This window comes from Phaseolus vulgaris, chromosome 9, assembly GCF_000499845.2.
Source record: "Phaseolus vulgaris cultivar G19833 chromosome 9, P. vulgaris v2.0, whole genome shotgun sequence".
Lineage (NCBI taxonomy): Eukaryota > Viridiplantae > Streptophyta > Magnoliopsida > Fabales > Fabaceae > Phaseolus > Phaseolus vulgaris.
The window spans coordinates 10,425,444-10,538,892 of record NC_023751.2 but is presented as its reverse complement, the minus strand read 5'-3'; the positions used below and the strand labels follow the sequence as shown (position 1 = coordinate 10,538,892).

Here is a 113,449-nt window from a genome sequence, read left to right as displayed (position 1 = left end):
AGTGTCGAGATGACGAGGTCGTGTAGTGTATTATCTGAATATCCGAGATGTCAATGCCTTGTAATGTATAGTGTTTGAGATGTCGATGTCTAACTCGAAATCCTATATCTCACAACCTACGTGACAAACACCTCTTAGTTTGGATTAAGAGCTTAACAACTACCAATCATGATTAATGATACTTGAGTCTAGTCTAACCTAATTATTCGTACAATATAAAAAATCAATACGATCATTATAAATAGGTGAAAAAATAATACACGATTTTACTATATACTCAATACTTATACCTTGACTATAATAGCAAATATCCCTATTAAAATTCTAAAGACTCAAATATATAAAATCCAAAGACCAATATATCTCAAATACATAAATACGACTAAAAAAATTTAGAAGAATATTTACCTTAAACATATTTTCACTAAATACAACTTGAGAGTTAAATGTCCCTTTTCCTTCAGCAGTAAACGTCTTCGGACTAGGAAAATAATTACTTTATTAAAAAAAAATTCACCTTATATGTCTTTCAAACAATTCCACTTACCGAAACTTATCATAATTCATTTTAAAGAAGTAATCATAACTTTCAACATCGATTATATTGTGTCTAATACAGAATTATAATTTTAAATATATTAGAATTAGTATTGGTTGTAATACTTCATTGATATCAATGTTGAAAGTGGAGTCAACTTTGCAATATTGTTTTTTTTTTATGAGCAATAATGCAATATTGGTTGATGCTAATAGTGATTTTTTCTCTCTCCAATATCACTGTTAAACAATAATACTCATCGATAATGAACAATTTATTTTATCTTTTGGATATCAATAAGTTCTTTATTTTTTAAACTTAAGATTTCTCCTAAATTTATAGTTTTTTTTATTACAATTTAAAAACATATTTGAATCTCTCTAAATGTGATTGGAAACTTCGTTTACAATATCAAATTACATTGACTTTGATCTTATGTTTGTATTACTAAATATTATATTAAATGTATATTTTATTAAAATATTTGTTATTATGAGTACGAGGCTGAAAACCGGATCAGAGTCCATTTAAAAATTTAAAGTTGAATTGAAAAAAAAAACACAACAGATAAAATTTTATTTGATTCCGGTTGATTTTATTTTTCTAAACTGCGTAGTTCGATTGGTTGGTGGTTTAAGATTAAAAAATCATTCCAAAACTAAGTTCAATAATGCATTATATTATTGTTTGAAACTCGTGGGAAAGGGTTCTAGAGAGATCAAAATCTTCAACTCCATCGATAAAGACACAACTTCCTTGGAATTGGAAGCTTAAGCAGAGAACGGGAAAGGAAGCAAGGAAGAGAGTTTATATGTGTTTAGAGAAAAACTTTTGGAGATTTAATTGGAATAAAGAAGAACTTTTACAACCCTTCACGACCTATTGCAGATTTAACTGGGATAAAGAAGAACTTTTACAGAAAGCACGATAGAAAGAAGTGGAATTGCAAGAAGTGCAAAAAGCAGTTTGCCCATAACACAATAAACCGCAATCCTTAAGATTGCACAAGATTGCACAAAATTACACAAGATTGCACAAAATTACACAAGAATTGCAATAAAGATAAAAACGAGCAAGAGTGTGCGTGCGAAGAAACCGTATAGCAAGAACAAAATAAAATGGAACCCTCAAGAACAGCTTTGCGGTGAGAAACGATTAAAGATGGAGAAAATATGAAAGGGAAAAGAGTAAAGAAACTGCTGATGTATTTTCAATTAAAAAGTTAAAATTGTTTTTACATAAGTATAAAAATAAAAAGTATTTGGCCAAAAACAGTTGGCCCATGCAACAAACTTTCAGTGCCAAAAAGAAAAAGCTTTGGGCCCAGAATAATTTTATCACCCCCCCTCAAGTTGGGAATAGATTTTTTTCATTCCCAGCTTGGAATGCAGAAGCTGAAAAGTGGATGGAGGTAATGGCTTTGTGAAGATATCAGCATTCTGCATGGAAGATGAGATTGGAAGCAGCTTTAGGAGTCCAACAGTAATCTTTTCCCGAACAATATGGCAATCGATTTCGATGTGTTTGGTGTGTTCGGGGAAAACCTGATTGGATGCAATCTGGATGGCAGATTGATTATCACAGTACATGGTTGCCGGTTGTGTGTAAGAGACACCAAAATCTTGTAGCAGATAGGTGAGCCATTGGAGTTCACAGGTTGTGGCAGCCATGGCTCTGTACTCAGCCTCAAAGGAACTCTTGGAAATGGTTTGTTGTTTCTTTGATTTCCAGGAGATAAGAGATTCCCCTAGATATATGGAGAAACCAGTAACAGATTTTCTTGTCTCAGGGCAGGTGGCCCAATCAGAGTCACTGTACGCTTTTAACTGGATAGAGTTATGGTGAGGAAAAAAGATGCCATGGCCAGGAGCATTCTTGAGATATCTTAGGATTCTAAAAGTTGCTTATTGATGAGTAGAGGTAGGGGCAGAAACAAACTGACTTAGCTTGTTGACACTGAAGGAAATATCGGGTCTTGTATTGGTAAGATAAATGAGCCTTCCAATTAGGCGCCGGTAGGAAGAGGAGTCTTCTTCATTCAACAACAATCCTTGTTCACTGGAGAGGCGTAAGGAGTGAACCATTGGTGTAGAAAAAGGAGCACAATCCAGCATTCTCGTTTCATGTAGAAGGTCAAAAGTGTATTTCCTTTGGGAAAGGTGAATGCCATTACTGTTGCGAGCAACATCAAGACCAAGAAAAAACATGAGGTCACCCAGATTTTTTATCTTGAAATGGTGATGCAGCAGTGTGGTGATGTGGGCAATCTCTTCAGTGTTGTTTCCAATCAAGACAAGATCATCCACATACACAAGAATAACAGTGATGTTAGGGTGATGTGTTTTAATAAATAAAGAGTGGTCAGTAGAGGAAAAAATGTAACCATTAGAAAGCAAGGAATGTGAGAGTTTTGCATACCATTGTCTCCCAGCTTGTTTCAAACCGTATAAGGAACGCTGCAGTTTGCAAACAATGTTCTTGTTAGGAAGAATAAAGCCAGGGGGAGGCTTCATATAGACTTCTTCATGGAGGTCTCCATGGAGAAAGGCATTGTTGACGTCCAACTGTTTTATTGTCCAGTTGTTGGTGGCAGCAAGAGCAAGGAGAAGGTGAAGTGTTGTCAATTTGGCAACAGGGGCGAAAGTATCCAAGAAGTCAAGTCCTTTTAGCTGTGTGTAGCCCTTGGCAACCAGGCGTGCTTTGTAGCGGTCAATGGTGCCATCGCTGTTGTGTTTGATTTTGTAGACCCAACGACAACCAATGGGTTTCTTACTCGGTGGAAGGGAAACAAGTTGCCATGTATTATTTGTGGAGAGAGCTTCAAGTTCGGCTTCCATAACTTGTTTCCAGCATGGATCTTGTGAAGCTTCTTCATAGCTTTTAGGCTCAGTGTGTGATGTAAAGGAGGATAGGACATGTTTAAAATTAGAAGACAAAAAATTAGAGATAGGATATCTTGTACTTACAGTCTGTGTATATGGTAGATCAATGTGAAATTCATCAAGATAGGCAGGGGTGCGTCTTGGATGAGTGGAACGTTGTCAGTAGTGACAGATACCGGTTCAACAGTGACAGATATAGGTTCAAGAGTTACAGATATTGGTTCAGCAGTTACAAATATCGGTTCAACAGTGTAATTGTCATAGGGAAAATCATAAGTGGAAACATAAGAAGAAGGGATGGGTAAAGATAAATTGTTGGGGTTCTTGTTAACTTCATCTTTTAATTTATAAGGAAAGTGAGTTTCATAAAAGACATTGTGTCTTGAGACCTCTATTTTATGATTTTTAAGATTGAGAAAAATGTAACCTTTAGTATTAGGTTGAAAACCAAGAAAAATACCAGAAACAGAGCGTTCATCAAGTTTTTTTCTGTGAGAAGTGATAGTGCTAGGGTAACAAAGGCAGCCAAAAACACGTAAAATAGAAAGATCATATAAAGTGCCATTCAATTTTTCATATGGAGATCTGTTATTTAAAAAGGGAGTGGGAATGCGGTTAATTAGAAGAAAAACATGTAAAGCAGCAAAATGCCAAAAAATAGGAGGTAAATTGGCTTGAAAAAGTAAAGCACGAGTTACATTGAGAATATGTTGATGTTTTCGTTCAACAATACTATTTTGCTCCGGTGTTTCAATGCAAGTTTTTTGATGAACAATGCCTTTTGAAGAAAAAAAGTTTGTCATAGAAAATTCAGCACCATTATCTGTTCTAATAGTCTTAACAGTAGTTTTGAAATGATTTTCAATATAAGATGTGAAGTTAGCAATGTGATTGCGAACTTCAGATTTTGTATGCATAGGAATAATCCAAGTATATCGGAAAAAATCATCCGCAATGGTTAAAAAATATCGAAAACCATGCATAGAAGCAACGAAGCAGGGACCCCAAATATCCATATGTAAAATATAAAAAATGCTAGCAGTACAAGACTTACTGAAAGCAAAAGGAAGTTTCTTATGCTTTGCCCGATGGCAAGTACCACATACAGGCATACGTTTATCATAAATGAAAGGATAAAGAGATCTCAAAACACGCAATCTTTCATCAGAAGGATGCCCCGATCTATAATGCCACAGATTAATATACTTAACAGTACAATGAAAAGAAGGAATAACATTGTTTGCAGCAGTATTTTGAAAAGCAGAAGATTGAAAAACATATAAGTCATCCTTGGCTTTAACTATACCAATCCTCTCTTTGGTTTGATTGTCCTGTATGACACAGTTAGTGGATGAAAAAATTAAGTGACACTTCAGATTAGTAGATAATTTAGAAGCAAAGACAATATTGAAAGTGAACTCTGGCACATACAATACATCAGTGAGAAAGAATTTGTTATTAAAAATGGCATCTCCATAAAACTTAGTGAAAACACGATGCCCATTAGGTAAACTAATAAGAACAGGTGGAATGCTTTTATATGATGTGAAATCTGACAAAGATGTGCATACATGGTCAGTCGCCCCTGAGTCTAAGATCCAGAGGCATCTAGCAGGTTTAACAGTGTTGAAGACAGAAATATTACCTGGTGGAGACAATGTCGCACCATTGTGAGCAGGATCAACCGTGAAAGAATCCATGTGGGATGGTAGTATGGCTGCCAGTGTGCTGTTTGAACAGGACAAAACTTGGTATTGTTGTGCTGTCAGACGAATGTCTCCTTGTTCCTGTTCTTGATTGCAATGCTAAAAAAAAACTTCATCAGATAGAACAACATTATGAACTTGGTTAGTCTTAGTATGAGTGAAATTGAAAACAGGAGGAAACCATGCTTTCTATAGCATGTGTTAGTGGTATGACCAGTTTTACCGCCATGGGTGCACACTTTTATGTGACTGTTGGTTCTGAAATTCTTGTTGTCTTGATTAGGAAAACCAACTTTCTTGAAACATACATTCTCTGTGTGACCAATTTATCCACAAAAAGAACAACTTGTAGAGATATTACGATTAGTGCTGGCATTGTTAATATTGGTAACCAAAACATTATTAGCCATTTGGCGTTCTTGTTGAACAACAAGAGAGAAAATCTTGGATATAGGTGGTATAGGTTCCATAAGGAGAACATGTGAACGAATATTATGAAAATGGTCATTTAACCCACGCAAAAACTGCATAGCTTGATCCTCAATTCTTCTTTTACTAATGGTCAAAGATGCAGAGCAAGAACAATCACAGATGGTATTTGGTCTAAAATTATCTAACTCATCCCAGATAATCCTAAGTTTTGTAAAATAATCTGTGACAGACAATTCACCCTGATTTAAAGAAAAACTTCCATTTGTAAATGAGATATTCTAGAAAGGTCCCCTTGGGAAAATCTCGTTTTCAAATCATTCCAAACATCCACAGCCTTATCCATCCAAATTATACTTTGTCTAATAGGAAGGGAAACAAAATGGACTAACCATGACGCTACCATGTTGTTCCCCCTTATCCAAGCTGAGAAAGTACAATCGTCCTTCGGTGGGCAAGGATGTGTACCCATGACGAACTCCACTTTGTTTTTCGCGATTAAGGCAGTGATGACGGACCTACTCCAGGAATGATAGTTTGTTGAGTCTAATACTAGTGAGACGAGCGAAGCCGCTGGATTTTCGTTGGGATGAAGGTAGAGATAACTATTCATTAATGAATCTCTTCCCGCTTCTTCTCTTAAAGAATCCGAAGGAGTTGGTTGCGCCACTTCTTTTTCCGCCATAACCCTAAAGAAAAACAAGAATAGAAGAGTCAAAACAAGTGAATTTAACAGAAGAAAGAAATCAAGAACCAGAGCGCGCAACAGAGCTCTTCAAAAGAAGAGCTCTGATACCATAACACAATAAACCGCAATCCTTAAGATTGCACAAAATTACACAATAATTGCAATGAAGAGAAAAACAAGCAAGAGTGTGCGTGAGAAGAAACCGTATAGCAAGAACAAAATAAAATGGAACCCTCAAGAACAACTTTGTGGTGAGAAACGAAAAAGATGGAGAAAATATGAAAGGGAAAAGAGTAAAGAAACTGATGATGTATTTTCAATTAAAAAGTTAAAACTGTTTTTACATAAGTATAAAAATAAAAAGTATTGGACCAAAAACAGTGGGCCCATGCAACAAACTTTCAGTGCCAAAAAGAAAAAGTTTTGGGCCCATAATAATGTTATCAGCCCATGTAATCAAAGCACGAGGAAAAATGATGAAAAAACATTAAAAAAAAAGTTGTGCATTCCTAAAAAAATTAAAATCAAAGTCTTGTATTAAACATATGATTTTATTAAAAATAAAAACTAAAATTTTATAATAACACACAACTTATATTTTAAATAGAAATTGTATTTTAAAAACACGATTTCTTATTTTAAAATAATATTTCTCAAGCACGATTTACCTTATGAACTTTTTAAAAATCTATCATTTATAGTAAATAATTTTTAAAAAATAGCATAGTTTCATGGAAAAACCAAGACTTAAAGTTAGGATATAATTTTTGTATTTTAAAAGAAATTATTTTGAACTTTTATTAAGCTTTATATATTTTTTTAAATTATTTGTATTGTACATTGTATTTTTTTAATAATATTTGTAATTAGAGACTTTCTAACTTAAATTTGAAGAGTTTGTTGAATAAAATCTTATTAGTGTTTTCCAAGTTGATATTATTGAAACTTTTTTTTTGAAGTATATTTTACTCAAAATTAATCATTTCGAAATCTGAATATTTTCCTATTTGAATTTTTTCTCTTAGTTATTTATTAGATATTTTAATTCTTATTTTTTTATTTTTAATTTAAATTAATATTTTTCTCTATTTATTAAATTTTGTAAATGTTAAATATGTTTGTTGTGTAGTACACAATATTGATTTTCGTCATTGGTTCAAGCTTTAGACTATTAAATATTCATAATATGAAAATGATTGAAATTTGATTCCTTCACATTTAAAATAATTATTAGTTATTTTTAAAAGTTGTTAGTTTTTTTTATTCGAAGAACTTATTATTGTTTGATGGGAGATTGAATGTGACAATAAAGTAAAATTTCAAATTAAATTAATTTTAACGTACAAACGTATTTATTTCAATAATTTCCATAAACACCTAGATAATCTGAAGTTTATATTAGAAAAAAAAATTATGTTTATATTATAGTAAAAAAATGAAAAATATATTTAAAATTCTTTTAATTATGGCATCAATAATATTGACTGAAAAATCAAGATAGGTTGAGATATAAAGATAAATTAAGCACGGGACATATGCTATTTATATTTATATTTGTTTTGATATTAAGTTGTTTTGATATGTTCAATAATTTTATATTTTTAAGAGTCGAGATGACAACTTATACCTATCTTTATTTATTAAATCATCATGTTTATCAAAAACAAAACTTTTTGAACTTTAAAATGAAGAATATTTTAAATATAATGATTTAAATAATTCTTTTTTATATTAGTTTGGAATTTCCGTAACATTTTAGAAAAAAGGAAAATTCCGCACGGAATGTTTTTTCACCAGTGTAATTAATATAATGATTCAAGGGACTAGAGTTAAAAAAAAAATCATTCATTTTTCATATTAGTTTGGAATTTCCGTAACATTTTAGAAAAAAGGAAAATTCCGCACGGAATGTTTTTCCACCGGTGTAATTAGCAATTTGTGTTTTTCTGTTTTCTACTACTGGAATGATGATTTTGTTCGGCGCTTTCTGGGAACGTTTGATTCGGTGAGCTACGGATATTTCTGTGAATCGGAATTGGTGACTACACGAGAGTGTTAGCTTGTTAAGTCGTGTTCCGTTTGCATGGATCCGAAACGATAATCAGCAGAGGCAATGCGGTGAATTGATTTGGAGAATTCGATATGCAATCAGTGATACTGTATTTTTCGCCGTTGAGTTTGTTGTCGAATTTTCAATTTTCGGCGATTCTGGAAATTTTTGGCGTGAACGTAATCTGAAGCAGATTCATCAACGAGAGAAGTCCGCGGCAGTGCGAGTTCGTGATTTGACTCTGAAGCGTATAATCAGCGGAATCCTACTCGAGCTGCTTGATCAAGCGTGGCGGGCAGTTGGTGTTGTCCAGTGGAACATTCTGATCGGAACAGTGGTTTTCATTCCAATAGGTGACTTGATATTCCAAACGGTGTAAGTTTCTGCAATTTAATTCGATGAGGATCGGTGCAGTAAATTGAACCACTCGGTGGAAGAGAATTTTCTTAATAAGGTACAGTGAAATCGGTGCAATGAACTGTAGCACCGCCATTTCATTCTGTGATTTGATTCTTTGGTGCAACTGTTGATTGAATATAAGTAGCAAGCAGTTGGCGCATCCGATGGAAGCTGATATGGTAGTCGGTGATTCAATTTTGGTGTTTTTCGGTGGAATTTGTAGAATCGTTTTATGAAACAAGTGTGGTGCATTGAAAAATACATTTAACATTTATGATTCATTAACACAATTAATTTACTTGAGATTTACTTTTGTTGCTACCTTTCATTTTTTTTTTAATCTGAGAGAGAGGATAAGAAGTCTAAATGATTTCGGAAAGGTGAATTTATTGAAGTTTATGAGTTATGTGATAGTTGAAAGAAAATTTATAATAAAAATATAAGTTATAAAATTACTTTTGTTTTTGATAAATATTTAAATAATGAAATATATATATTTTTAATTTGAGTTAATTAAATTGTTTTTAATACTACTAAATAATTATTTTCATAAAAAAATACGTAACATAATTCAAGATTATCCAAGATCCTTAAGTAGGAAGAGAAAGATGATTCTTAAGAATATAAGAGGTAAAAGTATGCGATAAGATAAATAGATTGTACTTAGGTATTTATAGATTTCTTAGGTGACGACCCTTGAATTGGTCATTTATTGCTTCATAAATAGCCGCTTATTAGTAAATTCTCACTTAGTAGGCCGTTTTATTCATAATTGTCATTGGTGGCAATGAAGGCTCGGTTAAGGGATATATACAGTCACCCAAACTCTTGACATTCCCGATCTTATGACGGGTAGGTACACAAGCCCCCAATTCAGAAGCCGAGGTGATAATCTGGTGATGAGCAACCAAAGAGTGAACGAGTTCAGTTTGGACCCGTTTGAGTTTAGTGTAGGTCGACCATTGATTTCGATTTTGAGTAATATTTGTTAATTGGTTTAAGATTTATAAAGGTTTTGCTAATGTTCGTGTTTGAACTCGGATAAGTATTGTTGATCTAATGACTGCTTGATCTTGGTGAGCTATCTGACTGTTTGGTCTGAGGTAGCAAAATATCCCAATGAAGACATTACTCGAAATCACAATCAAAGGTGCCTAAAAACACTTTGTAGAAAAAAAAAAACATCAATAGGTGCTTCAGACTTTAGAGTTGTTCAGTCAATAACACCAGGAAAATAGGTCTTACACATCCAACATGCACCAACTACAAACAAAACATAAAAAAAATGGACAAATGAAAGATAGATATATAGATAGATATTGAGAGAGAGAGAGAAGTAATGGCACATGACCGATTATGAATAAAACATACAAGTTGTTCAATGGTCTGCGGATGAGGATGATGCAATGGATTGACTTCTCATCAAAACCTTAAATCTTTTGGTCTAGAAAAGTTTTACCCAAGTCCCACAGTGAGCGCCAAATGTTCCTATTGGAAATGTACCTGGGAAGTGTAATTCGATGAGGACAAGGTGTACCTCAGGAAACGAACAGGCTTTCAGTTGGTCTCCGTTGTGAGGGGGAGGTCCACTTTGAAAAAACTCTCCAATGCTTAAGTCACTAGGAGCAAAAAAATGATAAGTTTCTTAACAGTGTGAGAGTTAAAAGTATGAGACAAGATGGATGGTACTCCCTAAAGAGTAAAGATTTATATATCTCTTAGATGACAATCATGGAATTGGTAGTATGATTATCATTTATTACTTCATAAATAACCGGTCATCAGTTAAGGTTCATTAAATAAGTTGTTTTATTCATAGTTATTATTTTGACAACAAATACTTGATCAAAAAATGTATATAGTCACCATAACTCCTTGATATTTTCAATCTTATAATATTTATAGTCACCATAATACCTCTAAAACCTCTTTGGTCCACCGCCCCTTCTCTGTTTCGAGCCCCTTCTTTAACTCGTTAAGGATAACCTTGTTCACTGCCTCGACCTGCTCGTTGGTTTGGAGATGCTCGATCGAGCTTGTTACAGATTTTATGTCGAGGTTCTTGTAAAAGGATTGAAGTCCTCGGTCAATGAACTGTAGTCTATTATCGGTTATGATGGTGTGGGGGACTCCGAACCGACACACAATGCTTTTATGCACAAAATTTTGGACGAACTGGAGTATCCTCTTCAGTAGAGGTCTTGCTCGATCATGTACCTTGCACATTGTTGTCTCATTGCTTTCTCCTCCTCCAGCTTGCATATGCTAAGCTCTAAGTATTGAATAATTGGAGTCATCCAGGTGTCGGTCTCAGATACGGCTAAACATCTGGCCTCTCCTACATTGGGATTTTTTAGGTGGATTTGCACCACAAATTTGTGGTGGCTCTTCTTCTTGGTTGTAACAAGCCGAGATTGCGCGTCAACCCTCGTGTTGTCCTCTCAGCAGATTTGATCCATCGTTACCCTATTGAACAGGGTGATGAGGTTGGAGACCGTATGGTAGTAGCTTTGCAAAAAAGGTTCCTTCACCTCGAACTCCCCTTTTATCTGCCTGACCACTAATTGGGAGTCGCTTTTACATGTTACTTCCCGAGCTCCCATGTCGTATGCCAAGTTTAGACCGACTAGGACAACCTCGTACTCGGCTTGGTTGTTGGTGGTCTTCAACCCAAATTTGAGTGCCTACTCTAAGAGGAGGTCACCTGGTACTTCGAGGACGACCCCAACTCCACATGTTGCCTAATTGGGTGACCAATCAACATACACTATCCATCCAGTCGAGAGGTCTTGCTGGGGATTTAGTTCGGTCAAGAAGTCAGCTAAACATTGGGATTTGATTGTGCCCCTTGACTTATAGTGGATATCGAACTCCGAGAGATCCACTGACCACCCTATCATGCGTCCTGCAAGGTCTAACTTAGATTAAATTTTAAATATTGGACAGTCGGTTCTTACCATGATAGTATGGTTTTGGAAGTATGGTCTCATTCGTCTGTCATTAGCACAACAGCGAACGCGACCTTCTCTCATCTGGTACCTTGTCTCGACCGCTGGAGCGTCCGACTAACAAAGTGCATGGGGGCGCTCTTCCTTCTCCTACCTCTTGTACGAGCACTGCACTTACCGCTTCCTTCAAGACTGACAGGTAGACAATTATCTACTAGTCGAGTCTCGGCTTCTAAATCACCGCCAGTTAGGATAAGAACTCCTTCAGCTGCTGAAAAATTTCTTCACATTTCTCGTCTCAACTAAACTTTGTTGCTTTTCGAAGCAGTTGCACCATCAACCTTGTACGATCGGCCAGGCGAGGGACGAAACGAGAGAGGGTGGTAAGACGCCCAATGGGTTGTTGCACCTCCTTCACGTTTTGAGGGCTTATAATCTCGGTTATCGTCCGACATTTATCTGTGTTTGCCTCGATTCTTTGGTGGGTCAACATGAAACCCAAGAACTTACCTCCCTCGACGCCGAACACGCACTTCTCGGGATTGAGGCGCATGTTCGTCTTCCTCAGAGCCTTAAAGACTTCCTCCAAGTTCTTGATGTGTTGGTCACATGAGTCCGATTTTAGGACTATGTCGTCCACATAGACCTCCACGATCCGACCGATAATTCCCTTGAAGACTTTATCAATGAGTCTTTGATAGGTCGCTCCAGCATTCTACAAGTCGAACGACATTAACTCGTACTAATAGTTTGCACCGTTCGTCATGAAGGCAGTCTTCTCCTTGTCCCTCAAATACATGCTTATATTGTTATAACCAACATATGCGTCCAAGAAACTCAAAATTTTGTGAGCACCATGCCATCTACCAACCGATCAATGTTAGGAAGGGGGTACAAATCTTTTGGGATGCCTTGTTGAGATTCGTGTAATCAACACACATGCTTCATTTGCCATTAGCCTTGGTGACCATGACTAAGTTAGCCAACCAATTAGTGTATCGGGCTTCGCGTATGAACCCGACCGATAAAAGCTTATCGGCCTCTTCCTTCGCTGCCAATCTCTTCTCCTCGCCAAGCTTACGCTTCTTCTGGGCTATTGAACGCGCCTCTCTATAGATCGATAGCTTGTGGGGATTGAACGCGCCTCTCTTTATTATATATTTGTGTCTCATATTCGTTCCAATACAATAGTAAATATATTCATACTCAGATTAGTACGCATCCAAATATTCATTAAATATTTTTTTTAACAAATAAAAAGTTAAAAAAACATGATTTTATGGGTAATTTGATGTTAAAATAATACTTTTTATTATATTCAATAATAAATGTATAAATAAAATATAATTGCATAAATTTTGAAACAACATATCAAAGAAATAAATCAAAGTGTCATATTAAGGGAATAATAATTATCAAATTATACGCAATTATTTTAAGATATTATACATAATTATTTTAAGATATTATACGTAATTATATGCAATTAATTAAATAATGATAGACTCCTATGATTACTGGATCCCTACCTAATTAGCTTCTAATTTGGAGAGAGAAATTCTCCATAAACTTGTATATATATCTGTGTCTCGTCTTCATTCCAATAGAATAATGAAAATATTTATACTCACATTTGTAAGCATCGAAATATTTATTAAATATTTTTTTTACAAAATATGGTAATGCATATAAAGGGTTACAAGAAATATGGTTTCCTTATAATTTGGGTATATTTGTCTCTCATCTTCATTCCAATACAATAATAAAAATATTCATACTTACATTAGTATCGATTTTCAAGGATAAAACATAAAAAAAAACATTATTTTATCTATAATTTGATGTTAAACTAACACTTTTTATTATATGCCATAATAAGTATATAAATGAATTATAATTGCATAAATTTGGAAACAACATAGCAAATAAATCAAAAAGTGTAATATTAAGGGAATAATAATTATCAAATTATACGCAATTATTGTAAGATATCGAACGCAATTATATGCAATTAATTTAATAATGATAGACTCCTATGATTAGTGGATATGTTCCAAATTAGCTTCTAATTTTGAGAGAGAAAGCCTCTATACACTTGTATATATTTGTCTCTCATCTTCATTCCAATACAATAATGAAAATATTTATACTGACATTTGTAAGCATCCAAATATTTATTAAATATTTTTTTTTACAAAATATGGTAATGCATATAAAGAGTAAAAAGAAATATGGTTAACTTAGAACTTGTATATATTTGTGTCTCATCTTCTTTCCAATACAATAATAAAAATATTCATACTCACATTAGTACGCATCCAAATATTTATTAAATATATTTTTTACAAAGATAAAACTTAAAAAAAAACATGATTTTTATCAATAATTTGATGTTAAAATAATACTTTTTATTTTATTCAATAATAAATATATAAATAAATTATAATTGCATAAATTTTGAAACAACATAGAAAGTAAATCAAAAGTGTGTTATTAAGAAATAATAATTATCAAATTAGACGCAATTATTGTTCGAGATTAACATTGGAAAAAAAAGTCTAAGATTAGTAAGCCACACATCATAGGTGATCTCCATATCTACACCCTTCACATGAGAGACAAGGCTGTTTCCCTCAAATTTGAGATTTGTGTAGAACACTCTAATCAAATCTGGGTAGATGTTCCCCTTAATCTCCAAGAACTTTCTGAGAGATTGATCTTTGAGCAGCCTCCTTGCATTATCCAGCTTTTGGCTTTTCAGCCAATCAAAGCACACAACTTTGGGGTTGTTTATCACCTTTGTGCTAGTCTCAAACCTATATCTTTCAATTAGATCATTATCACCAGAAAACCATCCTTCTAACCTTTCTCCAAACCTTACTGCTCTGGTTTTAACTCTCTTTGAGGTGGGAGGAGTTGATTCCATGAAGGTAGAGAAGGAGCAGAGAAAAACTCAGACAAGAATTGCAAGAGATGTTGCAAGAGATGGCCCAATTGGTTGTTCTTGTGAAAGAGATCAGCTGCAACAGATTTTAAAGCAAAAACAAAATCATATTGCATTCAATGACGTGAGTGGGTACCAGATTTTCAGAGAGAAAAGACTTGACCAAGCCCTGCACAGAAAACGTCAGAAAAAGCAGAAAATCACATGGTCATCACATGTGATCTTTGACTAGTCATAAAAGCTCTTAAATTTTCAAGATTGTGGAATATATTCTTTTATGACTGTTGTAACTTCTTTCTGAGCATGATCAGCTTTCAACACAGGTTCATTGACCAAGGATTCTTTCTTTAATTTGATCTGCAACAGATAGAAATTAAAAAAAATTAAATTGATTTCTTCACAGTGCTGTCAGGCACAAAACAATCAATTGTTTTTCTGCAGCAGTAAAATTGATTTTGAATTTTTAATTTTAAGCAGAAAGAGTTCAAAGCAGATGAATTTGAACATTTTAAAAGAGATATTTAGGCATGAATATAGACTTGAACAAGAATAAAGGTTAGAGATAAGGAAGGTCTTATCCTTTGTGATGTTCCTTCATTGAGCCATATGCTTTTGATCAAGAAGCCTCCTTTTGACCATTGAGAGCCTCTGGACAGATACAGAACATTGATTCAGCTTCAATGTTAACCTTTTTCTTCCAAGAACTTGATCAAATGACTCAGTCTCTCACATTTCTCTAGATTTCCTACACAAACATGAGTTCAAGCAACAAGATTTGGCCCCTTCACAAATGTGGATCCAATTGATTTCTTTTTCTCATTTGAAACCACACATTCTTTAGGTATCCATTTCATGAAGCCTCTTGGAACAGAAAACTTTCTTATTTTGCATAATCTAACCAAATGGCCATTTTTCATGCAGTAAAAGCATGTAACAATTGGTTGTTTCAACTTAACAATCGGTTGTTTTTCTGGCTTTCTTGAAAAACTTTTTGAAAACTTATCTTGTTTGTTTTGTGGATTAAAGCCTAAACCAGCCCTTCCAAAAACACAGTTTTGAGATGCCAAGACATTCTCAAAGTTAGATTTTCCTTTTGAAAGCTTATCCACAGTGTTAACAAGATAATGCACTTTCTTCTCAAGGTTTTCACAATTTTCGCAAATGAGAGTGTCACACTTGCAAGAAGAGTTTTTGAAATGTGTTTCAAGATTTTTAAAATCCTTTTTAGATTTTTCTAGCTCTTCTTCAAGTGCCTTCAGTCTCTTTTCCAGCCAGCTGTTAAGTTCTTTCAATCGGTTGTTTGAAAGAACCAATCGATTAACTTCATTGTGAGTTTCTTGAAAAGTTTCAAGCAATTCACTATAATTTTGTTCATTTAAAGAAGCACAAGAACTTACTTCACTTGAGCTGCAAGATTCATCATCTCCTTCAGCAATAAAGCAGATGTTTGCTCTTTCATCTTCACTTGATGAGGATACCTCATTTTCATCCCAAGCTATGTAGGCTCTTTTTGTCTTGCCCTTCTTTTCCTTGTGGCTAGGCTTTTTCTCCTTGCTTTTGTTTGGGCAATCTACTTTTATGTGCCCTTGCTCACCACAACCAAAACAAGTATAGTTATTGGAATTAAAATCATTAGATTTCTTGTTTCCATACTTATCTTTGTTGTTGTGCTTGTTGCGGTTCCTCTTCAAGAATTTGCTAAACTTTTTGGATAGCAAGCTAATGTTCTCTTCATCACTATCATCGTTGGATTCTTGTTTGCCTTTGTTCTTGACAGCTTTTAAGGCAATATTCCTTACGTGTTTGTCTTTGCTTTCTTGAACATTGAGTCGATTCATCTCTAACTCATGTTCCCTAAGCTTGCCAAATAAAGAAGCCATACTCAAAGATGTTAGATCTTTAGATTCGGATATTGCAATTACCTTAGGTTGCCATGCTCTATCAAGACATTTCAAAATCTTGATGTTTAACTCTTCTTTTTCAAAGGTCTTGTCAAGGCTCATGAGATGATTGATGATGTGCGTGAATCTTTTCTGCACTTCAGCAATTGTTTCACCCTTGAGCATTCTGAACATCTCATACTCTTGGATTAGAGTATGCTTTCTAGCTCTCTTCACTTCATTGGTACCTTCATGAGTTACCTCCAAGGTGTCCCACATTTCCTTTGAGGTTTTGCATGGAGAGACCCTGAAAAACTCATCTGAATTCAAGGCAGAGGTTACTATGTTTTTAGCAATGCAATCAAATTTGGTCTTCTTGCTTTCAGAATCAGTCCATTGAGACCAAGGTTTTTCAATGAAAGATCCATCTTTTTCAAGTTTTGGAACAAAGGGGCCATTTTCAATTGCATCCCAAATACCTTTGTCAAGTGAATCTACAAAGATTTTCATTTTGACTTTCCAAAATTGGTAGTTCAAACCACAAAACAGAGGTGGTCTGTTGATTGAAGCACCTTTCCCAAAAGGTAGTCTAGCAGCCATTAAAAAACAGTTTTAGGATCACACTTGAATAAATTTCAAGAACCAAGCTCTTGATGCTAATTGTAAGAATGTATGGCTTTAAATTAGAGGGGGGTGAATGGTTTAAAGAGGGTTTTCGCAAACTTTTAAGTCAAGAATGAAATTACTTCGAGAAACAGTTGATAAGGAAATCAGTTTGCCAAAACACAAAGAAAAAAAACACAGCACCAGAAAAACAATCGGTTGTTTCGCAGAAACAATCGGTTGTTTATACTAGTTCACAAATATCAAAACTGAATTTATAGAGATTAAGGATAGAGAGAATGCACACAGAGGTTTATACTGGTTCACTCTAAACCCAGAGCTACATCCAGTCTTCCCAGAAACCACTGGGGAATCCACTAAGCAATCAACCCTAGATCACTTACAACACAACCAAAGAAGTGACCTTGATCCCCTCAAGACACACACTTCCTTTGGTCCAGCTCAACCACACTAAGAATGCTGATCTTGATCCCCTCAAGAACACACAACACTTCTCAGCAAACACACAAGGTTCTTTCAAAAGATACAAAGGATTACACTTGTTACAGAACAAATATGAAATCAATACAAGATGAAAAATCCTATCTCACTCTTTGATCAAACTCAATCTCTAAGCAATTCTCAACTTTTCAAAATCTCAATCTCTTGAAAAACTCAAATCTGTTTTCTGTATATATTCAAAGTTGTTGTTTGTTATCAAATCTTAGCAAACTATTCATTGCATTTAAAGTTTGGTCAAAGCATTAAAAAAACTGGAACTTAAACAGTTAGAAAATCATTTAATGTTCAATCAAAGCACAAAACAGTTTTCTGTTATGGTACCAAAACAAACAATCGGCTGTTTCCACGAATCAATCGGTTGTTTCGGTTTTGACAGCAAGTCAACCATTGAAAACAGTTTTCAACCTTTCTAAAAACTCCTAAGTATAAAACAATCGGTTGTTTCGACAAAACAACAAGTTGTTTTTCACTTAGTTTGAAAAATAATTTCCTTTTAAAAGGATTGAGAATGTTTATGCTTTGGATTTAATCAAGAGTGGATTATACATAAAATCTACCCCAGATCCTAACTAAAAGACAACTCAGCAAAAACAAGCACAACTAGTCTTTCATCATCCTTCAAAGGGTTTGGATTCTTCAAAGCTTGAACACACTTGATTCAACAGACCTCCCTCTTGCGTAAGTTCACAAAGCCCGAGAATAGTATGATTCGCCAAAGTAAATGAACCTCTTTCCTTGAAGTGATGCACAGAGAGCAGAGGTAGCTTGGTCTTCCCAATAAGCCCCTCTCGTGCAAGTTCACCAAGGCGAAGAATAGTATGGTTCCCCAATGTAAACAAACCTCTCTCTTGTAGTGATAAGCCAAGAGCAGAAGTAGTATGGTCCCCCAAGGGGACCTTCCCTCTTGTGTAAGTTCAGCAAGCCCGAGAATAGTATGGTTCGCCAAAGTAAATGAACCTTTTTCCTTGAAGTGATGCACAGAGAGCAAAGGTAGCTTGGTGTTCCCAATAAGCCCCTCTCGTGCAAGATCACAAAGACAAAGAATAGTATGGTTCGCTAATTAAATGAACCTCTTACCTTGAAGTGATACACGGAGAGCAAAGGTAGTTTGGCCTTCCCAATAAGCCTCTCTCATGTAAGTTCACCAAGGCAAAGAGAAGTATGGTTCAAACGCCAAAGACTCGTTCCTTGACTTTTGTAGCAATGTCGAGATCAACTATCCCTTGACTTTATACAATAAGGATGAAATCGCGAAAGAGTCGTTCACTCGGGTTAGAAACACCAAGGGGGGAAGACATACGTTCCCTCTTGCGTATTAACTCCGGGGTCGAACAACATACGAGACAAACGTGCTACCTAAAGGGCAAACCTAAGTCAGAGGCGTCGTATGTCGAGCGAAGCGAGTAAAGGCAACAATTAAAGATAAGATAAATACTTATAAGTGTATACATGCAAGAGAGTTTGTTTGTCAACAAAAACAGAGTTATGAAGTCATTCTCATGGCAGGATTTGCCCGTCAACAACGCACTTGGACTCACCAAAGGGGGTAAGATCCACCTCAGGATTCACATAGGCAAACTAAGCAATGACATCTTGAAACCCCTCACCATAAGCGTCAACGACATCGTTTGTGAGCTCCTCCTCTGTCTTTTTAAAGGACTTAATCGTCTCAGCCAAGGACTCAGTTTTCACAGCCAATTCGCCCTCAACCTACCCCAGAAGGATCTCGCGCTGCGTGGCCCTCTCCTTCAGTTTGGCGACTTTGTCCTTCAGCTCCGCCACCAGATCTTCAAGCTCGACCGCACGGGTACGGAGAGGGAAGATTTTCGTTTCTAGTTCAACCGCCTTTTGGTCCTTGTCATGAAGGGCCTTCTTGGCATCCTTCTCAGATTGGCGAAGGCTTGCCATCTCCAAGTACATGGCGGTCTCGCGATTGGTGAAGGTCTTGGTCAATTCCTCCTCGAGCTTTGCCACCCTAACCTTGAGGTCGTCGGCCTCTTGAGTCCTGTTGAGCGCAAGATTGGAGGCAATCAAGAGGTCCCCAAGGACATTGACCACGCGGTCCTGAAGGAGATTGTCGCTCAATTCCTCCACCACCACTTGGTCTTGAAAGCGACTGAGTATTCGTTGGAGCAGCAGGGGAAATGGTGAGCTGGAAGGCATCTCTTGGCCCTCGGGGGCACTCTCTCCTCCACCCTCGTGTACGACAAGGGGGAGTGGAGAGGAGGCGCTGGGAGGATGATCCATAAAGGCCGGGGTCCCACCCGAGGCAAAAGTCGAGGGTGCCACGACCTCACCAACTTTTGACCTTTTGAAGACAAGCCCGATGCATGTCTCTTCGTCATCAGTATCGACGACTACAACCCCTTCTAGCTTGTCAACAACGGAGGCTGGTTCGGTTGGGTGAGGGGTAGGAACAACTGAGGTTGAGGGTGCAATGGGCATTGATGTGTCCTTCCCGATAGCGGTCGCCTTTCGCTTGGCTAGCAGATCGATCAATTTCTTTTTCTTGTCGTTACTAAAGCCCATATCTGCACATAGACAACAACTTAACACAGGGAATAAACGACGAAGAGAGATTGCAAGCGAAAGTGAGATGTAAGAGGGAATATAGGAACCAGGGAATACCAATATACGTCTTAAGACTTTTTGGGCTAAACTCATGTTTGAGCAGCTCCAAAGTGTTGAAGGGAGCAGGGAGTCCAGAGAGGAACTTGCACACCCCCCGCTCTTGAGGGGCTAGGTCCTCAAGACTTCGGGGTCTCTGAAGGTTGGGTTTCTCCGTCCAATACAAGGGAAACCCATCGAGGAGAGCGGGGTCCCTCCGATTGCTCTTAATTTTGAAGAAGTTCTTCTTGAACCCCTTATATGATTGTTGGAAGAGCATTAAGAGCACCCTCCCCGCCACCCCATTGAAGCTAACCCACAATTTCTTCCTAGGGTCCTTAACTTCGAAGAAGAAAAGAAAGGCGTCTACCGACGTAAGGCCGAGGCTGTAGCAGAGGATGGCGAAAGCCCTTACGAATGCCCAACTGTTGGGATGTAGTTGGACAGGGGCTACGTTCACCTCGGTCAGAAGTGTGCGTTCGAAGGGAGTAAGGGGTAAATGAATCCCTAGTCTTCGAAAGATGATGGAATAGATAAAGCAAAAGGGGCCGTCGGGGTCAGAAGCTAAGAGAATCACACTACAATGCAGTTAAGAGAATTCTGAAATACTTGCAAGGGACTAAAGATGTTGGACCATGGTATCCAAACAATGTTTCCTTGAACTTAAATGGTTTTTCAGATTCTGACTTTGCAGGTTGCAAGGTTGATAGGAAAAGCACAAGTGGAACTTGTCACATGCTTGGGTCAAGTCTAATCTCTTGGGCATTGCAAGAAACAAGCCTATGTTGCTCTTTCTACAACAGAGGCAGAATATATAGCAGCTGGAAGTTGTTGTGCTCAAACACTATGGCTAAGGCAATAACTAAGTGACTTTAGAATTCTTTTAAATAAGATACCTATCAATTAGAGTATAAACATTCTATAGCTTAGGTAAGATTGCTTTGGATGAGTACACATATTAGATAAGATAGAAGCTTAGCTTAGCTCCTTACAACTGTGTAAAGTCCTCAGGAAAGCACATAAAACAGTAGCAAAATTGATGAAAAAAAGCCAGAGGCTACAAGAATACTGATAATATATTATATGGGTGGGACAACAGGCACTATAGTGATATCTTTGTACACAGGTTTCACCCACATCCACAGGGTGAAACTCCAGATTCTATTTATTATAACATATATGATTTTATTTATGAAGGAAGTTTTCCTCTTAGTTAAAAAAGGAGGAAAAATCACTACTATGTTAGCACAACTGAGAGTCAGCCATGATAGTAAAAAATTTCCCCAAAACTTTTTAGAAAAGGCGATTCTAAAGTAATATACTTCATATATGAGATAAGAGTTCAAGGAGGTATTTCGACAGCAATGACATTGGAGAAAAGTTATACTTCATTTGCTCGTTAGGAAGAGATTTCTATTCCGGGTGGGAGCGACACTGCAGGCCCCAGAATAAAAATATTCATTCTCACATTTGTAATAAAAATATTCATACTCACATTAATACGCTTCCAAATATTTATTCAATATTTTTTTACAAAGATAAAACTTAAAAAAAAATGATTTTATCAATAATTTGATGTTAAAATAATACTTTTTTATTATATTCAATAATAAGTATATAAATAAATTATAATTGCATAAATTTGGAAACAACATAACAAATAAATCAAAAGTGTCGTATTAAGGGAATAGTAATTATCAAATTATATCCAATTATTGTAGGATATGGTACGCAATTATATGCAATTAATTTAATAATGATGGACTCCTATGATTAGTGGATCTCTACCTAGTTAACTTGTAATTTGGAGAGAAAAAGTCTTCATACACTTGTGTATATTCGTGTCTCATCTTCATTCCAATACAATAATGAAAATATTTATACTCACATTTGTACGAATCCATACATCAAAGAAGCGGCCAACCTTGCAACGTGAGCCACCCCATCGCCAAGAGAATCTCGGTTGGATGAGGTTGACAAAAAATGGGTTGCGATGAAGGTGCGGGTAAGGGCTTAGTTAAACGGAGAAAGAAATTTGGAGATTTGGAATGACAAAGAAGAAAAAAAATATTTTAGGAAACAGAGTGTCAAAGGAATTTAGGAGAATTACGGAATGAGAATGAGAATAGAACTTTTGAAAAATTGAAACTTTAGAAAGTGTGAAAAATGATTTTTTTTGGAGAGAAGAAACAAAGTACATACAAAAAAAATTAAATATATTTTTTATTTTATTTTATCAAGAGATTTTAAACCTCTAATAAATATGTGTCTTACTATGAGTCTGCAAACATCTGCAACATTTGTGTTTTATCAGAGGTTATAATAACATCCACTAATAAACCTCTACTAAAATTATAATTTTTTTGTAGGGAGGTGTTATGTGTTCTACAGTACTGCTTAGAATATTAATAACAATTAGTAGCTATTGGTTGTAATGTGTATTCGACTAACTATTACAAGAAGGTGAAAGGCATGTGTATTTTTTTTGGTGATTTGAATGTTCTTTGATTTTTTTTCTCTATATCTCTTTCTCTCTCTTTCAACCCTTCTTCTGATCTTGATGGCCTAACATATGTGCACTTTCTCATACATAATACAAATAAAACAAAGTTTTGATACCATCATTGTATTGGCCCTGTAAATTCACTTGTTACTGAACTAATACTATTTGGGATAAGGAATCCCTTTAAGTTGAAGACATATATACCTGCAGAGTTATAATAGCGATATTATCAGGTAATGCGTAAGAAGAATCTATTCCTGAAAATGTTAATACATGGGAATTCATCCAATCATCTTTCTCATCATGCACAATGAAATAGACCTTTAGTACCTGATACATGATATAATTATAAATATTCAAAATTTATCAAATAAGAAGTAGATATATTTCCAATAACTACTTCTTTGTTTCCACTATTGAATTTTACCTTTCCAGCAAAGGCTAACAGAAGTGGGGAATATATTTCCTGGCCAAAGTACGAGGCCACAAAAAAAACTATCTTCAAAAAGTTTGTTCTAAAAACGCATTTTAGAAGATATTATATATGTTTTTGAAGAGTTTATTATGAAAATATTATTTCATAATATATTATACATTTCATGGCATTCCAGAAATTTCATTTCAGATTTTTTTTTTCCTAAAATTATTATATTGTCGTAATCCGGAAATGACTTTAAAGTAAAGTAAAATTTTGATTTTGATCATTGTGGGGATGTAGGTACAAATGGGGGGTGCAGGCCGCAAAAGCCTACAAATATGTAAACAAATATATGGCCCAGTCAGGCTGGCCCAACATATCTAAATAAATGGTTGTATCTTTCTACACCTTCATAAACTTCTTAAAATATCAAAAATACTATTATTTTATTGATGTTACTTTTTAAAATACCAAAATATTATGCAGAATCTCGAAGGTATTTTTAAATCTGACAATACCTTCTATTTTTTTTAATCAAAAATGTATTTTCTTAAAAAATATATATTTCATATGGTAGAATATGGAAAATATTTAAAAATAAAATAAAATTTTGGATTATAAAATTCAGAAAACATTTCCAAAATATTTTTCAAATTCTAAAATAGAATGTGTTAAACAAGATTTTTACCTAATTGTAAAATTCGTAATGTACTGTTTTTAATGACAAAATTATCTATTTACATGAGGAAGTATGGGAAGGAATTATTGGAATGTGGAAGAGTTGAAAATAGAACCACAACTACTGTGGAAACTGCACATTCTTAAATTAAGGTACACGTGCACCCGCCACGTGCAACGCGAGGCCATTCATTATTTGTTCTGCTTCTTCTTCACTGTGAAACCAAAACACACCACTGAAAGAGAAACAACAGTGGAGATCGCATCGCATCTACAGCGCCCTCATTTCACTCCTCATCACTCATCAGGCAACACCCTCATTTCACTCTCATCATCACCTTTTTTACCCTAACCTCTTTCCCTTTTCTTTCATTCCACTTTATCTTCTTTCTTTTTTTTTCCTATTTTTCCAATTCTAAACCCTAGCGTTTCACGTTCTTCTGTTCTTTTCTACGGTGCACCATAGCAATAACACGTTCCTCCTTCCCGTTCTGTCATGTCATGTTCCGCGCTGCATTTTCTTTTTTATTTGCCGCTCTGAAACTATGCACGCGTTGGAAGCTTTCTTGCGGGATTGGCTTTTCTATGTTTGCGTGTTTATTTATTTTATTTGATTGTTTGATTTTTTTTATCATTTGATTTGGAATTGTTGAAAAGTAAACCTGGAAATGGGAGGAGAAAGATTTTCGAGACATGATTTGTTTCCTGTTTCAGGGCGTATAATCAGAGGCTGCCGGGCTTAAATATGGAATTAATTAAATAAATTATTTAGGCACGTTATTTTGTCAGATAGATTTGATTGTCTCGTCTATTTTGTAGCATGAATGAGTACTTGTTTGATTTTTTAAAATACTATATTATATTGCTGTTTTTATGAAAAGTATATCAAGTTTTTTGTTTTCTTTCTGCTTATGCTTAATTAGCTTATTTTCTATGTCTATACCTGTTATGTAAATTATGATCAAAGTAGAATTTTAATTGTAATTTGGATATCTCTTTTTTCTGGTGGCTTATTTCTTGGCCAATCTTTCCCTTTATTTTTTGGTGATCAAAAGTTCAAGCTTAATTTGTATAACTAAACAAAACAGGAAAGCAAATTCTTTCCATTATTTGTGTTGGTGGTCATTCTTATAAAGTGAGGTTCTTTTGGCATTGTGTTACCTGTAGCCTCGTTTTGTAAGTGCTGTGGATTCTGTTTATATATAATGGAATTATAATCTTTTGGACAACTTGTGTGCTAATTGTACAGAGACTGGAGCCAGAGAAGAAAAGAATAATATATGGAGGCCGGCGCAGGAAAAGGTTTGGAATGCCCGAAGACTATGGATGGGAAGGCGAGTGAGGGGAATGGAATAGAGAAGGAAATTCCCTCTTGTTGTTTGAAGGCTAAAGCTTCATCCCCTGAGTCAGAGGCAAAGTGTCATTCCACTGTTGTTTCTGGGTGGTTTTCAGCTTCTCAAACTTGCTCAGGTTATTATCTGCTACGGTTCCATTTATAAGAATAAGGCCTGATTTCTGAATAAGACCTGAGGTTCTTCTACTTTATCTTTTGTTTTTACAGGGAAATCTGTAAAACCAGATTATTTCAACAACCCGATGTGGCCAGGTGGGTGTTACTAACCTGCAATTCTGCACAGTTGGTGAACATTTGCATTATTGCAGCGAGAGTTTTTCCTCTTTTATGATGTTTGATAGCCTTAATTTCAAACCTTGCTTTTGAAAATCAACCGCATTCTTAGGAGTTGTCACTTCAGCTCCTGGAAAAGTGTTAATGACCGGTGGTTATCTCATTTTGGAGCGACCCAACTCAGGACTTGTCCTCAGTACAAACGCTCGCTTTTACGCCATCATCAAACCTCTTCACCACCAAATCAAATCCGATTCCTGGGCATGGGTCTGATATACTTCTTCTTCTCTCTTCGCATTATTGCTTTTATCTTTTACTTACTTCTCTTTTTTTTATTTTCATCCAGGCATGGACAGATATCAGGTTAACCTCTCCTCAGCTTTCCAGAGAAGCTCTTTACAAACTCGCGCTCAAAAATCTTGCCATCCAAACTGTTTCCTCAAGGCACGTTTTCCGTTTCAGATTAATTGTTTCACTGTTAGCAAGCAATGTAGAAATTGTATGTTTGGTCGCTTTATTACTGTGCTTTTTGTGGTTTGTCAATGTTTGATGTAATTTCTGTGATTGGTTAATTATCTCAGTGATACGAGAAATCCTTTTGTGGAATACGCGGTGCAGTATTCCGTGGCTGCTGCTTGTGCGTCGTTTGACCAGAGTAAAAAGGAGGAGTTGCACAAACTGCTTTTACAAGGTGGTATCACGCTTCTCTGCCCTTTTGAAAAATGAATAAACAGGTTTAAACGTCCGATTTTGTGACTGGATTGATCTGTAGGTCTTGACATTACAATTTTGGGCTCCAATGATTTTTATTCATACAGGAATGAGGTAATTTACCCTTTGTTTTCATGATTTGAGCATTTAAAAGTTTTGACCAAAATATTTATTTGTGAATAAACGCTTCGCAGATTGAGAGACGTGGACTCCCTTTGACGCCAGAATCGTTGGCCTCCCTTCCACCTTTTTCCTCCATCACCTTCAATGCTGATGGTGCTGATGGGGGCAATTGCAAGCCTGAAGTGGCTAAAACTGGTTTGGGCTCATCTGCAGCGATGACTACGGCTGTAGTTGCTGCCTTACTTCATTACCTGGATGTGGTGAAGCTTTCCTCTTCGAAAGATCACCGGGAAAGGAAGGATGTTGCTGATCTTGATATGGTGCATAAAATTGCTCAAACTGCACACTGTATTGCACAGGGGAAAGTAGGCAGTGGGTTTGATGTCAGTTCAGCTGTGTATGGCAGTCAGCGCTATGTGCGGTTCTCACCAGAAGTGATTTCTTCCACCCAGGTCTCCCCTCCCCTCTCATATCCTGTTCAATTTCTTTTCGTAGACATTTAATTTCACCAATCAAACCATTTAATCTTGTAATTTCTTTACATAGAATCTTGTCATATTATTACAATGCTCATTAACATCCCTAAACATTAAATTTTAGATAAATTAGACATTTGTTGGTTTGTAATCTTATGAATGACATTGACTTATATTTTAAAAAAATAATGATGTGTTAAGTTGAAATTATTTGATGAAGTATCAACTAGTTTTAAAATTTTATAATTTTTTGTTGATTTAATTATTGTAATGAATGCTTTCAATTTGACAATTTGAACAGACATTACATGGAGTAAGTAGATCTCATTCTGTATATAAAGATGTGCATTTAGCTAACAATGTATATGTTATGAAACTGGCACAATGCACCCTCCCTGGTTTGTTTAACCATGTTTGGGTATGGGTTCCATCTAGAGATCATTGACAACTATTATCTTTGAGTTCTTGAAATTCTCATGAAAAATATTTTCATGATATACCACCATTCATTGCAATCTGTGTTTTTTCCATTTGTTAATACAAGCATGGTAGGACTCTTCTGTTGGTTTTGTCTTACTCTGAGAAAATTTTTGTTTTGGAATTAGTAGCAATGTTCCACGAACATCAATAACTTCATTGTCTTCTATTTTATTGACATCGTAGATTGCAGATAAAGAAGTGCCTTTACCAGATGTTCTCACTGAAATTATAAGAGGAAAATGGGACCACGACACGACTGAGTTCTCTTTACCACCTTTGATGACTCTTGTAAGCAACTTAAATCTTGCTTATTTTACATTTATGTCCTAAAGATGGCTATGGACACTTCTGGTTGAAAGGGTGGTTATGGTGGGATGCACCCAAGTCCTGACTCTATTTATATACATTTCGTTCTATTCACAACCTTCTTTTAATAGAAAAACAATAAAGAAATAATGTTGTGTTGTTTGTTAGATAGAGTCTTCTCCTTTTAGGAAATCCATGAATTGCTTTTCATTTCTGCAATCCACGTTTTGGACTCATGATTACTAAATGCGTCTTCCAATGACTAAAATTCTGACCTTTTGTTTGATTAGGTGTTCACTTTTAATGTGAGTACTTGGGTTCTTTCTATATGTGGAAATTCGATGCTGTCATTTACTTAAGCATGTGTGATATTTATTAAGAATTGTCTAGAGTACAGTTGCTTATGACAATCATGTGAAAACTTATGTCAGATGTTTTGGTTAACAAGAATCCGATATTTGGAAGCTAAGATCCATTAACAGCTTGTTCATTTTTAACATCTTTTTATGTTGTTTTTTATTGTTGTGCTTTTCTATGTGCAGCCTTTGTAAACCTTGAAATGCATTTGCTTAAGATGACATGAGAGACAGAATTTTAATTATTTTCTGCAATAATACAGTTAAATTTTAGTTTACTAGCTTAGTTTTGAAAAGCACCAGATGCCAGTTTAACAAACAGAAAGCTTGGTGCTTCAATTTTTTTTCAATATTTTCTGAATGAATATTGCTTAAAAATCAGTTAGGTGGTTTCAAACTTTATATGTAAAAGAAGCTGAAAGATATATAAGATGATTGGATTGTTTTCTGTCCTCACCTGAATATTGAGACCAGTTAGGAAGATTATAGGGTCTATTGGAAACCGTGTTATTTGTTTCTGTTTCAGTATTTACTATTACCTTTCATTGTAAATCCAGCCATGGTAGTGGTGGCGCAGTGATATCAATATTCGCAGATGAATAATACTGAGGGTTTCCAATTGTGATTCAGTCAGATTCTACATACGAATTCTCTTGGTTCTAAGGCTGATTAATATTTTTTTCCTTTCTAGTTACTAGGAGAACCTGGAAGTGGTGGATCATCCACGCCATCAATGGTTGGTGCTGTCAAAAAATGGCAAAAGTCTGACCCTCAGAAAGCCCTGGACACATGGAGAAGATTGTCAGAGGCAAATTCAGCTTTGGAAATGCAATTAAACTTGTTAAGCAAATTAGCAAAGGAACAATGGAATGCATATAAATCTGTGATTGAAAGCTGCAGCATGCTCAGATCAGACAAGGTATTTCTTGGAAGTTTTGACCAATTTAATGGAACTGATTTTAAATCAGAATTTGTATACTCATTTAACTAAAGTAAATTGCTGGACAATTCTTCCTGTCAGAATCAGATAACTTAAACGTTGTGTGTCCCTATGATATTCTTGCTCTGGATTAGCCTTTTACACTTCTTTTTGACAGTTTTTGATGGTACATCTTTACTGATTATGTACACTTCTCTTATTGCTTTGATGGTTTATCTAGAGCTACTCTGGACTGGAGAGGAGTATAGATTAGAAGAAGCTTATTTGCAGGAAAAAAACATTCTCATTATATTTTCCAGACCATAATCTGATTGTGGCTGGATGTATAGTTGGAACTTAACTGAAATTTTGGCATCTTTATTGCACCTCTTGACACCCTTCATGCTTGATATGACCTTGTTGCCTGAGAATTATGAACTTCATAGTTCACAGTAAACTCAAATCTTATAATTATGGAATGATGTGAAAAATTGTGGCCCAACTCTAATGGTCAGTTTTGTAACATTTAGCCATGAACAATGGAGTGTTCGTAAATGAGATTGATTTAAAAATTATATTTTGGAAATACATTATACATCTATTAGTTTTTCACCCCCAGTTTGAAGGGGAGCTGACCCTTTGGGAGGGAGGGGGGCAGAGGGAAAAATTGAAATGTTTCTTTTGTGTCAAAATTGAAAACTTTTTCACCCCCAACTCTAATGGTCAGTTTTGTAACATTTAGCCATGAACAATGGAGTGTTTGTAAATGAGATTGATTTAAAAATTATATTTTGGAAATACATTATACATCTATTAGTTTTTCACCCCCAGTTTGAAGGGGAGCTGACCCTTTGGGAGGGAGGGGGCCAGAGGGCAAAATTGAAAAGTTTCTTTTGCATCAAGAGACGGAGGAGCAATCAACATAAGTTCTACAATTTTTCATATATATAGTAACATTTCTTCTTTCATGTGGATTTTTTAACTTTGAAATTCAAATTGCGTTATCAGTGGATAGAACTACCTTCTGAACCTAACCAAGAAACAGTTATTAAAGCGCTGCTTAGTGCAAAAGATGCCATGCTGAGGATTAGATACCATATGCGCCTGATGGGCGAGGCTGCAGGTGTTCCGGTGAGTTCATTTAACTATTGAGCACTTGTTTTTACTGTTCTCTGTTCATATGATGTTGATTTATGTCATACAAAATATGTCTTGGTGAAACGCATACCCTTGTACATTTTTCGATTGAAAATTAGTGACTTTAATTTATCCATACCTCTTTAGGTACTACATTTCTTATCTTGTGAATAAGAATGATCATACATCTAAGTTTCACTATTTACTTGCAAATAATATAGGCCATCCCAGTGATTCATACGGAAGTATTAAGGTTGGATTCACATTATGGTCAATCTACTTGCTATCTGTGCATTCCATAGCATGCATTGCTATAATACACTGTGGCTCAAGAACTGAAAAAATCCCATATCAAAATTTCTTGCACTACCAAGTGATTACTTTGTTAGTGTGTTGCCTTAGAAAGTATAATTTAGTACCTATATCATAAACTTGTTTCAGGGAGTTAAATATGTAAATAAACCATTCATACATTTTCAGCTAACAACTTAGGCTTTTGAGATCCGTTCATAGCATGGTTCTAGAGCCTATATGACCAAGTGGTCTAGAGTTCAATCCTTAGCACCTTCATCCGTTTAAAAAAAAATTGAATTGCAACACAAGCTTGGTGGGTTGTGCACTGTCCACGCTTCAAACCTAAAGATCTCTTGCTTGAAGGGGCACGTTAGACATATTAAAATAAGATAATTTTTGTAACAGATAGTACACAAAATAAGATCATTTTTATTAGCCTGTTCTTGTTAAGTAGCCCTCAAACCACTGCTCACCCCGTTCCAAATCAACAAAAAACAATGGATCATTTAACATCTTCAGATTTTGGTATAGTTGATTCATGACGATAATTTAATACTTGAACCTTCTGGGGGGTGTATCTTCTTTTAGTATTCAGGAGTATCACAACTCGGGTTCAGTTAAAACATAAAACAGAGTTATTATGTTTCAACTTGTCAATTATGAACCCCTTGAATCAATCAGAAAATTGATGTTTACTCGGCATAATTGCTATATTTCCCTATTCAACTCATTCAATTGTAGTCAGAGATTTGGTGTTATAAAATCATTTTTCTGTTGGGTTCATTATTTAATTTTTTTTTTTTTGACAATTTATGACTAAAGAAGACTTTAAGTTAATTCCAATGTGTACAGATTGAACCAGAATCACAAACGCAACTTCTAGATGGTACATTGAACTTGGAAGGAGTACTGTTGGCTGGAGTGCCAGGGGCAGGAGGATTTGATGCAGTCTTTGCTGTTTCTTTGGGAAATTCAAGCAGCAATGTGACAAAAATATGGAGTTCACATAATGTTCTTGCCTTGTTGGTTAAAGAAGATCCTTGTGGCGCTTGTTTAGAAAGTGCGGACCCCCGAACCAATGAAATTACATCAGCTGTATCTTTAATTAATATCGAATAAGTTAATTTCCATCAATTAAAGTGTGCTAATCACCACAAAATAGTTCCGTGGAGTGTGGCTTCACTAGGTATTAGTTTGCTTGTTTTAGATTTCGGGGGAAAAGAGTAGATTGAAATAAGCTTATAAAGTGTTATAGTTATTTTTTAAAGTGAAACCCCCCCTTACGTTCTTACTCAGATGTACCTACTTTTCTACAACTGGTCCAAGGAATATGTTGTCTTAAAGGAAAACGCTTGTTTGACACCAGTTTTAAAAAACTCCCACTTGACACTGCCGACTTGGCAAGTGAGGCTGACATGGCTAAGATATTGAAAAATCGTAAGTTTTAATGTGTATATTATACTGTCATATTTTCTTTCAACAAGTGTTTTATTAATTGTTTTAAGGTCAGATTTTGTGTTTGATATTCTCATCATATAGGTTCCTCTTGCTTCTGATAATGTGGAAATACTCCAACAGTTTTTTTTTTGGATGTTTTTACATGGGTATACCTGCTTATTCTTTTAATGTATGCCATGTTTGGCAAAGCATATTTCTGGCTCTATATTTTTTTTTTTCTTTTCAAAGTTCTATCAAGAAACATCCAAAAATTTAAGTATTGTTTTTTCTATTAGCTGATACTAACATGCATGTTTTCTGCCATTTTAATGAATGGGGGAGACGAGGGAAAATAAATTATTTGCTGTATATTCTTACAAAAGACAAATAAAACCTTTATAATAAGTATTCAATTCAAGATTACTTTAGTCAGGACATTTTTTTAAAAAAAATAAGTACTTTCCTTAAAATCATTGATAGTCAGATAGGAGAATGGGGGATTTGATTCCCTTCCCTCTTTGAAATCATTGAACCAAACTAGTTATTGAAGAAACAACATCTTCATTAGGTCTCTTTGAAATTGAACCAAACTAGTCATTGACGAAACAAAATCTTCATTAGGTGATAGAATGAGATTAATATGGATCAATTCATCCCGTCAGCCCATCTCCTTTTTGTCAAATGCTCTCCCGTGAAATATTCTTCTTTTGTTCTTCTACTACTGGTTTCTAGTAGAGAGTTAAAGAAAACACAATACTATGTTAATAAAATATAGAATATGAGATATTATACCATAGATATGGAGTTAAAAGGTTATACTTGAAAAGAAAGCTACAAATATATTCTACAATTCTGATCACTTATATAGCAGTAAGTACAACATATATAAAGTGTAGACACGAAGCATATATTTGATAGGGACTTATATTACGAGATGCTTAAGTCTCACATTGAGTAGTAGTATGAGATATTCAGTGGATTATTTAAGTATTTGATTTTTCCTCCTTAATAGCTAACTTTTGAGGGTGAGTTCCTCTAGTATTTGAGTGCTTATCAATTGGTATTTGAACTAGTTGTGTTGGCGTATCGCAAAGGGCTACTACATGTGGTTGTAATTGGTGGAGGGTTCTAACAACAAGGAAGTTGAGTGAAGTGTCACTGAATAAAGAAAGTGTTAGAGTGAAATTTGCTAAGATGTTGGTTGACAAGGGTGGTGCTATGGTAGAAATTTAGGTATTATGGGTATCTAGGTCCCTATCAAGTAGTATGAGGGCTGCTTCTTCCTGCACCTCCATGCCTTCTTGTGCCACCCCCATAAATTTTTCTTATTCCAAAAATACCCTTTTCAATATTCCGGATTACATAATCCGGAAGTCTTTTTCTAGATTCAGAATTAGCTTCCGGATTATGTAATCCGGAAGTCTTTTGTGATTAGTTTCTGGATTACATAATCCGGAAGTCTTTGCTATACATAAGATTAGCTTCCGGATTATGTAATCCGGAAGCCTTTTTTTCAGAGGTGTTATTAGCTTCCGGATTACATAATCCGGAAGTCTTTTCTAAATATGAAATTGACTTCCGGATTATGTAATCCGGAATTTATCAGGATTACATAATCCATAGACTTATTATTTCAAATTAAAGGGGGTGAAAAAAAAAATGGTATTTTCATATTTAGTATGGGGTGGCACAAGAAGGTATGAAGGTGTAGGAAGAAAGAGTCTAGTATGAGATGCTAGTGAAGTATAAGGGCTTCATTCTCCCCCTTTAATAGCTAGCTTTCGAGGGTGGGTTTCTAAGTGTTTGGGTGCTTATCAATATTTCTATTTTTTTGTTAATTTATAGTAGTAGGTACAACAGATATATAGAGATTGTCCTTTGGCTTCTCAGCAATCTCACAAGTTCCATTTTTCTCAATTACACTCATCACCTCATTTATGACTTGAATCCTAATATAAAAAACTGTGTATTGACAAGGGAATCATGATATAATGAACATCCTTCTCTTAATTTAAGCTTTTAGGAGGGTTGTTGATCCTGTCATTGTATTAGAGCTTATATTATCGAGTGGTTAGGATTCAATACTTTCCACTTACATTCTTAATTAAATTAAAAGTTCATTTGAAGGTATAGTTGGCTAGTGCATCACCCATGATTCAAGTTCAAAGTGCTAGTTTTCCAAGAGGGTTGTGGTAGAGATGTAAAGCCATTCTTTTGGACTTCATATTTTAATTTTATGGTATTTTCTTCGTGTTCGTGTTATTTTATGTTTCAGCCTCAACTTCTAAAAGGAATCCATATATGTTCATGTTTGTCTTTTTTTTTATTTCATGTAGATGTCAAGGAGATTCGAGGTATTGGTTTGCAAGTTTCCTAACTTGAAAGTGCAGAAGCTTCTAAACAAGGTATCTGCATTATTCAAAGTGAATCTTAACGAGTTGTGCTGGAATAACATTATTTGGTTGTGCATATAATCATATTTATCCGTAATGCCTATTGCTGAGATATGCTACCTTGTTTTTCATATTTCCATTCTTCTATTTAGTGTTGTAGAATATTTTTACTGCTTTTTCTTAGTTTTGAGCTTTTCTTTTCTTATTTTATGTAATTTCTCTACAATTGTATAATGTTATTTATTTATTTCATGAAGGTACAACAAAATATACTTTGAAATCATGGCTCACTTCTGGATATGCTAGTGTTGGAAATCAGAATTATCCTATAGGTAATGACACCCCCTATTTGATCACACTTAAATTTTCTCTAGGAATAAGACTTTTGTTGTTTTTGTTTTCCTGAATGCCTAATGAACAATACTTGTTATTGTTTGGATGATTTTTTTTCTTAGACTTATATAATTTTCATTTGTGTTCATTTTTTTATGAATGATGGAATTAATAAAAAAAAAAATTGTCGTTTCTAATTCTTATTAAAAAGTGAACTTGAAACCTAATTCAATTTCATAAAATTATTTATAAAATGAAGTTTACACTCACTTATATACTAAGAAATGTTTTAAGATGACTATAATATCATATTAAGAAGTAAACTTTAAACCTAACTCAATATCATAAAATCGATTAATAAAGTGAGATTTACACTCATTTATATACTAATAAATATTCTAATATCTAAGTCGATGTGGAATCTCCAACATTAATTAATATTTACTATTTCATTATATCATATCTTAGATGATCTCTTATAACTATCTTTCATATTTTGTTAAATTTTTTCCTTATTTGATTTTGATAAAGATTATTCCCTAGTGACATAAATAGGGTTAGAGCTCTGAATCCTGTATCACATTGTTAATTGTAATACACAAGGGATATTATTTATTTATATTCTCTTATTTTTCTTCTTCCTAACTAAATCTGTAAGCTTTCCACTTCCATGTCCAGTTAATCAAATTATAAGGTTGAATTGACCCGTCTTCCCTGTTTGTACCTTATAATATCAATTTATGAAACTACGTTTATTTTGGTGGTTTTGCATTTTGTACTGCAATTAGTAATTAAACTGAAAGAAATATTAGCACTATTATTTGTATCTATTGCTTTATTTATCTAAAAATGTTTTCTTTCGCAACATGGGTCATTTTTTTTACTAATAGACAAAGCTAAATCCAAATCCAAATAAATGGATTGAGATTTAAATCTATATCCATTTTAATTATATCAAATTTATTTGAATATTTTTTTTAAAATTCATTTAAAGTGGATTAAATTTGAATTAAATTCACTTTGTCAATTACATATTTTAATATGGACACAGACTAACTTGGCTCGAACTGGGCCTAAACCGACTCAACCTGGATGCGGACCAACTCGGCTCGACAACGATCCGAGTCCGCTCGACTCGACATTAGCCCACCCTGGACGTGTCGACATCAACTCGTGCCTGCTCGAATCGACATTGACCAGGGCCCAGACGACTCGACATCGGCACAAACCCGAACAAGTCAACAACAGCCTGGGCCCAGATGACTTGACATCAATCCCGGCTAGCTTGACTCAACATCGGCCCAGGTCTGCTCAACTCAAAATCAACCCGAGCCCGCTCAACTCGACATTGAGCACGAGCCCATATGGCTCAACATCGACCTTGGCCCACTTGGCTCAACATTGCCCCATGCTTGCTCAACTCGACAATGGTTCAGGCCTGGACGACTCGACATTAGCCTAGGCCTAGGCGACTCGACATCAACATGGGCCCGGGCCTGCTCGACTAGACATTGAACTGGGAACGCTCGGCTCGACATCGGCTTGGGCCCGCTCGACTCCTCAACATGGGCCAGAGACTGCTTGGTTCGAAATCAGCCTGGGCCCACTCAACTCGACATCGACTCAGGCCCGCTCGACTCGACATCGACCTGGGACTACTCGTCTCGGCATTGACCCAGTCCTGCGCGGCTCGAAATCAGCATGGGCCCACTCAACACGACATCGGCTGAGGCTCGCTCGTCTAGACATCGGTATGGGATTGCAAGGCTCAACATCAGCCCGCCCTGAACACTCGACATCAGCCTGGGCCTGGACAACTAGAAATCGGCCTAGGCCCGAACAACTCAACATCGGCCAGGGCCATTCAGCACGACAACGGCCCGAGCTCGCTCGAATCGACATCGACCCAGGATTGCTCAGCTCGACATCGTCCCTTGCTCGGACGACTAGACATTGGCCAAGACCTGGACGACTCGACATCAGCCCAGGCCCAGACGAATCGACATTGAACCGGACCCGCTTATCTCGACATCGGCCCAGGCTCGCTCGGCTCGACATCAGACCGAGCTTGCTCAACTCGACATCAACCTGGGCCCAGACAACTCTAACATCGACCCGAGCCTAAGCAACTAAACATTAGCCCAGACCCGGACGACTCGACATCAACCCGGGCCTGCTCGGCTTGACATCGGCCAAGTATTTCTCGACTCGACATCGTCTTAGGACTGCTTGGCTCGACATCAGCCCCACCCCGGACAACTCGACATCGACCCAAGCAAGCTCGACTCGACCTCGACCCGGGCACGCTTAACACGACATTAGCCCGGGCCCGCTCGGCTCGACATTAGCATGGGCTCGCTCAACTAGACATCGACCCGGGAACGCTCGACTCAACATCAATCTTGGATTGCTCGTCTCGATATGGGCTTGGGACTGCTTCGCTCGACATCAGCCTGCCCTGAACGTCTCGACATCGGCCCATTTGGCTCAACATCGGCCTTGGCCCGCTTGGCTCAACATTAACCCAGGCCCGCTCAACTCAACATCAGTCGCAGCCTACTCCACTCGACAACGGTCCGGGCTCGAACAACTCGACATCAACCTGGTCACGGTTGAATCAACATCAACCTGGGCCCGAGACTGCTTGGCTCAACACCAACCCTTCCCGGACGTCTCGACATTGGCACGGTCCTGCCCGCTCGACATCAGTCCGTTCATGCTCGGCTCGACATCAGCCCGGCCCGCTCAACTGGACATCGACCTGGGACTGCTCGTTTATACATGGGCCTGGGAGTGCTTGACTCATCATCAGTCCTCCCTGGACGCTCGACATCGGTTTGAGCCCAGACGTCTCGACATCAGCCCAGGCCTAGACAACTAGAAATCGGCTGAGGCCCATTCAGCATGACAATGGGTCGGGCTCTCTAGGCTCGACATCGTCCCTTGCCCGAACGACTCGACATCAACTCGAGCCTGCTCGTCATCGGCCCGGCACGCTCGACTCGACATTGGCCTGGGCTCGCTCGACTCGACATCAGCCCGGGTCGGGCCCACTCAACTCTACATAGGCTTGGGCCCGAACGAATCGACATCGACCCAAATCCGGACGACTCGACATTGACCCAGGCTTGCTCGGATCAACATTGGGCTCAAGCCCTCTCAACTCGACATCAGTCATGGCCTGCTCAACTCGACATCGACATGGGCCCGCTTGGCTCGTCATCGGCTCGGACCTGCTCGACTCAACATCGACCTGGACCTGCTCAGCTCTACATCAACCCTAGCCTGGTCGTCTGGATATCAGCACGAGCCTGCTCGACTCGATATTGGACATGAATGACTCAACTCAACATGGGGTTGGACCGGCTCGACTAGACATTTGTCTGGGCCAACTCGGCTCGATATCGACCCCGACCAACTCGGGTCAACTCACTATCGACCCCTCAGCTCAACTTTGGCCTGGAATGACTTGGGTCGACTTTGGCCCATTCCGACTCGATTCGACTTGAGGCCAGACGACTCAACTCGACGTGGATTTGAGCCAACTTTGCTCAACCTTGACCCAAATTGTCTTGGCTCAACCTAGATCGGGCCAAGTCAAAATCCAACCCAAAATGTAATTTGGATAATCGAAAAATGTATCCAGTCTATATCTAATCCATATCCAATTAAATGAATTGGATTTAAAATCCAAAAATATGGATTTGGATTTGAGATAAATCCATTTAAATGAATTAAAACTAATATGAATTTGGATAATTATGGATTTGAGATAAATTCATTTAAATGAATTAAAACTAATATAGATTTTGATAATTATGGATTGGATTTTGTAATTTGAATTTTTTGTTCACCTTTAGTGACTGGTTGACGAGAACCCTTAGTGACTGATTGACAAGAAGACTAACCTTAGCATGACGACAGATCAAGGAATACAAGGCAAAAGTACCACCTCCAAAGGTTTCAGAACAAGTATGATTTTGAGGATGTAAGTACCTATGCTTTATTTTAGAACATTTACTTTTAATATATATTCACCATCATCATTGGCCAACAGAACCACCAAGACATACTTCAACAATGGAATCAGGATTAAGGTGACAAGACAAGTGATAAAGCTCCAAGAATGTCTTCATTTCCAATAATGGGGGCCTTTTTAAACATAACACTCAAAGTATAAGGGACTTGTCCCAACATCACCAAAGACAAATACCCAAACTGATGTCCTGCAGTGAAATATAATGAAGACAACAAGCAAAAATTATTAATATATATAATCTCACTATGAATAGTAAGACATTTTAAGGGATAGAACCACATGCCCATGTACAAGTAGAATACATCAGTCAATCACAGACTACAATCCCGAGAATCCAGAAACTAAACAAAAGGAAACACCAAAACTTAAGACCAAAATTCACAGAATCCATAAACTGAGGTCAATTTATAAACTGAGGTCAATTTAAATATATTTGCTTTACAAATTTCAACCTATAGACAAAAAAAGATCTTAAACTACACAATTAAGAAATAACCTGGCATGGTCACTTCAAGCAACAGAACCCTATACTTAGAAGTTAGAATCTGCAATTCCTTTGAATTATTTTAAGATAATAATAAAAAGCAGAGAAAGGAAACAGACCTCATAGTCACTTCTGTGAGCACCGGGAACTTCAAGAGCTCCACGTCAAATGAAACGATGCGAGTACCAGTGCGAATGAGTCGCTGCTTCGCGTTGACGGCTGCGTGGCGTCCAAATCTCATATCGATCCTACACCACCCAACAATACAATAGAGGATTAGTGTTTTTATTTTGGAAAAAATGAACATTTTCTACAATTATTTTGAGGAAAAAAAGAAAAAAATAATAAACAAACCTATTCACCTTGTTGAATCTTAAACAAACTCGGGTTCCTCTCATATACCAAGTCAAATCAAAACCTAGTTCGTCCCTTTATGTCATTCCATTTTTAACGTCATATTCCCAGCACCCTTGTCTGTATATGCACATGCAAATCAATACGACTAAAAAAAGTTAAGATACACTTTGGCATTACCAGATAAGCATACACTCTAAAATAACAATGTTAATCTAAAATATAAAGCCATATTCGGTCATGTTCAACACAATTTGATTAGGAGGGCCATTGCAACTGACATCAGGTACAACAATTTGATCACAGTCTGAATTCTCAAAATGACCATTTGAAAGAGAGTTTATAATCCATGCTGTAAACACATATAGTGGGTCCAAACACTAAACCCTGCCAAGAAAAAAACAACCAACCACATCAAAATAAAGATTCTACCAAATATTGCATCACCTGATTTTGTGACTCTATTAAACCCCTTTGCGGTTCTACTTCTTGGTGTTCTTGGGGTTTATTGACTCTGTTTTCCAAGAACTAGAACCTGTCCCTTTTTACATTCTTCTTCAGTACTTTCTGCCTCGCACGTTTATTACTTTTCCGTTTGCCCCTCTTTCCGTTCTCAATATCCTCACATTGTTCCTTCACTTCATCCTCAACCTTCAGCACATACCTCCAACCAAAAATGCGCACAATCTCCCCCATCTCACAAAGCTTCTCCAATTGCAGACCCAGAATTGCACAAGCCTCACACCCTAAATACAAGAGAGATACGTATCATTCATAAAACCCAAACACAAACTACCAAAACAAAATCAAATTCCCACCAATTTGACCACAAAAAATCATCTTCTAACCACAACAAATCCATGTATGGCAACTGAAATAACACATAATGCAAGAAAGAAAAAAAGAAATGGTTACCCTAAACCCACAAAAATCCTACCTTTCTTCGAAGATACACTCATTACTCAATGTCACCACCACGCCCCGCACCGCAGCAACCGCCAACAACACACCCACTGATCACAGCGCCTCAAGAATGCCGGAGAAACCACAAAATACAAGCAAAAAAACCTCCACCACCAAAGCAAAAACGGCGACGCCACCAACAAGAGCAAGACGATCGACGACAGCAATGAAAACCACGAGAGCAGGACCAAAAATGTCGAGAACAATGAAAACCACGAGTGGACGAAAAAGAAAATTCAAAATGAAACTCCAAAATTTGAAATTAATTGTGGACCCACAATTCATTAAAATAATTTAAATTTTGCCACGTCATGTCACCTCAGCGGTTGTTGTACGTGACAGTGTCAACGTATCGCTACAGCCGCCTACTAATTACAACAGGTAATATTTGCAGATGAAATAAAAAACACTAAACTACAACTCACCGAGGAGGGTAGTGTGAGAGACAATAAAGAACAAATAGAGAGGAGAGAAGAAAGCGTGATGGAAGAGAAAAATAAGAGACTACACAAGAGAAGAAAGAGGTGTAAAACAATTCAATTTTTTATTTTTTATTTGAATTTTTACAATTTTAAAGTAAAACTCAGTTTTTTTTATCCAATCATATCATATTTCATCAAATGTATTTTAAACTCTCTTAAAAAATAATTATTCTCTTATAAACTTTCATTCAAACGCTGACTAAAAGTAAATCTACCGTAAACAGGTGGGTAGTATGGATTTGAGATATACAAATTACTCCGCAGATGGGTTTGTAATACTTATATCGTGGAACTATGAGATATATATATAGAGAGAGAGACACAACGACCTTTAAGCAATTTTAGCATACAATAAAAATAGATTATGGTACTTGCTATGAATAGTATAAATTCAGAAGATATTGCAGAATAACCATTCATTCACTATACAATTTAATATGTAATAATGTTGATAATTATGCACACCCTAAACATCATGTAAGAAGTAGGAACTCATCAAGGAAGAAGGCCAACATTGCAAAGATGAGACAAGCCAACCAAGTTCTAGCAGCTAGTAACTCATCCAATAAAATTATCGATGAATGATAGAAAAAATTCCTCACCAGGTACGCATTTTGATACTAAATTTCCACAATAATGAATACATAGGTACTTCTCTCAAACTTCAGCTAGCATTAGATTCTCATTTGTTGATTTAACGAGAATGATGGTTGATGTTTCTGCTAGTCCTCGTCCCTGGCAAGGAACTGGATTCCTGTAGGAAATGGCCACAACCTTGATACACATTATTTATCCATTCAGATTAGGATATTCACTGTCTACCCTAAAACTGCCACACTCTGCCAAAGCTTTTGCATTAAGCTCCCTACCATATTTCCAGACATAATTCAGACCAACAAGAAGCTCAGTGATTACTTCTTCTGTCTTATCTTGATTTGCAAAGTAAAGGGTCTGTACCAGCATCACATTTGTCCGGGAAACAAAGCTCTGCTGCTCATAACTTCTCTCAGACTGCCATCTTATCATGTTATGAGCAAGTGGTGCCAGCCATTCCAGTATGCTTGACATTGCATCATTCCACTCTTCTGCTAGAACTGGATCATAGATTGATGATGGTGATGATGATGATGATGAAGCCATGGTCTTGGTAAATGGCTTTAATTTGGTCTTAAGGGCAGCTCTGACACGTCTCGGTAACATGTTGTACAGGTCATCTCTTGCATCGAGACCAATCAAGTGTGAAGAAGCTGCTAGCTTCTCAATCACAATGATAACATTTGCATAGTGCAGTGCCAGAGCAGCAGCACCCAGGGTTTCAGGTGGAGGATTCAATAGCTTGCGTAGAGGTTTGAAGACTGATTGAGTATGATGAATTACTTTTGCAGGCCCAAGAGGATTTGAATTAACATCTTTGGAATTCTGAATTCCATGATGAACACCATTTGTACTTGACTGGCAGTCAGTGAATAAGGAATTGTCCCAAGCGATACATCCTTTGAAAGGTCCTACTTGAGTCAGTCGACTGGATCTTGTGGGAGCTTCCTTCCCACTTATAGCAGTAGAGTGTCCATAAAACCTCCAAATCTTGCTCTTTTTATTTCTTCCAGCAACAGGTATTGATTGATTCAATTTCCTTCCAAGAGGACCTGAGTAAAAATTGACACTTGTATACTTTCCTGAAATCGGGCCTGACTTTGTGGACGAATCACCAAAAGGACCCAACTTAGAAATGCTTGTTTTATTTGATGTTCTACCAATTGGACCTGATCTGGCAGTAATAGCATTAAGGGGTCCTGAAGAAAATCTGGCAACACTACTATTCTGTGATGGGTTGAAAGAAGATTGCAATAATGTGGAAACAGATTGACTTCTATAAATGAAATCTGTGTTCAGGACACTAGAATTATTGGTTCCACCAACACCCACCATCTCTTGAATTCCAAATACATAATTGATCTTACAGAATATTGTGAATAAGGACCTTGCTAAAAGAAGTATTGTGTAATCATACGTCCTGTTCCACAAAGAAATATCCCGTAAGTGCTTTACCTCCTGCCTCTTCAATGCAACCTTCTTCTGGTACTCCATTAAAGTTACACCATCTGATTCACCGTTAGCCTTCACTCTTGTAAAAGTTTGCTCAAGATCCGCAAGCACTTCCATCTCTTGATACAAACTTGCATTAGTTGATATAAACTTTTCCATCCTTTTAATCTTTTTTTCCATCTTCTTGCCACTAAATTCCCACCCGTATGGATCAATGCCTGCAGTGATGAAGTCGTAAAAGGCATTTCCAAAACCTTTCAAAATTGGTTCGCTGCATTTCTTAGCAAGCCTAGCCACAAACTCCGCCACATGTGCCAAATTCTCAAGTGTCTCCAAACAAATTAAACGTTCAATGAAATGATCATCATCTGAGACAAGCTTTCTTATGCCCACCGAATTTGTGATTTCCTCCCTCAATTTAACAATCTGTTTATCACTCAGAGACTGCCATAAATTAACTAGCTTAGACATCAAACTTGCTATTTCAAATGCTAATACCTCAATGACCACCTTCTCGGAATTAGCATCATGCTTCCGAGGAGCTTTCCACAGACTACGAAACCATGATTCTGCAACCATTGCTTGTATAGGAAGATAAAACTGTACTCTTTAAGATAAATCCAGCACCATAACTCTGCAATGCTCGGCAAAAAAAATACAAAATGAGATTGTTAAAACAGGCATTGATAATCTCTTACGCATTTTAGAGAAATTTCAGCCAGTATAAAAAAATTTCAAAGCTCAGATAACTCTCAAAATAATAATACCAAAGAAGCTATTAACACTACATGTATGAAAGGAAACAAAATAATGTCTATTGCGTTGCCACGACGATAAAAAAAAGAACCAAATTGCATAATCTCTTTTTCTTACCTGCTTTGTTTTATTATTCTGTCCCCACACCAGAAGAAGGAGAATAGTGAGATTGAGCTCGAAGTAATTCACTATGGTCTCGAGCAAGCTTATTTGGTACTCTTATTTCTCCCTGCTACATAGCATCAAACACTTACAGTCATGCCAAGATATTTTAAGTGATTTAGCCTTAAAACTACATTATATTATCTATCTTCTTTTGCTTCAGATGATTCAGGCACAAAATTGTACCAGTTAGAAATTAAAAGCATTTCTCTCCTTTTTTTTCTACCCACTCTATCTTTGTCCCCCTTCACTACATATGGTTCAAATTTATTCCACATCAGCATTTTAAAAGAATGGATAGATAGGGCTCAAGTAAATATTCTTTATGTTTTTCATGTTTTGTCAAGGTATACAATTCTAACAGATGTACTAATTCCCTGCATCAAATCATCAACAGTAGACTGGTATGAAGTGGCTCTCTCACATCTTAAAAAATTAACATATATTCCAGTAAAAGCAAAAATAATGTTTATATTCCCTTTTGTTGCTCTCGTTGGTGTTTGCCCCTGCCCTTCTGGTTTCTGATGGGTGGAAATGCTTCATTAAGAAGCAACTATGGAATATGACTTCTCGATTATTTCAGGTAAATACAGCTGAAGAATATATACTGAAAAAATACATGACATAAACCAAAATATGGATCTTATTCCCTGTCTACTCATTCATTAAATCAAGAATTAACTGACATTCAAAGCTGAAAGGGACTGCATTTTTCTGTGCAAATGGTTTCATACCAAGTTACACTGCAGTTATAATCACACAAATCCAAAACCCATAATTAAATCCAAATCCTACCAGCAAACCCAGATTCCAAAACTTTATTTTTTTACTCTCCATGATAAAAAAAAAAAAAAAAACACTCAAATTTGCATACTTTTTATCAACTTTACATCACTTCACCATCTTGTGTGCTTATTTGGATAAAAGCTATTGCAGTCAGAACTCAAATCTTAACACCACCAAGTGATTGCAGCAAAAGTGAAGAAAAATGGTGTAGAATCACTTGGAGAATGAGCATGATGAAGTACAGTAAAGAAGACAGAGAGAGCCAGAAACTCACCGATCACAAAAAAGGAGCAACCCGTGAATCTTTGAGGAACTGAGAGAGAGAGAGAGAGAGAGAGAGAGAGAGAGAGAGAGAGAGAGAGAGGTGTTAGGAAATAAGGTGCACATGGAATGGAAACAAAGCAGAAACTGAGATACAGAGAGAAAGCGAGTGAAACCAATGACCCCCCAAAATAAATATTTTATTTCGAATTTAAATATTCAATGAAATCATATTTCACAACTCATTCAAAATCCACCATCAATTAACATCTTTTTTTCTCTTCAAACTCAACTTTGTGCATTTTTATGTTTCTCTTAAGAAATATATATAGGAAAAAAAAGTATTAATATGTTTGATTAAATTTTGTATGTATGATTGAAAATTTTTGCTCAGTATAAATATTGAAATTATGCAGGTAATTGAGTAGTTTCTATTTTTTATTGAAATAATCAATGCATGAGTCGCAATAAAATATGGTATTGCTTTGACAAAACAAACAGAATAATAATTAATCCCTTAAAAAACGAATTGATGTTTCAACAAATTCTGAAAGACAAATCCAAGAGTTCGCCGGAAAATTTTCTTTGTTACAGCAACAAACAAATCATTTGCTGAGTCCATTTGCATTTCTTGCTTTGTACACACTTTTCAAAGAACTAAGAACAAATCATTTATCACATATCTACCATATTTGGTAGCAATTTTAGCTTTCAGAAGTACAAAGTCATAACGAAGTTGGAGGATTGGTTCTGACTAGTTACTGCTACCATTTTTCTTCACCTGCTTTTCCTTATTCCCTAAAAGATGCTACTTTTTTCTATTTTTAATATAACTAAAAAGCTATTTATATGTTTTTTATTTTCAATTTAATGTCACATTAAAGAGAATGTTACAAAGCATATGACAAAAAAAATGAAAAAAAAAATGAATTTGTGTTTGCAACTAACTAAGAGGAGAGAGTCCCGTCACAATCATTAATGGAAACTACGCGCAATCTATCCTTTTACGAAAGTACCCCCCAAATTACAGACCGGATCCGATGTTATAAAGCAGAGTAAAACGACTGCGTTTAGAATCCGGAAGTTCTTGCCCGACCCGAATTGCTACGACGCGTTTTTTTTGGTTAAGAATGAAAAAGAATGTTTGGTACGTGGTAGTGATCATCTTTACATCTTTTTTTCTTTTTCAGTCTTTGACTTATCAACGGACAACTTTTTGTCCTCTAAAAGTTTGTTCAGGTCTTTCATAAAACAAAAAAATACCAAAGAAAATAAAATAATGAAAAATAATTCACAACACATCATTCAAAATCAATTTGCATATTTGTAACCCATTTAATGTAAAACTTTTCATTCATGATGATGTGAATTTTTATTTTAATTTGATGGATGAAAGGTAAAGCTCAATAAGATTCAAAATTGATAATATATTAAAATCAAAGTTTTACTTTACCCGAGAACCCATGAATGTTCTTGTCGGAAAAAAAAAATATTGTTTATCTTAGGTGAAAAAGAGTGATACCTGAATTGAGTCTTCCAAAATTTGAAAGTCAAATTATTTATTGGAAACCAAATAGAGATTTACTTATAAAAAAAATCAACAGTCAAGTTATTAAAAGTTTTATATCAGAGAAAAATATATATATATTGGAGTATTGAATAATGAGTATGTATTTCTTGTACAACATGTGATTTTTGGACATTTGCTAATTAAGTTAGAGATCAAACAAGATAAACGATTAATAGATTTTTATCACTTTATAAGAGATTATGATATATTATTAGTGAAAAGTTATAAAAAATAATAATAACTAGCTAATTAATATCTAAATACTGAAAAATTAACTTATTGAAGAAGATAAAATGCAAGATGAAGTGAAATTAATAATATTTATAACTTTTTAATTGGTGTTTCTTTTTTAAATGATAATTTTTATCATGTTATAAAGTGAGCGGTAAAAAAATGCCTTATTTTTAGACCATTGAAAATTGAGACAATCCTTATTTTTTTTATTTGAAGGTAATATTTTTTTTCAATAGTTTTAAAGAACTTAAAGAAAGGAAGAGAGAAAAAGAAAAGTAATTTTTTTGAATTAAATCAAAAAAGTAAAAAGTGAAAAAAAAAGTTTGTGAGAGCTTTAATTAATATAATATTTATAAAATAAGTAAATTATTCTTATTATTACAAAACAAACTCTTTCTTCCATACACTAAATCATGCTATTCAAATAGTATTAAAATTAATGGTAAATAATTTGGATAATTTGTATAAGTTTATTGCCTTAAATTTCATATTGATCGTCCTAAAAAAACAGTTGGTAATTTTTGAGGTACACAAGGCGAAGTCAAAATTATATATGTAAGGAACTTAAGGTTGTTTCACTCATTAATTGCTTACGGAATAAGACAATATTATACATTTTAGCTTTAATTTTTAATGAGTGTTTGTAATGATTATCCTACAGCTCCATGATGACAATGTTTGATTAGATTTGACTAACTAGGTCACTCTTTAACACGCTTTTTCTTGGAATTGTCCTTTATTTTAATATTAGCCTAGCAACCATGTAAATTTATGAAGTTATAGAAAAAGAATAAAATAAAACTCTGCATAATTTAATTCTGTAATTATAAGACATTAATTAATATCCTCATAAAAAAGTTGATAAACGTTAAAATTAAAATTTAGAATTATGCAATAACGAGTTTTTTTACAGATAATATATTAATGGCATTTGATTTTTACATTTATATAAATAAAAAAATATCTAAATATTTTTTTATGTAAGCACATGGCAAATAAATTTGTCAAAACTTAATATTACTTGAGTATTCACTTGACAAGACTTTGAATACAAATTATCAATCAAAGGAATTTAGTTTAATTTGTTAAACATTGAGCTATTTTAAAAAAAAAATTATATCTGTATTCAGTTAATAAGAAAACACATACAAGGACAACATGAAAATTATATTAAATAAAATATATAAAAAAAACATTATTGTAGTAAAAATGAAATAATATTGAGGCATTCCCATGTATGAATGAAAGTTATGCATGTGTGGCTGAAAAAAATAGAACAAATTAACTAAATCTTTTAACTCGGTATAATATCTAAATATTTTTTTATGTAAGCACATGGCAAATAAATTTGTCAAAACTTAATATTACTTGATTATTCACTTGACAAGACTTTGAATACAAATTATCAATCAAAGGAATTTAGTTTAATTTGTTAAACATTGAGCTATTTTAAAAAAATTATATCTGTATTCAGTTAATAAGAAAACACATACAAGGACGACATTAAAATTATATTAAATGAAATATATATAAAAAAAACATTATTGTAGTAAAAATGAAATAATATTGAGGCATTCCCATGTATGAATGAAAGTTATGCATGTGTGGTTGAAAAAAATAGAACAAATTAACTAAATCTTTTAGCTCGGTATATTATCTTATCGTAATAAAATATAAAAATAGTAACTTCCTTTCCAATAAATTACATTACTACGATTATAATAAGGCCATAATTTCCTTTTCTTCATCATTGAGTACCAAACTAATTTAAATCTGTAAGGATTTATGTTTGGATTAGTTGATTTAGCACATTTTATATAAATTTTGTAGAACTATTAAGGATAATTATTTTCATTATTAAAGCAGAAGAAACACTTGTACATTACTCCTAACACAATCTTAAGTTGTAAGTAGAACCCTAAGCTTTACAATTTTAAAAGGGAAGAAAACACCTAACTTAACTGCGTTTTTCTTTGGCAATAAAATATTGGTTGCATCAGATACAACAAAATTACCTAAAGCTATATATAGCTTTGGGGAGAAGAGAAGATTCAAAGTGCTTCTGGAAAACGTAAATCAGCTGGACCTGGGCCTAATATCCCTTTCTGTTCGCTTATCTTGCCCAGACCAATAGCAGGTTCTGCATGACCATTTATTATTTCATCATCTCGACAACTGGTTCCCTGCTTCAAGAATAACATCAAAACTTAATACATAATTAAGGAATACAAAAAACAAAAGTAACAACAACATGGATGCAAAATAATGTTGTATTTTTGGTAAAGCAAAACAAAACCTTAGAATAGAATACTTGGATTGGGAAAAGCAAAATCCAAGAGTAAGAAGTTTTTGCACGTCATTAGTGGTGCATAATATACAAAGGTGGACCATGGAAATGAGAAGCACTTTAGGATTTGTATGCTTGGCTTGAGGAAAGTCAGTTCTGAGTGTACATGAGAAAGTTAGGTAGCATAAGACCACCTCTTTCATCAATACCAATAATGACCTTTTTGTTTTCAAGTCTCAAATGTACCACTTTCAAAACAACTTTCCTAACATAATCACATTTTGATTTTGTTTTTAAAAGATTTATACTTTTTGGTTTGGTATTCGAAATATAAAAAAAAAAAAAAGCATCATCCACCACTTTATTATAGATCATTTCTATTGTAACTTCTATGACTAACGTACACTTTTAGTCTCTCATTAGTTTATTTCTCAAATTCAGTTTTCTAATTTCTTGATTGCCATGATCATTTTGTTACTTTTCTTTTTCTTAAAAATCTCAAATTTTCATTTTTTTTTCTCAAATCTACATAAATTGCATAAACTATGAACCATTTTAATCAAAACATCATCTTTCATTCAAATTCAGAAAATCTCAAAATTTATCCTCTTCAAACTCTGCGCATTCAACAAAATTATATGCATTTCAAAATTTTGAACAACCTTTCGAGGCATCATTTATGGCCAATCTGTTATAAATCCTAAGATGTTTTAGTAGAAAAATAAAGGTTTGAGGGCTTTAAGAACAGAAAAACTAACAGAAATTTGATTATACCAATTGAAAAAATTGGGAGATTAAATTCAAACAAAAATGATCAAAAAAAGTAAAATCACACAATGATCACAACAGAAAAGACCAAATATGTAACTAAACATTTTAATCATGAAAATTAAATAGTATACACTACAAGAAAATAATTAAATAGAAACCAATTTTAGATACAAAAAATAATTAGTTGCTATATTGACTAAATTAGATACTATTTTAGAGACTAAACTCTATTATTAATAAATTTGCTACCAAATTTAGAATCTAAATAATTGGTAATTAAACTTGGTATGGTAACTAATTAGATACTAATTTAGAAATTATTTATCAATAATAAAAACTAATTTAGAAACTAATAATTTTTTTAGTCTCTAAAATAGTATCTAATTTAGTTACTTAGTCTCTAAAATTGGTTTCTATTTAACAATTTTCTAGTAATAATATGCATTCACGGTGTAGACAAAATTATACTATCACTAATACGTAGAATGAGTTTATTAACCTTTATAATAGAAGGTATTTTAAAAATTATATAAGTGGTGATTTTGAGTTAGTTGGCAATATAGACATACATAGTACATGTCAATTAAACTAATTAAAATCTTATTATTTTTCATTTATTTTAAACTGATGTTTCCTGCAAGTATAGTTAAAGGTAAGCATGGTTTAATATATGAAAATGATATTTGTAGAGCATGTTAGCTTTCACAATGTCCGTAATGAGCCAATGCATAATTTGCAGAGGCCATCTTCCTAAAAATAAATTTTATAAAAAAAACCTCTATGCTGCGTGATAGAATTAAGAGATTGTTAAAAGGGAAAATTATATGGTACTGCCGTGATAGAATTAAAAGAAGAAGAAAAGGGCACCGGGCACATTCTTGGACATAAAATCAAAATTGATCGAAGTAAAAGTGATAAATCAAGGTAAAGTAGTTATAAATATGAGTTACCTCATCGTGATTATAAATCGCATCTTGCACTAATGGAGTTGCAACTGGAGGTGCAATTTCTGGGTCAGGCTTTTGAAATATAAAAGTGGTATAGAGACCTACATTGGGATGGAAAATACAGTATCTGAGTATCTGCATAAATAATAGGTGAAAGTGACACCAAGAAAGTAATAAGCAATAAAAATAATTAAAACATATTATTAATGCATCACCTAGCGCATCGTATGAACGTGGAACAAGTCTTCCCCTCGAATCCAAGAGATTTGGTACATAGTGTGTTAACAGACCAGCTAATTGTGCTCTTAAGCAACAATCACAAAACGTATATTCAATAAATATTCTTAAAAACTCCAAAAAATGCTAATAACATATTTGAAGGATTTGGGAGGATGTTTCATCAGTCCCCACCAGAGAATGTGAAACTAACCTGTTGTCGTCATAAAATTCTGTCAAGTTTTGAATCTCCACATACTCAAGACCAGCTTCCCTGGCCAACCTAAGGTTTTATGAAGCAAAACGTCAGATTTATTTAAAAAAACATAATTGTAGATATGACGTATGAACCAAACAAGCACAGAAAGTTATAAATACTTTCATCCTTTCATGGATTTATTTTTACATTCCACGGGGAATAGAGTCAATTTTGGCGTGTTTGGAATTTCTTTACGATTGAAACTTGAAGTTTAAACAGAAATCCATTTAAAAATTGGCAATCAACTTTTTCCTTTTAAAATCAATTTTGCTAGGTAATCATAGAGCATCATCGGCTCACATTGGCACCAAACAACACAACAATTCACAGTCACGAGTCATCCATCTTGATTTATGAGATAGAAGATGAAAACCTGATGAAACTTGGAAAATGAACCAAGCAATTGGTTTCTGCAGAGACGTCATTTGCAAATTTTAGCTGGTACTTCTTTCCAAATAACGGAAACCTGAAAATGTTGAATAGGTTCGAATGAATAACAACATGATTTTAACTAAGATAACCAAAGAAAAGAATAAGCAATATGCAGTTCATTGATTGAGATATGTACTTTTCTTCTTCAACTTCAAAAGTAATCATGTAATTCTCAGTCCGGATGCAGTTGGGAACGATGTTTGGCTTCATGCTGCTGCTTTTGTTGTGATAGGCTTCAACATTCCTCTGGTACTTAGCCCTACACAACTACAATGTTATTTTATCTAGTCTATTACTGCATAAAGATCTCATGCGGATAATATGAATTAACAGAAAAACAATGAAGACAAAAACCAATAGAATCCAAGCTCAAAAGTATAAAATGGAGGAAAGTGCAATTCATAAATAGAAAATAGATAAACCAAATGCATGTAGGAGGATGAACAAAATTGTCTAACCAAAATAAGATCATTTGTGATTATAGACTTTTTTTACATTTCATCTGAAACCACTAGACTATTCTTCTACCTTTTCCTCTCTCTGCTGGACAGAAAGGGATCCCATTATAAATATAAATGCATTTGGCTTGAAACTGAACCTAAACATTAATAAATAAATGAGTGGAAGAAGATGGAGAACAAAGGACTTGGTTGTAAGAAATAAAAAACATAGCTAAAAGACATAATTCAGAAATCTCATAAATCAAATGAAGTTTCATCACCAATAAACCAAATAAAAAGAATAACCAAGAAAAGGAAAAAGGAAAAATAAGAGACAATGCAACTAAACCATAGGTCTCTGATAACTCCCATACCATATGGTAGATGAGTCAGGAGTAATACCAAGAAAATAACCCCCGGGTTTCAGCAGAGATGACACATTATGCAGTAGTTTCCGTGCTTTCTCTTCAGTCTCAAAACACAACTGCATTAGAGATGTTTATCAGAAGAGGACTAGCAGGAAAATCTCAAAAGATTAACTAAAACCCAAAATTTAAAGAGATATTAGATAATCATTACAAATGTTAAAAGGACTACATTATATTTCAAAAGGACTTGAGACTCTAACTGGGTTACTTATCCTATTCTTTAATAGGATTTTATCATACAAAATAAAAAACAATGCGTTAGAAAGTAAGACACCCTCGAAACAAGCTGAACAGCAACTATACCCAGACATGCAAATACAATGACTCAAAACATCTTTACAAAATTAAAGTCGGACCTGCAAATGCTGCAAACAGCAGACAACATCAGCCACATTGATTTTCTCCTCCAAATGTGTTTCTATGTTTTCCTGTCAAAAAACAAGAAAACATAAAACCAATGCTAATAATATATAATACAATTCCTTTTACTTCAATTCAAGGTAGTCTAAGGCACTAGGGGTTTCAAGTTTCAACAACTTACCACAGAGTGTGAGCCTCACTGGCCAAAAGTGACAGATAAGGAATTAAAATATTTGAATCATACACCTTAACTTTATCACATATATTCACCACGCAAGCATACCATCCACAGCAAAAATCAAGATGTGCAGTTTAAAAAACCTAAGATGCTTATTGCCAAGAGTCTCATAAACTGATCTTATAATCACATTCTGACTATTGTATGTCCTTTTAGGATTTATATCAGAGAGTTAATAACAAGGAATTAAAGGCAGCTGCGGAGTCCTCCTAAAAAAAACCTATGAAAATTTACTCGCACACTGTGGTGAGAGTTAAAGGCAGAAGAGACAATTGAACGCAGAGAAGAAGAAAGGCTACCATGGAAGGGTCAACCTGGAAGAACTGGGCAGTGTAAGATTTCCTGTGACTCTCCCAAGCTTCTCGCATTTGCTCTATCCCAGACGAAGACGCGTCTGCAGCAACAGAACAAAAAGAAAAATGAATTCGAATTCCAAGGAGACATGGAGGGAAGAAAGGGAAGGATTACCAATTCCAATGTAGTGGCCAATTTGCGCGTCGACCCATTTATCAGCGTCGGAATCAGCACAATACAAATCGCACACCTTAAATGAATGAGAGTGAAAATAAGAATGGGGAAGGAAGTGAAGAATTAATTGGATGGAATGAAAGAGCTTGACGAACCGTGGCATAAGGGTGAGCAAATATGTTTATGAGAGCCATTTTTGCAAAATCATAGAGCCGTTGGTGTGTTGACTGACTCATTCCTCAATAACCCTCTTCCTCTTCCTCTGGGTGCTGTTTCAGAAGTTCATCAACCCTCATTTTTATGCACTGTTGGTGTAAAAATTAAAACTTTTACACTAACAATGAATTTTGCAGTATATAAATTTAAAACTTAACAAAAAATAGTACAATTAATAGTAAAAAATATTGTTTTTGTTTTTATAATACTTATTAACTTAGTTATAAAAAAAGTCTTGATAATTAACCCTAAACAATAATTAACAAATAGAAGGAATGTGAAAGACAACAAATTCAAAAGACAAACCTCTCCTGTGAAATGTTTTATTTTTCTTACACACAAATTTAAATGATCAAACTTCTCGCTACATGCCTAAAAAAAAATCATATCTTGAATATGTAACAATAATAATTATAATAAAATTTATTCTTATGTTGTGTTTTTGCTTGTTTTAGTTTAATTTCACTGATCCAAGTAACTTCTTGATTATAATTGTCTAACACATGATAGGATTTTTTAAATCTTTAATAAAATTGATTATTTTTATTGAAAAAAATTTGTTTTATCAATCTTCAAAATTTATATATTTTTTAATTTAATTTTGGTTTTATTATTACTTTCACTGTTTACATGTTTTCACATAAAAAACAATATAATTAATCAATTTGGGTAGTTTCAAGTTCTCGTTAAAGTGTGTAAAAAAATTGTATTTCAAACCCGTCATCGTGAATTTAGATAATAAAAAAGATTGAAACTCTAAATCCTTAATTATGTTTTGATTTTTTGTTTTGTTGTTGTGAGTTGGTTTTATTGTTTGTGTAAGTTGGTGTTGTGGTTCATAAACAAATCTGCAGTGACATTCAGAATTTTTGCTCTCCCTATTTTTACTTTGTTAAAGAAACAAAGAAATGCTTAGAATTTGAGCACCGTAACAAATCGAGAAGGAGAGAAGATATGGTTCCCAACCAAGAAGAAACCTTAGTGGAAGCGGCGCTCCGAGTTCTCAACACCGCCGACCCCTTCGAGAAGGCGCGACTCGGCGACTCGGTGGCTACTCGGTGGCTCAATGGAGCCATGGCGGAACCCTACGACCCTTCTGCCGGCGACCACCTTACGCTCCCTGATCGCCCCGCAAGGCTATCCTCTGTCTGCACCATTCTGCTTCTTCCATTCTCTACTGTTCGACGAAATGCCTCACTTTCACTTACGTGCATAGAATATTGTGTTGGCAGGTGAAGTTGGTGGCGCCGGGTCTGATGCCGAAGCTGGGCAAAGCGGGAAGCTTGCAGAGCAGAATAGCCATCGTTCATAGCCTCACTCACACTGAAAGTTGGGCCATTGACTTGTCTTGGGTATTTGTGGATTGTTAATTGTATCCTTTAACTTCACTTGCGCTTAAATGCTTTGCTTGCATGGAACACTTTATTTTTGGGTATATTTGAATCGGTTGCTGATAGTGGAAGCCCATGGATGGGACTATAATGAGGAGGGATAAATTGGAATAGAAATGCTATTCCATTGTTTATATTTTCTAAAAGGGAATCAAGCAAAGATTCCATTCCATGTTTTTGAAAAATGATAGAACAGAATGAGTTATACTTGTAACTCTTTAATTCTAATGGTACATATTTGGCTCTTCTAAAGTAAAGGAGGGTAAACTAATTATCCCATCATTGATGAGAGAATCAATATTTTAACACTGCATATATTTTCTCATTAACTATTGAGATTACTTGTTTAGTCATCTAAAAGAAGTTGTTCATGCAGAGAGAAAAAATAAATAAAGAAGATAATGATAATGAAAAAAAAAACCCACAGAAATACTAGATTACTTGTTTGTGAAGAGAAGAAGAGGAAATGTTTCATTTGAATGGAGTATTTTTTAGAGAAAATTACACTTACCTCTCCCAAAGTCTTCTCAAATGTTGCTTATAGCGCCTTTAGTTTTTAAACAAACATTTACCTCTCCCCCATTTGTTTATCTAGTGACACACCACACCATGTAAAAATAACAGACTTGACCTTGTTAATGATAGACACCACAATACTTCTTTTACAACTGTGCATTCTTTGACTCTCAAAGTTCTTTGTATTTTTAGCAAAGTGCTCGTTCTTTCTTTATGTTTCTCCCAATTTTCTTTTCATCAAGTGTTTTTTGTTATTTTTGGAGAAGAGATTGGTATTTGGGCTATATAGATGAAGAATACACGAATTTTAGAGGGATCTTCTTTAATTCTATGTTAGGGTAGGTGAGCGTTCTTTTACAAAGTAGAGTAGATGTGAATGTCATTTAATAAGACCTCAAGGTAGGTCAGTTCAATTTTCTCTCCTTTTTAAACTTGCCTTACAGTGACAAAGATTGTCAAGGTAAAGGTGGAAATTTTCTGATTAAAGTGCTGGATTTTGTGAAATTGTTTGGGATTTTAATGGTGGCTGGAAATGGAATGATGGTAGTGTTAGTGGATAAGAGAATTGGAGAAGAGATTTATCTATATTTAAGGAAAAGTTAATAAAGATAAAATAGTTATTTCTTGATTTCAATATTATAATCACACTCATCACTCTTAGGGTCTGAACTAAACTTAAGTGTGTTTTAATTGTTTGTTTGGAAGAAGTTTAGTTTTCTCATATGCCACCCCAACATTTATTGGCAAATATTTTTACTTATGATACATTCATGCAGGATATAATAGCCCGGTTTGGCAAGCAAGAATCAATGCCTAGAGAGTTCTTTACAGATTTTGTGAAGGTAGCACAGGACGAAGGGCGGCACTTCACTCTTCTTGCTGCACGACTTGAGGAGCTTGGTTCTTATTATGGAGCATTACCGGCTCATGATGGCCTTTGGGATTCTGCCACTGCTACTTCCAAGGATTTGTTAGCACGATTAGCCATTGAACATTGTGTCCATGAGGTGTGTCTTTGAGTTATTTTGCCATTCTCATCTTTTGTTATTTATGGTTTTGCTTTATATTCATGACGAATTGAGGTTATTAACCTTGTATCACTTGTGGAAATCGAGAGGGTTGCTTACTAATGCAGGACTTGTGGATTGTGATTTTTTGTGGGGTGGGGTTGCGGGGTGCTTTAGCAATCCTTGCAATTTTTATGCCTGTCACAAGCTTTGATTTTTTACAAAAAAAAAACTGAACATGTGGAGTGCTTTTTTTTATGACCATTTTCTGTTTTGGAAAACAAAAACATATGTTTGATAAGAGTAGTTTTTGAAATATGTCTCAAAAAATAATATTTCTTTTTTCAATTTTTAAAATAAAAACCAATTATTTATAAGTTATTTTGACTTTTTAATTTCAGTTTTCTGCTACTAATTTTTCCTTGTCCTTTTCCCCCACTTTATCTCTTTCACCCCCTCTCAAAAATTAAGTTTTTGAAAATTGCACTACAAAATAGTTCTTAAAAGGCAAAACTGCAATTGAACACATGTAATTTTGCAAATAATTTTCCTAATACTTGAAGCAAGAGGTCAGTTTCTCCCATCCTGCTGACTGTAGTTACTACTAACTAGTATTGCTGAAATGGTTCCCTAGTGGAGAACAGAAGAACAAGTTTTCTGATCGAAGTGGCAATTAGATTTTCATAGGAAAAGTGCAAAGGCAATTTTTAGGAAGGTTTTTATCTCTGTTGTTTAAGCTTGGAAAGTTGAAGCTACAAACATGTTTTATTCACGCTCATTTTGGCAACTAGTAGGTTATTTTAGTACTATTTTGTGGTGGGATGTCTCTTGTCCCCAGGGACCTGGAGCAATTTGTTAATTACATAAGCTTTAACTGCACACATGGTGTATTTTCTGATTTTAAAGTGTCCATGTAGCAGGGGAAAAACACTGGAAATCTTTAACAATTTTTTGTTTTGTTTTTGGCTTTCTTAATTTAATCGGGTCATTCACGTTTTCTTCATTATTCTCCTTCTTGAAGATAAAGAGTTACTGTTTCTTTATGAAATTGACTTTATATGTTAACTTTGGGAAAACCATTTTTCTTACATTGTTGTGGTGCTAACTCAGAAAGACAAAGTTGAATGTAAATTATTGTATTGTTTCTTTAAAAAGTTGTTTACAGTTATTATAGTTGGAAAATCTTGCAATTATTCAATATGATAATCGACTTTATTAGCATTGGAATTTGCCAGAGTTTAGTTTTCAGTTTTGATGACCTGAATGGAATCACTTGCTTACATTCAAAACATTACATTATACTAATTGCTGTATATAAGAGTTTCCATCTGTTCTCATTTCTGAAGTAACTTATTTCTTGGAGGTTTTCCAGCCTTATCATTGGATGAGCGAAAAATACTACAATTTCAGAATAAAACTGTAAGAAGTTAAATTGCTACTGTAATAAAAACTCTTGCAATGAACTCTGTTCATGTTGTGATCATCACAAGTTATTGTTTGTGGGTCAACTAATGGGGATCCAACAATCCTGTTAAAAAGGTCTTAGATGTGAACTTCTAATAGTAGATCATATATTAGTGCCACTATGGCTTGGGGCATATCTTGACCTCAGAGTGAGGCAAGCTCCCTCCCTCAACTATTATACATCCCAAAACATGACAGAATGTTTGTGTTATTTTGATGCATTGTCACTCGCACGACGCGAGTATTCTACATTTCATAAAAATTGTGCTATTGCTTGTATCGATCTAAAGGTACCCCTGATTGAGTATGAAACAGGCCAGAGGACTTGATGTGCTGCCTACAACAATCTCACGATTTCGCAATAGCGGTGATAACACTACGGCAGATTTACTAGAAAGTGTAGTTTATCCAGAAGAGATTACACATTGTGCTGCTGGAGTGAAGTGGTTCAAGTATCTATGCCAGAGGTCTATGAATCCAGCCTCAGAGCAAGAAGAGGAAAGTGAAAGTAAACATGAAGAACATGAAGTGACAGCAAAGTTTCATTCAATAGTGAGAGCATATTTTAGAGGACCCTTGAAGCCACCATTTAATGAGGCTGCGAGAAAAGCAGCTGGATTTGGTCCCCAGTGGTATGAACCTCTTGCTGTTAAAGAGGTTGATACAAACCAATAGCCAATAACTAATGTCTTTTGTTTAACTAGCAGTATCCTAGCTCCTTACTTGGCAAATGTAATACACACAACAGCAGTTTTGGGTCTTTTTTGTTTCATTTTTTAAATATTTTCCATTTCTTTTCCAGAAGACCCATGTTGCTGGTCGAAAGCATAAAATTGAGGTCCAGATTGAAAGCATAAAACAAATTGTATTAATTTAAACGGCACGTTTATCAGTAAAGATTTGAGCCAAAAAATGAATTATAAAGTATGAGCTTTTTTTTCTTATTTTTTTTATCATCTAAATATACAAGCTTTAACAGCATATTGGTTCTTTCATGTACAGATCGTGATATTTGCATTATAGTATTTTAAACTATGTAACACATACATTAATAGGAATACGGATATATATATATATTATTAATAGGAATACGGATATATATATTATAAATTATATAAATTAACAATAAAAATTTATATATAAAAATATTATTAATAGGAATACGGATATATATATTATAAATTATATAAATTGACAATAAAAATTTATATATAAAAATATTTCAGTTTTTTTAGTAGAAAATGTTTCTTATGTTAGTTCAAAATAATTTATTTTTTATTTTTAATAAAATTTATATCTATATTTATTCTATATCTTCTATATCTATAAAGGAGATTTCTCTTTTTGTAATTGTTTTTGGTATATATTTTTTTCTTATTTTATCTATATATTAATAAAATATTTCTATTTTATTCTCTCATTTAATGATTGTTGATTTTATTATTATTATTTCACACGAAATGGTTATTAGAAGTTGAACGGTTTTGAAACTGAATGTCATTGAGCGTTGCCAAATTCAAATAAATGGTTACTAGAAGTTGAAAGGGTTTGAACCTGTGGAGCGGTTGCTAAGTTAAAAAATAATAACCGCTTCCATTATCAGTGTATATCATTGCATCAGTCATAGTTATTCAAAATCATACCGAAAAATCAGAATCCAATTTCGTTTAGGCTATCCGGAGAAGCGTTTTTGGCAAGAAACATGACGATGTTACGGTGGAGGTTGCGATTCTCTGCCAAATTTGGCTGCTGAGGTGGGGTGGAGGAAGTACGGATAGTGGTGACTGGTTAAAGAATTACATTGTTCGTCTTTCAAATACTATGTGGTTTTGAAGTTCTAAAAGGTTTTTCAGTGGTAATAGTCGTCAAAATAGGTGGAGATTACAATGTGGAACCCAATTTTATCGGTGAAATGTTTCAATGATTTTTGGTGTTGTTTTGAAATTTTGGAAGGTTCTTCACTATAAGTAGTCATTGAAGTCACGTCACTTAGGTGGAAATTACGATGCGGAAGTCAACTGTGTGGGAATAAAATTGGTGAAATGTTTCAATGACTCTTGGGGTTTGAGATGTAAATGAATGGGATAATTAGTACAGATTTAGAGTTTTATAAAAGTTCCAAAGTTTCATTTCATTCACTGTTATAGGATTTGAACATTTTTATTTCTATTGCTTTCTTTTTTTTATATTTTTGTATGAAAATATTTATTTAAGGCAAAATTTAGTTTTTACTTACATTCAATTATCTCTCAATTCTAGTTTAATTCGAGTAATTTCCTTGATATTGCACTCCTAAAGTACACACCTAACAAAGCAATGAAATTTTTTTGAGTTTTTTTTGTTTCTTTTATATGAAATTTTTGGATCTTGGATTATATTTTCAACTTTTTTGCCATGGAAGATGCGGATTCAATATCTATGGTCATAGATTTTACAACTTTCCATATACAAAAGTTGCATAAGGCGTTTGATGAACATGAAAGTTACTCTAAACTTTAAATGAGAAGATCTTGATGAACATTACCATCTGCGTTATTTTAAGCCTTAATCTTAATTTTGATAATCTTAAAAAGTTTAGCATTACACTTTAAGTCAAATCAAAATTTAATATTAAAAATAATAAAATATAAATATAAAAAAAATTAATGTAAAATGTTAATAAAAATATTATCAGTTGTGCACTTAGATAATTTATTTCTCATATAATTTAATATTTATTTTAATTACTATGAATTTATATTATTAATATTGATATTGTTTATAAATTTTAATATTAAACATAAATATATATAAATAATAAAAATAAAAAAGCGGATATACAGGCACTGACGTGCCTGTGTTCCCGCTAGTTTTGTATAATAAATTTGAGTTTTAGAAAATTAATTTTTTTTTTAAATTATATTATAATCATGCTAGAATTGTTGGAAATCTAATACGAATGTCGTACAAGTGTCAATGTCCAATATATGTATCTGACAGAGACACGGTGTCCAAATCTCATAGATTTTGAATAGTCTCTACTCTAACTTTTAACCTTTTACGTTTTTGTATGTTTGCATGTTAGTAATTTTAAAAGTTTTAATATAGTATTTTATATATTTTAAAAAGTTTGCTTTAATTATTTTTAACAAAAATGTAAAATAGATAAACAAAGTTAATTTTAAAATGTTAATTTTGATTATTTTTAACTAAAACGTAATTGAAAAATAGAATTCATTCTTTATGAAGTTTATTCATATATTTGTTTATACAACATTTTACTTCTACAATTAATTTAATACTTTATGTTTTTAAAAAGAATAATTAGCTAAAGTATTAAATAAATTATAAACACATACATTAATTTATTTAGCGCTTTTTTAAATATCAAAATAATATTTTAAAAACAAAAGTAGTGGACTGAAAATTTAAAACTTAACATACTAAAACATAAAATTATAAAAGTGAAGCCATATTTGATTTTTATGAATTAGCAATTCGGTATTCTAAAAGCACTGGGTATTTAAATTTTTTGGTTTACGAAGTCAACTACCGAAAAATGAAGGGAGACAATAGTAGGAGAGGAGTAAGGGAAACGAAGAAGACCGCGATTCTGCCATGGGAACTCATAATCGAAATCCTGTTGATGTTGCCGGTCAAATCCCTCGTTCGTTTCAAATGTGTCTGTAAGTCATGGCTTTGTTTTCTGTCTGATCCACAATTTGCAATCTCACATTTTCAACGACTCACCGCAAGCACCAACAGACTTTTGTTCATAGCGCCTCCTGCTCCTAAAATCCGATCCATTGACTTCAACGCATCCCTTCACGATGATTCTGCATCTTCTTCATTAAGCCCCAACTTTCTACCTCTCACTACTTATCATAATGTTCAGATAATGGGTTCCTGTAGAGGGTTTATACTTCTTAACTGTTGCCAAAGTCTCTGGGTGTGGAATCCATCAACTGGTGTCCACAGAAAATTATCTTCCACTCCTATTGACTCCAATTTGATGCAAGCCATGTTTTTTACATTTCTCTATGGTTTCGGGTACGACCCATCAACCGATGACTACTTGGTGGTTAAAGTGTCATACAATCCAATCCCGCGCCATAATGCAACCACCCGAGTGGAGTTTTTCTCGCTCAGAACTAATGTGTGGAGAGATATTGAGGCCACCCATTTGTCTTATATGAACTCCTCTGAAAGTATCAAAGAAGGGTCGCTGTTGAATGGTGCTATTCATTGGTTGGCTTTTTCCTGTGATGTATCAATGAATGTTGTTGTTGTCTTTGATTTAACTGAAAGGAGTTTCTCAGAGATATTTTTCTCCGTTGAAATTTTAGACTGTGACTTTGATTTTTGTGATTTGGGGGTGCTTGGAGATTCGCTTAGTATAAGTTTTGTGGAGTGGAATCATTCAGTGGAAATATGGGTGATGAAAGAGTACAGAGTGCAGTCATCTTGGACTAAGACTATTGTTGTGTCTGCTGAAAACATTCCTTCTGGTATGTACTTCTTCCCAATATGCTATACAAAAGGTGATGATATTTTTGGGACAGATGGTAGTACTGGATTGGCAAAATATAATGACAATGGAGAGCTGCAAGAGCATCGATCCTATTGTAATGGTTCTTATGGATCCCAGGTGGCTGTGTATACCGAGTCCCTTCTTCCATTCCCTATGTGACATGAAAAAGTAATACACAGAATGATGAAACTACTAATGCATTATTATGTTTTGTTTTATGATTATTTCATCATGATGTTATACCGTGACAATTATCGCAATTTGTATCCTTTCACTCGAGTTTTAGCTTAACCTTATGGTGAATTTACTGCATTGCTAACGTGATATGTGTAGCCTTGTTGTGGAGCGATGAGTTTATACCTTACTGATATAATCTGGATGGAACGTTACTATTAATTGTGATGTTCAATTTTGTCTAAGCTACATGTCAAGATGTTGTGAAGTCAATACTATCTGTATTGGCTTCCATGCCTAATTAAAGGTGTTTATTTTATGTGTGTTGATTAATGCATAAATTATCATTAAGTTTATGGGATTATCAAAATGATGCTTTGGTATAGAAGTTGGTGATCATATATGAAATTCAACATATATCACTATTTCTTCATAAATAATGTTGTGGGATTATCAAAATGATCCTTTGGTATAGAAGTTGGTGATCATATATGAAATTCAACATATATCTTTTAGGTAGTTTATTTACCTACTTTTGTATAGTTTTGAACATTTGATATTATAAAGAATCAGTTATTAGTAGCATGTTCTTAGTGTTACAGCAGCTGAATAATTAATAATTTTCTTGTTCTGTGTTGGTTTGATTGTTATGGAGAAGTTGAGCTTCGAAAATTAAAGATTCTATCTAACATTGGAGTATCAACTGTCTTGGCTTCTTAAGGTATATTTTTGTCCACAGCATGCCATTGGACGGACCAAAGTCCTACAATTGCTAGTTTCCTTGCAATATTCCTTCATCATCAATTTGAAAACTCATTTCCTCACTTTCTTCTTAAATATTATAAATGCATTATGGACAGTAAACAAGGTTAGTGTTTTCTAGTAGCACCATGCCATAACTATAAACATATCTTCCAAAGTTTGGTGGGCAATGTAGCCTAAAGTTCCTCTGCCCTGTGCTCATTGACACTGCTTTAATCTCTCTAGCTCCAAAACTTTGAGAGTCATCACATTTCCGTTCAAATTGTTATTCTTTCAAAAAGAATATATATGTTAGATAATTTTGTATCAAAAATATTATAAAACATAATGATTACAGTTTTATATTTACTTAATTTTATGATTTAATAGTATATAATATCAAAATTGATACATTACTAAAACAAATTGAAAATAATTTATTTTTGTCACATATCTTTCAAATATTAATGAAGTTTCATGTCAGGTTAAAATAATATTAAACTCATTCAAACTAAGCAGGCATATTTCATAATACTTTTTAAATTTTTGGGTTAAAAAGCATATAAATTTAGCATGTGTTTTTTAGTAAATTCATCCCACTTTCTTTTATGATATCTATTTTGTAAAAATGCAGGATCATTTATATCACAATTATCTAAGTCATGCCAAAAAATTAAACAATATAAACACTTTAAACATCTACCAAAAACATTTTTCTTTGTTATTTCTTCTGGATTGGTACCTTGCAATGAAATTAATAATTTTAAATATAGGAATAAAAAGTAAAATTTATCTCTTTGATTTCGGATGGAATCACGTGGTTATAGAATTAATAGAAAAACGTTTATTCGAAGTGTTATTAAAAAATAGCTGCAAGCAGCACAAGAATCATGCATTTATTTTCTTAATGATAATTAAATAAAAAAATGAGGCATGTATTATTATTGAATGAAAGCATGAGATTCTCCTTCCTCCTCTTTTTTTTTTCTGTCATTGATGATTAATTATGTATTAGGAAAGTAAGCATCTTCGACTTTGATATGGTTATCCACAAAATGGCATCAGATTCCGTTTTTATTTTTATTATTTGTTACAATAAATAATTTTGGATTTCATCATTTGCATCTTTGGCCATGTAAGAATAATTTATTAAATTCAGGAGAAATAAGATAAATTAAATGAAACGCAAAAATACTTTTTATAAATATAAATAGTTTTAAAATATTTTTATTTTTATTTACCAAATAATTTAATTTCTCTAATTTTAAATCACTTCATATTTTCTTTAGCTTCTTCAACTTGACTAATAATACTTGTATAGTGAAAGATGACTACGAATAAAATTAAATGGACTAGATATAATTTTGAGTTTCCTATTTTTTTAGTTAAATTTTCTTTTTTTATTTTCTTTCAAATGTGATTAGTGAGTTAGGTAGGTAACACTTCAACACATGTAGTTATAAGTTTATTAAAATATAATAATTACATATTATTTTACTATATAATGAATATATTGTATAACCTAAATATATACAACTAAGATAAAGAAATATAAAAAAAAAATGTATAAGTACAACTCTACATTCTTCTTTCAATATTTGTGTGTAAAATTATTTGCTCGAGTGGTTAGACCATAGCTTAATCACAAAACACATACAATATAAAAGGATAACTTAACTATTTAATTATACATATCATGTATAATTGCACATTGAGCCTATAAAAGGTCATTTATCTCATTGACAATAATACTTGATTAGCTTAACATTCTACAATCTCTTGTATAAATTAGATCTAACAATCTTTCATGATAAAGTAACTCCTTAAGCATTTCATCAAGTATCAACTTGATGTAAACAATCTTTATTGGCTTTCACCAATTAATACTCTCATATATTTAACTCAATATATTAGAAGAACCTTGAATATCACTTCATCTCCTAATTCAATATTCACTTAACACATCAACAACTCAATAGTACTTGTGTGACTATTATCTACACACATATATTTATCATAATAATATCATTTTGGTTATTACTACATAATATATCCTTACATCATAAACTTCATATATTATTCTTAATCACAACTAGTGATTACACCTCAATAACTACAATTCACTTTACATTGCAAACACAAGTAATTGAACAATAAATACTCCACTTAAATAATCAAATAACACAAAATTAGTTTCAAATACTCACTTACAAAACAAATATGAGAATGCCAATTGAGTTGTTGTATATCACTTGAGTGATAACTCACATAACTTAAGGGTTTGTTTGAATGAAAGAAAGTGAATAAATTTGAGTGAAAACTGTAATAAAAGTTTTCCATAAATATAATTCATGTAACTGGTAGAAAAAAATATTATTTAAAAAATAACATAAACTACTTTGATTATTTTTATTAAGAATATTCATGGAATTTATTTGAATAGTTAATAAGTAAATGAGAATAACTTTAAGAATTGCAAAAAAAATTATTTAGAAATATTTATTACAATTGTGGAATTAAATATTTATATATATATATATTATATCCATTAATTACATTATTTATTATATTATATTTGAAGACTTTTTTAATTAATATATTAATTAACTTGATAAGAATATGGTTTATAGATATGTTTTGTAAATTTAACTAATTATTTAATCGACAAAGATAACGATTGAAGACTCACTAACTGAACCGGTAATTGCATTGCGATTGAATCAGTACTAATAAATAATATATAAAATAAGGCTAAAGAAATATAATACCAAAATTTAATAATATCAAAAACTAAAAATAACATAATTTATAATTTTTTAACATTCAAATATACATAAAAATAAAATACATCATAATATTTATATTTAAGCTCCAACAATTCATAATAATATTTTTTAAAAAGAAGCAAGTTTCTTAGAAAAAATTACATTTTCATTTTAAAGAAAAAAATCAAAAATATTTTTTATAAATATTTAAAAAAAAAGAGTTAACCCGCTTTGAAAATATTCTTAACCAATTTGTGAATGTTTTCTTACTATTTCATTGATTTTCGGATGAGTTTAATTTGAGGTGGGTCGATTGTTCTAATAGACCGAATGTGATTTGGACAATGAAAATGGTTGGATTTACATAGTAATAAAAGAGAGTGCAAAAAGAAAGAGAAAGAGAAAGGTGAAGAAAAAAAAAGCATTGGTTTAAAAAGTAAAAATCTAATGGTGAAAATGAGTTTAATGTGAGAAACATGAAATCATCTGACACCTATTACGGAAAAGAAAAATAATGTTTTGAGTCACATGGTGCAACCCATTTAATTTAAATATCCAGAAATAATATTTGTGACTGAGCGTTAAGCAGAAAAAGGCGAAAACAGCTTTTCTGAGAAAGAGAAAGAAAAAGAAAAAGAAAAAGAAAAAGAAGAAAAAGAAAGGCAAACGTGGAAGCCAGAATCGAAAGCGTGCACCTCTAAAAATGTCCTATAAATAAAGGCACCAGAACCTCCATTTTCTTCCAAAACAAGCTCTGAAAAGAAGAGATTAAGAGAGAGAGAGAAGGTGGATAGGGTGTTACAGTGTTAGTTGCTATCCATCTTCCTTCGTCGCTTAGGTTCCGCTTCACTCTCTGCAATTCGCATCACTCATCAGGCAACACCCTCATTTCACTCTCATCATCACCTTTTTTACCCTAACCTCTTTCCCTTTTCTTTCATTCCACTTTATCTTCTTTCTTTTTCTTTCCTATTTTTCCAATTCTAAACCCTAGCGTTTCACGTTCTTCTGTTCTTTTCTACGGTGCACCATAGCAATAACACGTTCCTCCTTCCCGTTCTGTTATGTCATGTTCCGCGCTGCATTTTCTTTTTTATTTGCCGCTCTGAAGCTATGCACGCGTTGGAAGCTTTCTTGCGGGATTGGCTTTTCTATGTTTGCGTGTTTATTTATTTTATTTGATTGTTTGATTTTTTTTATCATTTGATTTGGAATTGTTGAAAAGTAAACCTGGAAATGGGAGGAGAAAGATTTTCGAGACATGATTTGTTTCCTGTTTCAGGGCGTATAATCAGAGGCTGCCGGGCTTAAATATGGAATTAATTAAATAAATTATTTAGGCACGTTATTTTGTCAGATAGATTTGATTGTCTCGTCTATTTTGTAGCATGAATGAGTACTTTTGATTTTTTAAAATACTATATTATATTGCTGTTTTTATGAAAAGTATATCAAGTTTTTTGTTTTCTTTCTGCTTATGCTTAATTAGCTTATTTTCTATATCTATACCTGTTATGTAAATTATGATCAAAGTAGAATTTTAATTGTAATTTGGATATCTCTTTTTTCTGGTGGCTTATTTCTTGGCCAATCTTTCCCTTTATTTTTTGGTGATCAAAAGTTCAAGCTTAATTTGTATAACTAAACAAAACAGGAAAGCAAATTCTTTCCATTATTTGTGTTGGTGGTCATTCTTATAAAGTGAGGTTCTTTTGGCATTGTGTTACCTGTAGCCTCGTTTTGTAAGTGCTGTGGATTCTGTTTATATATAATGGAATTATAATCTTTTGGACAACTTGTGTGCTAATTGTACAGAGACTGGAGCCAGAGAAGAAAAGAATAATATATGGAGGCCGGCGCAGGAAAAGGTTTGGAATGCCCGAAGACTATGGATGGGAAGGCGAGTGAGGGGAATGGAATAGAGAAGGAAATTCCCTCTTGTTGTTTGAAGGCTAAAGCTTCATCCCCTGAGTCAGAGGCAAAGTGTCATTCCACTGTTGTTTCTGGGTGGTTTTCAGCTTCTCAAACTTGCTCAGGTTATTATCTGCTACGGTTCCATTTATAAGAATAAGGCCTGATTTCTGAATAAGACCTGAGGTTCTTCTACTTTATCTTTTTTTTTTACAGGAAAATCTGTAAAACCAGATTATTTCAACAACCCGATGTGGCCAGGTGGGTGTTACTAACCTGCAATTCTGCACAGTTGGTGAACATTTGCATTATTGCAGCGAGAGTTTTTCCTCTTTTATGATGTTTGATAGCCTTAATTTCAAACCTTGCTTTTGAAAATCAACCGCATTCTTATTTTTGATAGCTTCCACAGTTATTGTAGACGTTAGATACCATTGAATCTTCGTAGGAAAAACTGAATTGAAAAGATAATCTTGTCTGACATTGAAAGTTACTTGTAACTAAAGGGACTGACCTAAATGTTTGATGGTATTGCATTGAACATTTGCCACTGTTATCCTCGTTTTTTCGCACTACAAATCCTGATAACGAATGTCCATATTTTACAGTTATAAATAAAATCCTTCACTTTGATTGTTTAGTATTATTTGTCTATTGCGTATGAAATTATTGTTGCTGATGGCTTTAGTGTGTATAATCAGGAGAAGCCCATTCAATTAAAGTTGAAGAGATATTGTACAGGGAAAAGTCAGATTACCAAGAGGTCTTGGTTTTTGAGGTTTGGCATCTTCATCTATGTACTCCAAATTTTACCTTGAAGGGATCACCACTAATCCATTTGTTTTTGCAGTCATCAACTTACGGGAAAGTACTAGTACTTGATGGAATTGTTCAATTGACTGAGAAGGATGAATGTGCTTATCAGGAGATGATTGTTCATCTTCCCCTCTGTTCAATTCAGTCCCCCAAAACGGTAAAGTCGTTTGATCTGATGATTTTGGTTCCGTGCATATCATGACTTTGTAACATTAACATTATAATCTTGATGGCCTTGCTGTGTTTTTGGTTCCTTTTTTATGCTCTCATTTGTCTGAAGAAAGTGTTGATATATATTAAAAAAGTTATGTTTGATTCAATTTACTCTACTTTTTCATGCTTTTCCTTTTCTTTCTCTCCGTTTTCATAATCTATGTAATGACTTTTATGTTCATTCAGGTTTTAGTTGTTGGTGGTGGAGATGGTGGAGTACTTAGGGAAGTATCCCGCCACAGTTCTGTAGAACATATTGATATCTGTGAGATAGATCAGATGGTCATTGACGTAAGTAAAGCCATATTTTGATCATTAATAAATATAGCTACTTCCATATTGAGATGAAAATATTATGGCTATTATGCAGGTTTCCAGGAAGTTTTTTCCGGATTTAGCTGTTGGGTTTGAAGATTCTCGAGTACATCTACACGTTGGTGATGGTATATATATACTTGTCTGCTGGTCTTGTTTTAAATGTGTTCGTTGTCTTTTCCGTGGCTTTATATTTACTGATTATATTTTGTTGGGTTATTCACTGAATTTCTTTTATCCAATTTTTGTCAGCTATTGAATTTCTTAAATGTGCTCCTGAAGGGAGGTATGATGCAATAATTGTTGATTCCTCCGATCCAGTGGGTATGTCATTTTAATTTAAAATGATTCATCTACCATATTTCCTTAGAGCCATGTAGTTTGCTTAACTGGATGAGGTCACCTGAACTCTTATTTCCATTTGATACTGATTTAGGTGATTACATACTAAGTCTATTCTGTACGGCTTTCTTTTACGAGGATTTTTTATCAACTAGTTCTTAGGTTGTTTTGTTAGCTGGTATAATAAAATATTGATCAATTATCTGCATCTACCTTGCGTTCAACTGTTAAAATTATTTTTTTAAATGTTAGCTTCTTAGTAGTTTTATCAGAAATTTTCTCGCCATATTATTTATCTTGAATTATCCATCATCCCATCCGCCAGACACTAATCAAATAAAAAAGAATTAAGAATATAGTTTCCTCAGTTTTTTGGTTTATTATTAAGAATTTACTGAATCACTTCTGCAATTTAGGTCCTGCCCAGGAACTTGTTGAGAAGCCTTTTTTTGATACAATAGCAAAGGCATTAAGGCCTGGCGGAGTCCTTTGTAACATGGCAGAGAGTATGTGGCTTCATACACACCTTATTCAAGATATGATCTCTATTTGTCGAGAAACATTCAAAGGTTCTGTACATTACGCATGGGCGAGTGTTCCGACATATCCAAGGTAGCCACTTTAACATGTGCTGTTAAGTTAATATATTTTTTTTGCTTGCACCTTTTTGTGAGAGTGAACTCTCCAGCTTAGTTCAGATAAATTATTTTTGAGAAATTCAATATACATTTTGGTTTATCTAAACTTGGTGATTGTATCTTATGTGACCTCTTCCTTGGCATGCAGTGGTGTGATAGGCTTTCTTCTCTGTGCAACAAAAGGACCACCGGTTGATTTTGTAAACCCTATCAATCCCATTGAAAAGTTGGAAGGTGCTAATGAGCACAAAAGAGAACTTCGATTCTACAATTCAGAGGTAAAATATATGGTACATGTAGTGGGTGGGAAAAAAATTCAAATTACAAATCCAATTCACGATTATCCAAATCCGTATTAGTATTAATCCATTTAAATGGATTTATCTCAGATCCAAATCCATATTTTTGGATTTTAAATCCAATCCATTTAATTGGATATGGATTAGATATAGATTGGATACATTTTTAGATTATCTAAATTTCATTGAGGCCCAGGTTGAGCAAAGTAGGCTCAAGTCCACGTCGAGTCGAGTTGTTCGGGGCCAAGTTGAGTCGAGTCGGTATGTGCCAAAGTCGAGCCAAGTCGTTTCGGGGCAAAATCGAACTGAGTCAACCCTGGGCCAAGTCGAGCTGAGTGGTCGATATTAAGTTGACTCGAATCAACTGGGGCTGATATCAAGTTGTGTGGGCCAAGGCCAATGTCTAGTCGAGCCGGTCTAGCCCCATGCTGAGCTGAGTCTTTCGGTTTCGATATTGAGTCAAGCAGGCCCGGGTCGTTATACAAACGATCAGACCAGGGTTGATGTCGAGGCGAGAAGACTCGGGCCGTTGTTGAATCGAGTGAGCCCGAGTCGATGTCAAGTCGTTTGGGCCCAGGCTGATATAGAGTTGTTCGGGCTCGGGCTAATGTTGAGTAGCTCAGGCCCGGATCAATTTAGAGTCGTTCACGCCTGGGTCAATATCAAGTTGAGCGGGCTCGGGCTGATGTCGACCCTTGCGAGCTGGCGCCGATGTTGAGCTGAGTGGGCTCTAGTTGATGTTGAGTCGTCTGGGTCAATGTCGAGTGGACTCAGGTCGAATTCGAGTCGAGCAATCTTTGGTCGATGTTGAGCCAAGCAGGATCAGGTCGATGTCGAGCTAAGCAGGATTGGGTCGATGTCGAGTCGTGCATGCCCGAGCTGATATAGAGTCGTTTGGGCCCGGGCTAATGTCGAGTCGCCCAGGCTTGAGTCGATGTCAAGTTGAGCGGGTTTGGGCTGATATCGACCCTTGTCGGCCTGGGCCTATGTTGAGTTGAGGGGGCTCTGTTGATGTTGAGTCGTCCGTGTCTGGGCTGATATCAAGCTGATGTCGAGCGGGCCCAGGTCGCTGTCAAGCCAAGCAGGCTTGGGCTTATGTCAAATCGTGCAAGCCCGAGCCGATGTTGAGTCATCCAAGTTCGGGTTGATGTAGAGCTGAGTGCTACTGGGTTGATGTCGAGTCGTCCAGGCCCGAGCTGATGTCAAGTTAAGCGGGATCGGACTGATGTCAAGTCGAGCGAGCTCGTCGATATCAAGCCAAGTGTGTCTGGCCGATATCAAGTTGTCTGGGCCTGAGTTGATTTTGAGTCGTTCGGGCCCAGGTTGATGTCGAGCCAAGCAAACCAGGATCAATGTCGAGTCGAGTTGGTTCGCGTCCAGGTTGATTGGTCCTAAGCCTTATTCGAGCCAAGTTAGTTTGTGTCCATATCAAAATGGATTTAATAAATTGGCTTGATCGTTTTTGAATCGAGTGAGCTCGAGTTGATGTCAAGTTATTTGAGCCCGGGCTAATGTCGAGTCGCTCAGGCCCGGGTCGATGTAGAGTCGTTCAAGTACGGGTTGATGCTAAGTTGAGTGGGCTCAGGCTGATGTTGAACCGAGCAGGCTCAGGTTGATGTTGAGTCGTGTGGGCCGATGCCGAGCCGAGCCAAGTTAGTTTGCGTCTATATCAAAATGGATTTAATGTAATTGTCAAAGTGGATTTAATCTAATTAATATAGTGGATTAAAATCATCAACTTTAATTGGATTTAAAAAAAATCCAAAAAAAATTGATCTAGTTAAAATGGATATGAATTTTAAATCCAATTCATTTATTTAGATTTGGATTTAGATTAGATTTTCATGAACACCACACCTACATGTGATGGAGGGGTAGATGTAAGGGTGGTCATGGATTGGAATTCAATCCAAATCCATTAAATAAATGGATTGAATTTAAAATCTATATCAATTTTAACTAGATAAAATTTATTTAGATTTTTTTTAAATCCGTTTAAAGTGAATTCACTTTGTCAATTACATTAAATCTATTTTGATAAGGACACAAACAAATTTGGCTCGAACTGGGCCTATGCTGACTCAACCTGGACACAGACCAACTCGGTTCGACATCGACTCGGGTTCGCTTGGCTCGATAGCGGTCTGGGTCCGGACGACTTGACATTGACCTAGATCCGGAACACTTGACATCGCTGGCATGGATGACTCAACATCAGCTTAGGCCCGTTCGACATCAGCCTGAGACTGCTCATCATCGGCTCGAACAACATTGACCTGGGCCCGCTCGGCTTGACTAGAAATTGGCCTGGGCCAACTCGACTCAATATCGGCCACTCAGCTCGACTTGGTCTGGGTTGACTTTGCTCAACTTGGACCTGGATTGTCTTGGCCTCAACCTGTGGATCGGGCCAAGTCAAAATGCAATTTGGATAATCCAAAAATGTATTTAATCCATATTCAATAAATATGGATTTGAATTTGAGATAAATCTATTTTAAATGGGTTAAAACTAATATGAATTTGAATAATTATAAATTTTTTTTCCAACCCTTATGGTAAAATACCTTTTTTTTTAGCTTATCCCAAATAATGTGATGATCGAAATATTTTATTATGTAAGTTGCTTAGTTGAGAAGTCTTGAATGAAATGGTGATTGGTGACTGTTGAACTATGGTTTTTGCAGATGCACTCAGCTGCTTTTGCGTTGCCGGGTTTTGTGAAGAGAGAAGTGAGTCTGCTCCGAGATCCCTGAGTTGAGTAGCAAGGTGTGACTGTGACAAGTGTGGGAGAAAATTAGGAATGTGGTGTTGTGATTATTTATGTTTAGGTTGAATAGCTTTGTCCTCTCGGACGGCTGCCTCTTATCTAGTTTATTATTCTCTAGTTAGGCTTTTTCCTGCACATGCTTGTAAGACGTTAATTACCAATTATTAGATAAATATATGGAAATAATTCAAAATGATAGCAGAATAAATTTAGTTGTCTAAACTCAACCCTTTATTTTGGGTCTTAAAACTTAATAAATCTAAGTTTCCTCAGTATATCACGTTCAACTTCCTTATTTTGATTAGTTAGCGATCAGCCTTTTAACACGTGTTCCATATAACTGATATTTTGTTTCACTTTATGCTTGAAAAACACTTGTGTCATCTTGAATAACATATGTATGTTAACCAATGCTCTTTTCACTCACCAAATTTGAGGATATGATCTCTTAATAAATACATTTCTTATTCCTTATTACTTGTGTAAACCATTATCTTTTATAACTCAAATTTAAGATTAATGTTATACAATATAATTCTAATATTATTTAATTATAACTTATATTTAAACAATTTAAAATTATATATTTTTTTAAGTATTTTTTATATTATGTTTGATATTTTTTATGTTATGTTTGAAGGATTATATAATAAAATTTAAATTTGTTTTACTGAATCAATATTAAATTACAAAATATCATAATTACAATTTGCTCCTTAACTCTTGTAATTTTTTTTATGTAGTCAAAGTTTCTTTATACTTTTTCGTGAGCTTTTAGTTTTTTTTTATGTAACTTGTCTAATTTTTATATTTTTTTATAAATAGTTGATTTTTATATAGTTATTTCCACAAACATGTCTCATTGGGTTTTGAACGTAAGAAATGTTTTTTCTTTCTAATGGAGTGCGTAATACCTGAGTGGTAAAAGAAAAGAAAAAAAATAGTAGAAGTTTTCTTCTAAGAGTGAAATATTGGGTATATATATATATATATATATATATATATATAATATATATATATATATATTATAACGAAATTGTCTTTATAAAAGGTCATCTAAAATTAAATTTTTTAACATAAATAAATTGAAATTCAAGAATGAAATACTAATTTATGAAAAATATTTTTCAAATTTTAAATTGTATAACTTTTAAATAATGTATATGTAAACTAAAATGAAAAAAAATCATAATTTTAAAATATAGAAATATATATAGTAATTTAATTAAAATATCTTATGTAAATAATAAAATTATATAATTAATTTTAAAAATGATCATGTTTACAATGTTACTTTATGTTTAAGTGATTCAAGTTTATATTTGGATGTTTTTAATGTTATATTTGGATACTTTTAAAAATGTCATGTAATTAAGGGTAAAATTTTAATTTGTGCAAATGTAAAATTGTTTTTTATTAAAATAAGTCATCATACCCATACATGTGACAAGGTCAAATATAACAAAGCAGTTGAGTAGTTGTTAATGTATTGAATTCAAGGTCTAATCAAACTTATTTATTTACAGGTATAGTAAAAGTTGTTTATAGTCTAGTAGGCCTAACATCTAGAAATACCAGTAGTGATAGACATTTACTATTCTCTTAGATAAAATTAGAGAGGCTCTTCTTCTTAGATAATAGTCTTGCATTTGTCCTTTATTTACTTTTCTTAAAAAAATAGTAGAACATGTAGTGAAATATTCACCACCAACAATTTTAAAACAAAAATAGTAACTTCTCCAAATGAAACAATACAGGGGAGACAACTTTAAAATAATTTTTATGGAAGATTTTCCCGTTTCATGTTTTAAATATCGGGCACCTACCATCACCCAGCAAGCAGAAATAAAGAAGAAATCAGGATGTGAAAAAATGGTTCATTTTGTGTTTCATTCACGAATGAAATGACTTCTGCAACAATCGTATATTTGTATATATATATATATACACATACATACAACTTCATAGTTTATATTTTATAGACATTATATGTTACACTAACTTACAAAATAAACAAATAAACGAAATGCCATTTTGGCCCTCTATCAAAAAGGTCATGTTCATGTGAATTTTTCCTTCACTTTCTTCGTTTTTTTATCTTACAGAACCAGGCATCCAGTCCACAATTATTGTTCTTCAGAAGTAAAATCAGGCTCAGCAGGCTTCTGCAGCAGCATGGGTGATATTCTTTCTGGCACTCTGGCCTTTCTTGTGCTATTTCTACGTAAAAGTCTGAGTGCATTAGCTGCAAACCTTGAAGCATATATTGTGGCACCTAGACTAGGCGAGCTACCACCTGCTTTGGCCAATGCATCTTGCAACCTATTCTCTTCTTCCCTCAGAGACTCTTCCAGCTTCTTTTTACTGTAACGCCTCCACGCTGCTTGTATGAAACATGCAGCCCATGAACGCCATTGTTGTGAATAAAACCTGAAAGTGTGACGAAGCTGCTTGCTATGAAGGCGCCGGAACTGTGATGCAACAAACTTCAAGTCATCGGCTTTCAGAGCAAATGCTTCCACTTCTGAAAGAGTTTGGACAGTCCTAGTTGATATGGGAAGGTTGGATGAGGAGTGAGGATCTAATGCCCACGTGAGAAGTTCCTCTCCACAAAAGTCGCCAGCCTTGAGGTATTCAGAGTTAAAGAAGCCAGTTCTTCCACCATTAGTGGTCACAGTCAATAGCTTGCCCCGCATTATGAAGAGAATCTCATCAACAGGATCTCCTTCCCGGACGATGCAGCTTTCTTCTGTGTACAGCACTGGCTTCAGTCTGTCACACATTGCATCCAGAAGTTGCTCATCCATTTTCTCAAACATTGGCACCTTAAGTTCATGCAAGAGAAGGATTTAGTTATTGCTAAAATATTACATGGAAAATCAACTAGACCTTCAAAGCTGTCAATAACAAATGATATTGGTTTACTTTTCAAGGATTGCCTTAAAATCCATCCGATCGCCCATCTTGATATACCTAATATTTTGAATTACCAATGGATTATGGATCCTTCTCCAGTACACCTAAATAGTTTTACCACAACTCTACGTTCACGCTTTTTCAGTGGCATTTATTAACCATAGAAAACTGCAGAGCTTCAAAATTACAAATGAAAACACGCACAACACTCCTTTAGAGAGTTTAGACGTACATACAACACATATTCAAACAAAATACCAGGAACAGAGGAACAATTTGCATATAGATATATGATAAAGCACCTGGATGTTATTCACTTAATCTACCTAGAAGCAAAGTTCAGAAACTTCTGTACTAAACCAGTATTTCTGTTATATTTATTTGTAAGAATACTATATCTTCCTACTGTGGATATTCTATTACGTACTCACTAACCAAAAGCAACAATAGATGCACTAAAATAGAACAAGTAAATTTTCATTCTGAATAGAAAAAAAAATCAGTCACTGTAAAAGACCAACAGTAACATGATATTAAAAGAAAACGAAGATATGGTGAGACTTACCCTCATCAGCAAAGCTAAGCAAAGATGCCGCTTAATATCCCTTCTCAAATCCTTTGGAAGATCTCGGATCAAATTGTCTTCATCAACACCTCTGGTTTCTTGCCATTTGTACTGCTCATGTCGTCTGATTCTTTCTCTCAGGCTGTCAGGGAGTAATCGATGAGACATCCACTGCTCAGCATCTCTCCTTTTCACCCTCATTTCCTCCAATCTGGTAGTCGTTGACTGCAAATATGTCTGTTCCAAAAAATATATAATTAAGTCTAATGTAGAAGAAAATTTGGCCCAGGTGTGAAACAAGTTTAGGAACGATTAGGAACGAGGAGCAGAATTTTAGGATACATCTAAAATAAGATAAGAAAACATAGTTAGATAATTCTGGAAGAGGGAGAGCATACAAACAGATATTCTGAATACTATAATAACTCAATCTTCACCCTCTCTCGGGAAACACTTGAGAAACTGGAAATTATAAATGCGATGTGTTTCCTCAAAAGCCACCGAAAAATAAGATTAAGACTATGTTCCTTTGGGAAGAATAATTTTTCACAACCATAGGTTATGGAACAGATAACAACCTCTACTTCACCAGGACAAACCACAAATTAGAATTCCACAAGAGCTGATGTTCCCCAAAAGATACATCAGAAGTTAATACTGCACATTACTAGAAGTGCTCTAATTTATAATAGCAAAAATTGATATATGATGTCCTGTTCCATGAAGAAGTGTACCAAGGAGAAAATCTTAATTAACTAACAACAAAAGAATTTAAAGCACCAAAAAACTGCTATGGTAAAAAAAGTGGAGGGAGACAGATCACAGGAGTAAAATATGGTACTGCTAAGCTAACCATTTTGATCAAAAATCAACAAATAGAGCTGCTAGCCAGTATCGCTTGATTAAAAAGGATATTTGACACCAACCTGCATATTTCCAATGAGGAATGCAAATAATACCAAACCAGCAATTGAAATGAAAATTGCAAAGCAGATTTCCCAAACATAAGTACTTGTTGCAAGGTTCTGACCAAGAGAACTGCAATAAACGGAGGAATATAAGCAGAATGTCATATAACTTGGTAAAAATATGCTCAATAACAAAATCAAAATTCAAAGCATATTAACATGTAACTTCGAAATTGATAATTGACTAACAACTCTAACAATCCCTCATCTTGCAATCCTATCATCAAACAAATTTAAAACTGAAGATAAAACCATTTTCCACTTCTAAGCATCAAATCAGAAGTCATCCAACATCTGCGTGATTAAGATTTTACAATTTTTCATTGAAAACTAATGGCATTTTAATAACCAGAACAATAGAAGCTGAATCAGATAACATCAATACTTATATTTTATCCACAAACATTTCGTACCCCAACACAAACCCTCAAAAACACATATTTTACACACACAAAATCCCTGGGAAAAGATGCATTTATTGAGTATACATACACACACTGAAAGGTAGAATACTTTGATCCAAGGGATGGCAGCAAACAGAACTACAAGAAACAATTCTACACTAAGTGCATGCAGACATATGGAGTGCAAACACAGCTACAGGTTCCTATAATCACACTAATAGCTGACATCACACTAAGATTATGACTACTGCATAATCTTAAAATTAATAGCACCAAATAAAAGATAATCAATAAAGCATACCTCAAATTTCGTAGGCCCCACCAAAAACAATAAAAGAACTTCTGTGGGAAATCTCTTGATTCCACAACTCCAGATTGAAGGGCATCAAGAAATATTCCAAAATTAAAGAGTGTTGTATTTTGATCCTGTATTGGGCAAGAAGCATTCAGGAATACTGAAATTGTGCCCAAAACTTTATGATTATCACAATACATAGCTTCTGTGTTACATGTGCTATTTCTTCGACACGCATCTTGCCAGCATGTGGTTTCTCTTTCTATAGAAAACAAGTACCAAAAGGCACCAATAACCTAAGAGCAACAAGTAAATCAGCAATGACAGAGAGGCAGATGATATCATTAGTTTTCATTAGTGAGATCATTTCCACAAAAATAGTGCAACAATGATAACAAATCTAAATATGCCACATTGGGAACCAAAAAAAACGGTGCGGACATGTGAGTTTGAAACAACATATAGACCTAAAAACCATGGACACTATGAAGCACCACCTTTGCAGATGGCAGAAACCACTGAATGAGATGGAAGAAGCACGAAATCACAACGGGTTAACAAACCGGTAATGAAACACAACAAGGGAAGCAATTAAGTAGGAAAATAAAAATTTATCCATGGAAATGAAGTGAAGCCGTAGATTTTAGCCATAACATGATATGCTAACTTTGTTACAAAACATAAAGCACTAACCCATACTTAACTAGATATTAGACTATGATCCTTACAAAATATGGAAAAAAATGATTACAGAACATAAACTTGAACCACAGTAACAAGGCACTTAGCAGATCTGCATATCTAAATGTGTTATATTCTAATTCATGTACAAACTCATGCTTTGTTTAAGGTCGAGAAAAAAGCTTAAGTATCAAAGCTGCACACAACTAAAACGCAGATCAAGTTTTCCCACTAAAATACAGAATCATACCGCCCCTGGCCAACCTACATCTATGTAACTAGAATAATATATACACACACGGGGATCATAATGGTGTTGATCTTCAACACAAGGGCAAGTATTTGTGCCAATCAAACTTTACTTGTTTAATCTAGTGATTGGGAAAATTAATCTACTATACATTCAAACAGAAACACTTAAAACAGATTCGGGCTTTAGAAAAAACACCAATGATCTCAGAAACAAAATACATAAAATAAATAAATAATAAATTTAGTACAAAGCAATATAAAAAAAAAATATTCTCAGTAAATACAAGAAAAAGCAAAAAAAAAAAAAACTGAGCATAGACGTACATGACTTGCTAGCATGTAAAGAAAGAGATTGAATGCAGCTCCAGCCCAAGCTGTTTCAGTGAGGATGCCAGAGGTCCTAGTAACTTCTTTATATAATGGAATTAATCGCAAAAATCGTGGTATATATTGGAAGAAGACAATAAATTTCAGCAAGGTCTTTGTATTCAGTGATTCAGAGCCCCTCAACTTTGGAATGATAATTAGAATTGCCACCTAGCAATATAGGAGCAAGTTTTGAGTCAAAAAAATATTGAATTAACTCAATGAAATATGTTTTTTTCTAATTTAAACTCACAAAAAACTACGAAGATATTTTAATCTTGGAGGGATTGACTTAATCACTAATTACAATATATCTTCTGAGTGAGTCCACATGTTTTGCGTTCTACTTTATAAGTGTAATCATTTGGTACATTAATTATGTCTGCAAATCAATTCAACTTCATAGAGAGAGAGAGCAGGTGAAATTAAAAGTTGCATTATGTTCATAAACAAACTTAGCAACCCATAGTTCTTCAATAGTTACTGGATGTGGATGTAAAAAAGATGAAAGTCAAAAAGTCCAACAGCGGAAAGAGTTTCCTACCTGTGGGAGGGGAAGAACGGCAAGAATGTCAATTAAGAAGTATGATGAAAGATACCGCATTGCTATTACCCAAGCATCTTCAACCAAAACACCTCTCCCAAATACTCGAGAAGAGGGAGCAATGAATCCAGTACGAAATTGGAAAATTATATGGATTATATAAAAAATATCAGAGAAAGATCTTAAAACAGTTGCTGTAATTTCCATTTTTCTGTCCAGAGAAAGACATTTATTGTCATCATCAATCACAGGAACATAGAAGAACAAGGGATCAAGCGACACAGCAATAAGACATGATAATACAAATATCTTATTCCACTTTTGAAGGAAAGGACCCTGGGGATCAAGAATTTTCTTTCTAGAACTAAAACTTCTAGAGAGAACTCTGTTATAGGGAAGAGATTTGAATGATTTTCTAAATCTCTTCATCCCCTCTGAACTAGATTCCACACCCCTTTGAAACTTCTCAGAAACTGAATTTAGTTTATTCTTGATCCCCCCCTGGCGTTCTACATGAATTGCAGGAGAGCTGCTCTCAGAACCCTTGTCTGAATTCCAATCACGAAATCTGAACATCATGGAAACAATAAATCTCAGTTCATGATTAACCATCCGATAAACAAGATGTCCAAAGCAGTGGCAATAACCACGAAATGAACACAGGCACAAAAATGATTATTAGGAATAAAGGTTCTGAAGTTTGAAGTTTTTAAAGCATATAGATGCTGAAGTTTGGTGACTGAAAAAGTGTTTGCAAAAGTTGAGAACAACCACAGAGAAGCCTTACTCCCAACCAAGCATGAAACACCTGCACTGAATCCAATGACAACTACAATGCTTCTGAAATACCACAAACAGCACCACAGAATAAATAACGGTATGCACCATTAAACTAACCTAACAAATTTGTCTTGCTGAAAATTCATGACTGTAGCCTAGTTCAAAAACAAGGTAGAATCCGACAAATAAGTGTCGCGCAAGTGTCACCGCACAGTGAATAGCTTCTTCATACACCTCAATCTCACAGCCTACTCCTGACATAATAAAAACAAGAGAGACATCCTAAATAGATACTCCAATTGTCAACCAAAACAAAAATCAAACCATCCATAGCAACATCAACAGGGTAAAATAGCCGCCCAAGCACCTAGCCATGTAATAAACCCATGTCTTTAGGGAGACAACAAACACACACACACTAATAAAACAGCATGACAGCCAGAAATATAGTTTCCCTCAAATTTAGCAGCACACACACACACACACCAGTACACATCATCAAATAGATGCTTACATTAAATCAGGACAAAGTTCCAAGCACTCAATTAATAATAATAATTTCACAAGAGCAAAACAAATCCGCATCCCCCTATCCTTGTACAAATTAAATAACCTAATTAAGTGAATTGTGAAATTGGCAGCGAAGTTGAAACAGAAGAAGGAGAATTATTAGAGAGAGAGAGAGAACGGAGTCGTTGGTGAGCAAGAAGAAAGTCAGAGAGGATTGAAAAAACGCATAGATAGTGGTTAAGAGAGAGAAGATGGTGAAGAAGAGTACCGAAAGGAGAGTAACGAAGTGAAGAGCGTTAGAAGTAGTCGCAGTGAACATGAGATTGATTGTGATGAATGGAAAGAAGAGATTGTAACTGTGAGAGAGAGAAAGGAAGAAGAAGAAGAAGAAGAAGAAGGTTCGTGGAAAGCGGGAAAGGAGTGATGGTGTTGTAGACACCGATGGATAAAGAGAGACAGTTGGTGTTGAGGATGGAAGGAAGAGAGTCTTGTCTGTCGCGGGACCCACTCACTCTCTCATGTTTCTTTTTTTTAACCTTAATTATTATTAATTCTCGACCATGGTCATTGGTAGTTATGGTTGGTAACCTTGTAAAACACTATTATCTTCCAAAAAAAATTAATTTATTCAGGTAATACACAAAAAGCAAAGTGTTAATAATTCACATTTTTTTACACATGACAGTAAGTGATTTTGAATAATTCATATTAATAATTATACTATAAGTGATTTTTAGTTTAATTTTGTGATGAAATGTTCTTTACATTGTTCACATGCATACTATTCTTTGATGACAGTAGCAGAAATCTGTAAAAAAAATTGCTGGAATGAAATATTGTTTGCACATTTTTATATTATGTTGACTTCAGTTTTGGCATATGAGGGTTTTAGATGAAGTCATATGATTATAGTTTTGTACTCAACCTCAAAAAAAATAGACCACCCTTTTTTTCTTATATTAATTCACACTACTTTAAAATAAGTAAAATGACAAAAGAGTGGAAGTAGATAGCATAAGAGTTGAATATTTACTCAATATATATAAAGTCAACAGATAGCTACATTAAATAACAAAGAGATTCTCCTAATATATGGCAACTGGTTTGAGGTTAATTCTACAAAGTACATAAAATAATTATAACTAAATCTATTTTTCATTTTTATTTAATACATTTATATTAAAACCATTATTGTGGTTGGGTAATTATTTCCATCCAGTACACTCACTTTTAACTAATAATAAATTTATAGGCTTATAGATTTGGATTTTCGATTAATCATTACGTTGATTATTTCAAGTTTATAAAAAATAAATAGTTTTCATATAAACGCATACGCATGATCAAATAATATATTTCCGTTTCTTGCATGATAAGGTAACTATTTGACCTTAATTATAAATAAAATCTTACGTAAGAGATTTTGCTATTTACAGTCCCTTGCTTTTTCTATTTATACTCTCTTATTTTTTAAGTACGCCCCTCCTTTCTCTCATTTCCTTTTACTTTTGTTATCGTAAATAGTTAAATACCTTTTATAAAAAAAAAAATCTTATATAAATAATATAATATAATATAATATAATATAAACTCTATTGTGTATTTATCTTTTTTATTTAATCTATTTTCTTTCCTTTCTCTCATTTTTCTATTAAAGAAATTAAAATTGTTTTTTATTGTTGTTTCATTAGACCTGAATATTCAATTTGATCATACAAGAAAAATAGTTTGACCTGGATTTTATGGGCAACCTATATTCAATTCATATTACGAAGAAAATAAGTCAATTTGAAGCAGTTCACATAAGGAAAGTGTATTTTTTTTTTCAATTTCATAAAAATACTTTTCAAAAATATTATTGTGTTTTTCTTGGTAAACCTATAAGCCTTTTATTACTTAAAAAATGATATTAAGCATAGTTTAAAACACATTTTTTATTTAACCTTCTAAGACCTCTTTTTTATGACAAATTTATGATTTGAAGTTGAAACAATTTTTATTAACATTTGAAAATATTTTTATTAAGATTTAAATAAATTTAATTTTTCCCTTCATGTTATTATAATGTCTATGATTTTCCCAGACAAACCATATCTCTGCTACATGAAAAAACTTTGATACAAAATTGGAATAGCAGCTGAGTCACAAGTAATAAAACAAATTTTTTATTTAGTGCATCTTGAAGTAATTTGCCTAATTAATTTATAATAAAAATACGAAATCAATCAACTCTGTCTATTTAATTTTATGGAAGTTTAATCATTCATCTTCTATTTTTTTTAAATCCAATAATGTTTTCATCGCCACTTAATAAAATTAATTAATCCAACCATTTCATATTAAATCTTCCTTCTTTTTTAAACTTCAAAAAATAAATAATTTTTTTAAATCTATTTTGATTTTTTAAAATAATTATAAAATTTATTTTGGAAAACAAAAAAAAAAAATTCAAAATATATCATCTCCTGCCCTACATATAAGAAACATATAGAGATATTTTTGTCCTAAATGTAAAAGATATATAATCACTTTCAAATGTATTAATTGAAAATTTGGAATAACATTAATTTGTTATGAAGCATTCACTCCCTCCTCATGGAAATAAAGGTATTTGAACTATTAACAACATATATTATGTGATAATTTTGGCCTTTTGATTTTGAATGAAAAATAAATAAGGAAATAATATATATAATAGTGGATAATTAATATAAAATTTAATAATTTAAAATTAATTAATTTATCATTATAGTTAATTATAATTATAGGATATCATATTTGGTTATAATTGTATTAGAGTTTAGTTCTATAATTATTATAATTATAATTTCAATCACTATCATAATCATAAGTTTGTCATGATTATTTCAACAAAATTATTCCTTTTATATAATTTGAAATTTTTCCCAATGTTTAATACGTATAATCAATGAAATTTAATATTATTGGATCAACTCGGTAACTATTGTAATTATCTCTAAATTTTATCCAAAAACTATTTTACTCAATTCCAAGTCCATGATTGAATAATGAATGTATTTCTCTCACACTTGATTTTTTAACCAACTACACCATTAAGATATTTTTTTAATTTAAAATATTATTATAATATTATAATAGGTTGTCAATTACATGTAGTTTATTTTTTGGTGTGAAAATATTTTTTTTCTTTATCTAATCCTTTCACTTTCAAGTTCTCCGTCATCTCTGTTATTCTCGCAACTTGTAATACAACCTTTCTTCAATTATGAATGCAATAAGCATATCCCTTTAAGTTATACGTTTATTCACTATTTTTTATTCTTAATATAAGTTTCAAAGAAAAACACTTTAAGAAAAAAAATAAAATTATTCTTAATATTATCAATACACTTGAGCGATGTTAATTATTTTCTAATGAAAATAAACATTGGTTAATTTTTCTTATTTGAATGAATATAAAATAAATTAATATAGTATAAATAACTAAACTCGTGCTTTAATTTTAAAAAAAGACAAATGTAATACCATACCAATATGGTTAAGTGAATAAGAATAAAGTCCTTAATTTGAAGTGAGAAAATATAATATATTTATTGTTATTAATACTTCAAAACAACCACAATAACACACACAAAACAGTGAATAAGTTTGACACAGTTACAAACTACTAACTATAATGTTTTGTTTGGGTACAAATCAAGAGAACTCACAAAATTAATTTGGTAAAAACAGTAACTTTTTTGGTTTTTATTTATTGTACTGAAATTTGATAAAGTAAAAGAAAATTGTAAATCCAAGTTTGCGTGATGGGAGGTTGACATTTTCATCAGTGAGGGAACGACATAGGCGAACGGAAAAGCAGGGCACAACACCAACCTAGTAACTCGAAGCCTAAGATGTCAAAACCAAGCCCCACTTCATCACTTCCTTAATCTCCTCCTTACACTCTTTCAAAAAGCAAACTTGTATCTTGATCCTTTTTTTTTCTCCGCTTCGAATTGCAAAAAATGGGATTGATTACGTTGGTGAAAGAATTGTGGATGGCTTTCTTTTTCCTTTGTTCAGTACAATTTTGGAGAATGGCGTTGTTGTGGTCTTTCTCTATTCTTTTTTCTTATTACCAATTGTTCAAGGCTTCCCTATCACAGTGCCAACTGGTCAAACAAGTAATTCTCGACAAATGTCCTTTCTTCTCTCAGAAACTCGTGTCCTATCCCAGGTGCTCCCCTTTCACAAGTAATTTTAGGCCTGTTTGCGTTGTCACTGGTGTAAGTCGTTCATTTATATATTCCTTCCGTTTTTTCTCTGTTTTAGTTAGTAGGAAACTGTTTGATTATGGGAATTTTTCAATTGATTCTGGGGTTTTGGTTTTTTGTGTTGGTGTAGGCAACGTCTGGCCTGGGATTAGCTGCTGCTTATGAACTTTCGAAGGAAGGATATTGTGTTGTCATTGGTAAGTGTTTATTCTTATTCTTATTTCACTCTCAGATTCTAGTTTTTTTAATTGCTTTGCTAATCATCCTAGATAGTTCACATATCTGGTCTGAAGAAGAAGGACTTGTAAGACACTCTTTTCAAATTTTTCTTTATTATCTGTGAAATTGTAATGTTTGTATCACACTCCCTGTGGATGTGACAATGGTGTAAAAGAGAGATATTGATTGGAAACAAAAAAAAAAGGAAAAGAAAGAAAGTGAGAAATGTTATGAAAATTAAAATGGAAAATGGTTGTAATAGGAATATAAGAGTAAGCGAGTAAGAGAAAATCAAAACCCTCAATGGAATCTCGTGCTGGGTTCACTAATGAAGAATGGGGTCAGGTTATTTGGCGGAATCTGCTCAAGATTTCTCTTATAATAAAGGAAAAATATTGAAAATAGTATGTTGTTTTGCATTCTTCTTCTGGTCTCTGCAATGTATACTTAAGATTCCAGTTATGAATGCAGTTGGACGTTCACAACAGCTATTGTCAGAGGTATTTTCCTTCAACACTTTTTAAAAATAATGGTGATGATGACTCCACACTTCATAAATCTCTTATCGGTGCTCCCTGATTCCCTCTGTGTGATAGACCATAAAAAAAATTCAAGATTCGAATGAAGATGCCCACCTCAAAGCTTTTCAGGTGGACCTGTCATCGATTGAATCAATCATAAAGTTCAAAATTTCCTTGCGACAGTGGCTTTTGGATTCTGATTTGCACTGCTCACTACAACTACTGATAAACAATGCTGGAATACTTGCAACATCACATAGAGTCACAGCTGAGGGCTATGATCAGTTATACAACTTTTTATCTAACTCCTTTGATTGTATTGAAGAAGTTTCACTCTATCATTGAATAACTCATGTGCTTTGGAACACAAAAATCATTGCATAGGCCACATGTTTTCAAATTTTATTATTACTTTCAGACTGTTGATAATCTGTTTAAGCTAAGGTAAATGGTTTATAAGTGTTTGTTACATTTTTTAGAAAATGTTGATTAGCATGATCAACATGATTTTTATGGAACACAAAAAACAAAAGAAAGAAATGTTTGTAGTTGTATGTAAATATTTTTTTATACCTGTTTGCTCCATGAAGATGAACCTTGGTGCAACGATAAGGTTGTTTCCTCATGGTTTTAATTATTGGAAACCGCCTCTCTGCTTGTAGGGGTAACACTGCATATATTTACCCTTCCAATACTATACTAGATGGTGGTGCTACCACATTTCTTTTATACTTCTTTCTTAGCTCCGTTTGGTACCTTAGTTTTATAATCAGTATTAACATTTAAAATATATTTATGTTTTACCTTTTTACTCCCAGGATGATTGGTACAAATTATATTGGTGCATTTGCTTTAACAAAGCTTCTATTACCACTTCTTGAAAGCAGCCCTGTATCTTCTAAAATTGTGAACGTGACATCCTTTACACATCGAGCTGGTAGGGATAATCATCATAATATCATTAGTTGTTGGTCTATATTGTTTGTTTGGTAATCCAACACTTTCAGTTTGATTTTATTCCAATTAATGTCTCTACATCAGCACTTCTCATATAGAAACTGATCAAGATCTTTTATCCAGTTACTGATGTGCAGGTTGATGAGGGAACTGTATCCGGGAAGAGATTTTTGAGATCTATACAATATCCATATGCTCACATATATGAGTATTCTAAATGTATACTGCAAGCTTTGGATTAAGTTATATAGATTACTTTGTGTCTTTATTCCTAACAAGCATTTAATTTTGGTGAAGTATGCCTAATTCTCTTCACGAGGGAACTCCACCGACAGCTTTGCCTAATGGGAAAATCTCACCAGATATTTGTCAAGTATGTAATTACTAACCTAACTTTTATTTCCTTTTCTGTCTTGTTTCCAAGTGCTGTGTACTTTTATAGTATTGATTTCTTTTAATGTTGTCAGTTTACTAATCAATGCATAACTGTCAACTTTGTTGTTAAATGTGTTCATGCGACACTTCTATTTCTTGCCCAGTCTACGTGAAATAAATTATAAGCTTCAGGGAGACATTTGAAAAAACTAACTTGAGCTTATGGAAATAATTTATGATTTTTCTATAAGCTCTCTTTTGCCAACTTTAGTAAGGCAATAAGCTGCATTGTGAAATTTATCTACATATGTTCTTTTATTTCTGAAATAAGTTTTAAATGAAGTTTATGAATAAGGTATCATTTGATAAAAAAATACCAAGTTTGGTTAAGCTGTTTATCCAAATGTGGCCTTGGTTTGCTATGAATATTTTCTGCACAGCTCATCCGTTCTTCTTTTTGGCCAAAGCATATGGACTCTGACCTATTTGCCAATCACGTGCCTTGGATGAAATTCATCATGTATGTTTAACAAACCTGTTGATTAGTGTTGCGGATCCTGGAGTTGTGCAGACAATCTCGTTTAACAGGGATTCTACTTGACCTTTAACTTTCATTTTTTGTATTGTTGAACATAGTGTTGCGGATCCTGGAGTCGTGCAGACAAACCTCATGCGAGAAGTTCCAACCATCTTATCTTGCTTGGCATTGCGTGTGTTGAAATTTCTGCGGCTGTTGGAATTCCCCAAGTCTGGGGTTGACTCGATTATTGATGCAGCCTTAGCTCCACCGGTAAGAACTTCAGTGCTACTTACTGTTGATAACTTTTTTTTACAACAAGCCATTTGTAAACCATTTCACCTATTCACTTACTTACTGTTCCATCACCACGCAATGCATTCTCAATTGCTTTATGTCATGCTTTTATTTTATCCTTTCTGTGATGCAAAGGCATCTTCAACTCCCCATTGATCACATAATCCACCAGTACCTTATGCCTGCTCTAGTTTTCAGTTATAATAGCAATTGACTTGATGATGTTAAATGACTTACATTTTCAGGGAACATCAGGGGCTTATTACTTTGGGGGAAAAGGTAGGACTATCAACCCTTCAGAACTTTCACATAACGCCAAATTAGCACGTCAGCTTTGGGAAAGTACAAGTAAGCTGCTGTCTGTGACCCCTTTTGGTGCTGATGGAAACAGCTGGTAGCATTGGTTCGTATGTCATGTCGTAGAACAAAGTGAATAGGTGACAATTGCCCATGTAGATTGACAAATGACAACCCATTCTTCATACAAAGTTCTGAGGTTTATAATGTAAGAGAAGTTTTAAAACAAGTACAATATAACCAAACCATTCATGCACCTTCACCTAGTAGCTGCAACCATGCACATGTCGGCTTGTACCGTTGTTCATATTTGATTTTCTGGTATTGTACTTAATTCATCTGCTAAGTCACTATGGTTATGCTAACGTTAAGACTGAATGACCTTGCTCTGAAGAATTTACCTAAAAGAAGATATTGGATAATTTATGGTTATGGGTTATTTACAATGCGGTATCTCTCTTTGGTGTATTCAAAAGAGTGGCCACATGAATGATGCATAAGGGAGTTAATGTGTTTTGGGGAATGCATGGATTCTGCAGCTTTCTCGTCAAATATCTAAGAATGACGCATATATTAGTGAAAGTAGCTTCAATGCAGTTGTTGATTCACTTGTTGTAGAAGATTTTTCGGGTTATTTTATCTGTTGCTAGGTCCGAGAAGTATGCTATATAACGTTTTAGGGTTTGAAAATGTTTCGTTGCAATTTGGAACTATGGTTGTGGGTTTATGATCTCTTTATATTTTGAGTAGAGAATGTTAAATTACTGTTTATACTAAGTGCTAAAATTAGTGGAGCAAGAAAAAAAGAAATTTGAATAGAATAGGAAATTACCTGTTCAACTACAGACTTTTGGATTCCTGTTTCAAACAAATGAACGATTCGGATAGTTTCACTTTCATTTGGTAATGTTTCCTTTTTTTGTCAGCCTTTCATTTGATTTGGTGATATTAATCTAACTAATAAAAGTTTCGGCTCCCAAATAAATGGTAATTATTCGATGAAATAAAGCTATTCCTACAGCATTCAAAACAGATTGATTATTCATATTAGTTCAATCTTTGGGTCGTAAAGTTTTTTTTTAGGCAACAATACCCTTAAGCTATAAAGTGTTATATTTTAGATGACCTTTACTTAAATTATTCTTGTACGGTTCAGAGTGTCTCACTATCTTTGATTTTGTGTATCGATGTTAATTAAACTGTATAAAAATTAGGTAATAATTAGGTAATGCGAATGTTAATATTGAAGTCACGTTTTAATCCATGTCCAACAGTGAAATGATCTATCGGATCCTATAATTAAGCACAACAACTAAAACAAAGTGTTCATGCTAGGGAGATGGGACCTAGAGAACTATTGAAGTCTTCTCCTCCTTCCTTCGGTCGAGCAGATGGATGGGTGATGGACTGGGGTTCCTCTCGTCCTCCTTCTTTTCCTCCGACACTCGGACTTGGGTGAACACCGGATGGTGGAGGTACCTGCGAAGACACTCCAACGCTCAAGTCAGTAAAGCGGGTGGTTAGCTCTCAGGTAGGTGAACAGTAATAAATGACATACCTTACTCATTGGGATGCGTGCTATTTATATTATTCTAATGGGCTTACCTTGTTGGCCCGTTTATCGAGGTGGATACCGTTTAGGGTTGTATTACCTAATTCCTAATGATGGGTTAACTTTACTGATCTTGGTTTGAGCGTTGACTGTGATAGGGGTCGGCCGTCGGCCAAGTTCCAATGGTATGGGTCGGCCATCGGCCAAATTCCCGTGGTCTCAGGCGTCTCGACCAGGTCTTCCAAGGTCTCGGCCAGGTCTCCCAAGGTCTCGGCCAGGAGGGTCGTCGGCCAAGTCTCTCAGATCTTGGGAAGGTCTCGATCAGGTTGACCCAGTCTCAGGCAGGAAGACCAGGGGTCAGTCTTACCCATACCGGTACACAAAGATATTTCTTGAACGTTGGAGAATCTTATGCAGATGTCTTTTCAACTTAGAATCGAAAACAATCGAAGAAAAAGATTCAATTATTCTAACATATTATTGTCTCACCTCCACACACATGAATAATTTTAATATCGACCATTTAAAAGCAAATAACTATATTATTATCTTTTTATTTATACTTTAATATAACAGCCAAATTATCTAACCATGTTCGGTGACACATTCGGTATTGGAAAAGTATGAAGTTGTGGGTAAAGTATTCTTATGATTTGGCGTGAAATGAAAGCAGTTTAGCCATAATGGGCTGGTGACATGTTGGATCTGGGGATAACATTTGTTTTTGGCAAAATAATGGGTCTTTCAAATGCAAAAGAATATGCTGAAAGAAACGATAATAACTGCTAAATAATTCACTAAGAACATTTATCTCTCTACATCATCTTTTCAAATACTGTATAATACATGTTAAAGGTATGCAGGGAAAGCCTATAGTATAGATCAATTTGTGAAAAAGAGTAAAAAAACATTTCTCAAATGAGAAGTGAAAAGAAAATCACTTTTTCTAGTGTGGCTAAACAACACATTTTAACAATTATTAAAAAGTTGTTTTTCAACTTTAATTTTTATATATTTATTACATAGGAGAGTTTATAACTAAAAAACATTAACTCTAATTTTTATATTTTTATTTGACTCTATAATTATATAAGACTAATTTTTATTCTTCAAATGGATTTTATTCTCTCAATATACCTTTTAAAATGTTGTTTGGATGAAGCACCAACATCTATATGTTGTTAATCATCCTTGTGGTGCAAAATAGATGGTATTATTTTTCTTGCACTGATATTTCTTTATTCTCGTTTCCAGTTAGCTAATAAAGTATAAACACATCAGTTATTTTTCGCCAAAAAAAATCATATATTATATTATAACATCAAAACTAATAATTTTTAAAATGTATCCAATGTCACACCATAGAAAAAGGAAAAGAAAAATTATATTTTACAAAATTACCCCTATATCAACAACTTATTAGTGAATAACTGAGTATTGATTTTTATTTTTGCTTCACCTATAAATAAATAAATATAGTCTATCAGTAAGTATATAGTAATTTGTGATAAAAAGTAAAAATAAAAACATTTATTTGTTAATAAGAAAAGTGTCAAAGAAAAAATGTCATTTCTACTAAGTCTCTCACATACTTCTCAGTCTTATGATGAGAAAAAAATGAAAAATGTAAAGAAAATAAGTCTTTTTAGTGTGTGCAAGAGGAAGTTTTATTTTCAATTTTTTATATTTATTATATAAGAGAGTAACTTATAACTAAAAAAATATTAATTCTAATTTTATATTATTTTATTTATTTTTAATCTTTTGTTTTCATTTGACTCTCGAATTATAAGACTTGAATCACATAATCCCTGAATAATTACACCACAGTTATTGTTTGAACAAACAATTTTGATAGTTTAAAAGCACATTTTAATAATTTCACCACAATTGTTGTTTGGACCAACAATTTGGATATTTCAAAAGTACAAGTTTTTTTCTCTTCCCATGTTTAACTAAGTGAATTTCGAAATATTCTTCAAATAAATTATATTCTCTCAATATAACTTTAAAATGTTGTTTGGATGAAGTACCAACATCATCATACATATTATTAATCATGCGTATGGTGCATAGATTCTTCTTCTTATAATGGTATTTCTTTATTCCCATCTCTAGATAGTTAATAAAGTATAAATATGTATGACTTATCTCTCATAAAAAAAATCATGTTATTGTATTATAACAAAAAAAAATTAATAAGGGAAAGATGTTTGATATCCATTTAAAATTTTATGAAATTAGTTGTTTTATATTGTTTAACACAATTTACTGATGAATTATTTTTATTTATCAATATTCCATAATTAGTGTTTGTTTGATATCCATTTAAACTTTTATGAATTTATTATTATTATTTTGTTTAACACAATTTAATGTTGAGTTTAATTTATTATGATAACAAAAGATTAATTAATTTAATTTCATCGAAAAATAATCATACATTTATTTATTCCATTTTGTAATTTCTTAAGAAATAATTTTAATTAGACTCATGATTCATGAAGGATACAAACGTAGATGTGAGAAGAGAAGGTTAAAAATGAAAAAAAAAATATTTAATTAATATTACTCTCTTACAAAACAAGTATATTATCTTTTAATAGTTTTTAAAATGTATCCAATGCTACACCATAAAAATGAAAAGAAAAATTATATTTTATAAAAGTACCATGTTTACGACTCGATGGTTCAATAATTCACATTCAACCGACCTTTCCTTCATTGTGTCATTTCACACATATTCTTCAAAATTTTGTAATCATGTATCTTTTGGAGTTTAAGTTTTAATATAAATGTTTATGTCAAAGAGATGTTGTATTTTTTGAACTTATCTTCCCATTTTATTATGAAAATTTACAAAAAAATTTAGCTTAAGTTGTCTCAGAACATATTTAACCATATTAGAAATTTATTTTATGAGAATATCCTGGATAGTTCTCATGTCTCCTTTAATGAAAAAAAAAACAAATAACATTACATCGCGTTTACAAAGAAAATAATGTAAAATATAATTTTTGTAAACCATCTATGCAACTTCATCTTTAGTGAGCTGAGACACTTTATCTTGTGTTTTGATTAATGAGTGAAAATGTTTAGGGTTTAAGGGAGTGTAAGTGGAAGAATTTGAGAAGATAGTGTATGTGTTTAGATTGTGATATGTTAGAGGGAATGCGTGAGAAAATTTTATTGAAGTATTTTGATGATGTGATGCTTGAGAGAGTATTTTGAATTATTTTTAATGATACAAAATGTAAGATTACAAATATAGTGTATAAAAAAATTGAAAAATGAAATGAGTTATTTTTATGTAGATTTTAGTTAATTAAAATAATATAAAATTAAAATTATAAATAAAAAAATGTAAAATATAAAATGAAAGTAAATAAATAAAATAAATTATGTTAAATATTTTTGTGTTATATTGAAATTTTTCTTTATTATTAATTAATATTATTTATTTTTATTAATAATATAATTAAATATTTTTATTAGTTAAATCTATGTATTTATATCATTTTAATATTATTTATGATTATTTTATTTGTATTATATTATGTTATATATATATATATATTAAGTATATATATTCTATTTATATAAGAATATAGTTAATGATGATTTTCATTATTATTATGAAAAATTTAATATATTTTAAATGTAAATGAGTATTTAAAATTTGACTAGAGATTTAAAATTGTTAGATAAAAATAAATAATCAAAATATTCATAATTTATAAAATACAGTTAGAAAAGAATTTTGTATTGAATTTAAATAATATTATTAATTGTATAATAATTTTTTATAATAGTAATGAATTCAATATTTATACATATTACTAAAAAAAAAATTAACCATTTTCATTAAAAAAACAAAAACATAAATCCAACAACATATAACATAACATATATAATGAAGATAATCAATTATGTCTCATTTATAACATATTGCATAATTGATTATGTTTTCAAAAACAATAGATATGCTTTTAAAACTAGTGGATAATTGATTATGCTTCATTTGTAAAATATTATATATTCGATTATTCATAATTTTTTTTTTTAAAATGTTTGAATTCTATAATATTTTTTATTAATATATAATAGTTTTATTTTATTATAAATATATTTTATAATTTTATTTGTATCTTAAATATATTTTATATTTTTATTTTTGTAATATGATTAATATATTTTGAAAAATCCTTTTTTAAATAATGTAATTATTATTTTTATCATATATGATTGTTAATCAAATATGTAACAATGAAATATTTATATTTTTATATTCAAAAATTTACTTTTTTAGAATTGAAAATTATGTAAATTTTTTATCTTTTTATTTTTTAAATTTGGTTATGTTTTAAAAATTAGAAAATGAATCGATAAATTGAAGGACACAAATGTAATGTAAACATGTCCATGTGACTTTTTCTTCATTCCTTCATAAATATATGCAAATGTGTAAATAATCATTTTCCCCTTTGACGCCTTCACATCTCTTCACATTCACAAAAACAAAGAGGGAGTACACCTCACTTCCATCTACATCAATAGTGCACCCCTGATTCAAACACAATGTCAATGATTACCCGATCACTCAAATACTTGCAAGATTTTCATTGTTTTCCCTTTCTTCATAACTAAATTACATCATCATCTTAAGGTAGTAGGTATCATCTCTTTAAAACTAATTTTTATACTTGATTTTAAAACATAATCACTTTCCATCTCATATTTCATCTCTCATTAAATTACTTTAAGAAGACACACTATTGTGCATGATTTATCAAAATACTCTTGTGAAGACTTAACCTCTTCCATTTATCAAATGAATATAAGATACAAATAAGTTTATCAAATGGTTGCTAAGTGTTGAATAACAAGTGTAAACTTTGATTACCTTGAAACATTCAATGTTGTAATTGCAATTATTTTTTATCCTCGTAATATCATAAAATTAATATTTATTTCCAATTATACGTGAATACTCCTTCTCTCCATGTCATGAGGAGACATATATGCAATCTCTCATAATCTTCAACTTCCATTAAAAGTTTAGTGTGTAAACTATAAAGGCCTGACTTAAAAAATCAAATTAGCAATGAAATGCAAAACTTATAGAAATGATTATTCAATTTAGATGCACCTAATATAAATTGTAGTCTATTTAAAATAGTCCAACTAATACAAACTTATAAGATTTCCATATATTTAACACCACTTTATAATAAATTTTCACTATTTTATAGTTAATTGTTATAGAACTCAATAACTTTAAATTATATTTAATTTATAATTAGATAATAATATATCAATATATTTAATTACATTTGTAACATTTTATGCTTTCATAGGAATCACATACCTAAAAAAACACCAAATATTGAGAAAAAGAATAATGTAATGATAATCCTCTTGGCGTAAGTTGCAAATCCAACTGGAGTGAGAGTTAAAAGGTAACCATGGTTAAGTTATGTGGGTCCCAGTGTATTATAAAAAAGTGTATATGGATGAAGAATAAAAGGAGAAAAAAAAAAGAAAAATAAGGAGCTAAAGAGGGGGGTTCCATTTTCTGAGTAGTAAATTGGGGGAAATTAGATTCTTCACAGTTGTTGAGGGCTTTGACAGATGGGTCATTGTACATGGTGACGGTCTTCTCAGATTCAAATTCCTGAAACGTCACTCCCCTCTCCTCTCTCTCCTCACATCGCCAATCAGGTAATTTCACTCACACTCACTCCTCATCTTCCTCACTGCGCCAACACCTCACCGCTTTTTTCTCCGCTTTTCAATTCCCTAGATTCGCCACGCCCGACCTTCCACCTAGGGTTTCCGCCTCCAATTGCAGATTTTCACCTCCGTCAATTTCGACCGTTGCCTCCTCTATTCAAATGCGCCGCTCCTGTAGATCCGTGGCGGGATTCGCCGCACTTTGAATTTCCTTCTCCCAACAAATAAACACAGGTTCGTGTCCCAACATTTCCCCCTCTCTTCTGTTATCTCCTCCCTTCACTTGTTCCACTTCACACGTCTTTGCGTAAGCTTCGCTTCTGAGTTTTCCCTATTTTCTCGACTTCCGTCGCTTTCGCTTTTTAATTCCATTTCTCGGGGGGCTTTGGGATGGACTTGATGCTTCCAATTTTTCACTGGGAGTTATAATTTTTAATTGCGATTCATTCATGCTGGGCTCGCAAGTTATGAATCGCGGTATTGGTTGTGCCCTGTCTTTATTCAAAGGGGGAAATCATGCAAGGTAATTATCAGTTATTCGTTGCGTTGTGTTGAGTTTATAAGTGACTGGCTGCTTAGTGGAAGGGATTGACCTTCCTCTTGTAGGTGTGATGGGACTGGAACTGGAGCGGCAGCTGCTGGTTTCGCTTTTGGTTGGGTTAGCAAATAATATTTTACATGATTTGTGGCCGTCTGTAGTTCGCTTTCGTGTAGATCTGTCCTCACCTTCCGTTTTGTAACTGGAAAAACTATTTAGAATATTATAAACTAAGACCTGCTTTGGAGTGTGTTGAACTCGGTCTAACTTCCACTGTCAGTGAATAACTTAGGATGTAGGAGAACCAAGTTTCGGAAATTTATTCTGATTATACATGGACGGATTCTGTTTAAGTGTTTGGGTTGGATTTTTTTTGTCTATGTGGGTTGTCATATTGCTATATAAAATAAAATAGAAAATGCCTTCTCTAAGTAGCTGCAGTCAGCTACATGAGTCGAATGACACCATTGGGCTCCAATTCAAGACCCGATCCTCTGATATGTTTTCACCATGAGATTCCTTTTAAAAACTTCCTCCGATGTTCTTTGTCGTCTCCCTCTTCCCGTTTTCATGCGATTATAAATCCTGCATTTTACACTTCTCATCTTTAGTGATCTCTGCTTGTGGCCAAACTACCGTAACCAACCTCCTATCATATTTTCCTCTGTTGTTGCCGCACCAATATGTGTAACACATTACCTTTTCTGCTCTTCAATAAAGGCTACTTCATGATTTAATCTGGCCTTGTAACTGTATCAGTCACTTCCGTGTAAGTTTTATGATATCCCCGCTTAATGTTGCAAGTGAGGAAAAGGCAATTATCCAGTCTCTTTATACCCAAGTTCCACCCAATATTACCCAGGACTGCCCGATAGTAAACAAATGTTGACATTGGCAAATGTTACTATCGCATAATTTGTTTCCATCCATCAAATCACACTGTAATATTGACGTGTATAGTCACTAGGTCTGATCAGTGAAGATGCCCATACCTGTGAATATTAGGATTTAAGGTTACGTGAAAGAGATGTGTCTTATCATTCTTCTTCATTTTGAATTTCTGTTGACTTACTGAATAATATTATAATTTTCCATAGACATTAATGACACTTATGTTGTTCCATACAGGTGATGATAGAGGTTTCCTATGTAGTGCAATGTAACTGATCCCACATCTAATTATTTAAAATGAAGACTCTTTATAAAATGTTCACACTGTCATAAACTTCAACTTTTGTAATTAATAGTTTTTGAAGAGTTGGTTTACTTTTAATTGTTGCCCACACACGCCAAAATATTAAGAAACTTAGTGATCGTGTTTCAACTTTTCTCTTCATTGGTTCAGGTACATGTCTGAGGGGCTTCCTTAAGCAAAGGAGGCCTGATATAAAATCCAGTAGTCGTGGTCAATTTATCTGCCTCTTAATTGGCTGAGGAAGTAACTTACCAATAATTAAGATTACTGGATAATGATGGAATGCAACAAAGATGAAGCAGTTAGGGCCAAAGAAATAGCTGAGAGGAAATTTTCAGAAAGGGAATATGTTGGTGCAAAGAAATTTGCTCTCAAGGCTCAAAATCTGTATCCTGATTTGGAGGATATTACCCAGCTTTTGACAACAATTGATATCTATATATCTGCTGAGAATAAAGTAAGCGGAGAAATGGATTGGTATGGTATACTTGGAGTGAGCCCCTTTGCTGATGAAGATACTGTCAGGAAGCAATACAGGAAGCTGGCTCTCACCCTCCACCCTGACAAAAACAAGTCTTTGGGTGCAGAGGGTGCATTTAAGCTGGTTTCAGAGGCATGGAGTTTGTTATCAGATAAGACCAAGAGACTCGAATATAACCAGAAGAGGAGTTTGAAAGGATTCCAGCATAACACTTCCAACCATGTTGGATCTAAATCAGATGCACCCAATGCAAATGGTTTTTATAATTTAAAGAAGAATGTAACTTCAAATGTCAGGACTGGAAATAATAATGGTCGGGCCCCTTCAACTGCAGTTCCTCCTTCACATAAAAAGGCTGATACCTTTTGGACTATCTGCAATCGGTGCAGGACACATTATGAATATCTCAGGATTTATTTGAATCACACCCTTTTATGTCCAAACTGTAATGAAGCTTTTGTTGCTGTCGAGAGGGGTCCACCACCAAACGTTTTTAAGCCACCAAATTGGTCTTCTCATCAACAACGGCATCAAAATTCTCAACACTCTACTGGAAGTAATAATACAAACTTTCAGTGGGGTTCTCACAATAGAATGGCTAGTTTTGGTAGCACAGACGGATCAACATCTGTTGCAGCTCAAGCTGCAAGTGTTGTGCAGCAGGCAAGTGAGAAAGTAAGGAGAGAGGGTTCTTTTCACAAAGCTGAAAAACCTATGAAAAAAAGAAGGACAGATGATATTCGCATTAATGGCTATCAAGGATACATGGCTAATCATATGACTGGGGGACACGGAGCAGCTGGTTTGGGCAGCTTTTCTGAATCAGGAAAGGCTAACGTGGAAGCAGAAAGGAATCATGGTTTTTCAGGTCTGCCTGGAAAGCATTACAGCACAAGGGAATTGTCGATGTTTGAAATGCGAAACATGTTGATGGACAAGTCACGCAATGAAATTATTAAGAAACTTCAAGAATGGAAATCAATGGCTGAAGCTAAGATTAACATGGATAAGGAGAATAAGAGACAGAAAAGCGCATTTAATGGCAAAACAACTGGTTCAGAAAAGCTGAGAGGGCCTTCTGTCAATGGTAACAGGCATCCAAACATTGATTCTTTCCCTGTCAGAAGTGATGATACACTTCAGAAGAACCAAGCTTATGTTACCATCAATGTTCCAGACCCTGATTTTCATAACTTTGATTTGGACAGAGATGAAAGTTCCTTTGTGGAAGACCAGGTGTGGGCTGCGTATGATGATGATGATGGAATGCCTCGATATTATGCTAGAATTCACAAGGTGATCTCTATAAAGCCATTTAAAATGCGGATCAGTTGGCTTAATTCTCGAAGCAACAGCGAATTGGGCCCAATGGATTGGGTGGGCTCTGGTTTTTATAAGACTTGTGGGGATTTCAGAACTGGCAAGCATGAAATATCTGAATCATTAAATTCTTTCTCTCACAAGGTTAGGTGGACAAAAGGCACGAGAGGTGTTGTTCGCATCTTTCCTGGAAAGGGGGAAGTGTGGGCTCTTTACAGGGACTGGTCTCCTGATTGGAATGAACATACCCCAGATGAAGTGATACACAAGTATGATATGGTGGAGGTTCTCGAAGATTTCAATGAAGAACAGGGCATCATGGTTACCCCTCTTGTTAAGGTTGCTGGTTTTAGGACTGTGTTTCAAAGGCATGCGGATCGTGTTCAGGAGAGGAGGATTCTTAAAGAAGAAATGTTTCGATTCTCTCATCAGGTTCCTAATTACCTGTTAACAGGCCAAGAAGCTCAGAATGCTCCAAAGGGTTGTCGAGAGTTGGATCCAGCCGCTACTCCTTTAGACCTCCTTCAGATAACGACAGAAGCTAATGAGACATCAAATAATGCTTAGGATGTCTGTGGAAGAAATGAGGCCCGGTTCACCTTCTGTGAAATGGGAGAGAGAATGCATAAAACCTTGTAGAGCAGAAATGTTAAACGAGGGTAGTAAACAGAAAAAAAGAATGATACAGGGCAAAGGATAAAAATGTTTGTGTGACTGATGATGCAATAGGCTTGAGAAATCAAAATGAAGATTTATGAAAATACAGTGTTTCATGGCTCTTTCATTTTGTAAGCCTGACAAAGGTATTCTATAGTACCCTTTTGGTGTTATATATGGATCGAAGGGATCCACAGCTTTTCGTTTTTTGCTGTATAATTTCCAGACATGTTATATTCGTAGAGTCTCATGGCAGTTATCATTCATCATTCCGCAAGCAAAGTGAATAGACTATAGTTCTGGCATTTCATGTCGTCCTATGGCTGGTGCTTTACTCTTCCAGTTTATGGACGTGCATATTCTGTCTTGTGTTATAAACTCATGAGTTTTAATTACATCTGATTCATTTCCTAATTGTAGTGTCATATCCAATACAAGAGTGCTTTAACTATTATTATTTTCTAATTGTAGCTTACTCATTCAAATTATAACCATATACCCTTGATCTTACATGATGATCATATCCGGGGAACTGTTTTATTTTTAATGGGTAGGGCTATTTTGCGCTTTAATTTTATTTCTGGGCTTCTATGAAAATCTAATTCAATTCGGTAACGAAAATTTAAAGTTTTAGTACAAAGAAGATATTTATTTACTTATTTTAAAATATTGTTTCTAAATCATATTTTTTACTCACGACTCATTTCTTTTCTAAAATGTCAATATTTTCAAGTTATGCAGTCACATTATGAGGGTAAATTCCCTATCTAGCACCATTTACACTTTTATTTCCCTAACTAGCACCTTTTTGTTTTTATTTTCCTATCTAGCACCCTTTTGTTTTTAATTTCCCTATCTAGCACCCTTTTATTTTTTATTTTCCTATCTAGCACCATTTAAAAAATAAATAATTAAATAATAAATTATTATTTTTTTATAATTTTAATTTTGAATGCATTAAAAAATAAGTATTTTTAATGTTTAAAATAGTTAGAAATATAATTAATGAATAAAGAAATGAGTTTTTACAAAATAAAAATAAAAAAGTAATAAATTAAAAATATTTAGTTAATTTTTTTTTAAGAATTAAGAAAATAAAAAATTAAACTCTACAACAACATAAAAGTTGAATCTATAAACATAGATTAATATTTGTTTTTATTATTATTAATTATGTAATCATGTTAATTTCAAGTAAAAAATGCAGACATAATTATAAAAAAAATTAAAGTGACCAAAATGTTTGCGTTAAATGACTTAATTAAATAAAGAACATGGTTATACATGGAACGAGCAGTTATAATTTCCGCAGAATAAGTCAAACACGTTCTCTGGAACATTCCCTAGATTTCAGGAAGCCACCAAGTACGGCCCAGAGATAATTAAGCATGTTTTTAGCCATCAGTTGCTTGGTCCAGATGGCCAAGGCCCAAGTCAACCTACTAAAGAGACTTCAGAAAGGGAATTATCGTTAAACACCATCGCTGACTTGAGCGTCGGAGTACAATCGCAGGTACCCCGCTGACCGGCCGGAGCACGCGAGGAAGAATAGAGATCTGAAGAACAGAGCAGTCAAAGACGAGAAAGATCGTGTCTTGACGTGGATTAACATTACTTGACCTCCAAATATCCACTCAGGTGCATGAACTATTACGAAAAAGTGAGATAAATTACCAAATTAAAGAACTATGGTGTTTTTCTTCTACAAATCCTACGTCATCTTTCGGAATATAGTTCCTAATATTTGAGTTTTTAATCTGATAAAAAAACTATGGTGTTTTGTTCTAATTTAATCCTAGGAAACAACCGGTTACCTTGGTACATTTTGCGAAGATAAGTGTTCCTTTAAATGGAGTTAATGCTGTCTCTTCTTCCAAGACATTTTTGCAAATGTCATCTGCACCAGACAGAATCCCACGGGAAGTTTCAATGCTGATCTTATTTTATTCAAAAGGGTATGAACTCGTTGACTATGCAAGTAACAAAATGTTGGAGGAAGGTTCATGGAAAATTCTTGATGGTTCAAATTCAAGGAATTTGAAGAAAGGTTCGTTTCATTTTTATGACAAAGCCAAAGATTGCTCATAATAACAAAAGATTGCTCTTTATTTCACTACCATATTTTATAAACTTTCGGTTTCCTTATCAGAGACCTAGTCTCATAGGGGTGTTTGGGTAAATCTCCAATTTTAAACACATGTTTTTTCTTTTCTCAATAAAATGTTTGGCTAAATATTAGAATGCTTCTTTTTTCATATATTTTAAATGTGAAGAAATACAAAAGTAGTTTTTACTTGAACGTGATCATTATTCTGGTTTGACTTATTTCATTTCAAATTAAATATAAATGTGTTTTTTAGTTAAATATTTCACCTTTCTCAGCACTTTTTTATATATTAAAAATGGGAGAATTTTGTTTTCATATTCTTAATTATATTCACCGACTCTGCATTGTTCTGCATGATTCTTAGACCATTCTGGTTTTCCTCTGTGTACCACGGTTTACGCAACGCACAATAAGCCAAAATTTCCATCGAAACTTAAAGCAAATGCATTTTTAGTATGTTATTGAGTTTCGTTCTCTTTTCCTCATTTTACTTTTCCCTTTTATTTAGTCCTCAAATTGACTTAGGAATAACAACAAAATCACTTGAGTGTTTGAATTTTCTTTGCTGTCCTAAACTAACTAGGAAGAAACGCTTGCATTTACGTAAGATGAGTTGGGTGGAATAAATATTTTAAAAATTATATAATAAACATATAAATATAAATATTATATAATTTTTTATTATTTATTGGGATATTTTTCTAACATCGAGCTTGATGAATATTTTATCAATTATGTAATGCCTTAAAAGTTGAATTTCATGAAGAAGACAACGAAATTTGAATACATAATATTGGTTCAAATTTTTAAATATTAGATGTTGTAGGAGGTAGTAGCATCGTTCGTGTGATAACGCTACACATCACAAAAATTTTGAGTATATATTGTGATATGATAAAATAGTGATTGGATAAATGAAAAGTTATATATCCTTTTCAACATTACATTGATTATGTTTATGAAATGTTTATTTTATTAGATGGTGTTGTTGGTATGTATTGTAAATATTTGACTACACATATATTCGTTCAAACATTTCAAGTATCTTGTTCTGTTTGATAAATACAAATGTAATGTTCTAAAGAGTAAAAACATGGGTGGACGAAGAGAGTAGAGTGAGTGATTGGAGTTGGAGAAGAGAGCGTGCTGGACGAAGAGTCACTCGTCTTAATTCAATCAAAAGATCAAACTTCATGTATTTGATAACGACAATTGTAAACCAATACAAAAATTATATACAAAAACACAATGCATGTAAAGAAGATGAAACAATTGAACTAAAACCAAAAAAAATAGAAAACAAAATGAGGATGAAATACGTATTTATCCACATAGAAGAGAAGAGAAAAAAGAAAATAGGTGAGGATGTAGAAAAGGATGTGAGAGATTAATATTGTAATTCATCACGGCAATTAAGAGAGAGGAGTGGAAGTTTTTTTATAGAGGGGAAAGTGAATTATTTTTTTTATAAAGATGAAAGTGGGAAGTTGTTAAAATGGTTAATTATATTTTAATTAAATAATATTTATTTTAAAAAAATATCAAGTATGTTGAATTTTATAAATATTTATTTTTTTATAAATAATAATTAATGTTTATGAGAAATATATAAATTTAAAAACGTAAATATTATATATATTAAACTTTAAAATTCATATTTACTTGTAACGTTTATGATTAAGGTTTGAAAAATTAGACATTTAATAAATTTATATTTTAATTATTAAATTTAGCTATTACATTATGTTTAATAAATGCATCAATCATATTATTTAAATAAAATAATTATTTATATATTTTAAAATACTAAACTAATAACAAAATTGATTATGTATATATAATTAATTATTTTTATTAATGTATATAATATTTTTATTTTTATTATAAATATAATTAATACTTTTGAAGACATGTACAATTTATTTTGGGATAAAATTGGAAAATAACTAAATTTATGTGACTTTCATCATACTTCTTTACATATGTGAGAGGTTCATTTTATATTTCTTCTCGCTTATCTTTCTTTTATATTTGTGTCAACCTCTCAGTCCAAACACATAATATCTTACAAATTTGTCTTCAAGAACCGTATATCCATAAATACAAACACGCTGATAAAATAAAAAATAAAAAAATACAGATACAAACGCAACATAAGCGAAAATTTCGTTCATGAGAAATAAATGAATGAAGTTGTCCTCTGTCCAATATCTTATTCGAATCACCAGAGATGACATCTCGACTCGGAGGAGCAAAGGAGGAACCAATCTTTATTAGATACTCGATATCCTATTTTTGTGTTCATTATTGAATCTTGAACTCATTTAATTTAGAAAGGGATTTAGAGAAGAGTTTTAATTAGTTTGTTTTTTATAAATTAAAAATATTACAATGATAGTTAAAACACTATAATATTTAAATTAATTATTAAAGAAAATATTATTACATATTAATGCAAGTCTTACAAATGAATATCAAATTGGAAGCAATGTGAAAAATGACTAAAACAAAAGAAGACCCAAAATGATTAAAAGAGAAAAAGGTCCAACACCAAAAAATCAAGAACATGATGTGTAAAACAAAACATACAACATATATTAGTTTTAAAAACAAACAAGAATATTAAGTTTAAAAAAAAAACAGCTTTCAAAACCAAATCTCATAAAAATGGTTGGTTATTTAGTAACGGTTCAAGAAATTAACAAAATGATTAGAATGTCCAGATAAAATAATAAAATAAATATTAATATAAGGGTAAAACTAAGAAGTAAATGTGTACACCAAAAGAGTAAGAGGGGAATTCTCTTTATATAGATGTTTAATCCTTGTTCACTTATGAATGAAAAACTCATGTTAGACAATCTATAGATAATTAATGTATTGCCCGGGTTATATCAGTAAAATGACCGATATGATCTTAATCAGATATACCCGATGTGAGGTAACGAGAAAATGGTTGTTACATTTTAGCGGATATCAGAGATTCTTTATCTTTTAGTTACATGGAGATAGGGAAAAACTAATGAAGTATAGATTGATAAAGATATTTTATTCAGATAATTTTTTATTCCTTATAAACTCATAAATTGATGCATGAAGATAAAATATATGATTGTTATTATTTAGATCTGTTGGTGATATTATTCTGATGAAAAACTCTATAAATAGAGGATGACCCCAAAAAGCAAAGGCAAATATTATTTTATGCAATACATACTACACCTTGATATTTTATGTTGTCACTAACTTGATCGTTGGAGTATTGTCAACAGGTGGAGCTTCCCTCATCACATTGTAATTTCCGTAAGGGAATCATCTCAGAGACCACCTCCAAGCTTCCTACCTCCCGTTTGGCAAGAACAATTACATTGTCTAAGTATTACATACTTTAATCCTCATTTTATTGTGATGGTCTAACTCATGTTATAATTTATTTCGAGCATGTTAAATAATAATTACTTTTATCATATTTACCTATATATAATCAATATCTGATATAATTTATTTTATTTGTATAACATAAATTATAAATTAACAATAATATATTAAGTATAAAAATAACGATATATTTTTTTCACATTTTTTATAATAATATAGTATAAAAAGATTATATCTTTTATTATTCCCATAAGAATCAAATTAAATAAATAATTAGGTTTTTTTAAAGACAATTAAATCACATAAATATTTTTAGTTTTATCATATTTTTCATGAAAGAATATTATTTGTTTCCCTATATTTAATGTTTTTTGTAGTTTGATCATGCACGACTTGATATTTGGTTCATTTGGTATTGAAAAATATGTTGTAATTAAGAACCGAAGCAAAATACAAATGAAGTTTATATCTAGGAATGAAACTTGACTTATTAGTTATCTTAAACCTTTTTTTGTGAAAGTAAGCTTGCTTATTAAGTGCTTAAGGAACTGACTTTTAATAAGAAAACTTAGGCTCACTGTACTAAGTAATTAGAGTTTGAGTAAACTTATGGGTTTCGGGACAAACAAATCATTTATGATAAAGATAATGAGCTTCAAGAGAATGATTTAAAGTTCTTGTAGGGTGGAACCATGCAGTACCATACATGAGATAAATCTTCCAAAGAACAAGACTTTTTTCGAATAAGCAATTCATTTGGGACCCCGCGGATCCACTTTTTTTCCTATTCAAAGATCAACCTTTTGTCTCTGTGTTTTCACATCGACAATTCTTTGCAAATGAAAGAGATGTCAATGGAATTTCTTACTTCCCAAACAGATCTTCCTACATCTATATATAAACATTGGTTTATCAAGAATATGCAAGAAAAACATTTTAAATTGTTGATTCATTGCCATAAATATATATGCATGAGAGTGAGGTTTGGTAAAGTCTAATCCTAATAACAATTCACCATATAAATTCTTATCTTTACAACTTTCTAAGTGTTCAATAAAATTCCAAAAATAGTTTTAATTGTATTTGCATAATTTGAATTCCTTTAAACATACACATAATTTATGGAAATATTCTTTTGTCTAAATTAATTATCAATTGTAATTATTGTTGTGTATTGAACAAGTCCTTTGGAAGAATGAATATTACTTATCACTTGTTATTGTGCGACTGATACACTTCCCATTAAACAAATCGTGCTAACACCACCATGAATTGATGGAATAGTCTTCTTGATCGCAGTAAAGTTTGAGCCTCATTTGGTATATTTTGAAGCCTATAACAAAGTCATTCTCGAATAGTGAAGTTGTTTCTTTTGCTACTTTGAGGAGTGTTTGTAGAGATGTGAAAGACATGTCTGCAACACAATTGGATTAGTAATAACAGTAAAAGTAAAGAGGGGGGGGGGTGGTATGTTTGTTTAGCAGGAGAATATAAAAGAGATTAAAAATAGGAAAGAAAATGTAGGTTGACTCCTAAGTTCCTCCACCAATGAATTTCTTACAAGTTTTCTAAAGATTATCATCATTCAATTCTTACACAGAGATAGACCAGATAGAACATGCATCAATTTAATTCAATGAATCTCACCAGTAAAGCATGTGTCTACTGATTTAATTAGTACTCACTTTGTTCCATGCGTATACTCCATGAGAATGCTTATCTCCTCTCTCTTGATACCTCTCACAATTTTTTTTCCAGGAGATTAGAAGATTAAAACAACTACTATAGAAAATTGAAAAACAAAACTTTTATTGATCAAAACCTTAGAACTCAATGGGAAATTACAAAGGAATTAACCAAAAAGGTTTAGCCTTCCATGCAGAGGAAAAAATACAAAGATAAAAATGCATAAAAATAAACAAAGGAAGTAGCTTTACACTCAAAGATATTGGTGTCTTCTGTGTGTTTCCCTAACTCTCCTTAAATACACAAATCAACAACCATATCCACATTCCATTGTGGAGGCACCACTTTTGGCGGGGAAGATCGTGGAGAAGATAGTAAAGATCCAAATCCTACTTAGGTGGAGAAAATATCTCCTACTTTGCATAAAATCCTCTCAAATATTTGCTTCTGTTTTGATTCAAAGAAGCAACTTGAACTTTTGCATATTTGGTCCATTCACAAAGGTAGAGATTTCCTTCATATCGTTTACTTTAAAAACACAAAACTAACAAAAATAATAGTTAAGGTCCAAATAAACTCAATTATATGAATCTTAATTAAAATAATGGATTTATTTATTATTACAGTCTAATAATATATGATTAAAGTTATTAAGTGTGAATAAAATTATGTTCAACAATATTCATCAAGCATGGATGACAATTGTAGATAATATTTGAATTTACTTTTCCTTGGTTCTTACAAACAATGAATGTAGAACGAACAACTATAAATAATTAATTATAAATCAAATCAAAGATTTACAAAAGTTGATATTTATAAATGTCGTCTTTTTAAAAAAAATTATGCATTTACCTGCAAAAATGAATTCTATTTTGCATTTCATTGTCAATGTCGTAAATGTAAAGTTGAGCAAACTTTGGAGCTTGACCTAACATAAAAAATAGGCTTCTAATTTTTTGGCGTGATTGGCCTAGGAGATCCTCTACCATTATGGATTAAGTTGTCGACTTTAGCTCTAGGTGATGTGAATGTATACATCATGCCATATAGTAGAGTATTTCACTCACAATTCTTGCTATCAATAGAGTTGGTATAAAATAAAAGATGTTCAAGGAAATTTGGTGGTTTTTTCAATAAGGGTATTTGAATTTTCTATCATCACAATAAAAATGAAACTTAGGAGTTGTATTATGTCTATGCTTATGCATCCTCTAATGATACCATATATATGCTTGACAATGTTGACATTGTATAATTGGGTCCTTGATATCCATATATGTTGTATAGTTATTAAATAACAATAAATAAGTAATCCACAAATAATATGGTTTAAAACTATTATAATGAAATAAAGTTTTATTTGTTGTACTTGGTTCCACACTATTTGGTGAATCTAAATTGATATTAATAAAGGTTAAATATGTTTTTTTGTTTTTATACTATAACGTGAAATTGATTTTTGTCCATAGTTCAAACTTTAGACCTTTTGAATACTTGTAATAAGAAAACTATTGGAATGGACCCTTACCAGTGTTTTTTTACGTAACAAACAAAAAATATCAATTTTGTCTGGAATTTTAATAACTTTGAATCATTTCCATTGTTGATTGGTTGTTTTTCACTTCAAATCTTGTTTTGTATGATTGTATCTTGCATATATGGCAACTATAGCATGACATGACAAAGGTAAAATTGAATTATTTATTTATTTATTTATGAAACTTGACATTGTAGGTGAAGAATTTGTTCTCGATCATCATATACCTTTTTTTTTCATTAAATTGATTCATTTTGTTCTTGATAGAAAATTGTAGTTGTTTGAGTGGGTATAAGATTAATTGAAATGACTATTGTATTGATTTCCTTAATTAAGAAGGTGACATGTGACATCATATAATGGTGTATAATTGTTTGATCTTATTTCATGCCTTGAGTATCTAAAAGTACTTTTAAGTATGCATTTTTTTTCATTCTTTATATATATATATATATATTATTTTTATTTTTTTCCTTTTTTTCGTTGTTTGAGTGGTAACATCCTTTCCCAACTTTTATTCATTTTCCATATGAAGATTACATGTATTATTGAGTGAACTTCCTATAACTTTTACATAAATAAAAATATTGATAAAAAAAAATAAAGATATTATATCATAAAAAAATTAATATTATTTTGCCATTTAAGAGAAACAAATATTACGACAACAAACCCAAGATGTGATTTGAAAATAAATATCAATTGCCTTAAAATAAACACAACTTCAACCACAAAGAATTAAGTTCATGTGTTTTTTTTGCATTCATCTTATGGAGTATTGAATACTTCTATTGGAGATTTCACGTCAACTAGAGATAATGACATTTCATATTATATAGGTGGATGCAAAACTCACATTATTAGTCAGTTTTATAGGATTGAGTTAGATTTAAAGTCAACTTTTTAATATGATATTAGAGTCTATTCTAAGGAGACTTTGTTGGACTTATCGGCGATGATGTGTTGGAGATCCCACATCGACTATAAATAAAGACATTTCATAAGTGGGTGCAAATCTCACATTATAAACCAATTTTATAAGGTTGAGTTCAACTTAAAATTCACTTCTTAAAAACTTCAACCACAGAATTAAGTTCATATAGTTTTTGCATTCATCTTGTGGATTATTGGATATTTTAAATGTATAATAATACATAACTCTTTTCTTATATATTTGACTTTTTGTTTATAATATTTTACATCTATCTTTATTTAAAAAAAAATATACATATCGATTTCGAAAATATGTGCACCATAGGCTTTGAAAATAAATTATGCGCAAAAGAGCAAATATTTGAGAAATATTTAGTTACTTTAATTTAAAAATAATTTTAAGAAACCCAATAACTTTTTTAAGAAAAAATATATTAAAAGAAAAAAGTATTAAAAAATTGTTTTAATTATTATAGTTTCAATAGTTATATTTGATGTTTACAATTTCCCCCTAATATATTATAAACATCTTCTCAAAACAGTGTGTTGTTCTAATAAACGTAAATGTAATTTGTATGAAATAAACTAGTGTTTAGAGCTAAGGACTTAAAAATACTATAAGATATATAGATTTCAATAATATTATATTAAAATTTATAAAAAAAAACTTCATCTAATCTATGTCATCTAAATAATTTTTGCAAATATTTTGAATAAAAATGATAATATCTTAACATCACAAACAATAAAAAAAAACATACATTTCACACTCTAATAAGTTAATAAATTAATATATTTAATTTATTTTTAGTTAAAAGTATTATTATATTATTATAATGTGTTGTCAAAGTATATGTATTGATTATATTCACCAACTCTGCATTGTTCTTAGAACATTATGTTTTTCCTCTTTGACTTTAGATTTCTAACAATTTGTTCTTATAGTGTACCATGTTTTACGCAATGTCAGAATCACCCAAAATTTCCACCCAAACTTAAACCAAATGCATACTTTTAGTATGATATTCAGTTTCATTCTCTTATCTCTTCTTACCTTTCCCTTTATGTTCCAGAGGTTGGTACAATTTCACATAGGAACAACATAAACCCTTTAGTGTTTCCATTACTTTCTTATGTAATATTCTTTTTGGTTAAATTGGTGATTCCATTATAATATATCATACTTTCCTATGTAATTAAAAAATTAATAAATAGGAATTAATTTTAAAGATAAAAATAATTAATTATTATATCAACTAAATTAAATACTATTTTAAAAATTAAAAATTGATAATATTTAAATTAATTTATATTATTGATAAATAATTTTTTAGAATTGTATTTAGTTAGTTTAAATATTTTACCTATCAGTTATTTAAATTTAAATTTAAATTTAAATTTTAGTAATTAATTAATTAAGTATTAAATTAAAAATAATTTATTAAAATAAAAAATAATTTATACTAATAATTTTTAGTTTTTAAAATATATTTAATTTAATTAATATAATAATTAATTATTATTTTATAATGTGTTATTGGTACTAATAAGAAAAATTATATACGAATTAGCTTTGTTTATAGTAAGAGTGAGTGATAATTGATAGGGAGAGTTTCGTGTAGATTGTTGGTGCTTATAAAGTATATAACTTGCACGGCACATATTTCAATCTGAATCTATATTCCATGTATCATTCCCAAAATAAATTTAAAAAGCTGTCGGTTTCTAATTAAAATATTTTAACCATCTACTCTTCTCAATTACTCCCATTTAAAACTATAAAATCATCACATAAAAAAGTCATATCCATAATATTTTCAATAAACTTCTCCTAAAGAGCATACTATAATAAAATGTATGTGCTTTGTATTTCTTTCTATTATTAATTTTTACTTAAACCTTAAACACAAATTAGTAAGATTAACCTGAAATATGATATTTTAGTTCCACCAACGAATTAAAGAAAAAACTCTTTTGTTCATCAATTAAAGTTTATATTTTATCTGATATCGGTTATGGCATTTTGTGGATCATAATAAAATAATATGATTTTTTTTTTATAAATTTAATTTTTTACATGTAAATTCATAAATTTTTATTTTTATTTTAAAAAATTTAAAAAATAATGAATGGAGAGTTCAATGAACATAATTTATATTAAAAATGATTGTTAATAAAATATCAAAATAAACAATTTTTTTTCTTATAGACTGTATAAAGATACATCCAAATTACTTTTATTTCATACAAGTTTATGGATTTGGTGTGACACATATAGCTTTAAAAATTATAAATATTATTATTTTTTTATAAAAATTTTCATGCTTTACAATTTATTATTTAATAGATAAAGTCCTGACTATATTTAAACTACATTAGTCATTTATCATATCAAACTCATAAACATGAATTTGAATGACTATTAATCATTGATTCAACCCAAAACAAATTATTTTACACTTTTACATTAAAAAATTCATAATGCACTCAAGTTAATAAATAAGCTCTACCAGATCTAACATTAGTAGATCATGATAAGTTTTATCAAACACTATATAAGTTCCACTAGAAGATCTAACCTTAGTAGATTATGCATAAATTTATCAAACATTCTATATGTTTAAATGTAAATATAGTATCTAAACTTATTAATATATGTTTCATAATATTCATAAGATCATCTAGTGCTTAAGTCTTGTGATAGATAATCTTATAAATCATGTGTTATTAACATACTTAAACAATAATCAAGTCGTAATGGTTACATGTTTTCAAGATAAAAAAGCAAGTGCTTAAAATTTTATTTTCAATGTCTATATTACCTATGATTAAAAACGTCTTATTACAAACGATCTCATAATTATCTACCTAAGGGAAAATAAACGAATCTATGCGTTTGTGTTGAATTGTGATTAACTATCATACATATAAATTTGGTTTGAATTGTTTCTATAAACATAACAAAGGCAAACATACTTTAAAGATTTATATCGAGCTTCTATGCCACGTGTAGATGAAAATTCTCATTAAAGATCAAGTCTCAACCAAACAAGAACCACAAAGGTCATCTTCCAAGATTATATAAAGGATTCAGGTTGAAGATGAAGTTCCCACGATAACATAAGTGATCATATCTTTGTAGGTGAATGATAGCCTTTGTGATTCTTCAC

The 113,449-nt window shown here is 33.1% G+C and overlaps 9 protein-coding genes and 1 long non-coding RNA gene across 21 annotated transcripts; 6 read left to right on the top strand and 4 right to left on the bottom strand.

Annotated features, from left to right (window-relative positions):
• Window positions 1-23,930: 23,930 nt before the first annotated feature.
• On the top strand, window positions 23,931-31,678 carry LOC137820430 (phosphomevalonate kinase, peroxisomal). Of its 4 annotated transcripts, none has more exons than XM_068624524.1 (13): window positions 23,969-24,103; window positions 25,045-25,150; window positions 25,193-25,265; window positions 25,357-25,401; window positions 25,535-25,689; window positions 25,769-25,866; window positions 26,004-26,113; window positions 26,195-26,247; window positions 26,328-26,708; window positions 27,396-27,500; window positions 28,566-28,793; window positions 29,802-29,924; window positions 31,077-31,678. In XM_068624524.1, the coding sequence occupies exons 2-13, from the start codon at window positions 25,076-25,078 to the stop codon at window positions 31,341-31,343; spliced, it is 1,713 nt and encodes a 570-aa protein (XP_068480625.1). In that variant the 5' UTR covers window positions 23,969-24,103; window positions 25,045-25,075; the 3' UTR covers window positions 31,344-31,678. The 4 variants fall into 4 exon arrangements, with proteins under 4 accessions (XP_068480623.1, XP_068480625.1, XP_068480624.1 ...); XM_068624525.1 differs by lacking the exon at window positions 23,969-24,103 and adding an exon at window positions 24,449-24,567; XM_068624522.1 differs by having other exon boundaries at window positions 23,931-24,103; window positions 25,045-25,265.
• A 354-nt stretch (window positions 31,679-32,032) lies between these two features.
• LOC137820432 (uncharacterized) lies at window positions 32,033-40,648 on the bottom strand. 2 transcript variants are annotated; one of them, XR_011082626.1, is made up of 6 exons: window positions 40,202-40,648; window positions 39,712-40,010; window positions 39,273-39,384; window positions 39,030-39,158; window positions 38,296-38,613; window positions 32,033-32,389 (listed from the first exon to the last, which is right to left on the bottom strand). It is a non-coding gene; the product is annotated as an uncharacterized lncRNA (long non-coding RNA). The 2 variants fall into 2 exon arrangements; XR_011082625.1 differs by lacking the exon at window positions 32,033-32,389 and having other exon boundaries at window positions 38,276-38,613.
• Window positions 40,649-41,110: 462 nt separating this feature from the next.
• Window positions 41,111-45,340, bottom strand: LOC137820429 (uncharacterized). 3 transcript variants are annotated; one of them, XM_068624518.1, is made up of 3 exons: window positions 44,734-45,340; window positions 43,629-43,740; window positions 41,111-43,389 (listed from the first exon to the last, which is right to left on the bottom strand). In XM_068624518.1, the coding sequence occupies exon 3, from the start codon at window positions 43,332-43,334 to the stop codon at window positions 41,499-41,501; it is 1,836 nt and encodes a 611-aa protein (XP_068480619.1). In that variant the 5' UTR covers window positions 43,335-43,389; window positions 43,629-43,740; window positions 44,734-45,340; the 3' UTR covers window positions 41,111-41,498. The 3 variants fall into 3 exon arrangements, with proteins under 3 accessions (XP_068480619.1, XP_068480618.1, XP_068480622.1); XM_068624517.1 differs by having other exon boundaries at window positions 43,629-43,743; window positions 44,734-45,020; XM_068624521.1 differs by having other exon boundaries at window positions 43,629-43,743; window positions 44,548-44,738.
• Window positions 45,341-48,359: 3,019 nt separating this feature from the next.
• LOC137821950 (mRNA cap guanine-N7 methyltransferase 2) lies at window positions 48,360-53,888 on the bottom strand. 2 transcript variants are annotated; one of them, XM_068626771.1, is made up of 11 exons: window positions 53,526-53,888; window positions 53,371-53,446; window positions 53,202-53,296; window positions 52,661-52,732; window positions 52,251-52,360; window positions 51,573-51,695; window positions 51,378-51,470; window positions 50,960-51,028; window positions 50,745-50,833; window positions 50,533-50,630; window positions 48,360-48,710 (listed from the first exon to the last, which is right to left on the bottom strand). In XM_068626771.1, exons 1-11 carry the CDS (start codon window positions 53,604-53,606, stop codon window positions 48,576-48,578), a joined length of 1,041 nt encoding a protein of 346 aa, XP_068482872.1. In that variant the 5' UTR covers window positions 53,607-53,888; the 3' UTR covers window positions 48,360-48,575. The 2 variants fall into 2 exon arrangements, with proteins under 2 accessions (XP_068482872.1, XP_068482873.1); XM_068626772.1 differs by having other exon boundaries at window positions 48,360-48,707.
• Window positions 53,889-54,357: 469 nt separating this feature from the next.
• On the top strand, window positions 54,358-58,912 carry LOC137821612 (uncharacterized). Its single transcript, XM_068626293.1, has 4 exons — window positions 54,358-54,732; window positions 54,819-54,938; window positions 56,270-56,500; window positions 58,280-58,912. Exons 1-4 carry the CDS (start codon window positions 54,541-54,543, stop codon window positions 58,637-58,639), a joined length of 903 nt encoding a protein of 300 aa, XP_068482394.1. The 5' UTR covers window positions 54,358-54,540; the 3' UTR covers window positions 58,640-58,912.
• Window positions 58,913-61,452: 2,540 nt separating this feature from the next.
• On the top strand, window positions 61,453-62,793 carry LOC137822511 (F-box/kelch-repeat protein At3g23880-like). The gene has a single exon (XM_068627408.1). It carries the CDS (start codon window positions 61,503-61,505, stop codon window positions 62,631-62,633), a length of 1,131 nt encoding a protein of 376 aa, XP_068483509.1. The 5' UTR covers window positions 61,453-61,502; the 3' UTR covers window positions 62,634-62,793.
• Window positions 62,794-66,730: 3,937 nt separating this feature from the next.
• On the top strand, window positions 66,731-73,665 carry LOC137820431 (spermine synthase). 2 transcript variants are annotated; one of them, XM_068624526.1, is made up of 11 exons: window positions 66,731-67,030; window positions 67,970-68,190; window positions 68,282-68,326; window positions 68,767-68,843; window positions 68,916-69,038; window positions 69,281-69,385; window positions 69,465-69,537; window positions 69,662-69,733; window positions 70,168-70,363; window positions 70,538-70,667; window positions 73,375-73,665. In XM_068624526.1, the coding sequence occupies exons 2-11, from the start codon at window positions 68,001-68,003 to the stop codon at window positions 73,441-73,443; spliced, it is 1,080 nt and encodes a 359-aa protein (XP_068480627.1). In that variant the 5' UTR covers window positions 66,731-67,030; window positions 67,970-68,000; the 3' UTR covers window positions 73,444-73,665. The 2 variants fall into 2 exon arrangements, with proteins under 2 accessions (XP_068480627.1, XP_068480628.1); XM_068624527.1 differs by lacking the exon at window positions 66,731-67,030 and adding an exon at window positions 67,175-67,494.
• Window positions 73,666-75,320: 1,655 nt separating this feature from the next.
• On the bottom strand, window positions 75,321-82,245 carry LOC137820427 (cyclic nucleotide-gated ion channel 1-like). Of its 3 annotated transcripts, none has more exons than XM_068624514.1 (8): window positions 82,007-82,245; window positions 81,346-81,482; window positions 80,449-81,016; window positions 79,863-80,075; window positions 78,612-78,901; window positions 77,865-77,976; window positions 76,939-77,175; window positions 75,321-76,282 (listed from the first exon to the last, which is right to left on the bottom strand). In XM_068624514.1, exons 2-8 carry the CDS (start codon window positions 81,372-81,374, stop codon window positions 75,584-75,586), a joined length of 2,148 nt encoding a protein of 715 aa, XP_068480615.1. In that variant the 5' UTR covers window positions 81,375-81,482; window positions 82,007-82,245; the 3' UTR covers window positions 75,321-75,583. The 3 variants fall into 3 exon arrangements, with proteins under 3 accessions (XP_068480615.1, XP_068480616.1, XP_068480617.1); XM_068624515.1 differs by having other exon boundaries at window positions 81,346-81,476; window positions 82,007-82,185; XM_068624516.1 differs by lacking the exon at window positions 81,346-81,482 and having other exon boundaries at window positions 82,007-82,179.
• A 3,231-nt stretch (window positions 82,246-85,476) lies between these two features.
• LOC137821379 (uncharacterized) lies at window positions 85,477-89,605 on the top strand. Its single transcript, XM_068625939.1, has 9 exons — window positions 85,477-85,988; window positions 86,107-86,173; window positions 86,667-86,695; window positions 86,792-87,000; window positions 87,535-87,653; window positions 87,797-87,892; window positions 87,971-88,046; window positions 88,685-88,838; window positions 89,108-89,605. Exons 1-9 carry the CDS (start codon window positions 85,728-85,730, stop codon window positions 89,258-89,260), a joined length of 1,164 nt encoding a protein of 387 aa, XP_068482040.1. The 5' UTR covers window positions 85,477-85,727; the 3' UTR covers window positions 89,261-89,605.
• A 6,628-nt stretch (window positions 89,606-96,233) lies between these two features.
• LOC137820181 (uncharacterized) lies at window positions 96,234-101,049 on the top strand. Of its 2 annotated transcripts, XM_068624094.1 has the most exons (3): window positions 96,234-96,432; window positions 96,515-96,678; window positions 98,328-101,049. In XM_068624094.1, exon 3 carries the CDS (start codon window positions 98,452-98,454, stop codon window positions 100,543-100,545), a length of 2,094 nt encoding a protein of 697 aa, XP_068480195.1. In that variant the 5' UTR covers window positions 96,234-96,432; window positions 96,515-96,678; window positions 98,328-98,451; the 3' UTR covers window positions 100,546-101,049. The 2 variants fall into 2 exon arrangements, with proteins under 2 accessions (XP_068480195.1, XP_068480196.1); XM_068624095.1 differs by lacking the exon at window positions 96,515-96,678 and having other exon boundaries at window positions 96,238-96,432.
• The last annotated feature ends 12,400 nt before the right edge of the window (window positions 101,050-113,449 follow it).

Bases quoted from the DNA above. Each gene is read 5' to 3' on its own strand.
- LOC137820430 (XM_068624522.1), top strand. From the start codon at position 25,076: ATGGAGGCCGGCGCAGGAAAAGGTTTGGAATGCCCGAAGACTATGGAT. The intron at 25,867-26,003 runs GCACGTTTTCCG...TAATTATCTCAG, and splicing joins ATCCAAACTGTTTCCTCAAG to TGATACGAGAAATCCTTTTG. The intron at 26,248-26,327 runs GTAATTTACCCT...AACGCTTCGCAG, and splicing joins TTTATTCATACAGGAATGAG to ATTGAGAGACGTGGACTCCC.
- LOC137820429 (XM_068624518.1), bottom strand. From the start codon at position 43,334: ATGGTTGCAGAATCATGGTTTCGTAGTCTGTGGAAAGCTCCTCGGAAG.
- LOC137821950 (XM_068626771.1), bottom strand. From the start codon at position 53,606: ATGAGTCAGTCAACACACCAACGGCTCTATGATTTTGCAAAAATGGCT. The intron at 53,447-53,525 runs GTTCGTCAAGCT...CATTCATTTAAG, and splicing joins TTGCTCACCCTTATGCCACG to GTGTGCGATTTGTATTGTGC. The intron at 48,711-50,532 runs GTAACTCATATT...TTATTCTTGAAG, and splicing joins CGATTTATAATCACGATGAG to CAGGGAACCAGTTGTCGAGA.
- LOC137821612 (XM_068626293.1), top strand. From the start codon at position 54,541: ATGGTTCCCAACCAAGAAGAAACCTTAGTGGAAGCGGCGCTCCGAGTT. The intron at 54,733-54,818 runs GTCTGCACCATT...TTGTGTTGGCAG, and splicing joins GCCCCGCAAGGCTATCCTCT to GTGAAGTTGGTGGCGCCGGG. The intron at 54,939-56,269 runs GTATTTGTGGAT...ACATTCATGCAG, and splicing joins GGGCCATTGACTTGTCTTGG to GATATAATAGCCCGGTTTGG.
- LOC137822511 (XM_068627408.1), top strand. From the start codon at position 61,503: ATGAAGGGAGACAATAGTAGGAGAGGAGTAAGGGAAACGAAGAAGACC.
- LOC137820431 (XM_068624526.1), top strand. From the start codon at position 68,001: ATGGAGGCCGGCGCAGGAAAAGGTTTGGAATGCCCGAAGACTATGGAT. The intron at 69,538-69,661 runs GTATATATATAC...AATTTTTGTCAG, and splicing joins ACATCTACACGTTGGTGATG to CTATTGAATTTCTTAAATGT. The intron at 70,668-73,374 runs GTAAAATATATG...TGGTTTTTGCAG, and splicing joins TTCGATTCTACAATTCAGAG to ATGCACTCAGCTGCTTTTGC.
- LOC137820427 (XM_068624514.1), bottom strand. From the start codon at position 81,374: ATGAATTTTCAGCAAGACAAATTTGTTAG. The intron at 81,017-81,345 runs GTTAGTTTAATG...CATGATGTTCAG, and splicing joins CAGCAAGACAAATTTGTTAG to ATTTCGTGATTGGAATTCAG. The intron at 78,902-79,862 runs GTACGTCTATGC...TGTTGCTCTTAG, and splicing joins TTTACATGCTAGCAAGTCAT to GTTATTGGTGCCTTTTGGTA.
- LOC137821379 (XM_068625939.1), top strand. From the start codon at position 85,728: ATGGGATTGATTACGTTGGTGAAAGAATTGTGGATGGCTTTCTTTTTC. The intron at 88,047-88,684 runs GTATGTAATTAC...TGTTGAACATAG, and splicing joins TCTCACCAGATATTTGTCAA to TGTTGCGGATCCTGGAGTCG. The intron at 88,839-89,107 runs GTAAGAACTTCA...TTACATTTTCAG, and splicing joins ATGCAGCCTTAGCTCCACCG to GGAACATCAGGGGCTTATTA.
- LOC137820181 (XM_068624094.1), top strand. From the start codon at position 98,452: ATGATGGAATGCAACAAAGATGAAGCAGTTAGGGCCAAAGAAATAGCT.